Below are 112,375 nucleotides of genomic sequence, written 5' to 3'. Positions count from 1 at the left end.
TTATAAAGATGAGAGGGAGGAGTGAGGCAAGGGGCTGGCAGGTGATAGGTGGAACTAGATGAGGAGGGGTTGATGGGCAAATGGAACCAGATGGTGGAGGGGGAGGGGTGGAGTTGGGAGACAGCAGCTGGTGGGTATCCTGGCTATCTCCTCTCTGAACTCTCAGTCCTGATGCAGGGTCTTGACCCAAAACATTAACCATTTCCTCTGCCTCAGATGCTGCCAGACCTGCTGAGCTCCTCGAGCAGTTTGTTTTTTAGCTTTATTTTTCCTGGTATTTCTGTAAGTCACTGCCATGTTTAAGGTAATTCTCCATCACCTTTCTACATACTATCACTGTAGTGTGTGTAAATGTGTAATGTATGTATGACATGTGCATACGCACGGAATGGTTGGAGGCTAGATAAGATACATCCATTTCCATTGTTCTCCATGTCCTGTAGTGATTCCTGGTATTACATACTATTACAATAAGATCTCATACATACATTAAATTTGGTGGCAAGGATGTAAAGAATAGACCTCGCATGAAGTAAAAAAAAGATCTAGTCAGATTCAGGTTAGATTCAGATTAGTTTATTGTCATATACATTAGGGTGCAATGAAATTCCTTGCTCACATGAAGCTCACAGAGTAAACAGTATACATGGTAATAATAAATACAACAATAAATACAAGAAGTGGAGAACAGCAGTATGGTGCAAAGTATAGTAGTGCAAAAAGAAATGCTAAAGTGACAAAAATGGAATATCCCGAGAGAGGTAGAATTAAGAGTCCAAGAATGTGGCAGCACCACAGGAAGATGATGTGAAAGAGGTGATTGGTTCAGAAGTCTAATAGCAGTGGGAAAGGAGCTGATCTTAAGTCTGGACATCCAGGCTTTCAAGCTCTTATATCTTCTCCCAGAAGGCAGAAGAGAGAAAAAGGAATGACCAGCGTGGCAGGCATTCTTTACAATACTGTTAGCCTTCTGAAGTAATGCACCATGAAGATGGATTGGATGGAAGGAAGTGACAAGCCTGTGATGGACTGGGCTGGTGTTTATCACTCTCTGCACGTTCTGTTGGTCCAGAGCAGAGCAGTTGCCACACCAGGCCGAGACGAAACTAGTCAGGATACTTTCTATAGCTCAACTGTAGAAGTTTGAGAGAATCCTCATGGAAATGTCAATCTTCTCGGATGCCAAAGAAAGTCAACAAGAAGACATCGTTGGTGATAGCAGCAGGAGCTAACCTGAGTGAGTACTAGTATGTGTGGACACAGGACAGAATATTGGTCAAACTCACATATCTTGAGGGAGCTGGGCAATTTGAGAGTCTCTTGGGTGAATAGTTTGGGTGAGGATGGACACATTTCTTCAGACAATTTATAGTAATGGAAAGGTAGTGAGGGCTGGTGTTCCACTGGCAGAAATCTAAACCACTTGAATGAGAACAAAATGAGTTGCTGCTACAGATCTAACAAAGCCATCGGTAGCCAATAAGCTAGTTCAAAATCGCAATATATTTTAACTTCCAGATAATAGGGAACACATCAGTGTGCAAGTCTAAACCGAAGGCATTTAATTAAATTAGCTTCATTAGTGTCATTTCTTCATTGAAGAGAAGTTTTCACAATGAAAATCCACAGAGAGCAATATACACTATATTGGAACTAATGAGAGCAAAGGAGAATTGAGCGTATTTAGCATTTATGCCACCAGTGGTAAAGCTGAAGAGCAAAATGATTTCAAGCCAAAATTATGATTGAATGGTCAGTGCATCGATGTGAGCTTTGACTCAACAGCAGATTGCTCAATTCTGGGCAAGGGTGCATACACAAGGGTGCAAGTTCAGCTAAGTGCTATTGATGAAAAAATCATAGTGAATTGAAAAGATTTAGGCAAAGGATTAAAGACTCTAGGTCAGATGAAACATTTAGTGATTACAGTGGTCAGCAAAAATAACTTACAATGGTTGTATCTGATTACATGAATGACTAAAGTTAATAGCCAAGGACTGGCTCCGTAAATTGAAGCTAGTTTGGAAAGAGGTGTTCAGCAGTGATGCTTCAAAACATGCATAGACATACTAATAGCAGAATATGCAAAAACTTTCAACATAGTGACTTGGCTTTTACAGGTTTTAATACTCATATGTGGCAACTCACCTTTTAGTCAGGCGAACCGGCTCGGCAGTCGGGTCGCGCGGCGTCGGAGCGACGAGGCCCAAGATGGCGGCTGGCCTCGTCTTTCCGAACGACGGGGAGAACCCGCGCGCGGGAAAGTCTTGATGACGTAGTACTTACGTCATTGCCGGTTGTTTTGGGCGGGAACATTCTCCCTTAAAGGGCCCACGCAAGGCGGGAAAATAAACCAGTTCTTGTTTGGCAATCCTCCGACTAGTGTCTTGTTTTATTCCGCAGTAGCAACCGCTACACATATTTGTTTAGAGCCAGGAGCAAACTGTACCGAGTAAATAGTGGAAGAGTTTGATAGAGGTTTTATAGACAGATGTCCTATCTGCCAAGTGCAGAGCCAATGTAACCTTTCCAAAAGTACACATTGCTTATAATATTACAATAAGCAATAATATTGCTTATTGAGAAAGGAATTGATAACTTTGTAGTACTCAGTCATTCAGAATGTATTGTGGTGAAACATTTTGGGTCCTGTACTACAACAGAGCATACTATGGAAGAAATGAGATCCATTGTCTTATTTCATGGCTTATCAGAAGAACTAGTCTGAGCTAATTTTCATTCATTTCGACACGAGGGGCTTATGAGCCAAAGAGGTATTAAGAGCGATTTATTTCCTCATGTCATTGAGAACCAAACAGTGTAGTGATCAATGACAATTGTCAGAGGTGTACTAAAGAAACAGATAATACAATGGTGCTCAATGAGAGCAACACACAAAAGCACTGTAGGAACTCAGCGGGTCAGGCAGTATCTAGGGAGGTAAGTGGACAGTCAACATTTTGGGTCAAGATCCTTCATCTGGATTGGACTAGTCTGAATAAAAGGTCTCGACCTGAAACCTTGACTGAACATTTCCCTGCTTAGATGCTGCCTGACCTGCTAAGTTCCTCCAGCGCCTTTGTGTATTGCTCTAGATTTCCAGCACCTGGAGTCTCTTGTCTCCATGGTACTCAATGAGACATTGATTAACAAATCTCTTGCTAAACTACAGGGCTATGCAACATTTTGCAACTTATTGCACTCCTGCTGAGTTACTAATGTATAGAAGACATAGCCAAATATCTTGTTGGCACACAAACAGCCATTGGTAACCACAATACTAGGAGGGTCAGAGGAGAAGAGGAAATCAGAAACTAGAGTTCCAGATGGCTGAATGTGTCATTTCTCTATAAAACTGATAAGAGTTAGGTCAGCATGATTCTTGCAAGAATCTTTCAGCTATCTTGCCTACATTCCATAATCTTGCTGCCAGGTCTGTTGAACTGTTCCTGCTGCTAATTATAACCTTCCAGCAGTTCAGAACCGGATTCAGCCAGTTTGTACTCAGAATGTTAATCAACATTACATCAGTGGAATTTGAAGGTAGCTTGCTCCACACCCACACCCAACAGCAGAGAAATTCCTTTGATCTTCTACCTTTTCCAGAGGCTCTTATACCCATGTTACTGTGCTATCTGCTACACAGTCATCACTCTGCCACAATCCCACATGATAAAATAAGATTACTTTATTAGTCACATGTACATCGAAACACATAGTGAAATGCAACTTTTGTGTAGAGTGTTCTGGGGGCAGCCTGCAAGTGTCGACATGCTTCTGGCACCAACATAGCATGCCCACAACTTCCTAACCTGTACGTCTTTGGAACGTGGGAGGAAGCCGGAGCACCCGGAGGAAACCCACGCAGACACGGAGAGAACGTACAAACCCCTTACAGACAAGTAGCCGGAATTGAACCTGGGTTGCTGGTACTGTAATAGCATTATGCTAACCGCTACATGTAAGCCAACAATATGCTACAGAAAGCAGAGACACATGAATGGAAGCTGTGGAAAACGCCAGCTTTCCTGTTCCTTGCAAATTCTTTAAGTCTGTCTAAAAGAGAAGGCTTATTCATATAGGTACCAAATGGCCTTGATGCCACATCAATCCCAGTTAATTCACTACAATCCCTACTGATGGATCTCTGAATAGAAAAGCCAGACAAATACCATTGTGATGGGGGAAGGAGCACATATGGCATAAGTATGAAATGCTGGCAGACATATTCATATGCCTCATCCAAGTAGCACCGAGCTTTGTGAATCTGATAATACTAATCAGAATCAGATTTATTATCACTGACATATGTTGTGAAAATGGTTGTTCTGCAGTAGCAGTACAGTGCAAAACAAAAATTACGATAAGTTACAAATATAAATAGTGCAAAAGAGGAATAACAAGGTAGTGTTCATGGAATGTTCAGAAATCTGATGGCAGAGGGGAAGAAGCTGTTCCTGAAATGTTGAGTGTGGGTCTTCAGGATCCTGTACCTCCTCCCTGATGGTAGTAACACCAAGAGGTCATGTCCTGGGTGGTGAGGGTCCTCAATGGATGCCACCTTCTTCAGGCACCACCTCTTGAAGATATCTTCAATGGCAGGGAGGGTTGTGCCCACGATGGAGCTGGCTGAGGTCTACAACCCCCTGCAGCTTCTTTCAATCCTGCACATTGGTTGCATCACTGTTTGGTATGGAGGGTCCAGTCAGAATGCTCTCTACTGTACATTTGTAGAAATTTGCAAGAGTCTTTGGTGACATACCAAATCTCCTCAAACCCCTAATGAAGTCGAGCCACTGGCATGCGTTCTTCGTGATTGCATTAATGTGTTGGGCCCAAGATAGATCCTCTGAGATGCTGACGCCCAGGAACTTGAAGTTGTTCACCCTTTCTACTGCTGATCCCTCAATGAGAACTGCTTTGCAGTTTAGTGAAAGCTTTAGCCATAACTGCCGCAAGAACACAATAAATATGCATTAAAGGGGTCAGCCTTTGCTAACGTAAAGGCAGTTTTATGACTTTCATGCATAAAATATGACCCAATTTAACATCCCAGCATACTGCAAGGAATCAAGAGGTTTTGTAATGAACAATAAAAGAAATAGTCAGTGAGCTGAAGGAAATACTGAAAGAGCTGACATATATTGTTGAAGTTTAACTAGCTGTTTCCTTCACCTGAACCCTTTTGGCTGTCAGTGAGGTTTACAAGTCAATACATCAGTAACACCTGTAGTTTCACCAAGTCTGGGCTTGTAAGTTTACTCATCAAAACATTGAAACAGAATGATATTTCCTTAATGGCAATGGACTGCTTCACCAAGTCAACCACTTCATGGACTCAATGGACAGGATAAAGATGGCAGTGTGTAGAATGGCATTCAGAGACACCCAATCTATTTCTTAATGTAAGGCATAACTTAATTGTAGATTTGTGATCTATTGAAATTGTACTAGGACAACTATGAGGCAGACATAAATTATGATACCGGCAGTTCAAGCTGGCTTCTTGTGTGCTCAGGGTCAGGTGGTTTGGAAACTTGACAAGCAAGATTTTCAGCCTTCGCCTAAGCAGTAGTGTGAACTATATTTCCTTGCTCACATAATGTTGTATTTGCTCTCTTTCTCAGTTTGGGCATGGACCACTACCCCTTCATTGTTACTGGGTGAATATCTGGAACTTCACACCTAATACCAATACGGGAGTAACATCACCACATGGATTCCAGTGGTTCAAGGTGAAGACCCACCACTAGCATCTCAGGGTGACATGCCATTATCCATAAATTTATGGATAAGATTGAATAAGTAGCCAAAGGAACCAAACTTGAAAAGTAAGAGTTTTGAGATAATCTCTAAAGGGGGAGAGTGGAGAAACAGTGGAAATTAGGGCTGAAGTTTCAATGTGCAGGTTGAACATTATCAAAGTATGAAGTACTTGAATAGAAGAGGGCAGGAAATGTTAGATGCATATTCAACTCATCATTACAGCCAAGCTTGATTCTATCCTCAGATGATGGCCCATGCATTCATTTCTCAGTAAAAGGTATTGGATTATGACAGGAGCAGGATTTCATTGATAGTTCCCTTTCCTATAGCAGGAACACAGGGCTCACTCTAGTGAACCAAACATCACCTTGCCTATAGTCAGCTCACGTATCCCAGAGTGAGAACTGAATTTCCAAGGATTCTTACTGATCTTAATTCACCATGTATAAGGTGAAAGGAGAAGGCTTAGTTCATTCCTGCACCACTTGATTGTAGTATCTCAAAAAACAGTCAGAGTACTATAGCACAGAAACAGGCCCTTCAGCCTCTCTAGTCTATGCTGCCTGATCTTCTGCTTAGTCCCACCTATCTGCACCCAGTCCACATCCCTCCAAATCCCTCCCATCCATGTATCTATCCAAACTTCTCTTAAATGCTAAGATTGAACATGTATTTACCACTTCTGCTGGCAGCTCATTCCACACTCGCACCACCCTCTGAGTAAAGAAGTTTCCCCTCAGATTCCCTTTAAATATTTCACCCTTCACCCTAAACCCATGTCCTCTAGTTCTAGTCTCACCTAACCTTATGGGGAAAAGCTTGCATGCATTCACCCTATCTATATCCCTCAATTTTATATTCACTCATTCTCCTACAGTCCAGGGAATAAAGTCCTAATCTATTCAACCTTTCCCTACAACTCAGATCCTCAAGTCCCATCAACATCCTTGTAAATTTTCTCTGCACTCTTTCAAGCTTATTGACATCTTTCCTGTAGGTAGGTGACCAGAAGTGCACATAATACTCTAAATTCAGCCTCACCAACATCTTGTTCAACTTCAACATAACATCCCAACTCCTGTACTTAATTCTCTGATTTATGAAGGCCAAAGTGCCAAAAGTTCTCTTTACGACCCTATCTACCCATGACTCCACATTCAAGGAACTATGGATCTGTATTCCCAAGTCCCTTTGTTCTGCTGCACACCTCAGAGCCCTACCATTCACTGTGCAAGTCTTACCCTGGTTTGTCCTCCCAAAGTGCAACACCTCACACTTGTCCGCATTAAATTCCATCTGCCATTTTTCAGCCCATTTACTTAGCTGGTCAAGATCATGCTGCAAGCTTTGATAGCCTTCCTCGCTGTCCACTACATCCCTAATCTTGGTGTCATCCGCAAACTTGCTGATTCAGTTTACCACATTATCATCTATATTAATGATTTAGATGATAAACAACATCTGCAGCACACCACTAGACACAGACCTCCAGTCAGAGAGACAACCATCTTGGTATTGGTTTATTATTGTCACTTGTACTGAGGTACAGTGAAAAGCTTGTCCTAAAAACCGATCATACAGGTCAATTCATTACACAGTGCAGTTACATTGAGTTAGTACAGAGTGCATTGATGTAGTACAGGTAAAAACAATAACAGTACAGAGTGTCACACCTACAGAGAAAGTGCAGTGCAATAAGGTGTGAGGTCACAACAAGGTAGATCGTGAGGTCATAGTCCATCTCACTGTATAAGGGAACCGTTCAATAGTGTACGATCTGGTTTCTCCCACTAAGCCAATGCTGAATCCAATTGACTACTTCATCCTGAATACCAAGTGACTTAACCTTCTGGACCAGCCTCCTATGTGCTAAAGTCAATGTAGACAACGTCCACTGCCTTTCCCTCATCAAACTTCTTGGTAACCTCCTCAAAAAACTAAGATTGGTTAGACATGACCTACCACACACAAAGCCATGTTGACTATCCCTAATCAGACTGTCTATCCAAATACTAGATATATCCTGTCCCTTAGAATACCTTCTAATAATTTACCCACAACTGATGTCAGGCTCACTGGCCTATAATTTCCCAGTTTATTCTTAGAGCCTTTCTTAAACAACATTAACTATCCTCCAGTCTTCTCCCCACCTCAACTGTGGCTAAGGACATTTTAAATACATCTGCCAGGGCCCCTGCAATTTCTGCACTAGTCTTCCACAAGGTCTGAGGGGACACCTTGTCAGGTCCTGGGGATTTATCCACCTTAATTCACCTTAAGACAGCCAGCACCTTCTCTTCTGTAATCCGGATACAGTCCATGACCTCACTACTCTTTTACCCCAGTTCTATAGTCTGTGTCTGTCTCCAGAATAAGTGCAGATGCAAAAAATTCATTTAAGATGTCCCCCATCTCTTTCAGCTCCATGCATAGATGACCATGCTGATCTTAGGAGGACCAATTTTGTCCCTTGCTATCCTTTTGCTTTTACTATAGCTATAGAAACCCTTGGGATTCTCTTTCACCCTGTCTGCCAGAGCAACCTCATGTCCTCTTTTTGCCCTCCTGATTTCTCTTAAGTGTTCTCTTGCACTTCTTTTACTCCTCCAGCACCTTATTTGATCCTAACTGCCTATACCTGATAGGTGCCACCTTATTTTTCTTTACCAGGGCCTCAATATCCCTCTATAAACAAGGTTCCCTAAACCTGCTAGCCTTGCCTTTTATTCTAACAGGAACATACAGATTCTGTACTCTCAATATTTCACTTTTGAAAGCCTCCCATTTACCAAGCATCTTTGCCAGAAAACAGGCTATCCCAATCCATGCCTGCTAGATACCTTCCGATGCCATCAAAATTGGCTTTACTCCAATTTAGAATTTCAACCAGAGGACCAGTCATATCCTCTCCATAATTATCTCAAAACTAATGGAATTATGATCACTAGATCCAAAGTGCTCCTGCACACACTTCTGTCACCTGCCCTGTCTCATTCCCTAGAGGAGATCCAGTATCATGCTCTCTCTCGTTGGGATCTCTACGTATTGATTAAGGAACTTTCCTGAACTTTCCATTTGACAAACTCTATCCCATCCAATCTCCCTACAGTATGGGAGTCCCAGTCAATACGTGGAAAGTTAAAATCACCTACTATCACAACTTTATTTTTCTTGCAACAGTCTGCTATTTCTCTGCAAATTTGTCCCTCTAAATCCCACTGACTATTGGGAGGTCTATAATATAGTCCCATTAACATGGTCATCCCTTTCTTACTCCTCATTTCCACCCATATTGCTTCAGTAGACGAGATCTCCAGCATGTCCTCTCTGAGCACTGCCGTGAGAGTTTCCCTGATGAGTAATGCCACCCCTCCCCCATTAATACTTCCTTCTCTCTCATGTCTAAAACAATGGATCCCCAGAACACTGAGCAGCCAGTCCTGCCCCTCCTGCAACCAAGTCTTACTAATGGATACAACATCATAATTCCATGCTCTAATACATACTGATCCATGATCTAAATTAATCTGCCTTACCTAGAGTACTCCTTATATTGTAATCATAATCCACAGATCTCAGAACATTAGTCCCACCATGCTCATCAACCAGTTGATTTCTGTCTTTGCTTGTAGGCTTAAGATCTACTTTCCCCACAGCCACTCCACTTGCTGCCCTGCCACTCTGGTTCACCACCCTCCCCCCCCCCCCCCCCCAATCCCAGCAGCACTAGCAAGCCTTTCCACAAGGATAGTGGTTTCCCTCCAGTTCAAGTGCAAACTGTCCTGTTTGTGTAGGTCCCACCTGCCCTGGAAGAGAGCCCAGTGATCCAAAAATCTGAAGCCCTCTCTGCTGCACTATCTTCCTATTTCTTGTCTCACTAGCACATGGCACAGGTAGCAATCCTGATATCACCACTCCGGAGGTCATGTCTTTTAATTTAGCACCTAACTCCCTGAACTCACTTTGTGGGACCCCATCATCCTTCCTGCCTATGTCATTGATGCCAATGTGGACCACAACTTCTGGCTGCACACCCTCCCCCTTAAGAATGCTCTGGACTTGATCTCTGACTCTGGTACCTGGGAAGCAACATACCATTCGAGTGTCTCATTCTTGTTCACAGAACCTTCTGTCTGCTCCCCTGAACAATGAACCCCCTATCACCACTGCACTCCTCTTCCCACCCCTCCCCTTCTGAGCCACACTCAGTGCCAGAGACCTGGCTGCTGTGAATTTCCCCTGGTGGGTCATTTTCACCCCCCCCCGGCCCCCCGTCACCCCCCACCCCCCCTTGTCCCGCCCCTGCACCTCCCCACCCCCCCGCTGCCATGCCCCCTGTCCCCTCCTGCCCCATCTAACCCCCCCACCCCCCCAACTTACTCATGCTTACTGTAACTGAACACAAAGCACTGAGACTCACAATAAAATTAGGTCCAATTTAAGTGTTGGGAGAAAACATGAACAGTCAACAATCAACTTGGAAAATAACCAATTTCAACATGATAAGAAGGGAGATGGCACAGAATCATTTGGAAAGAAAAGTTTCAGATAAGGGAGCAGGAGTGGAACAGAAAATGACACATTTTCAAATAGAAATTGATTTGAATGCTTGATTAGAATGCAAAATCTACAAGATCACTGCAAGCAGTAAAGTGATTTTATAAGGATGTCATCAAATTTACAGTAAAGAAACAGGCATGTTGCCCAACAGTTCCAGTGTTTGTGCTTGATGCAAGCCCCCTCCTGTCCCACTTCACGTGATAATCATGATCATAACCACACTGATACGGTGATCAAGAAAGCATAGCAGCATATGTACTTTCTTAGGCATCTGAGGAGATCCGACATGTCCATAAGGATTCTCTTGAAATTCTTCAGATGCACTATAGAAAGTATTTTGACGAGTTGCATTTCTGTCTGATGTGGCAACTGCTCTGCTCTTGCATGACTGGACACGCAGAGGGTGGTAAACACAGCCCAGTCTATCACAAGTTCATCACTTCCTTCCATCTAGTCTGTCTTCATGATGCATTTCTTCAGGAAGGCTAGTAGTGTCGGCAAGAATGCCTGCTACCCTGGCCATTCCCTTTTCTCTCTTCTCCCTTCTGGGAGAAGATACAGAAGCTTGAAAGCCTGGACATCCAGACTTAAGGACAGCTTCTTCCCCACTGCTATCAGACTTCTGAACCAATCACCTCTTTCACACCCGGTGGTAGCGTCACATTCTTGTACTCTTAACTGTATCTCTCTCGGTTATTCCGCTATTATCACTTGGGCATTTTTTTTGCACAACTTCGGATTGCACTACAATTGTTATACCATTCTGCTGTTTTGCACTCATCATTGTATTTATTATTACCACGTATACTGTTTACTATGTGAGCTTCATGCGAGCAAGGAATTTCATTGCACTCTGGTGTATATGGCAATAAAGTAATAGGATAAGATAAGATTTCTTTATTAGTCACATGTACATCGAAACACACAGTGAAATGCGTCTTTTTGCGTAGAGTGTTCTGGGGGCAGCCTGCAAATGTTGCCACGCTTCCGGCGCCAACATAGCATGCCCACAACTTCCTAACCTGTACGTCTTTGGAGTGTGGGAGGAAACCCACGCAGACATGGGGAGACTGTACAAACTCCTTACAGACAGCAGCTGGAATTGAACCTGGGTCGCTGGCGCTGTAATAGTGTTATGCTAACCGCTACACTACCATGTTTCATCCCATCCTATCAACATGTCACTGTACTGCTTTTGTCTTCATATTCTTTTCTAGCTTCCATTTAAATGCATTCATGCTAATTGTCTCCTTTTAGCAACAAGTTTCATATGCTAACCATTGTCTAAGTAAAGAAGTTTTTCCTAAATTCCATATTTTAACTGAATCTTTTATATTTAAGGCCAGCTAATTCTGCTCTTCCCTACACATCTTCTCTACATGAATCCTAGCAAACCCCTCCATAATTTGAAAAATCAGGTCACTTCTCAGTCGCCTACTTTGAGAAGAAAGCCTCAATCTGTTTAGTCTTTCCCGATAATAATCTTTATCCTTATGAATCTTTTATGCCGTTCTCCAGCCCTTTTTGTCTACTGTGAAGACCAGACCAGTGCACGGTATTCCGATTGCCATCCACCCACAGTTCTATATAAATTTAGCACAATTATCCTGCTTTTGAATTCCATTCATGTAGAAATGAATCCCAATGCTTTGTTAGCCTTTTAAGGCTTTGTTAACCTGTGACCTACTTTTATTGATTTTTCATTCTGTAACCCTATATCCCTTTGGGCCTCTACACCATTTTCTAAGAATCATAAGAGCTCTTTATTCCTTGCACTAAAATGCATTAACTCACATTGTAATCCATTTACTATTTAGATGCTCATCCTGCATATTTGTCAATCTCTTTTATACATTATCACCATCATGCTCTATTTTTATGGCACTCCTGTTCATCTAAAAATTTAGATAATGTACTTTTGATTCTCAGATTCAAATCTTTAATGTAAATAGTGATAAGAATCATCCAGTAACTGACACAACTTCCCACCTTCTGCCAGACTGAGTTTTAATCTATGACCCTCAGTTTACCATTTTGTAGAATTTATATCCTCCTATTTTCATCCGAGTTTCTTCAAGGTGTAGAGAAATTCAAATTGAAAAAGACGCTTCGAAAGAGTATGAGACAATCTTAGGATGAATGACCCAAAATAAAGTCACTTTCTATATAATATGGGAAGGACTCAAAAAGTTTGGAAATCTTGAAGAAAAAAAAAAAACAAGGAAAAAAAAAAAAAAAAAAAAAAAAACAAAAGCATACAACAGGGAAATGATAAAGGATTCTTTAGATACATACATGGGTTAGATATAATGTAAAGTTGTCAAAATGCTGTCCCAGAAAATACTCTCAGACTATGTGAGAAGAGTAAAGCTCCCTCTCTGTACTTTGGTCTCAACTGAGAAAATTGCCCCACTGCCTGTGTGTCCGATTCTATTTCTTCAACATTTGGTTGATTGCCTTTCTGAGTGAACAATGCTGGAGCAGGGACAGCTTCACATCTTGTTCACAGATCCATTATGAAATTCTCTGAACTCATTATGAGTAGACTCCTGAAGCCATAAGTGCTTTCACCTACTTAGTCCTGACCGGATTTGATAATAGATTATTGAACAAAATGCCAGACCTGATTGTGATGAAGAGTTCCAGAAGTTAATGGGAAGGATGTTAGGAGTAAAGTACATGGAATTTTTCAGGTGAGTTGTGGAATTAATATCTGGAATGGATTGTGTAAATCAGAATCAGAATCAGGTTTATTATCACTGACATATGTCGTGAAATTTGTTGTTTTGTGGCAGCAGTACAGTGCAAGACATAAAGACGTAAAAATTGCTATAAGTTACAAAGGTAAATAAATAGTGCAAAAGAGGAATAATGAGGTAGTGTTCATGGACCGTTCAGAAACCTGATGGTGGAGGGGAAGAAGCTGTTCCTGAAATGTTGAGTGTGGGTCTTCAGGTTCCTGTACCTCCTCCTCTATGGTAGTAACGTGAAGAGGGCATGTTCCGGGTGAGGGTCCTTAATGATGGATTCCACCTTCTTGAGGCACCAGCTCTTGAACATGTCCTCGATGGCAGGTAGGGTTGTACCTGTGATGGAGCTGACTGAGTCTACAACCCTGTGAGGCTTCTTTCGATCCTGTACATTGGAGCCTCCATACCAGGCAGAATGCTCTCTATCGTACATCTGTAGAAATTTGCAAGAGTCTTTGGTGACTTACCAAAAATAATGGAGACAAAAAACAATTATATTTACATGAAGTAGACACAAGAGATTGCAGTCGCTAGAATCTCCACATTTGTTGCTCCACATTTCCATGATGTGCCTTGGTGATTGTGGCAGAATGTTTCATCCACAGTTTTTCTGCAAATACACTAGATTGAAGGTAAGAGAAGATGGGTAGGTGGGATTGAGGAATATGGTGAGATGGTGGATTGGACGGATATCTTGTTGGGGTGGATAGCTGAGCTTGAGGGATATAATTGAGGAGTATTCGGGGACAATGCGAGAGCAGAGGATGGAAGAGAATATTGAAAAGTTGGAATTCAGGGATATTTTCTTCGGCAGTCCCCTGTGATTGAGGATTTGGTGCTCCTACTCTGGTTTTATAGGCTCTGAGGTAGCTAATGAGGGTAACATAGTACCTGATGGAGTAGGCGTATGCCGTGATACATTCTGTCTGTGGCTTACACAGAACTTTTGTGCTCCTAATGCATGGATTCAATGTTATAAATGCTCCTTCTCCACTTTGACTACTCATAGGCCAGGGATTCCCAAAGGTCAGTGGGGATATTTCATTCTTCAAGATTCAACATTCTTGAATCTTATCCTCTATCTACCTGGTAATATCTTTCCATGTCAGAACTCAGAGTAGAGTGTCTGTTTTGGAAGTCAGTTGCTGGGCATGAAATTGACATGGTCTGCAACATACCTGATTGAGTATAACTAGACCCTCAACGTTGGCCTGGGAGAGGACACTGACATTGTCTCACATCCTTCCAGTGCATTTGGAGGATTCTGAGGAGGCAATGTAAGTGGTAGCTGTCTTGAAGTACTTGCTGTATGTAGTCCATTTCTCAGAAGCTGCTAGATAGACTGCATTGGCACTCTGGTTCGGGGAACAGCTCTTCAGCCACTGGCAGAAGAGGGTTCAGAAGCACCTGCAGTGAATTTACCTGTGGCAAACAATAAAGGGGCCCCTCTGTAGTCACCACAGTTGGACTTGTCTACCTTCCATGAAGATGATGGTATTAACTCTCCCCTGAGGTCCCATGGTGAATCCTCCTCCTCCAAAGTATGGACAATGAGACTGTGGATTCGTAACTGAAGCTCTTCACTGCTGAGTTTTAGGATTTCAGCAGGAATACTGTCTGCTCTCAATGTCTTGCTGTTTTTTTCAGAGATGTATTGAGACTGTGGGTATGGAGTACTTCGGGATATAGTTGGATGTTGAGAAGGTTGGATTCAGAGAAATAGTTGGCAGGAGTGTTGTTTGCGTGAGATCAAGGAACATGTCGTTAAAATGTGCTCTGTGTTTTAAGGTAAGATATACTCTCTGCCTCACCTACTTTTTTCTGAATTCTATTGATTAACTCAATGGCATATTTCAAATTACTGCTGCTTGTAATTCACAACATCACTCAAAGTGTCATTGAGTGTGGCCCCCAGAAAAACCCTTGCTGCAGTGCTGCAAGACAAAATGCAATGAAAGTCAAAACAAAACTGCAAAAAAGATGGAAATCTGAAACGAAAGCAAAAAATGCTGGAAAAACTCAGTAGGTCAGGCAGCATTTAGGGAAAGAGAAACAGTCAACGTTTCAGTTCTGCAACCCTTCGTGCTGTGCTGTGTAATAGGTGCAGTCGTGCTGGCCCATTCCTGCATAATGGCATCTTTAGTGGCACTCACCCAGCTCTGTGCAACTACTGACCTGTACTTTGTAAACATGGCTGTGTTGTCTTCAAGTTATTGTAAGCAATCAGAATGAGTGTCAGTCATTCAATGTTGCCATATCATGCCATCATGCAGTGTTTTCATATGGATCACATTGCTTGCTCCTGCTGGAATTTCCTGCAAGTGTATCTGATATTCTTTCAGACTTGGATAATAGATTTCTGTTTCTATTTAGTATCAGTCAGGAAATATTTAAATATTACTGCAATGCAAAGCCAAAATTGTCCAGCTTGCAACTGTGCACTCCTCCCTTTTTTGGATTATGTTTGGTCTCAGTCCTATGATAAAACTTCTGCCCTTTTTATATTTCAAAAATAAACATTATTCATAATAACATATATATATATTCAAAAGAAGAACACAGTGCAAAGCTCTACTCTTAGTGTCAATTGGTCAATATATCCACTATTGCTGGTTCTATACAGAGTAGTGTTAGCACATTTTTCTTGTACATAGCACCATTGCCACTTGTGCTGCCCACTGATATACCCTTCCATTGTTTGAGAAGCTTCCCCACCAGACAGAATCCCTCAATGTACAGTAGTGGAAGGACCCTAGACTGTGGTCCTTTCCCACAGAGCCTTTGGATTGTCTGCATCAAGCTTAAGTGCACTCCTCAACATGTAGTCCTGCAGTCTGGAATGTGCCAGTGGGCAGTATTCCCTTATGGACTTCTCACTGTGGTGGAAGACCAACAGGCTTTGGGCAGACCAAAGAGTGCCTTTCACCGAGATGATGACCTTCCAGTAGTGCTTGATGTCCATCTCTGCTTTTTTGTTTTTAATTTCAAAATAAACTTTATTCATAATAATAAAAAACAAAGAATAAACAGTGCAAAACCTTTACATTCGTGGTCAATGCATTCAGTACAGTTAACTTATTTTTTTAAAAACCCTTAGCACTGTTGCCAATCATATGGCCCCCTGGGGTGATACACCATTACAATATTTAAAGGGCTTCACCACCCGACCCAGCCCCTCCATGTCCAGTAGCAGAAGAACACTAGGCTGTGGTCCTTTCCCACTGAGCCCTTGTATTGGCTGCACCAAGCTCCAGTGCATCCCCCAGCACATACTCCTGCAGCCTGGAATGTGCCAGCATTCCCCTACAGACATCTCACAGTGCTGGAAGACCAAAAAGTTTCGGGCAGACCAAAGAGCGTCTTTCACTGAGTTGATGATCTTCCAGCAGCAATTGATGTTCGTCTCTGTGTGTGTCCCTGAGAACAGCCTGTAGGTCAGAGAGTACTCTGATGTGCAGCTGCTCAGGATGAATCGCAACAAGGACCCTTGCATCTTTATCCACACCCTCTTTTCAAACCCACAGCTTGCGAAGAGGTGAACGACCATCTCATCCCCAATGTAGTCATCCTGGTGGGGGGGGGGGGGGGGCAGCACGCAGTAGGAGTGATATTCTGACCATACAGGAAGGATCTGACTGAGTCCTCCTCTCCACCAGCTAAGTGAGGTTTTGGTGTTTGATGGTAAGTTCTGACAATGAGGCATTCTGGCAGATGATTTGAACAGTCTGCTCAGGGAACCACCCCACAGTATCCATCGAGTCTTTGTCCTGCAGTATCTACAAGATGTTCAGTGCTGACCACTGCCCAGTGGACATGATCAAAGGTGTTGGTCTAGAAGGACCTTTCCATGAAGGACGGGTAGTGCGGCAACATCCAGCTGACTGGGACATTGCGCAGCAATGGGGCCAGGCCCATCCTTCGCCACAACAGGGATAGATAGAACCTCAGCACAAAGTGACACTTGGTGCCCATGTAATTGGTTCCACGTACAGCCCGATGCAGCCACACAGGAAGGTGGTTGTCAGGATGAGGGCAACCTTATGTACACTTTTGCCCAATTGTGCAGGGACTTGTGCATCGTGGCCCGTCAGACTTCATTCCATCTTAGATCCCCAGATGAACTGGAAGATGGCATGGGTGATTTCCAAGCCAGAGGAGCAGGAGACGGGCCACACCTGTGCCAAGTACAGCAGCCCTGAGAGCACCTCACACCTGATGACCAAGTTCTACGCTGTTTTTGAGAGGGAGCGCTGTTCCCACAGTCCCAATTTCCTTTTAATTTTCCCAATCCGCTCCAGCCAATTCTTGTTACATGCCTAGGCCACTCTAAACCAGATCCTCAGCACCTTCAGGTAGTCAGACCTGACGGCAAAGGCAACATTGGATCGGTAAGGTCAGTTGCCAAAGAGCATAGCCTCATTCTTTGCACAGTTAACTTTGGCCCCTGATGACAACTCAGACTGGTTGCAGGTGCTGATAAATCTGCGAACTGACCATGGATCCGAGCAGAAGACACCGATGTTGTCCTTGTACAGGGAGGTTTTCACCTGGGTGCCTCCATTGCCTGGCAATGTCACCCCTCTTATGCTCTCGTCCTTCCTGATGGATCTGGAAAAGGGTTCTATGCAACACACAAACAAGTCAAGGGAGACTGGATGACCCTGCCTCACTCTAGACTTGATGGGGAAGCTACTTGTCACCATCCATTAATTTGGACTGCACTATGGATACCTGTGTAGAGTAGTTGGATCCAATTCCTTATTCCCTCCCCAAAGCCCATTTTGGAAAGCACGTCTATCATGTACATGTGGGATATCCTGTCGAAGGCCTTCTCCAGGTCCAAGCTGACCAGGCAGGTGTTGACCCTCTGTCCTGTATGTAGGCAATGGTGTCCCTAAGCAGTGAAAGGCTGTCAAAGATCTTCCTGCCAGGTACAGCACAGGTTTGGTCCGGGTGGATCACCTGTCCCAGAGTAGACTTGATCCGGTTGGCGATGGTCTTGGACAAGATCTTATAATCTATATTCAACAGTGAGATGGCTCTCCCCCTTCTGCATGTAGATGAGGGTAAAGATGCCCTTCCTCGTGGATTCTGACATGCTGCCAGACAAGAGCATAGTGTTGTACACTTCCAGCAGGTCCAGGCCCATCCAGTCCCACAGAGCAAAGTACAACTCAGCCGGTAAGCCATCGCTTCTGGGAGTTTTATGCAAATCAGAGGGATAGATGGAGCCAGTCAGCTCCTCCAGGGTCAGTGGTTAGTCCAGACTCTCCCGCTTGCTGTCATCTAAGACCTCCTTGACGGAGGACAGAAAGTTTTAGGAGGCTGTGTAGTCTGTGGCTTTCTTGTTGTACAGACCGGCAAAGAAGGATCTGCAGATCCTTGTTATGTCCGTCTGCAAGGATGTTACTGAGCCGTCCTCTTCCATAAGGCTGTGGATCACAGAGCTCCCCCTGTGAACCTGTTGGAAGAAGAAGCATGAGCATCCTGCTCTACGGAGCGGGCTCTGGATCGGAAGATGATCTTGGAGGATTCCGAGGCAAAGAACTGGGCAGAGTTCCTCCCTCACATCCACCACACATCGACTGCAGAAGGTGAAGTTCCTGCAAGTCTGTGTGGAATTGGCACAATTCCCTCTGTCTTGCTTTCTGAACACCTTTTGAGGATAAAGAACCTCTTGATGTTTTCTTTGGTTGCTTCCCACCAGTGCACAGGGTAGTCAAAGAGGGGTTTCATGGTTCTCCCGACCTGTGTAATCCCTCTTTAATTCCTCAATGTTCTCTGGGGTCAGCAGCTTGACATTTAACTTCCACATCCCCCTGCCTGCCTTCTGGTCCTACTGTTGGTGACAGGAGGCTCGAAGGAGGTAGTAATCAGAGAAGAACACCAGCCGGCGTGATGTTGGTGGATCTGACCATGACTGGCTCCGACACGAAGAGGAGGTCTATCTGGGACTGGGCTGACCCATCTGATCTCGACCATGTGGGTTGTGGCTGTGCTCTGCCTATGGGGTGCTGAAGGTGGTCGTGCAACTTTGCATCTTTAACTGTTTCCATCAGGAGTCTGCTGGAGGTGCTGCCCAGTCTGCTGTTGGCACTGCCAGATTGTCCAGCCACATTGCTGATGCAGAGATGATCCACTTCTGCTCTTTCCCCAGTCTTCCTTAACGAGTGCAGCAAAGTCTCTTACTTTATGACATTTCCTATTTCCCACACCAGGTATCCTCCAGCCCCTCTCACTGAGATTTACAAAGGATGATACATCACACTCAAGCCATCATGTCCCTTTGAAAGAGTTATACAGTTATACCATTGAGCTTCTCTTTCTTAATAGCACGCAAATTTTCATTTAAGTTACATATTCAATTCTCTTTTGCAAACTTTGAATCTGCTTCCAGTATCCTTTTAGGGAGTACCAATCAGTATCAATTTGTTGTGAGGCAGGATTAATTTGGAATCAGAAACTTGAATCCACTAACAAGAGGGTTAAAGCTATGCTTTAACTCCCTTGTTAATATATGATTAAACTCTAGCCCTTTCCTTATTACATCAGACTGTATGAGAATTTGGTCCCATCATTCTGGTCTGGATTTTGGAGATGAAAGGTCAATCTTTTCCTTCTATCCATTAATTTGAAGGTCCTTCTGCATGCACCCATTCTTTGCTTTTCCCTACTGATCAGCTCCTTGTCTGCAAAAATAAACTGAGTGGGCTTAATTTACAGGTACTACAGTACTCAGGTTGAGCTGCAACATTCCCAAACCACTCCCAGAGTCACAAGAAGTCCCTCCTATATTTTAACTTAACAGGCTCGCTGTATGAGTTGGGAGCCGAAGCATTATCAAAAGCCACAAGACTGCAGGAATTCTTAAAGAGACCATCAATATGTGGCTGTCAAACAGGGATAGTTTGGGTTGGTACCAGAGATATTTATTAGGGATAAAAGCCCACCAGGACATGAAAGTTATTGAAATACAGAAATGTGAAGATATTCTCTTCACAATACTTGACAGGGTTCAGCAACAGGACAACAGATTTCAGGTGGACTATTCTAGGGAGCTTGCCTGCTTTGAATATACTCTCAGGACAGAGTTCGATGAATTGGACATGGAGGTGCCTCTGTGGTTTAATGATATGTCCCTGAGGATTGAAGAGAGCTGCGACACCCCCTATACAATCGATGGAATTACTCATCAAACCCTTACAAGGAAGGGGTATGTTTACCTGGCCGTTCCAAAGGAAAGTGAAAGCAAATGGCTTGGAAGTGATATATTCCACTGGCTTTCCAAATCATCCCAGTGCAGTGGGCATATTGTTCCAGGCAAAATCATAAATATCTTGAAAGAGCTTCTTAAAGGAGCCATTGTCTACTGTGAGCAGAACTTCCTTCTTAAACCAGGTAAGGAGCTTTTCACTTCTAATTTAAACTGCACAACAAGCTTGCTGGCTGAGTACTTGGCCTGAAGTATTACTGAGCAGATAAGTGAACAAGATTTCAGGAAAGCAAAGGCCACTGGCTCAGACCAGCTTGGAGACCTATCCATGGTTTGGATAATGTACACCGTTTTTAGTAGCTATTGTCAGTGGTATGTGGAGCAATGATCCACACTTGGATCTTATAAACTCAGGATAATGGATATCTCCCAGTGAGTTATAAAATATTAACATACTTATGTTGAGTCCCCATTGTGCACATATACTTTGTTTAATAGTATATCACCCTTTGACTATCCCTTATCTAATTTGTGTTATCCTTTGCACCACCTGATTGTAAATATGTCGAGAGAGTTAAATGTCCTCCTTCACCTCTGTGCATCATTATTCATACAGTCACATAAACCATCAGCATCTCTGTATGAAATAGGTTTTTGATACATAACTACAGGTTAGCATTCTCCTTACTCTCATTACTGAATCAGCTTTGAGGTTCTAATAGGGTCACCCCTTTTCTTTTTTTCAATCTGAAACTCAAATTCCAAGCGATGGCTGTCAGTGACAAGCAAATGTATAAGAGTAGGTGACATGGCCTTCCAGGTATATCTGATCCTTACCACTTTAGGAATGCCTCATGTAGTTGATTTTGTACCATGCGCAAGCTACTAAAGTTCACAACTTTACAGTTCTTCTTACGCAGAGCCTCTGGATCAAGGATGACATGCTTCCATTCCAAATTTGTGGGTTCTGAGGTGGCTAATGAAACCAATGTGGGAACCACAGATTCTTCCACGTGTGGGATGGGAAGTACCTGAGGGATTGGTGGTGGATTGATTGCCGGATGGTACTCTCCTTCGACAGTTTATGTAGGGTTTCTTTGTGCTCACAATGCATGGACTCTAGGTTCACAATACCACCATGAATGCCCCTTCGTCACTTTGTCCAGGATCAGAGATTCTCACGATTCAATGGGATTATTGCATTTATTCGTGTACATATACTTGAATCTTTTACTCTGGTGGCAGAGCTTGAATAGAGTGTCTGTTTCAGGAGTCTGATGCTAGGCATTGGATCAACATTGCTTGCCCAACCTTGGACCCCTGTACTGGCAATGTTGACCCAATGCCTGGGAGAGGACACTGAATTTGGAGGATTTTGCAGAGACGGTGTTGATGGTATCTTTCAAGTGCCTTTATGTGCCTTCCGTAGACAGTCCAGCATATAGGAGGGCAGGAATCACTGTTGCCTGAGAGACCATGAGTTTTGTGCCAGATCTGAGGTTTTGAGCTTCAAACATCCTTTTCCTCCATCATCTAAAGGTTGCTCTTTCCTTTTATAGAATGCTGTTAAAAAAAGTTTTATCAAAATGGAACCAGTCTGTATTTACAGATATGTAGGTTTCGACTGAACATTACATCATCCTGACAGCAATCCAGAATAATCACAGTACCCTTTATTATCCCCATAACATTGTATCCTCCTTTGCTCAAATATTGTTTATTTCATTATTACAAAACTAAAATACTGAAGATATGAAATAAAAAGCAGAATATGGTGGACATTCTAACAGGTCAGGGAGAGAAACAGCATTCCAGGTCAATGATCTTTTCTTCGGTCCTGGCGAAAGGTTATTTACTCTGTCGTCTGACCTGCTGAGTACTTAGAGCAGCTTGTGTTTGTATTTCTTCCATGTTTTCTATCATTAGAAAGATTTAATTATATTTGCTTCAAAAACTCCTTGGCAAAGCTACACATGATTGAACAACCATATAAGCAAAGAAATTTCCCCTTTCTTCTCCTCATTCTCAGTGGCAATTTTAATTTGATGACTCCATGTCACTGGATTTGCTTAATCAAACCACTTATTTTTTTTAATCCACCATGTCTCTTCTTAGCCATTTGTGCTGCAGGGGAAATAGTGCCAGTAAATTAATTCTGTCCATAAATATACTTAATTAATCATTAATTTACCATCACCAACATTTCTGATGAGTTTGCACTATATACCTGCCATGGCTTAATCTCTGTAACAATAGAACTCATTATTGTAATTATGCTTTAACCATGTGTATGACCAGTTCCTTTCACTGTTGTACTCCATGATCCATTTCATGAAAAGGTTCCTGGCACTTTTTCTAAACAGCTTTAGATACCTGCACTAACACAAGAAGAGAATGATGTGTCTGTAATCTTAGATCCTTCTTTTGCTTTTAATCGTTCAATGAGTTTACACTCCTATTCTTATTTTGTGGCAAATACCCCTCTCTGGTTTGCCCCTTCCACTGAACTGTTTCAGTTTTCCTCACTGTTTACCAATCAATGTGCTGTCAGTAATTTATGCTGAAACTTCATAAAACTGGTTTAACTGCTGAGACATATTTTCACAACACTGGCAGCTATGATCAGCATTCTGATCTTTGCGGTTGACCTAATAGCAGCATTCATCTCATTTAAAACAAATAACCCAAAGTTGAATTTCTTTACCAATTGAAGATAAGCATCTTACCTTTAATTACCTTGCAAAACTAAGTAATGCATTCTGAGTAACGAAGCTCAACCTAAACTGAAGGAAAAGCATAATTGTTTATTCAACAGGCACGGTACAGAACTGTGATTGTAAAGCTGTAACAATTTTAAATTTTAACCGGCACTCCCACTTTTTAATCGATATTTTGTAATAGCTCCTCTGAATGCATGCTTTGTTTCCATGGTTACCCCCATACCACCCTATGATGCCGAGGATCATCACCCTTTTTATCATTTAACCCTTTTTGTCCCCTATTGCAGACCTTTCTTCTTTGTCCTTTCCTTACTCTGCATTACTTAAAATCTTTTGATCTTGAGCATCTTCCAATACTCAACTCCTCTCTCTCTCTCTCTCTCTCCCCCCCCACCCCCTGCCTGCCCCCCCCCAACTCCCTCCCCACAACTTTTGGCTGACTTGCTAAGTGCTTTAGCTTTACGTCATCATTCAGTTCCAAACGGATTACTTCAACCAATGGATTATGTCATCTCCTACCAACCTACCCACTTACAGGGTGTAATTAAAACGACGAAGGATGGGCTGTTGAATTTCACTCTGCTAACAAGAAACTTTGCCCTCTTTCCATTCTAACAAATTGCACATAATGAAATTCTTCTCCTCTCAGTCAGCTGTACTGAATTTCACATAGGGTGCAGCAAAGGGATTACGCAGGATTTCGGGTGTTGTCTTAGGAGTGAGTCAGTGTGAAGGTAACTCATTCACAAGTACCAAGACACTACCCCTGTCACCCTGTAATTAGAAGTATAACAGTGAATCAGGGATCTTGATGCTGAAATTATGTCACTAATGCACATGAGTGTGGAGATTTGGAATATTATTTGTTTGCTGCCCTAGATCTTGTATTGACAGGCACAAGAGTCTTGTTTTGCTGCTCAAGGCAAACTTCATAGAACATAGAACAGTACAGCACAGGAACAGGCCCTTTAGCCCACGACGTATGTGCCAACTATGATGCCAAATTAAACCATACCTATCTGCCTGCACTTGATCCATATCCTTCTATTCCCTGCATGTTCACATGCCTGTCTAAATGTCTCTTAAATACGACTATCGACTATCATGTCTGCTTCCACCACTGCCCCTAGCAGCGTATTCCAGGCACCAACCACTCTATGTGTAAAACAACTTATCCCTCACCTATCTTTTAAAGCTCACCCCCCCCCACCTTAAAGCTATGTCCTCTAGTATTTGACATTTCTATCCTGGGAAAAAGACTCTGACTATCTACCCTACCAATATCTCTCATAATTTTATAAACCATCAAGTCTTCCCTCAGCCTCTGATGCTCCAGAGAAAAAAATTCAGGTTTGTCCAACCTCTCCTTAAAACTAATGCTCTCTAATCCAGACAGCAACCTGGTGAACCTCTTCCGCACCCTCTCCAAAACATCCTTACTGTAAGGGGGGAGTGACCAGAACTACACATAATACTCCAAATATGGCCTAACCAAATTTTTATACAACTGCAACATGACTTTTTGACTCTCATGCACAATGCCCCGACCGATGAAGCATGCCATATGCCTTCTTTACTACCCTTTTTACTGGCTTTGCCACTTTCAGGGAGCTATGGACTTGGACCCCAAGATCCCTCTGTACATCAATGGTCTTAAGGGTCCTGCCATTTACTGTATACTTTCAGTTCAGTACATATTGCCCTAGGATGGCGCCACTGAACTTTCAGTGTACTATGCTACTAGTTAGCTAATGCTGCCTGTGCCTGGGTTTTTATGGGGTTATTTTGCTGATGAAGAGTCACAGACTCAAAACATCGACAGCTTCTCTTCCCACAGATGCTACCTGACCTGCTGAGTTTTTCTAGCATTTTCTGTATTTATTTGAGATTTACAAATCTGCAGTTTTTTTGATTTTGATAACTATACATACCTGCCTCATGGTATCTATCAGCCTTCTGCATGAATCTAGCAGGTAGTAGGGTTTGAGGTGGTGGAGGGTTGGCGTAGACTCAAAGGAATAGTCCCAGGAAATCAGGAATCAGGTGGCGAGAAGGATCAGGAGAGAATTAACATCAGAGATAGGGAGAAGGTAGATGAGATCAAAAGTTTTATTGTAAGTCTGAGAGGAACTGCTGCTCATCCTGGACAACAATGAAACAACAAAAAGTAAAATTATCTCACTTTTTTGAGGTATCTTCTGGTTTCAGTATTTGAGGCAAATGCTTCCCGTCTAAATATCTGGCCTCAATTACATCAGCAAAGTCCATTCTGTTAAGTTAGGTGAGTAGAAATTAGAAATTGGGTTCTATTCCACTGTTTTTCCAGTGCTATTAATTCAAGGTCAATTTAACTCAGAGTAAATAGCATTAATGATCATTCCAAGAAGAAACATGTAAAACACAAAGCTGCACTGGGTATTTCTAATTGGAACCTATACCTTGTGACAGATGTGCACCTGATGCATTCTCGACATAAACTGGAGCTCTCAGTTCCAGAAAATGAATTCTGCTTGGCAGCTACGAAAACAAACACTGATGGACACCATTTAAAGAGCCACTCTGCTGATCACTAGGCACTTTAGAAGGCAGCTCCAAGGCTCTTTCAACACCATTCACACACCTCCCAAAGTGTTCAGAGGGTGCTAACTAGCACCTTGTGCTTTTGGGAGAATTTAACTCGGAAGCAAGTGGGTGTCTCGCTGGTCATACTGATGGCAGCACTTTTTGAATGGAGCCTTCACTGACAACTTGGGCAACCTCAGAGCAGAAGGCAACTGAATGCACATAGGCATTGACTCCATACACAGGAAGTTTTCTGAGATCCAGGGTTCTACCTCAACCTCTCCGATGAGCAATGAATTTGTATGCTTAGGGTCTCAAAGGTCGATATCACAGATATTCTATGGAGTGACTTTTAACCCTGCACTCGCCTGGACGCTGCTCTCTATGTGAGCATCACTGTCACAGCCCCAACTTCCTAGCATGGGAATCATTCCATTTGTAACAGCTGACATTTGTCACAGCAGCGTCAGAAGGGTTGCCTAAAAGAAACAGAGTTAACTCTGAAAAGGTTCTTTGACCCGAAATATTCTGTTCTCTTTTCACAGGCACTGCCTGATCTTTTGAATGTTTCCAGCATTTTGTGGATTACATCAAAGTTGTCAAAATAAAAATCTATTTGCCACAAAATATATCCACTTACTAAATCTTTCCTTATAATTTAATACTTAAATGTGATGAACTCTATTTCTTGTATTTAGATAATAAAAACTCATCATGGTAATATGGCTTGATATCATGGGCCTTTGTTATAGTGACTCTACTTGTTTGGTTTTGTGTAACTTCTCATGTCAGTACACCTCTTGCCTCTACAGGAGATGTGGATGCTTCTTTGTTAAATTTTGATGGTCCCCGGATAACACTGCTTCTAAGAAATTTGATAAAGCCCTTGCGAGTTAATATCATTCCAATAGTTCGGAGAGCCGTGGAGAAATATTTGGGGAATGGAAATCAGAATGAGAAGATCTTTTCAGAGTCAATTAAGCAGGCGACACTCATGAACATTGACATCAGCAATGGAACTTATTATCACTGGAGGTAAATGTGACCATTTATAATTGGAGCAACTGATTTACAGTGATCGATATGTCGTTATTTCAGACTTCGGGACTTTGGCCGGTGGTTAGTAGTTCAAATACAGAATTTCCATGAATATATGAGTTCTTTCTCAATCCCAACAATTCGGCATCTACTGTTATACAGATTTGAAGTGAGGTGCCAAAAATAAGGGAACATAAATCAAAGACATCAATGCTGCTAACATTATTAGTCACCTCAGGCCTTTGACATTGTGTTAATCTTAATAGGTAGGATGTCCCACTTTGAGTAGTTCTCCTTCTGTACTCCTTGGTTATTTGCATTTATAAAGATCAGATTACATCCCTTGGTATGGTAAATCTAAGAAGTGACAAAGAACTAAATTGACGATAATCTCAGAAATGACATGGCGGTCAGCTAGTCAGTCTGGTTTACAAAATTATGAGGGGTATAGACAGAGTCAATGCAAATAGGCTCTTTCCACCTAGATCAGGAGAGAGAAGTACGAGAGGACATGGCTTTAGGGTGAAAGGGGAAAGGTTTAGGGGGAACATTAGGGGGAACTTCGTCACTCAAAGAGTGGTGGGAGTGTGGAACAAGCTGCCATCTGATCTGGTAAATTTGGTCTCACTCTTAAGTTTTAAGAATAAATTGGATAGATACATGGATGGGAGAGGTCTGGAGGGTTATGTACTGGGTGCAGGTAAATGGGACTTGCGGAATAAAGTTTTGGCACAGACTAGAAGGGCAGAATGGCCTGTTTTCTGTGCTGTAGTGTTCTATGGTTCTATAAACTGTTGCCTTGGTAGCAGATGGAATCTATCATTAAGATAAACAGTTTGTTTGAAGTCCAATACTGCATTGAGTAACAATAGTGTTTTGCTGTTCAATTCCACGGTGAATAACAATAGATTTGCTTTCCAAAACCCCAATGTGACAGTGACAGCAGTGAGTAGCAGTATGACTGATGTCTAACACCACGATGAGTAATCCTAGTCTTAATGTTCTACATTAAGTTACAGTGAGTTAGCAGTAGAATTGATTTCCATTTCCACAGTAACACTAGACGTGATGTCCAATATCATAGCGAGTAATAGTTGTGTTGATATCCAAAAGTAGAGTCGTGCAGCAGAGAAACAGGGTTTTCTGCCCATCATGTCCATGCCGACCAACTTCTCAGTGAATAACAGTAACAGTGATGCTGAAATCTACAAGTGGTAATTTCCATTATCACATTTAGTAAAAATAGTGTTGATGTTCAATGCCACTATAAATAATGATACTGAGCGTCTACAACTGCACTGAGTAACCATGCGGTGTACCATCTGTGTGCCTGTATAGGCCCAGTAGGCTTTAAATCAATCTCTGCTACCTTGGAAAGGACTATGCTGCTATGCTGTTTCCACAGAGGTAACCCATGGCATTGTGTGTTTCAAATTCAGATTTTGTTTCGAGCGACCGATTAAGAAGTTGCTTGAAGAAGCAGATGCAGATGGAGGGCATCGTCTTGACAGCCTGTGCCTTCTGGACAGAATTAAGTCTGATCATTGGCTTCCAGAGAAACACAAGAGAGGACTTACATTTAAGCAGCTTCAGGTGAGTGCTCTCCTTCATATCATAGCACTTATCGATTCTGTAATAAGAATTCTTTGAAATAAAATGCATCATAATCATCGAAAGCTTAAATTAAATGTAGATTAAATACAAAATGGCAGCTGTAGTTCCAAATGTGTCACTCGTGTTTGTCATGTAAAATTGTTTGATGTCTTTATTTGCTTGGAGATCTGGATGTGATTCCTGTATTTCAAAGATTGATGCAACAAGCTGGAGAATTGACAGGCTTGTGTGCACTTCCTTTCTGCTTGTATTGCTGCATGGCCCATTTCAAATCCTTAGTTTCACCACATAACTCACGTGGTTATTTCCTTTGCAATGCAGACTGCAATTTCCTTTACCACTGGATCCCAGTGAAGAGACCAGCAGGTTTCTAACCATGGAGGAGAAAGCAATCCTGTGTATTTTCCGAAAAAGAAACTCAAACTTTGATAATCATTTCCTCAGAGAGTTTTGTGTCTCAGTTAGTCACTCAGTTGGTAACAGTATTTGCATCCCATCCCATTCTCAGATGAGCAGGCTGAAGAGGGAACAATGGAATCCTGATTCAAAATCTTCTTGCACATCCTGAGCAGAGCTCTAGCAACTGGATAAAATGTTAATGTATTTAAAGAAGCGGCAAAGTTCTGGCCATTCGACTTACTATAAAAACACTAAGTGTGCAATCCACAGTACAAATTGCAGAGGCATTATCAGGGACAACCAACTAACAAAGTCAAAAATATACTCAAGTTGATGGATGGCCTGAGTAAGTATTATTTGGCTGCAAACAATGGGAGAACTCAGATGGTACATAGGACTCTCAGGATAATTACAATGACCAGGGATCCCTGATGGTACCTTGTTGGTCTATTGCCAATTAAGCATCTGAAATCCTAGTCTCTGAGCATAAGACGGTTGGTGGAAAAGGCTGTGAGCAGAATTGCTGAGTCTGCTAGCACTGCCAATGAGAGGAAGTGTACATACTATTTGCTATTGGGTGTCTATCTAAATGTGGACCATCTAAGTGAGAGAATGAGGGACATCTTGCAGCCATTCATCTTCTTTGAGTAAAGAACAGCAAGCCTATTGGAACTCCATGCTTGTCAACGACTTGTTCTGGATTCAGTAAATGGTAGCAATCCTAGGTGAATCACTTTCTGGTTACCATCTATATGTTCAATTTTACCAGATGGTGCTACTCTGGGCCATGAAGTTTTTTCCATCTTCAGAAGACTGGGTAGACCTGGAGTCATCTGTTTATCGGATTTTGGTGGTGTTGCTGCGGTGCCTTGTGCTCAGGAATCTCCCCAACTACTTTGTACATGAGATCAACATTTTCCATGAAGATTATCAGCCACAGTTTGATTTTCAAACAGTCTACAAGAAGGTGGAAGAGTTTGCTAGCTTCCCTGAGAAATGCCTCCAGATACATTTGACCCACCTCCTCCCCACGCAGACCCGACACATTGATAGTTACGTTAAGATGTTGCTGCAAATCCAGGATGCTGAGGGTCTTTACTGGAATACAGCTTATTTTGACATTATTCTGAACAAGGTAAGCCTCTGAAAAAACTGAGGAGAGAATATGGCAGTTTGACTGACTAATCAACATGCATGAAGGTGGAGGAACTCAGCGGATCAGGCAGCATCTGTGGAGGGAAATGTACAGTTGATGTTTCTGATCAAGACCCTTCATCTGGACTGTTATGTTGACCAGTCCGGATGAAGGTCTCGAGCCGAAATATTGACTGTCCATTTCCCTCCACAGATGCTGCCTGACCTGCTGAGTTCCTCCAGCTTCTTGTTTGTTGCTCCAGATTTCAACATCTGTGTTCTTGTGTCTCTAATCAACATGCATGCTTTGTCAAAGATCTTGCAGATTAGAGGTAGCAAGGCCGGGTATAGAATAAAACTCCTTCCACTCTACCCAGGTTAGGTGCAGCACAGCCTTAAACTGGGTAAAATTCCATCTGTGCATTCCCAGGGCAGGTAAAGTGGAGGCCTGGTACAGAAAAGAATAGCCATTTAATTTTCGTCACTAAATTTTGCTTGGACTTATCTACTTTGCATTTTTAATTCATTGAGAGTGCTGGTTAAAAAATGCATGAAGTTATTATTGCACTTCCAGATCCCAGAAATACCTTTTAAAATACGGTCTTAATTGTTTTAGGAACGGTCTCAGTGGCTCATTTAAGGACCTCTAATTTGCCAGTGTCATTATCTTGGTCTGTTTATTTTCACAGAAAAATAATTATCGTTGGAAAATAGCAGGATGTGAAAGGTGATGTTTATTTGTGTGGAGCCTCAATTTTTCATTATACTTTTCAGTATGAAAGAATAGAAAGTTATATATCTGGGTTTGCAGATTAAGTGCGTGCAAAAAGTTGTGGCAAATGAAGGTTAATATGTAAGGTTTTCCATCCTGGACCCAGATAAATCAGAGTAGTTTTTAGATATTGAGGAATTAGGAAGTGTAGAGGAGAAAAGAAGTTTAGGAGTCCAAGCAGAAAATTAATTATGCTAGGTTTAAAACATAATCCAAAACACTAATGGAATGTTGGTTTATATACCAAAGGAATTACACAATACAAATGGAAAGGAAACTTGGTCAGACCTTGATTTAGGTTTAGGGAGCTGCAACCTAGCAAGGATATACATCAGTTTATATTTCCTTATGTGGATTAAAAATAAGTGTACTGCCTGAAGGGTGATGGAAGCAATTTCTATTAATACTCTTAAAAGTAGAAAGGTAGACAGGGCTAGGGAAAAAGCAATTTTCAGCTATTCATGGATCATTCAATGAGCTGGTACAGCACAATAGCCTGAATACCCTCTTTCTGCACTGTATCATTCGTGATCGATGTCAGAAGGTTCAGAATGCTTCATGATTTCCAGTACATGGACAGCGGGTTTGGAAAGTGTTTTGTGAGAGATGTTCATATTGCAACCAGTGATGTAGATTGAACTATACTTGAAGCACAATTTTAAGAATTAGTTAGTCCTGCATTAACATTTGTTCAAGGATGTGTGCAGATGGTTTGAACTTCCCTACTCAGTCCTCAATTTAAAGCTGCAGTTGGGGTCCACATAACAAAATCAGGACAGTGTACATGTAAAGAAGAACCCTGCCAGCTTTGGACAGGGTGTCATTTCTGCCAATTCAGAAGAACAGTTTGAGAAGTGCAGAATGTAGAATTCTGTTGGGTAACCAACCTTTGCAATTTTATAACTGCCCTATCTGCCTGAGCTCTGCATGACCGATAAGGGTTGTTAATTATTCTCCCAACCATACCCTTTTCCTCTATACTTCTTCCCCACTCACTTAGCTACAGCAAATAGGAGAGAAGCAAAGGACTGCAGATGCTGGAATCTAGATGAAACACACTATGATGCTGGAGGAACTCAGCAGGCCAGGCAGCATCCGTGGAGAAAAGCAGGCGGTCAACGTTTCGGGTCAGGACCCTTCTTCAGAACTGAAGATAGGAAAAGGGGAAGCCCAATATATGGGAGGGAAAAGCAGAGCAGTGATAGGTGGACAAAAGAGGGGAGGTGGGGTGGGCACAAGGTGTGATAGGTAGATGCAGATGAGAGACAGTGGATAGGCAGGTGCAGGGAGAAAGTGAGATCAGATCCACTGGGGGATGGGTCAACGGTAAGGATGGGTAGAAAAACGAGAGATAGGCTTGGAAAGGGAAGAAAAGAAGAGGCATGGTGGGTGTGGAGGGGGTGGGGGTTACTTAAATTGGGAGAATTTCAATGTTCATGCTGTTAGGCTGCAAGGTTTCAAGATGGAAAATGAGGTGCTGTTCCTCCAGTTTGCACTTGGAATTCTCCTGGCAGTGGAGGAGGCCGAGGACTGACCTATCTGTGATAGTGTGGGAGGGGGAGTTGAAGTGACTGCAACAGGGAGATGCAGATCGAGGTTAGGGATGAAGCACAGGTGTTCTGCGAAACGGTCACCTGGTCTACGTTTGCTCTCGCCAATGTAAAGGAGGCCACACTTGGAGCACTGAATGCAGTAGATGATATTAAGGGAGGTGCAGGTAAATCTCTATCTCACCTGAAAGGACTGTTTGGGTCCCTCGATAGAGGTGATGGAGGTGGTGTCGAGGAAGGTGTTGCACCTATGGCGGGGGCAGTGGAAAGTTCCTGGGGTGGGAGCGGGAAGGGTTGGGGGGGGGGGGGGAGGAGTGAACGAGGGAGTCACGGAGAAAGCAGTCTCTGCGAAAATCAAAGGAGTGGAGCGGGGAAGATATGCTTGGTGGTCCCCTCGGTGATGGCAGAAGTGGTGGAGAATGATGTGTTGGATACGTAGGCTAGTAGGATGAAATATGAGGACAAGGGGGACCCTATCCCTGTTGGGTCTGGGAGGTGTGGGGGTGAGAGCAGAGGTGTGGGAAATGGCAGAGATGCAGGTGCGAGCTCTCTTGGCCACAGTAGGGGGTAAACCATAGTTAGTAATGAAGTTGGACATCTCGGGTGTCCTGGAAGGGAAAGTCTCATCATGGGAGCAGATGCGATGGAAGCGGAGAAATTGAGAAAAAGTGATAGCGTCCTTGCAAGGGAAACAGGGTGGGTGGAGCTGTAACTGAGGTAACTGTGGGCATCAGTGGGTTTGTAGAAGAAGTCAGTGGATAAGGAATCACCTGAGATGGAGATGGAAAGATCAAGGAAGGAGAGAGAGGTGTCAGAGATAGTCCAAGTGAATTGGCGAGAAGAGTGAAAATTTGTGTGAAAATTTATGAAACTGCCAAGTTCCTGGGTGCAAGAGGTGGCACCAATGCAATCGTCGATATAGTGGAGAAAGAGTTGAGGAATGTGGCTGGAGTAGCCTTGGAACAGAGACTGTTCAATGGAGCAAATGAAGAGACAGGTATAGCTGGGGCCCACGCGAGTGCCCATGGCTACGCCCTTAGTCTGTAGAAAGTGACAGGAATCGAAAGTCCAGGTCTTCAGGGTGAGGACAGGTTCAGCCAGGTGGAGGAGAGTGTTAGTGGAAGGGGACTGGTTCTGTCTTTGGTCAAGAAAGAAGCGAAGGGCAGTGAGGCCGTCATGTTGGGGAATGGAGGTGTAAAGGGACTGGACATCCATGGTGAAGATGAGGTTGTGCTTGTCGGAGAACTTAAAGCTATGGCAGAGTTAGAGAGTGTGTGATGTGTCATAGACGTAGGTAGGAAGGGATTGGACAAAGGGGGACAGGATAGTGTCCAGGTACAAGGATACAGCTCCTTCCACCCTGACTCTTGCAAGGACACTATCCCTTTTTCTCAATTTCTCCGCCTCCGCTGCATCTACCCCCATGATGAGACTTTACATTCCAGGACATCCAAGATGTCCAACTTCCTTACTAACTATGGTTTCCCCTCTACTGTGGTCGAGAGAGCTTACACCTGCACCTCTGCCATTTCCCGCACCTCTGCTCTCACCCCCACACCTCCCAGACCCAACAGGGAAAGGGTCCCCCTTGTCCTCACATTTCATCCTACTAGCCTACATATCCAACACACCATTCTCCGCCACTTCCGCCATCTCCAACGGGACCCCACCACCAAGCATATCTTCCCCTCCCCATCCCTCTCTGCCTTTCACAGGGACCGCTCTCTCCGTGACTCCCTAGTTCACTCCTCCCCCCCACCCATCCCACTCCCACCCCAGAAACTTTCAACTGCCCCCGCCATAGGTGCAACACCTGCCCCTACACCACCTCCATCACCTCCATCCAGGGACCCAAACAGTCCTTTAGGGTGAAACAGAGATTCACCTGCATCTCCCTTAATATCATCTACTGCATTCGGTGCTCCAAGTATGGCCTCCTCTACATTGGTGAGACTAAACACAGACTAGGTGACCATTTTGCAGTACTCCTGCACTCCGTCCGTAACTGTGATCTGCATCTCCCCGTTGCCAGTCATTTCAACCCCCCCTCCCACATTATCACAGGTATGTCAGTCCTCGGCCTCCTCCACTGCCAGAATTCCAAGTGCAAACTGGAGGAACAGCACCTCATTTTCCATCTTGAAACCTTGCAGCCTAACGGCATGAACATTGAATTCTCCCAATTTAAGTAACCCCCACCCTCTCCACACCCACTATGCCTCTTCTTTTCTTCCCTTTCCTAGACTATCTCTCTTTTTTCTACCCATCCTTACCGTTGACCCATCCCCCAGTGGATCTGCTCTCACCTTCTCCCCCTCACCTGCCTATCACTGTCTCTTATCTGCATCTACCTATCACCACCTTGTGCCAAACCCACCTCCCCTCTTTTGTCCACCTATCACTGCTCTGCTTTTCCCTCCTATATATTGGGCTTCCCCTTTTCCCATCTTCAGTCCTGAAGAATGGTCCCGACCTGAAACATTGACCACCTGCTTTTCTCCACGGATGCTGCCTGGCCTGTTGAGTTCCTCCAGCATCATAGTATAGCAAATAGGTTTCTAATCTCGAGCTGGATCTTGAAACAAACATTGCAATAATAATAAAAATGCTTGTAGCAAGATCCAGAAGGTATTAGTATGTCATTTGTTCACTGTTTGTCCTGAGAGGGCTGCAGACATTGAAGTCTGTGTTATAAAGCTGATGAGTTTATTTGGTGGACAGTTTTGAATTTCCGGGATTCATTGTGTTCCACTGTATGGCTTTTCACTTCTGATACTCCTCATCTACACCTTATTGTTGAAGTTACAACTCCCATCCTTTCCTGGTTGGATCTCTCATCCTCCACTTTCCATAACTTCATCCAACCTTCTACTGAACATGAACTAAAATACATTCACCCATCACTTATCCCAGCTGACACAGAATGTTTTGCTGCACACTGCCACCTCAGATTTAAAATTCACATATTTTTATTCAGCCATTGTCCTTTCCTCTCTGTAACGTCTGCCACTGGAACTCTTTGCTCTGATTCAGCCTTTTATCCACTCCCTTTACATCACCACTGGTATCTGTGCCTTCAGCCACTCAGTGTCTCCATCTTTCCCTCAAATACTCCTGGTCTCTAATTCTCTCTCCTTCTTTAAGGCCCATTTACATATTACCTATTTTACCAACTTTATTTCACCCTTGCAAGTGTCTCCTTCTTTGGTTACATGTTTATTTTGCCATGGCCATGGGATGTCATATGTACTTTTATCTCTTTTAATAATAGGACATTATACAAAGGGTTTAAAACAAATGCGTGTCAGAGAAGGACTCTGGATACTCATCCTTACCATCCAAAATGATAGTTCACAGGCCTTCTGGCCATTTAGCCAGAATCAAGAGCTGTAGATGTCCTTTGTATTTGCTGTCATTTTCACATGGTGAGCCAAAAAGTACCTTGAATGTTCATTTTCTCCCACTATCTCTAGTTTCAGGTTTACCATGTCCAGGATCCTGACAGAATTGGGGCCATGCAACTCATGTGGTCCAAAACTACCAAACTAGTGACCGATGAAGGATGCTCATCATAGCCATGAACAATGCTCATCATCACCCAAGAACAATGTTCATCATGACCCGAGAAAGTGGCTCAGCTGAACTCATTACAGAAGGGGCACATATCTGCATATTCTACAGATCAGATTAAAGATAAAATCCTTCTGCACACTACTGCAGTCTGCACCACTAACCCTCAACCATACCTGCTATAGAATGCACTACAACCCATGTACACATCTGATGTAGAATGCATCACATCCCTATGGCCACATCTACTAAAGATTGGATGATAAAATCGCTTAAAACAATGCTTCTATATTTGAACAAAAGATGAAAAAAATTGGGAACTAAGACGATTTCCAATCCTTGTCACTTTACTGCCTGGTTTGGACTTAAACTTCCTCCATGCTGATAAGTCCAAACTATGCAGTTAAGTCCAAGCTACGAAAGCGTAGTGTCATCTCATTATATAATGGCCTGTCTTGGATGTGTGAAATTTGACATTGATCAATTTGCATCTCTACACTCAGCTTATAAAACATCTCAGAGTACCTTAAACAAATCCATGACTTGTATCATCGAAGAACAGATATGTATTTTCCAAACAGGTGCCTCTGAAAAATCTTTCTTCATCCTGAGCCATGGTTTCCCATCTACCATAGTGGACCAAGCCCTTAATCAGATCCCATCTATTTCCCACAATTCTGCCCTCACACTCTCTCCTCCTGGACAGAATAAGGACAGAGTTCCCTTGGTCATCACCTTCCACTTTACCAGCCTCCACTTTCAACAGATCATCCTTCACAGATCATTTCTCCCACCTCCAACAAGATACCACCATCAGAATTTCAAAGGGAAGTTCCCTTTGCAACTTCTCAGTCAGCTTTTCCATCCCCACTACTTTCTTGTCTTATGACGCATTCCCATACAACTGCAGGAGATGCAAAATATCTATCCTTTCACCTCTTTTGTTCCCATCATTAAGGGACCCTGACAGTCTTTCCAGATGAAGCAATGATTCACTTGCATTTCTTTAAATCTAGTGCACTGCATATGGTGTTCACAGTTGGTCTCTGAGTTGCAGAGACCAGTCACAAGTTGGGTCATCAGTTTGCAGAACACTTGCACTCAATCCCCAGGAGTGACACTGAGCTTATGGTTCTCTGCCACTTTAATTCTTCATCCCACTCTCACTCTGACCTATCTGTCTGTGGCCTTCTGTACTGTTACAAGACCCAACACAAGCTTGAAGGAACAACTTATTTTTCATCTAATTGCATTTCAGCCTGCAGGACTCACTATCCAATTCTCCAACTTTAGGTAACTCACCTTCTCTGCCTGTATCAGGACTGGCCATTCCTGCAGTAAGCCATCCATCCATGATATTGGCTCAGTTTTTTTTTCTCTCCATTTGTACAGCCTGACTTGCTGGACATGTCCCACAACACATAACACAGACACCATTTAATAGCCCCCATCTGCCCATTTTACTGGCCTCACCCACGCACAGATATTCCCTGTGTCCTATCCATTGCTCTCCCGCCTTCTCTGCATTTTTCTCTTTCCCAATTCTGATGAAGGGTCTTCAACCTTAAATATTAAATCTCTTTCTCTTAGGTGCTGCCTGATCTGTCATTTCCAGCAATTTTTCTGTATTTGTCTCAGATTTCTAGCATCTATAGTTCTTTTTGATCTTAAGTTTTTTGAACCTGCTTTGTATGTAACTGTACAGGAATTGGCATTCAGGGGCAAGATATATATTACCAGCAGACTTAAATCATTCCTCTGCAGTTAGTGTACATATACAGGTGTCATCACTGTGACATATAAACTATCTAGTATCCCTTTTGTTTTCTGTATATTGTACAAGAGCTGTCTTCAATCCAGTTGTACACCACGAGGATAGAATGAAATATTTCCTTTAAGCTAAGTGCACTGTACATATAGAGAGGCCATACATATGACTCTCACTATCTGTACAGCATCAGATGGAATTGAACAGTTCCTTTGCATTTCTTATGTCCTACCATTGTATGTAACAATTGAAGCAACTTTGTTTTGACCCTTGGGAGCATACGTGGAAAGCTGCGAGAATGAGGAGAGCTGTTCCAGTTTGGAATCTGTTGGCTGAAGTTGGGAAATGTCAACTTAGCTGGGCCACTATTAAAATTATTGATGATTAGATGGAACATCAATATCATTTCTTGCAGTATTAACACCTCAAGGGCTTCATGGATGAACAGCAATGATAAGCTTCAGACTATAATTAGAAATGACAAGATTGAGCCCAAAAAGTATCTTGGAACATTTTACTACATTAAAAGCATTATATAAATGTAAGTTGTCATTGTTGCAATGAGACTCAGAAGCTATCATATGTAACTGGAGTGACCCAGAGAAAAAAAATTGAAGTTTATATCAATTTACTTTGGTAGGAAATTCCTTTATCTGACTTCCTGTATGTTCTTTGGTTTTCCTGACACTTTTTATATGTAATATTATGTATCAAATAAACTATACCAAAATCAATGCTAGGGGCCAATACAGGACTGATTAATGTCATAGACATAGGAAGTTGTAAGAATCTAAGCAAGAGTAGCCCCTTTATCCTGCTCCTCAATGCAATATCACCACTGATCCACTAAAGGCATTTCATCTCCATTTTATCACTTGATTTCCTTGACACATGAAGAGATGAAGTCTCATCAAATGTCACACGTTTAACAATCAGTGTTTCAGGCAGCCAAATCTCTAGCACCTATGTAAACAGGTTCACAGCCTTCTTAGATTAGTTCCTTGTTATCTTATCTCCATAAATAGTGAGGGGTGTAGGTGGGGTAGGACAAATAGCTGCTATGCTAAGAATTCAGCTTCATTCCATTAAATGGAACTGAACGTACTCGTCTTGGACATTTGGGTGTTGGGAGTACCACAATCACCAGAAAGTCAGCCAGTGGGAATGCTGAAACCAAAGTCTCTCTGTTGAACCCATAACACAATCTATTCTGCCTTCTAGAAGCTAATAATTGCTTTGCAAAAGCTAGCAGGGAGATTCATTCCTCTGTTTCTTAGCTTCACATAGTGCATTTAGTGTCATTGTGAGAACAGAGCCAGCAGCTTACCAGCAATGTTCTGTTGTGTAAAAATATTTCAAATTGTCTAAATTCCAGGAACCAGAACAATGAGGATGCTGGGGCTATTTCCCTGCGGCATAGGAGGCTAAGGGGCAACCTTATTGAGGTTTATAAAATCATGAGGGCAAAGATAAGGTAAATGGTCACAGTCCTTTTCCCAGAGTAGGGGCGTCTGAAACTAGAGGGCATAGGTTTAAGGTGAGAGGGGAGAGATTTAAAGGGGATCAGGGTGGTAACCTTTCCTCATCGAGGGTGATGGGTATGTGGAATGTGCTGCCAGAGGAAGTAGTAGAGACGGGTACAATTACAATGTTTAAAAGACACTTGGACAGGTTCATTTTTAGGAATGGTTTGGAGGGATAGGAGCCAAATGCAGGCAAATGGGACTAAGCGAGTTGGTGGGCATGGACACTTTGGGCCGAATGGCCTGTTTCCGTACTGTATGACTCCATGGCCTGCTCCCGGGAGCAAGAAGGAAGGGGGGAGGGGGAGAAATGTGATACATGACAGTGGAGAGAAGCAAGTACCCTTCTGTTCTCATTAAAAAAGAGTTTATTCGTTCATCCCTCAGTGGTTTGACAGACGGTCGGAGCCGGAGGTCAGGAGCAAGCCCAGCTTCAGTGTAATTAGCGTTATTGCAGGCTGAACATTGCGCAGTACTTCTAACCTCACTGCATGACTACACCCGATCCGGTAACTGAGCCCTCCTGTGACAGCGTGCTGACAGAAGCCAGCTCTGACCTGGGGACAGCAGCGGGTAGCAGGACAAATGGTTCACCATCGCACACCGAGATGGTTCCTCACCCGTGCCTGCTTGCCGCGAAGGATGGGGACCTCGAAACCCTGAAGAGCCTGGATGCCAATGGCAGGCTGAATGGGGACATCGAGGATCACCTGGGCGCCTCCCCAGTCCATCACGCAGCCAGAGCCGGCCGACTGGACTGCTTAAAATTCCTCATCACACAGGCTAAGTTGTCAGCGAACAAGCGGGCCAAAAACGGAGCAACTCCCACCCACGATGCTGCTGCCACTGGGAATTTAACGGCACTCCAGTGGCTGACCAGCGCCGGCGGCTGTGACATTCAGGTAGGTGACAGTCGTTGGCTGAGGTCGGCACTGCTACATAAACAGTGGGTTCTTATTGCACAGCAGCGGAAGTCTCAGCTTAGTTGGTGTCACAGAAAGTAAGGATGTCAAGCAACACTCATGAGAGCTTTAACACGGCAACAAAACATGATTAGTACAGGAGGTAAGGCGGGAGGATATAATGTGCTTACAGCACAGAAACAGGCCCTTCGGCCCATCTAGTCCATGCCGGCCTGGTTTTCTGCCTAGTCCCATCTACCTGCATCCAGACCATAGCTCTCCATACCTCTCTCATCCATACACCTATTCAAACTTCTCTTAAATGTTACAATTGAACCCGCAGCCACCACTTCCGCTGGCAGCTCGTTCCACACTGGCACCACCCTCTGAGTGAAGGAGTTCCCCCTCAGATTCCCCTTAAATATTTCACCTTTCACCCTAAACCTATGACTTCTCGTTCTAGTCTCACCCAACTTGAGGGGAAAAAGCCTGCATGCATTCACCTTGTCTATACCCCTCATAATTTTGTATACTTCTGTGAGATCTCCCCTCATTCTCCTGCACTGCAGGGAATAAAGTCCTAACCTATTGAACCTTTCCCTATAGCTCAAGTCCTGGCAACATCTGTGTATATTTTCTCTGCACTCTTTCAAGCTTATTTATATCTTTCCTGCAGGTAGGTGAACAGAACAGCATACAGTACTCTAAGTCTGGCCTCACCAATGTCTTATACAACTTCAGCATAACTACAAACTGTACACTAAAGTCAGAAAATATAAAAAGGACTGTACATATATTAGGTACAAGGTATTCTAGGAAGAGGACATTTTATCGTGGAGTTATACAGGGACTGTACATTTTCATACACAAAGTAACCATGGACTTAATATCTAATGCAGGATGTTCACAGGCTCAGCACATTGATCAGGGCTATATAGGGACAGCATGTTATATGGAGGAAGTCAAACAGTAATTATAGGTTCAAGAGTTGTCCAGGGACAGCACAAACATACATGAAGTAAACATGTATATTACAAGCAGAAGTGTAAGGGACTAAACAACATACAGGAGGTACACAGGGACAGTAAAATATATGCAGGTAACACAAAGGAACTATGCGTCTGATACAGGTGGTATATAGGGATGGTACATTATACACAGGAGATATAATAGAGACTCTACAATATCTTCACAAGGTATAAAAGAGACTGTACATTATATAATAGGAGTTAAAACAGGAATTTACCATATACAGTATATGTGAGGTATATTAAATACAAAAAGTATACAGGGGCCCTATATTAAATCTGGATGTATAGCAGGATAGATATTGGAAGTATATAGATGCAGTATAATATTTTAGGAGCTACACAATGATAAATTGTATGCAGGGATTATGCAGGAGTTATAATGGGAACCATACATGATATACCAGTGATATCCATGACCTGTATATTGGATATATATTCTTTAGAATGTCCAGGAGTAGGTACTGAATCTATAGATTATAGAAGAGGGAATGTGACAGAAATCAGTAAAAAAAAGCATAAAGGAAAAAACCTGGGCCAGTTTGTGTGAGTTATGTGCAAAGGTGTTGTGAAGTAACAGGGAATTAGCAATTGCTTTACCTGAGGGAAGGCGCATATCCACAAACTTCCTGAAAAACTTTGTAACAACAACATATCCTGTGGAGAGGATGGCTCATTGGGTCCTGTTTATATTAGATACTAATGAAGTTTTTGACACAATGCTTGACACGTTAGAAGATATACGTGGATTACTTCAGAAGTTATGGCAGCACTTGGGATCTGTCATGGATCAGCAGTGTGGCCAGTGCTGTTTATAATGTTTATAAATGGAATTGTCAGGATAGCAAATGACAGAGAAGAAACGTAGATGTATGTATAGACTGAAGAGATGGGCTGATGAGTGATGATTGTTAAAGGCAAGTGGAAAGTTATGAAGTTGGGAAAGGCTAAGCTATGGGTATCCCAGGAGAGGAGTTTAGGGTTATGTACCAGCAACAACAGAAACACAATGAGCCATGTATAAGTGTTAGAATCTCCAGTTTCCGCCTGCATCCCAAGGATGTGTGGATTGGTAGGTTAATTTTTGACTGTAAAATGCCCCTAATTTGTGGGTGGGTGGTAGAATCTGGGGGAAATTGATGGAACTCTGGAGAGAATAAAATGGGATTAGTATAGGTCTGGTGTAAGTGGGTGCTTGGTGGTCAGCGTGGACTTGGTGGGCCAAAGGTCTGTATGACTTAGGTGTCCTTTAGTGTCAGTGGGTCAAAATTCCAGACCAACAGAAACATAAAATAAGATTTCTTTATTAGTCACATGGACATCGAAACACACAGTAAAATGCATCTTTTGCATAGAGTGTTCTGGCAGCAGCCCGCAAGTGTTGCCACGTTTCCAGCACCAACATAGCATGCCCACAACTTCCTAACCTGTACATCTTTGGAATGTGGGAGGAAACCAGAGCACCCAGAAGAAACCCACGCAGACACGAGGAGAACGTACAAACTCCTTACAGACAGCAGCCGGAATTGAACACAGGTTGCTGGCGCTGTAATAGTGTTACGCTAACTGCTACACTACTGTGCCTACCTCATGGGAGCTTCATTGCTGCCATGCCCATGAACAGATTTTCTTATGGGTATTTGCTAATGGGGAAAAACATTTTTTCTTATCAATGACACGCATATCCCGAAAGTAAAATTATAAAATCATATTCAACAAATTTACAACACAGCTTTAAGCCGGGAAATGTTTTGAAAATTGATTAAATTGTTAAGCACATCTTAGCCACTGTTTATAAATCATTGAAGGTTATGGCACAGAAAGAGGCTATTTAGTCTATCATGTTCATTCTGGGCAAAAGTATGCATAATTCTCATCTTGTGCTGTAGTATACTGCATAGCAAGAACTCGATTGAAGTTATCCAAACCCATTTTAACAGAACTCTGAATAGCTAGCAGACACAAGATGCATCTACAAACATGGAGAACAGTTGGTTTTATTTGTTTAACAATGGCCTTTTTTTTTGCAAAAGATCCATAACAAAGTATTTCATCTTTAGGACCGGGATGACCATGGTGCAAATGCCCTGCACCTAGCAGCTCGATTTGGCAGATTGGAAACGGTGCGGTGGCTGCTGCAGGCAGGGTGTGATCCCATGTTGGAGGCGGACAATGGTGCTGTGCCAGCACACTATGCAGCCGCTAAGGGAGACTTTGCAAGTTTGAAACTGCTTATCACACATGCCCCGAGGTAAGTGGCACGCAGAGGCATCCAAGTAAATATAAGATGTTGATAAACTACTTCTGACAGATTTTGAAAGGGAATCAAAACAGGTTTGATTTACAATCTGTCCTGATCTTGCTGCAGTTGTCCCTGTTCTAGATACAGGAAAAATCAGCTGGGGCTTCTGTACCTGATTGCTGTCCAGTGAGGGACAACTACACTCTGAAATGGATGTAAAAGATCCCCTGGCACTGTCTCAGCAAAGAATGGAGGTTAATAGAGTGCTGACTCCATAACCAACATGACTAAGACAGATTACCCCATTGCTATTTGTGGTCTGGCTGCCTTGCTTTCCATAATACACTAATGGCTTTGTTTTGCTTTGCTGTGGATAAAGGGGAGCCAGTGCATGTACTAGACAGATATCCAGAGGACTTTTGGCAAGGAACTGCATCATAGGTTGATGAGAAAATAGTTCATGGTGTAGGAAGTAATATATTGGTGTGGATAAAAGTTTGCCTGGCTAATAGGGAACAGAGAGAGAACAGGGAACAGAGAGCAGGCATAAATAGGTCTTTTCCTGGTTGACACGATGGAACAAGTGGAGTTCCACAGGGACTGGTGCTGGGACCTCAACTTTTTACAGATGACATACATAACTTAGATGAAGAGACTGAGTTGCTAAATTTACTGAGGACACAGGCAGGAAGGTAAGTTGTGAAAAGGACATAAGGAGGTAACAGAGAGATACAGATAATTGAGCAGGCAAAGATGGAGTATAATGTGGGAAAATGTGAAATTGTCCATTTTATCAGGAAAAATAAACAATGTCATGTAAGTGGTACGAGAATACAGAGCTGTGAGATGAGATCCAAAAGCTTGAGAACATTTGAATGGACACTTGAATGGACCTCTAGTACGCTAGAAGATGAACTCTTGAACTCTGATCTCCCAATCTACCTCGTTGTGGCCCTTGCGCTTCATTTGTCTACCTGCACTGCTCTTTCTCTGTAACTGCAACACTATATTCTGCATTCTGTTTTTTTTTTACTACCTTGATGTACTTATGTATGGCATGATCTGTCCAGATGGCATTTCACTGTATCTCGATACATGTGATAATAATAAACTAATATCAATAAACCAATACCAATTGAAAAAGGCTAGCATGCAGGTTCTGTGAATAATTAGAAAAGCCAGTAAAAAGTTACTGTTTATTGCTAGGGGAAGGGGAGTTTAAAGCAGAGAGCTTTTCTTCTGGGGGCATGGTTGAGACCACATCTAGAGTATCGGTCTCTTTATTTAAGCGAGGATATAAATGTATTGGAAGCAGTTCAGAGGAGGTTTACAAGATTGATACCCGGAATGGATGGATTGTTGTGAGAGGAACTAGCAGTGTGTCTCCCAGAGTTTAGAAGAGTGAGAGGGGACTTGATTGAAATATATAAGATGCTGATGGGTTTTGACTGGATGAAGGTGGAGAGGATGTTTCCTCTTGTTTGTAAATGTTTGTTTTAGATAGAGGTGAGGCATTTATTTTTCTCTTGAGGGTTCTGAGTATTTGGAACTGTCTTCCTCAAAGGGCAGTGGAAGCAGAACCTTTGAGTATTTTAAGGCAGAGTTGGGCTCTTGATATGTGAGGGGGGTGAAAGGTTACCAAGGCTAGGTGAGTATGCAAAGGTGAGGTTACAATAGGATGAGCCATAATCTTACTGTATGTTGGAATGGGCTCAAAGGGCTGATAGACTATTGGGCTCCTGTTTTGTATGTATGTTTGTCTGTGTATAAAGTATTGAAAATCTGTAGAGTGCCTTGGGATATCCTGAAGTCATATTTAAAACAAAAGATCACTAGTTTTTTCATTCATTGTGGGTTTACATAGAGCAAGGTCCTTTAGATCCAGTACCCCTGCTGATCTAAGTCAGGAGCTCCCTACCTGTTAGCATCATTGGAGTACCTTTGGCAGAAGGACTACAGTGGTTCAAGAAGGCAGCTCACCACACCTTACTCAGGGCAATTAAGGCTGGGAAACAAATCCTTGGCTTTGCCAGTGATGCCCAGATTCTAATAAAAATGAATAAAAAGTGTGGCTCAGCTGCTATGTTTTGATTTTGCACTACTTTGTGGAGATTTATTTGGAGCTTGCAGACTTGGTTACAGCTCTTGTCCCTTGGTCAGCTCTTTTGGGCACCAGCAGACTCATGTGATATGGATCACCTGGGGACTGACAGCCTAGTAACTAGAATATGCTACTGGGGAACCATGACTAGACTGTACTGCAAAAATACCACTTCCAAAGGAGCCCGTATGGCCTGAGAATTGCTACAGTCCAAAGAACAGCCTTACATTTACCAGTAATATGGTGATAGTGATTGAGGGGTTAAGATTGCCAGAACACCAATGAGAGCTCCCCTCTCTTGCTTTGAGATACTACCATGAAATCTCCTGATTCTAATGTGATATTTGACTGCCATATGGGCTCATTGTCTGGGCACCCAAAGGAAGAATCAACACTTTATTGAGGGGTTGAAAGGGAATGTTTTATCCATGCCTCTTGACTCTGGGTCTGAAGGTTATGGGTTCAAGTTCCATTTCACTGTTTTAACTATTGCTACTTCAGTACTGTATGGAGAAGGTGCTCCCAAGTAATGAACTAAGTAATGGATGCTGTCTTTCAAACTGAGACACCTTTTATGTGGCATTAATGTGAAGAAGATCTGAGGAGTTGTCTCCGGTGTCCTTGACCAATATTTATTCCATCAATATTATTGAAAATAGATTGTCTGGTTATTATCAACAAGTGTGCAGGTAGGCTTTTGCATTTCCCACATTACATTTCAAACATTTTTTGTTTGCTGTAAAGCTCTTTGGCACAGACTGAGTTTGTGACAAATTCCACATAACTGGAAATTATTCTAAATTTATTTTTTTAATGTGCCCTCTTTCATTCAATACCAAATGACACATTTCATTACAGTCTCACCATAAATAAAATGCAAAAATACTGACTTTGGTACAGAGATGTGAAGAGCCCTCTGTTTGAAGGCTGAACTCTGATAGCCGTAGAATCATTGGGTTACCAGGCATCTTTACCTGCTATTGTGCTGTGCAGCCTACCACCTGTTTAGGTGATTGGCTATGCATGGAACAACTGTGGCCTTTCAAAGAGCTGATCCCCACTCTCAGGTGCAGTCTGTTTAGGGATCAATCAATGCTTCATATCTAATGCAATATTTTCCCTTACAGCACTTGCTGATGTGTCCCAGCTCTTTTTCACCTGCTTCCTGTACAGCATCATGCCTACAGTTTACCTTAACATTCTTTCCAAGACACAGAAACATCACTCTCTCCTTGACTGTTTAGTGGCAACTCTTCAAACTCTTTTTCAATACTCTTTTGGTAAACACCATAATGTTGCCAGGGTTCTCCCAGGATTAGTGAGCCTCCTACTGACTTTTTCTCAGACCTGTTGGCAGCCCCCGCCTCTGGTTGTTGTGCAGTTTTTGTTGGAAGCTGCTGAAGGTTCCTCAGTGGGTCAGTTCTGGCATTTGCTCTGCTCGGGATGAAGCTTGCCAGGATGAGTAGTAAGGAAAGATTTGCCCTTTAACAGGCACTGGGCTGTATCATTCAGTAAAGGGTCCCATTATTTCCCAAGGCAGATGCCCAACACAGGTAATGCCTAACGTGTTGATTTTAGCTTTGGTCCAAAGGCGCACACCCACTTAACACAGGCTGTCCCAATGCCAACATCAGCTATGTTACAGATGTTTTACACTTACTCAACAGCTGCTGCACATATCAGTTCCTACCCTAATGTGTGTAAGTAAGCTATTCAACAACAGAGAATATTATAACTGGGGTTTGTCCAGTCCAAGCCCAGTGCCACTTGATCAGTGCTCATGTTCCACCATTCAAAAGCTTCTCCCTTTCTTTTTTTCCCTGGAGTCTTAAATTTTCATGGTGATCAGGGTGGTAAACTAAACTAATTTTTTACCAGCAGTTCTGGATGAACAGCTTTTGTCCAGTTTAATAACTCTGAAGTTATCTTCACTTCCACTGGCTCATGTTTCAAGCCTTCACATTGCAGCTGAGGTGTTGCAGTCTCTGTGCATTCTTTCAATGCCAGGCATTCCCCAAGATTTTTCTTTCAATGTGAAGCTTTGCAAACTACAAGACTGATTCGTTGAAAACTATTGCAGTCAAGGAGACCATTTGACATGTTGTGCCTACCTTGGCTCTTTGAAAGACCTTTTTAATTAAACCCCTTCCCCTGTTCTTTCCCTACAGCACTGCAAATTTTACCTTTTCAATTATTTACCCATTGCCTCTTAAAAGTTGCTGTTGAACCTTCTTACAGGTGAAGTTTTTCAGATTATAACCATTTGCTGTTCAAAGGAGTATCTAGCTTCATCTCCCCTCTGGTTCTTTTGACCGAGGGCACATTTGTGCCCTCTGTTTACTGACCCCAGCTTTTAGAAGTGGTTTCTCCACATCTACAATATCAAAACTGTTCATAATGTTACACATTTTCAACAAGTCTCATCAATATTATCAGATCTAAGAGTAACTATCTTTGCTTTTCTTGTCTTTCCACATTCCTGAAGCTTTCATACCTCAGACAGCCACCATTCTCAAATATCTCCCATGCACCTTCTCTGGAGCTGGTGTAGATGTACAGTATAGACCTCTTTAGGTTTAATTAAACCATTAATGGAACCATGTTTAGGTTTAATTAAACCATTAATGGAACCATGTGAGTAACTCTTCCCTGGTATTAAATACCATCCTTATATACTTGGTGTATATCCTGGAACTCCCTGGAATTGGTCAATTGGTTTCTCATTGTCACATGAGGTACAGTGAAAAACTTGTCTTGCATATAGTTAATACAGATAATTTCACTACAACTGTGCATTGAAGTAGTACAAGGTAAACCAATAACAATGCAGAATAAAGTGTTTCAGTTACAGAGGAAGTGCAGTGCAGGTAGACAATAAGGTGCAAGGCCATAATGAGGTAGATCGAGAAGTCAAGAGTCCAGCTTATTGTACTAGGGGACTGTTCAATAGTCTTATAACAGTGGGATAGAAGCTGTCCTTAAGCCCGGTGGTATGCAGTTTCAGGCTTTTATACCTTCTGCCTGATGGGAGAGGGGAGAAGAGAGAATGTCCAGAGTGTGCAGGGTCTTTGATTATGTTGGCTGCTTTACCGAGGCAGTGAGAAGTGTAGACAGAGTCCATGGAGGGAAGGTTCGTTTCCCTGATGTGCTGAGCTGTGTCCACAGTTCTCTGCAGTTTCTTGAGGTTACGGGCAGAGCAGTTGCCATACCAAGCCGTGATGCATCTGGATGGGATGCTTTCTATGGTGCATCAATAAAAGTTGGTAAGGGTCGATGGGGGCATGCCAAATTTCTTTAGCTTCCTGAGGAAGTAGAGCTGCTGGTGAGCTTTCTTGGCCATGGCATCCATGTGGTTGGACCAGGACAGGCTATTGGTGATGTTCATTCCTAGGAATTTGAAGCTCTCAACCCTCCTGACCTCAGCACTGTTGACATAAACAGGAGCATGTGCACCACCCCCCTTCCTGAAATCAATGACCAGCTCTTTTGTTTTGCTGACGTTGAGGGAAAGGTTGTTGTCATGACACCATCTCTCTATCTCCTTCCTATATTCTGATTCATCATTATTGGAAATATGGCCCACTATGGTGGTATCATTTGCAAACTTGTAGATGGAGTTAGAGCACAATCTGGCCACACAGTCGTGAGTGTATAGGGGTAGAGTAGGGGGCTGAGGATACAGCCTTGTGGGGCACCAGTGTTGAGAATAATCATGGCCGAGGTGTCGGTGCCTATCCTCACTGATTGAAGTCAAGGATCCAGTTGCAGAGGGAGGTGTTGAGTCTCAGGTCTCAGAGTTTGGCGATGAGTTTGCTTGGAATTATAGTATTGAAAATGGAGCTGTAGTCAATAAACAATAGTCCAATGTAGGTGTCTTTACTGTTCAGATGCTCCAGAGATGAGTGTAGGTCCAGGGAGATGGCATCCACTGTAGACCTGTTTCAGCGGTAGGCGAATTGCAGTCGGTCAAGGTTGTCTGGGAGGCTGGAGTTAATGTGTGTCATAATCAGCCTCTTGAAGCACTTCATGATGGTGGATCTCAGAGCCACCAGGCGGTAGTCATTAAGGCACGTTACCTTGTTTTTCTTAGGTACCAGGATTGTAGTGGTCTTCTTAAACTAGGTGGGAACCTCAGATTGAAGCAGGGAGAGGTTAAAAATGTCTGCAAATACCCCTGCCATCTGATCTGCGCAGGATCCAAGGACACAGCCGGGGCACCATCTGGGCCAGATGCTTTCCACAGGTTCACTCTTTGGAAGACTGACCTTACATCTGCAACGGTGAGCATGGGTTCAGGTGCATTGGAGGCTTTCAGGGCAGGTGGTGACATTGCATTCCCCTTCTGTTCAAAACATGCTTAGAATGTGTTAAACTCATCGGGAAGGGATGCGGTGTTGTTGGCGATGTTGCCTGACTTTGTTTTGTAGCCCGTTATAGCATGTAATCCCTGCCACAACTGATGGCTGGTCTGGGACTCAATTTTGAACTGGTATTGGAACATCTTCACCGGTAGGATTTCAGTGGTTCAAGAAGACAGCTCACCACTGTCTCCTCAGGGGTAATGAGGGATGGGCAATAAATACTGGCCTTGCAAGTTACGCCCTGATGCTGAAAAGGGAATACATTTTTAAAAAGTTACAATGTAGGTTTGGTTTCCTGAGTCTTTGTCCAGAGTGGGGTAGTTGGCAACTACCAGTGAGGATTCAAACCTTGTGAACAGTCAAGCTCCCAGATCTCTGCTTCTGGGAGAAGCAGCTCAGGAAATTGGCTGAGCAAACAGGATGTAGCAACCACTAATAAACAGTTAAACTGGATGAATTCCCCTCCCGTCACTGATGTTAAGTGTTGTACATGTGTGTGATTATCATGACTGCAACAGACTGCTTCAGGATGTTGTGAGCTTTTGCACAGCGCATGTCGATGGTTATCCTGAATGGCAGCATGCTTTGTGTAAATACAGCTTTCCAAACACTGGTCATGGTATCACACACATCCATCTTCCTGATACATCATTGATGGAAGCACATCTCATTTCCCCAATCACAGCCCAATTTCTGAGCAGGTATTCACAACAGCACCTCCTTGATTTTTCATTAAGTTGAACACCATCTTTGTGGACTGACTATCCAACCAAATATGAGAGCTTTGCCCACCCCTTCCTGGATCTGACACCCAGCCACAATCCTCTTTCCTGCAGAGATCCTAGCACAGTGAAATAACAACAGAAAATCCCAGATATTATTTCAAATTTCTTTTGTATCCCTGGTTAGTAATCAGGAGCTGTCAGCTCACTTTCATTCCCAGCATCCGTGCAGTCCTAATGCAGGGTCTCAACCTGAAACATCGACCATCCCTTTACCTTCACAGATGCTGCCTGACCCACTGAGTTTCTCCAACAGTTTATTTTTGCTTCATATTCCAGCATCTGCAGTCTCTAGTGTCTCCATCTCTGCCACTTTCCCATCAGAGACCAACGAGCTCACTACAGATGGTGTGCAACCACATCAGAAGCATCCTGATAAGACACTGTCCACCCGCTGTAATGGCTAACAGAACTGAGGGAGCGAGGAGAGAAAGACACTTCAAAGGAGGAAGAATTACCCTAAAACTTAAATTAAAATGGACTGTTTTGGAAGTGCTCTTTGTTGTATGCCAGGAAACTCATTGCATGGTTCCCAAACGTAGCAATGATAAGGACCTTTGCTTCATCTGAAAGTTACTGCATCAGAAGCCTGTACCAGAAGAATGAAACAATGTCTTCTTTATTTAACAACTCACACTTTTAAAGATTGATTAACAAACAAATGTGTAAAAATGACCTATCACCTGCCAGCTCGTGCTCCTACCCCTCCCCCTACCCTTTTATTCTGGCTTCTGCCCTCTTTCCTTCCAGTCCTGATGAAGTGTCTCGGCCTGAAACGTCGATTGTTCTTTTCCCCTCATAGATGCTTCTTGACCTGCTGAGTTCCTCCAGCATCTTGTCTGTTTCTGTAAAAATGATGGGCAAGAAAGCTGACCCGTCAAGCTTGCTCCACACTTGTGATGCCTGGAACATCAAGAACACCAAGATATGGGAGGATTGAAATGCTAAACTGCGTCTATTTTAATGCAAGGACCCTTTGGTAAAACAGATGAACTTGGATTGTTGATCAGTATGTGGGAATGTGATTGGATTAGATTAGTTTACTGTCATATACGTCAGGGTGCAATGAAATTCCTTGCTCACGTGAAGCTCACAGAGTAAACAGTAATAATAAATAACAATAAATACACCAATGAACACAAAACAACAGAATGGTGCATAGATTGTAGTGCAGTCTGAAGGAGTGCAAAAAGAATACAAAATTGACAATAATGAACAATAATGTGGCAGTACTACTGGGAAGAGGGTGTGAAAGAGGTGATAGGTTCAGGAGTCTGATAGCAGTGGGGAAGAAGCTGTTCTTAAGTCTGGATGTCTGGGCTTTCAAGCTCCTGTATCATCTCCCAGAAGGTAGAAGAGAGACAAGGGAAAGGCCAGGGTGGCAGGCATCCTTGATGATACTACTAGCCTTCTTGAAGCAATGCACCATGAGGATGGGCTGGGAGGGAGGAAGTGTCGAGCCTGTGATGGACCAGGCTGTGTTTAGCACTCTTTGCAGGTTCATTTGGTCAAGAGCAGAGCAGTTGCCTTACCGGGCTGAGATATTTTTGCAAGACTGAGATCCGGTTGAAAGAAGGGCAGGACTGGCAACTGAACATTCCAGGCTATGGAAGTTTCAGGATTGATAGGGAGGGATGTAAAAACGAAAGGGGGCATTGCCTTATTGATCAAGGAAGTCATCCCTGCAGTAATGAGGGAGGATGTCTTAGAAGTATCTTCCAATGAGGTCATATGGGTGGAAGTTAGAAATAAAAAAAGGGGTGATCACTTTGCTGGGATTATATTATAGGCCTCCCAACAGTCAGTGGGAGATAGAGGAGCAGATATGTAGGCAACTCACACAGGTGTAGGAGAACTAGGATTGTTGCAGTAGATAATTTCAGTTTCCCCAATATTAATTGGGATCACCTTTGTGTGAAAGGATTTAGGTGGGGTGAAATTTTTAAAGTGCATCCAGGAGAGCTTTTTGTGCCAATAAGTAAATTGTCCCAGTAGGGATGGTGCAGTATTGGACCTAATCTTAGGGAATGAGCAGGGCAAGTGGATGAACTGTCAGTGGGCAAGGACTTTGGGGTTTGTGACTGTAACTCAGTAAGTTTCAAAGTAGTTATGGAAAGAGATAAGGATAGTCCAGGAAACAAGTGCCTGAAGTGGGCCAAGGCTGATTTTAATATCATTGGACAGCATCTGGCAAATGTACACTGGCAACAGCTACTTGCAGGTAAATCTTTTAAAAGTGAAATAGTGTGAGTTCAAGGCCAAAGTGTTCGGGCAAGGGATGGCAGGTTCAGGGAACCCTGGATATCAAGGGATTTTGAGAGTTCAGTAAGGAAAAAAAAGAAAGCATTTGGTAGGTATAGTGTACTGAAAACACTAGAGGCTCTTCAGGATTAGAGAGAGAGTATAGGGGGTGCTTAAAAATGAAATTAGAAGGGCAAAGAGGGGCCACAGATCAGAATAAGGAAAATCCCAAGGCATTTTATACCAGGAGCAAGAAGGTTACCAAGGAAAAATGGGCCTTGTAGGGACCAAAGAGGCAATTCATGAGTGGAGTTAGAGGATGTGGGCGAGGTCTGAAATGAATACTTTTCATCTGTATTCAGTAAGGAGAAAGACATTGTGGTCAGAGACAATGCTGGAGATTCTGCAGATGCTGGAGATTCTGCAGGTGCTGGAATCTGGAGCAACACACACAAAATGCTGGAGGAACTCAGCAGGACAGGCAGCATCTATGGAGGGATATAAACAGTTGACATTTCGAGTCAAGTTCCTTCATCAGGACTGGAAAGGAAGAGGGCCGAAGCCAGAATAAGAAGGTTGAGAGAGGGCACAGGGTGGCAGGTGATAGGTGAGTCCAGGTGAGAAGGGGAAGGTAGGTGGGTGGGGGAAGGGGGATGAAAGGGAGTGATGTAAGAAGCTGAGAGGTGATAGGAGAAGAGGCAAAGGGCTAAAGAAGAAGGAATCCAGTAGGAGAGGGTAGTAGACCATGGAATAAAGGGAAAGAGGTGGTGAATAGATGGGCAGGTCATGAGGGTGTATGAGGGGAAAGAGAAGAAGTGAGGGGGCCACAGGAATAAGGGAAAACAAAAGGGGGGGCAGAGATGTCATTTGAAATGGTGAAATTCCAGAGCATGTTAAGAGTTAAAAAGGAGGAGGTATTAGATATCTTAGCAGGCATGAAGGTGGATAAATCTCCAGTGTCTGATGAAATATATCCCAGGCTATTATGGGGGCAAGGGAGGAGATAGTTGGGGCCCTGATGGAGATATTTAAATCTCCACTGGCCACAGGAGAGGTACCAGATGACTGGAAGAGTCAATTTATTCAAGAAAAACAATAAGGAGGAGCCAGTTAGTCTAATGTAAGTGGTAGGAAGTTATTGGAAAAAAAATCTGAGGGACAAGATTAATCCTAACTTAGAAAGGCAGGGATAGTCAGCACAGACTTATTAGTACCAGATCCTGTCCGACTAATTTAATTGAGATTTTTGAAGAGATAACCAAATATATTGATGAGGACAACAGTTTGATGGGGTTTACATGGACTTCAGTAAGGACTTTGACAAGGTTTCACATGGAAGGCTAGTTCAGAAAGTTTAGAACTCATGGGGTCCAAGGCAAGTTGACAATTGGATCCAAAATTGGCTTGGTAATAGGAAACAGTGATGGGGAAGGTTGCTTTTGTGATTGGAAGCCTATGAGTAGCATGTACCACAGGGATCAGTGCTTGGACCCTTGCTGTTTGTTATATACATTAATGACTTCGATGTGAATGTCAGAAGTATGTTCATTAAGTTTGCAGATGACATGAAAACTGGTGGTGGTGTTGATAGTGGGGAGACTAGTCTTAGGCTACAGAATGACATTGATCAGCTGGTGAGTAAAGCAGGGTAATGGCAGATGGAATTTAATCCTGACAAGTGTGAAATGATGCATTTGTGTGTAGGGGAGATGGGGGGGGGATGTTGGGGTTAATAAGGGTAGAACATATACCATGAAAGGTCGAGCCCTAAGGAGTATTGGGGAACAATGAGATATTGGTGTAAAAGTCATAGAGTCACAGAGTAATACAACATGGAAACAGGCCCTTCGGCCCAACTCACCCATGCCGACCATTGTACCCCCCAAGCTAGTCTCATCTGCCCGTGTTTGGCCCATATCCCTCTGAACCCCTCCTGTCCATGTACTTATCCAAATGCCTTTTAAATTTTGTTACTGTACCTACCTCAACCACCTCCTCTGGCAGCTCATTCCATACACACACCACCCTCTGCATAAACAAGTTGTCCCTCAGGTCTCCTTTAAATCTTTCACCTCTCACCTTAAACCTATGCCTTCTAGTTTTTAGTTCTCTGTCACTGGGAAAAAGACTATGTGCCTATCTATAAAGCCTATCTATACCCCTCATGATCTTATACACCTCTATAAGGTCACCCCTCAATCTCCTATGTTCCAAGGAAACAATTAAAGCCCTTAGCTGCCCATCCCCTCCCTGATAACTCAGGCCCTCGAGTTCTGGCAGCATCCTCTTAAATCTTCTCTGCACTTTTTCCAGTTTAATGGAGTCTCTCCTTTAACAGAGTGACCAAAACTCCAAGTGCAGTCTCACCAATGTCTTGTACAACTGCAACATAATGTTACAGCTCCTATACTCAATGCCCTTGACTGATGAAGGCCAGCATGCCAAACGTCTTCAGTACCACCCTGCCAGCCTGTGACGCCACTTTCAGCAAACTATGTACCTGTACTCCTCGGTCCCTCTGTTCCACAACACTCCCCTGGGCCCGACTATTCACTGTACAAGTCCTACCCTCTTTGACTTCCCAAATTGAAACACTTCACACTTATCCAAATTGAAAGCAACTTGCCAATCTTCAACCCACTTACCTAGCTGATCAAGATACTCTTGTAATTTTTGTCTGTCCACAACACCACCTATTTTAGCATCATCTGCAAATTTACTAACCATACTTTGAATATTCACATCCAAATCATTTATATAAGTAATAAACAACAAAGGTCCCAGCGCTGACCCCTGTGGCACACCATTAGTCACAGGCCTCCAGTCCAAAAAACAACCTTTGACCGTCACTCTCTGATTCCTACCATTGAGCTAATTACAAATCTAATTAGCTACCTCCCCCTGGATTCCATGCGATCTAACCTTTCAGACCAGCCTGTCATGTGGGACCTTATCAAAGGCCTTACTAAGGTTTATATTAGACAATGTCAACTGACTTACCCTCATCTATCCTCTTTGATACCGCTTCCAAAAACTCTACGAGATTTGTCAGACACAATTTCCCATGCACAAAGCCCTGCTAACTATCCCTAATTGGACCTTACCTATCCAAATGCTGGTAGATCCTGTCCCTCAGAATCCCCTCCAGTAACTTATCCACCACTGATGGCAGACTCACCCACTGTAGTTCCCTGGCTTGTCTTTGCTGCCCTTCTTAAATAATGGTACAACATTAGCCACCCTACAGTCTTCCTGAACTTCACTAGTGGCTAACGATAAAGCAAATATCTCTTCAAGGACCTCTGCAATTTCTTCCCCAGCTTCCCACAAGGTCCGAGGATGCCTCAGTCAAGGCCTGGGGATTTATCCACCTTAATGCGCTCCATGGCCACCAATATTTCCTCTCTGGTCATTCATATGTGGTCCAAGACGTTATCACTCATTTCCTTTGCATCCATCATTTTCTCCACAATACAAACTGATAAGAAATATTCATTAAATATCTTGCCCATCTCCTGTGACTCCCCACATAGACGGACATGCTGATCTTTAAGGGGACCTATTCTCTCCCTAGTCACCCTCGTCCAGATCGAAGATTCCTGAAGGAGGCAGCACGGTGGTGAAGAAGGCATATGGGGTGCTTGCCTTCATAATCCAGAGCATAAAATAGAGCAGGAAGGTCTTGGTACTACTTTTTAAAACATTAGTTAGGCCATAGATGAAATATTGTGTGCATTTCTGATCACCACACTGTATGAAGGACATGATTGCACTGGATAAGGTGCAGAGAGATTCACCATGATGTTGCCTGGGATGGGGAGAGACTGGATAAGCTGGATTTGTTTCCTCGGAGCAGAGGAAGCTCAGGGGGGACCTGATAGAGGAGAGACATAGATAGGGTAGATTGAAAGAAACAAGCCAGTGAGCATAGCTTTAGGGTGAGGAGATTTAGAGGGAATCTGAAGAAGAATTCTTTTTTTCACCAAGAGGGTGGTTGCAATCTGGAACACATTGCCTGAGAAGGTGGCGGAGGCAGGAACTCTCACAACATTTGAGAAGGAGCTGAATGAGTAAATTGGTAAATTGGTTTATTATTGCCACATGTACCAAGGCACAGTGAAAAACTTGTCTTGCATCCCGTCCATACATATCATTTCATTACAACAGTGCATTGAAATAGTACAAGGTAAAGCAATAACAGAATGCAGAATAAAGTGTTTCAGTTACAGGGGAAGTGCAGTGCAGGTTGACAATAAGGTGCAACATCATAACAAGGTAGATTGTGAGGTCAAGAATCCAGCTTATCATACTAGGGGACTGTTCAATATTCTTATAACAACAGGATAGAAGCCGTCCTTGAGCTTGGTGCTATGTGCTTTCAGGCTTTTGTATCTTATCTCCGATGGGAGGGGAGAGGAGGGGAGGCTGGTTTCCGTGATGTGCTGAGCTGTATCCACAAGTCTCCTCAGTTTCTTATGGTCACGGGCAGAGCGGTTGCCATACCAACCTGTGATGCATCCGGATAGGATGCTTTCTGTGGTGCATTAATAAAAATTGGTGAGGGTCAAAGGGGATATGCCAAATTTCTTTGGCTTCCTGAGGCATTGGTGCACTTTCTCGGCCATGGTGTCGACATGGTTGGACCAGAACAGGCTATTAGTGATGTATACTCCTAGAAACTTGAAGCTTTCAACCCTCTCTACCTTAGCACCGTTGATGTAGACAGGAGCATGTGCACTGTCGCCCTTCCTGTAGTCAGAGACAAGTTTGTTTTTTGCTGACATTGAGGGAAAGGTTGTATTGACACCATGTCACTAGTCTCTCTGTCTCCTTCCTGTACTTGAATTGCCAGGGCTGAGTGTGCTCTGGATCAAGTGCTGGTAAATGGCATTAGTATAGATCAGAGACACAAGAGACTGCAGATGCTGGAATCTGGAGCAACAGACTGCAGGAGGAACTCATTGGGGCAAGCAGCATCTGTTGGAGGAAAGAATTTTTTTAAATTTCAAAAATAAACTTTATTCATAATAGAAAATATATATAAAGGAAGAAACCGTGTAAAAAGCTTTTACATTCATGGTCCTTACATTCAGTGGTGTAAACTTTTTTTAAAGAAAAAACAAACAAACATAGGACCATGCCACTCATGTGGCCCCTTGGGGTGATACGCCCTTTTCATTGTTCGAGAGGCTTCCCCACCCGACTCTGCCCCTCCATGTGTGGCAGCAGAAGGAGCCTTAACTGTGGTCCTTCCCCACAGAGACTTATCATTGGCTGCATTGAACTTCAGTGACGAGTATAGATAGGTACTTAATAGTTGGCAGGGACGTGGCAGGCTGAAATCCCTATTTCTGTGCTGTATGACTCTATAACTTTGTGACTGTATGACAGAGACATCCGATTTTCTCCTGAGAATGAAATACAACTGAAAAATCCCAGGGAGAATAGGTGAAAAAAAACTCCAGAAAATTTCCCTCTGATCACCTTGGGCGATTAAAACCAGTTCAGATCACGTGGACTACCCAGTTTGAGGAAACCAATTTGGCTCAGAGTCCAAGATTCATGGACAGCTATTATGTACTTTAAGAAATATTTCAATGTCCCGGTTGCAGGCCTCACTTACATTTGATGCACTCTTGGATTGCCATCCACCTCAAAAGTTAGTACTGCACTGAAAGTCCTACTCATAGTTAAAGACCCCAATGCACTGAAGAGGACTATAATTAAACAGGAGCTGACAACGAGCCACGTGAGGAGAAGTAAGGATGGCTGACCAAAAGATTGGCCCAAGGGTTAGGTATTAAGGAGGATCTTGAATGAAGAGAGTTAGGGAGATGGAGATGATTACACAGCTAGGGGCAGTCAGAGCCATACAGGTCCTTTCTTACTCCAGTTATATGATACACTACATTTGTTGCTGGGTTGAATTCCCAGTTCAGTTAAATCTTTAAGTAGCTCAGCATGTGGGCGAGTCCAACACAGAATCAGGCATTCGGGGAATATGAGTCAGTGCTACTAAACCTATTAGCTCTGGGGGTAGGTGTCACACTCTTCAACTTGTTGGGCAATGAAATGTTCCATTTGTTCTGGTCTATGTCTTTTTAATTCAGTTCAGATGTTTTAAACTTCCACCTTTACAATTCATATCTTTAGACTACCGGATCTCCACATGTGCACCGACCATCTGTTCCCACCTCGACCCCACCACCCCTGACATCCCCAGACTCAGGATATCTTTGCTGCCTGACTAATGTAATAGATCAAAGAACAGTGAATCTCTTCAACAAACAGTGGCAAATTCCTGTCCTTTGTTGAGGGAGTTGAATCACTCTGGACACTCACAGGCATCTGCTGAAACTTGGGTTTCTTTGTTCACTGGTTTATTCAAGCATATTCAAAAAAGCCACCCAGATACAGAGTTCCAGAATGACTTAAAAAATCTCAACTCATACAATGTATTATGCACTAAGCATAATCACTTTGACCTGTATCATCCAATTCTAAGATGGCACATCATTTTCTTGATTAGTCTATTAAACTCTTAACTAATATTTTTTGACAAATCAGAATTGAAAATTCTGTCCGTGGGCTGTATCCGATCATAACAAAATAGCTTTTTGATTCAACCAATCAAACAACGTTACACTTTTACAACTGCCATTTGTACTCAACAAGCTTGTTACCACTCTTAGCTGCATTTGATCTGATGGCCATGTAGTTTCCCAAAGCTATCAACTCTTTCTGTATCCCTGCAGAGGTTAATTGCTTTAGAACATAGAACATTTAGGAAGAAGCCTGTGTCCCTTTTGTCTTAGAAAACATTCCAGTGGGTGGTCCCATAGCTTGCCCATTTGGTGCCAGTGAGTCAATTCAGTCTTCCTTATCCATATCCAACTGTTTGAACTCACTAGCCTGTTTTCAACTGCAGAAAACACACTTAATAGGATGGGGACATTTATTCTGTTACAACATGTTTTGCCCACTGAACCAACATTCCAATTGCTGTAAAATAAACTCCCCTCTTTTGGTACTTGGCGACTTGCCCAAGTAAACCACTGGACAGTGCTGCCCCAATTTGCTGTCCCATCACGGTGATCAGATACACGGTTTGGAGGATCTAAGCAACTAATTTTCAGAAATATCCTAACTCTCTTCCTTTCAAAAATAGATTTTGTTTCATTCATTACTTGCACTTTCTCCTCTTCTGCAAATTGAAGCACTCCTAGAATGCTTCACCCGTTATGCTAATTGCTTAGAATTCGGTGACAAATATCACTTGCTTCTGCAATGTGGCCCTTTGGATATTTCAACTCCTACTTTATTCCCATTATCTCATAATCAGTCCTCTGGCACTGCTTTACCTGTCTCAAATGCCATATTTCGGTAGCTTATTCTTAGTAGGTGTTTTGTCCCAGGCTATCTGAACTGCCAAACAGAATGTCACAGTCCCACAGCCTAAACTGAAGTTTTGGCTTTCACATCCTATGAGTTTTAAACATAATTCTGTTTCAGCACTTTCCTTGCAATTAGCATTTTAAAAAAATGTCATGCTATAAACAATACACAGTCAAAGTTACACTGGCAAAAATGGACTTAAATGTTATTTGAGAGGCTCCTTTACAAATAGTTCCACCCCATAGATAATCATTACAAAGTATTGACTATCTTTTGCCTCAATCCTAAAGCTCTACCCCTTTCAAATCTTTCCTTTAAATTGTACCCCTTTCAAATCCTTCCTTTGAATTGTACCCAAATGTTTTGACAAACTTAATTGTTTCAGAATCAGTTTCCTTGTTGGATTTGTGTCAATGTCTTGATCTTTAAACAGTTATCTCTCTCCAGAGCCATAATAACCATTAGTAGGCTGTGGACCATGTTGGTAAATGTGATTAGTATGGATAGGTACTTGATTCATTGAGTACTACAGGACATTTGCATTTGGAAAGGAAATGGCTGATTAGGGATAGTCACCATGGCTTTGTGTGTGGGAAATCATGTCTCATGAATTTGATTGAGTTTTTCGATGAGGTGACCAAGAGGATTGACAAGGGAAGGCAGGTAGACATTGTCTAAATGATGCATTCCTAGAAATAGTCTACATGGATTTTTAGCAAGGCCTTTGACATGGTCCTGCATGGTAGGCCGGTCCAGAAGGTTAGAACGCATGGGATCCAGGGTGAGGTAGCCAATTGAATATAAAATTGACTTGGCGGTAGGAGTCAGAGGGTGGTAGTGAAGTATTGTTTTTCACATTGGAGGCCTGTGACCAGTGTGTGCTGCAGGTCTCCATGCAGGTCCCCCGTTGTTTCTCATTAATATTAATGATTTGGATGAGAAGGTAGATGTCATGGTTAATAAGTTTGCAGATGACACTAACATTGGTATAGTGGACAGTGAAGAAGGTTGTCTAAATACAACAGGACATCAACCAACTGGGAAAGTGGGCAAAGGGATGGTGGCTGGAACTTAACTCAGACAAGTGCAAATTGACGCATTTTGGAAAGTTAATCCAAGGCAGGGCAGGGTTCTGTGGACTGTTGTTGAACAGAGAGACATAGGGGTACAAGTACATAGTTCCTGAAAGTGACAACAAAAGTAGACGGGGTGGTGAAGAAGGTGTATGGCATGCTTGCCTTCATCGGCTGTGGCATTGAACACAAGTGTTAGGATGTCATGTTACAATTGTACCAAACACTGGTTAGACCACACTTGGAGTATTGCGTGTAGTTCTGGTCACCATGCTATAGGAAAGATGTAATTAAGTTAGAGAGGCTGCAGAGAAGATTAACAAGGGTGTTGCCTGGACTGGAGGGCTTGAATTATAAGGAGAGTTGGATAGGCTGAGACTGTTCTCCCTGGAGCGAAGGAGGCTGAGGGGTGACATTACAGAGGTTTATAAAATTATGAGGGGGGTGGCTAAGGTACAGTCTTTTTCCCTGTGTATGGGCATCTAAAGTAGAGCGCATAGGTTTAAGGTGAGGGGGGAAAGATTTAAAGGGTAACAAAGGTGCAAGTTTTTCCACACAGAGGGTGGTGGGTATATGGACCAAGCTGCCAAAGGAGATAGAGGCAGGTACAATGTTTAAAAAAAAATTTGGACAGGCTTAAGGGAATATAGGCCAAACTCAGGCAGATGGGATGAACTCAGAAAAGCATCTTGGTTGGCATGGATGAATTGGGCCAAAGGGCCTGTTTCCATGCTGTGTAACTCTATGATCAATGAATCATAGGGCTGCTTTCTGTGCTCTATGACTCTATGATTCTATTACCTCACTTGCAACCAATCACTTCTTTTTCTGTTCTGTATGTCTCTATGATTCTAAAAATCAAACTAATGATTAAACCCAGACATTCAGGTCATTTAATTTCACCTTAAAACATTTTTGGAAAACTCTCCATTCAGTGGAGTGATTTCCCATTGGAATCTAAAAATTAACATTTCATCTTATTCAAGAACTGCAGAAAATCTTTTCTGTCCAACATAGCATTTCTATGAAAACGTTAAAACATTAATTTACCAGCACAGTCTTTAATTATTTAAATTCCAAAGTATCTAAAAATATCCCTATATGTTGTGCCTTTGTTCATTTTTCCAATTCCTAGATAAACAATTTCCTGTTAGTCTGACAAATTTTTTCAAGGCTCATCTGTTTATCCATTTAAAACTTTATTCCTTGATATGCAACCAAACTCTGTAATGCAGCTTTTTTAAACTGAGATCAGGGTTTGACATTCCCTTAGATTTAAGATAAATTTGTTTTTATATATCATGTTTCAGGTTAGCAAGTAACCCTGAATGTGTTAGGTTCAAGTCTCTGACAGATAAAGCCTTAAGTTTGAGTTTTGTAAGTTTCAGACAAATGCTTAAATTCTTGAAGCTACTGGAAACTGCCACATCTCTTGCAATTCGAAAGTCACCATCACCTCTTTAAAAAGACAAGTTGTGGCATAGCTGAAGAACCCTGGTATCTTCTGCCACCTTGTGATAAATGTCATGTTTGCAATTGTTCACATTCCCACTGAATGCATTTATTTTCCTTCAGATTTTTTCAGGAATTGATTGAATCTTTATTATGTTTTATTTGTCCCTCTTTTAACTTTGAACAGTTCTGTATCTTGGACTAATGAGGATCATTATGCACCGGATATCTAAACAGCTAAACATTGATCCCATAACAGCTGGAAACTTTCCCCAGGAACTGACTGGAGACTTCATATTTCATACCTGTTGGAATCTCTGTCTTCCTGGCCCGAGAGACCCCAGGTTTGGTGTGCTCACACAGGCCTGAGTCTGGGAAAATCTGGAGTTTGCAAGGAATGCCCTGGAACCCTGATAATTTTTCAAAGGTACTCCAGCCCCTCAATTGAATCCAATCATAAAACTAACAGCACAGAATGTAACAGAATCATTGTGTCCATTCCAGCCAAATAAGGACTATCCAGCTCAAGCCATGCCCTGCCACTTGGTTCACAGCCTTGCAGGATTCAGCTCTTCAGGTTCATGTCTAAGTAAATGGGATGAGGACTCTGCCTCCACATTCCTTTGGGCACTGAGTTCCAGCCCAAACTTTCTGCTCCGGTTCTAATATCCAATTACTTTCAATCTGTGCCCTCAGGTATTGACCTTCCTACAAGAGGAAATAGGATCTTCCTGTCACAATCCCTTATGAATTTATCAGTCAAAATCACTCCTTCTGTGACACTTGGGACATCTTAAATGCTGTAACATGCTTTTTATCATGGGTGACTCTCAGGTAGAGTAACCTGGTGGCATTCATCTCCATTCTGGGTAAAACCTAATGCACCAGGTATTCCCTGGCAGTCTCTAATCCTGGTGCTAAGCAAGCAGTTTTCTAGCCTTCTGAGATCCAATAGGATCAAGTGCTTCTAGATTTGTATCTATGGACATAATAATCTTATGCACATAAATTAAATCTTGCCTCAACTTCATCCATTCCAAGGGTAACAACCTCATTTCTATCACATGTTTCCTCATAATAAACATGTAAGTAGAGAGGTCTTTGTGAAGCATGAACTGCGGGACGTTGTATTGTTTAGTTTTGCAGGGATGAGTTGTAATGGACTTCGTAGAACAATGCAGGATTGCCAGTGAAGCAGAAAAGGTAGGGAGGGTGAAGCTTGGTTTCAAATGGGTTCATTGTATCTATGGACATTGACATTCACTGGGGTACTGTTCCACAGGTACTGGCTCTGAAAGAGTTACACTTCCTTAAGTAAGACGATTACTAGAATACACTTCACAGAGACTCACCTAAGGAAGCATTTCCATGGTCACACCTCATTGGAGTACAGTTCTACAATAACAGACTCTCATTGGAGCACAGTTGTACATAAGATAAGATATCTTTATTAGTCACATGTACATTGAAATACACAGTGAAATGCATCTTTGTATAGCGTGTTCTGGGGGCAGCCTGCACGTGTCACCACGCTTCTGGTGTCATCATAGCATGCCCACAACTTCCTAACCCATACATCTTTGAAATGTGGGAGGAAACCGGAGCACCCAGAGGAAACCCACGCAGACACGGGGAGAACGTACAAACTCCTTACAGACAGCGGCGGGAATTGAACCCCAGTCGCTGGTGCTGTAATAGCGTTACGCTAACTGCTACACTACTACGTGCATAGACTCATGTTGGAGTACAATGATACTTGTAATTATTTTCTCTGTGTATCGTGTACAGGCTCTGACCCTTACTGGATCATAGCTCTACAGTGATTTTCAGGTACTGCCTCCCACTTAGCTACAGTTCCAGTGACACTGATTCTCACCTGAGGAGAATTTCCTTGGGCATTGACTCTCTGTCACACAGTTTCACAGGCACTGATGTATCTGAAGGTGGACTTTAGATACCTCTGGAGTTCTGGTTTGTTCTACTCACAATAACTATTACAGTACACTGGAGCTTTAAACAAGGGTGCTTACATTATTCTAACTCCAACAGCAAGGACTCCTTCTGGGAAGTGCTCACATTGTATATACAAGTGTTGGTGAGGGGGTGGGACACAGTCATACAGTGAGGGAGGGGGACAGATGGTCGTACAGTGAGGAGCGGGCAGACGATCAGACATTAAGGAGTGGGACAGGTGTTCAGACGGTGAGAGAAGGGGACACAGTAAGATGGAGAGGAGCAGGACAGAGAGTGAAGGAGCGGGTCACAGCTAGATTCTGGTGGTGGGTCAGACACATGATTGAATGGTGAGCTGGGCCAGACAAGCAATTTGTTGGTACTGGGTGAGGGGGACTATCAACTTGTTGGGGTAAGGTGTGAAGTGGGGTTGAGTTCTGTCTCAGTATCCTCTTTCTTTCAGTCCCTAATATATTGAAAGGTGAGGGAAGATTTAAACTAACAAAGATCCTTTATTTGTGAAAGAACTTGCACTGAGCAAAGCAGCATTTATTGCAGCAGCTTCCTCTTCATAACCAGACAAACTCTGGAATCTGCTACACTGGATAATCTCTAACATTGTACAGAAGGCAGTGGGTCACATGCTACAATTCTGCAAGAGCTGTGCACCCAATATTATATAATGCATACTACTGGCTGGTAGGGCCAGAGTTCAAATGGGAGAGGTATCCTCAATCATATGACCCTAACTTAGCCTGGGCCAAATTTGCATACACGGCGCGATACCAGAGGAATTTCTAGCATAAGGTCTTGCAATGGTTTTACACTTTTCCTGGCCATTATTCTGGAACCTGGCTCTGGAATCATACTGAAGTTTATCCTTTTCTCTTCAGGGCTTTGAACAAGCAGACTCAGAATGGTGCCACACCCCTCTACTTGGCCTGTCAGGAAGGACACCTTCACATAGTTGAATTCCTCATCAAAGACTGTGAGGCCAATTTGAACCTGCGAACATATGACGGGATGACAGTTCTTCATGCAGCGGCACAGATGGGCCACTGTGCCCTGGTGCTGTGGCTGGTACGTCAATGTCATTATCGCAACTTCATCTGATTATGTCAGTGGCATCATTCAGGACACAGGATATTGTTTCATGGGACAACATCAATGGAGGGAATTGGGAGTCAATGTTTCGGGTCGAGACCCTTCATCAGGACTGGAAAGGAAGAGGGGAGAAGCCAAGATAAAAGGGTGGGGGAGGGGTGGAGCAAGAGCTGGCAGGTGATAGGTGGATCCAGGTGAGAGGGGAAGATAGGCAGGTGGGGGAGAGGGGAGAGAGTGGGAATGATGTAAGAAGCTGGGAGGTGATAGGTGACAAAGGGCTGAAGAAGATGGGATCTGATGGGAAAGGACAGTGGCCAAGGAATAAAGGGAAGGAGGTGAGGAGGGGAAGTGGATTGAGGAATGTGTGGGAGATGGGGAGGGGAAAGAGAAGGGGTATTGGGGCCGGTGGGCTAGGGGAAAACAGAGGGTTACTGGAAGTTAGAGAAATTGATGAAAAAACACGATGATGCTGGTGGAACTCAGCAGGCCAGGCAGCATTCTCCACAGATGCTGCCTGGCCTGCTGAGTTCCTCCAGCATCATCATGTTTTTCTACTAGATTCCAGCATCTGCAGTCCTTTGTTTCTTTAGAAAAATTGATGTTCATGCCGTCAGGTTAGAGACTACCAAGGCGGAATATTGTTTCATGGGACATGGCCATCTCTGAATGGATGCAGGACATCTTTTCATAGCACTGTGTCAAGAGACATGGGGCATTGATTCAAGGGATACAAGCCTTGCTCATAGGATACTGACAAACATTTAGGGTGAGCTGTGCTGCTGGTTTTCATGTGCTGTCATATCAAAGTGTGAGATTGTGTGTGTGTGTGTGTGTGTGTGTGTGTGTGTGTGTGTGTGTGTGTGTGTGTGTGTGTTGTATATGTGTGTGTTGTATATATGTGTGTATGTGGATGTATGTGTGTAAACATGGAGAGTGTGTGTGGTATGCATCTAGGTGCACATGTATATTGGTGAGTGTGTGTACATTGGTGTGTTTGTATGTGTATGATAGGTATGTTATGTCTGTATCAGCATGTTTGAAAATGCCATATGTGTAAATGGCTTTTGTGTGTGAGAGATGTGTTTAGTTTTGATACAAAGCTAGGTGATATTGTGAGTGGGGAGGAGGATGCAAAGAACCTTCAAGGAGATGAGTATTTGAGAACAGCAGATCCAGTATGATGTGGACACATATGAGATCATTCACTTTGGTGCACAAGACGGAAAGCAGGATATTTTGAAACTGGTGACAGATAGGGAAATATTAATGTTCAAAGGGGCCTGGGTGTCCTCGTATACAAGTCACTGAGAGCTACCATGCAGGTGCAGCAAGCATGGAAGGCAAGAGGTATGTGGGTCTTTATTATGAGTGGATTTGAACATAGGAGAAAACATAGGGACTTGCTAAGACTGCACCTGGAATACCATGTACAGCTTTCCTCATTTTAACTAAAGGGTGTAATTGTCACAGTGAAGTAAAGGTTTACCGGACAGGTTCTAGGGATGGAGAGTTTCAGGAAAAGTCAAGTAGGCTAGGCCTGTATTCTTTAGAGTTTAGAAAAATGAGAGGAATCTTATTAAACTTACTTAAAGGCTAGACTGGCTAGGTACAGGGAGGGTGCTTACCCTGACTGAGGAGTCTCAGAATAAGCAGTACATTGTTTAGGACTGAGATGAAGTTTCGAGGATGTGAATCTTTGGAATTCTTTACCCTGGAGGGCTGGGGGAGTTCAGTCATTGAGTTCAATCTTGATGAACAGCAGAATGGACTTGAGAAGCTAAATGGCCTCCTCCTGCTCCTAACTGCTGTGACGTGTTTTGATATGTTTGTATAATTTTCCTCAGCCAGCCTTTTATGGACTGTAAGTGACCGATGTTGGCCCTGCTTTCACAGCCATCAGCTTCAGTAACCTCTCCTGGACAGCACCACGTTTTACGGCTTTTCTAAATACTTCTGCTTCAGTCTCTTTCTCTGATCCTTCCTGTCACTCCCTGGACCATACATCACCTGTACATTCTGCACTTGTTGTCAAACTTCGACTGATTATGCATTAAGGAGTAGAAATAGGAGCAGGTAATTTGGCCCCTGGTGCTTACTTCACCATTCTTTAAGATCACAGCTGATCTTTTACCTCAGCTCCATTTTCCATGCTATCCCCATAGTGATTTATAGAGTCATACAGCCCGCAACCCCCTCCGTCCATGCCAGCCATCCACCCATCTATACTAATCCCAGTTGCAAGCACTTGCTCTGTAGCCTTCTATACCTTGGCAATTCAATTGCTTGTATAGGTATCTCTTGATTCCTTCAATATCCAGAAATCTACCCATCTACAATTTGAATATCCTCATTGACTGAGTTTCCACAGCCCTTTTGAACAGAGAATTCCAAAGATTCACTTCCAGGCAGATGAAGAAATTTTTCATCTCAGTCCTAAATGGCTAACCCCTTATTTTGAGTTAGAGACCCACCCCAGCCAGGAGAAACATCAACTTTGTATCTACCCTGTCAGGGTCTGTAAGAACTTTATAAGTTTTAATGGGATCATCACTCATTCTTTTCTCTCAAGAGTATATAGGCCCAGTCTGCTTTATCTGTTCTTATATGACAAACCGACCATCCTCTGATTCAATCTCTATCACAAGTATATTGTTCCTTAGATAAAGAATCTGCATGAATGTGTAACTGCGTGCTGTTGTCATACATATGTACCGAATCTATCCTGTGCCACATTTAACCTTTTCTCTTCCAATGTGTAATGCAGAAATCGTTCACCGACACTGATATCTCTGCGCAGGACAACGAGGGAGCAACTGCAATGCATTTTGCTGCCAGTGGAGGACATGCCAAGGTCTTGGAACAATTAATAAGGATGGGGGCTGGGATACTGAAGGATAACTGGGGTGGCACGCCACTGCATGATGCTGCGGAGAATGGAGAGCTGGAGGTGGGTACAACACTATGGTTACACAGTATTGGGTGTGTCATTGCCAATCCTCCAGGGTGTGAAGGCCCAGTGCATACAAACGAAGAACTTAACACATTAAAATAATGCACAGAAAGAAAAGTTTGGGGAACATTTTTTTAAAAAATTATTGTAAAGTGCATTGTGGAATGAGGGTGCAGAAGAGAGAATTCAGGAAGATCTACAGGTATCTGTTAAGCTGTTGCTGGAGGGACAGCAGGTGCAGAGACTAGGCTTGTGATTTTAAAGGAACAAATGGTGTTTTCTTAAAGCTGGTAAATGCAACAGGACTCTGTGCAAAAACTAAAGATCCTCAACCTGCCTGCAGCCTTTGATGTGGCTGACCAGGCCATCCTCATCTGGGACCTCTCATGGAGGCCAGCTAGATGGGACAGTACTGACCCATCCTGTCTAAAAGCCAAATATTGATGTTCTGATGAAAGGTCATTGACCTGAAATGTTAATTCTGTTTCTCCACAGATGCTGTCTGACTTGCTGAGTATTTCCAACATTCCCTTTTATTTTCATTCTTATTTGTCCATTAATAGGCAGAGAATCTCTAGTAATGGTTTCTCTTCCAGTGTTCGCACCATTACCTCTGGTTTCCCTCAAGGATCAAGCCTGAGAATTTTATTCCCCATTTTCAACCTGGCACCATCCCAAACCACAACTTCAGTTTCCATAATTATAATCTTGACACTGAGTTCTACCTCACACCAACACAACGGCGTAGCTGGTGGAGCTACTGCCTCACAGATGCAGTGACCTGGGTTCAATCCTGACCACTGGTGAAATCTATGTGGAGTTTACACATTCTCCCTGTGATTGTGTGGGTATCCCCTGGGTGCTCCCATTTCCTTCCACATCCCAAAGGTATATGGGTTGTAATTGGCTACTGTAAATTTGCCCTAGTGTGTGGTAGGATCTTGGGGGGTTGGGGGTGGAGTTAAGGGGGAGGATGCTTGATGGTTGGCTGGGACTCAGTGAGACGAAGGGCTTGTTTCTGTGCTATATGACTCTATGACATCTCTTGATCCCTCCACTGTTTTTAAATTGTCAGTTTGCTCAAAATTCAGTACTATTTCAGATGAGATCTCCTCCAGCTGAATTTTGAGAAAACTCTAGCTCCATTCTCCTAGCCACCTATTCCATCCCTCTCCCTGCAACTGACAGAAACTGAGCGTAGTTGTGAGCAACTTTGATGGTTGGCATGGACCTCGTGGGCCTGTTTCTGTGCTGTATGATTCTGTGACATTACCAAGGTATACTCTTTACAGAAGACACCCTTCATCTGCGACTTACCTGATGAATTCCAGGTCATGGTTGTTCATCGTCCACCCAGTTCATGTGCCATTCTAAAGAACTGTTGTCATGTCACCAAGTACCAACATGACAAGCAAAAACCTCAACAAAAAAAAACTCTGGATAATTTGGACCATTTCTGCTGTCTCGATTCAAGTATCAAGTGAAATTTGTCACTAAGGCACATAGATTGTACAGTTGTAAAGGGCGTGCAGAAACAACCTGGGTTCTGCATAAACAACTCTTTGAATTTGGAAGGACAAGTTGAGAAGACTGCAACAAAGACCCATGGTTTTGTAAATAGAAATTAATTAGATTCTGGGCAACAAACTACACAAATAAATAAATCATAGAGGAAAGACTCTGCACCTTAATAGAATAATAACATTATAGATAGTATTTAATATATACAGCAAAATATAGCAAAAACTCATGAAAATGATGGTTGGTACAAAGGAATGATTACAGTGCTGTAAATGTGTTTAATATTGAATAAACCCAATATATGTTGTATTCACAGATACAGGAACATTTGGGAAGGAGTAATGGATGTATTGGCAGAGAGACCTAGAAAAGAGGGGGCAGGGTTGGAAGAGCTGGATATGTTTGAGAGAAAGGAGCAGTGAGATGAGGATTGGGAAAGGAAGGATGTATTGGAAAGAGAGAAAGAAAGGGAAAGAGAATCTGGATGAGGGGATGGAGTGTCAGTTGGAAGGTGAGAGGGGAAAATGTATAAGGAAGGGAAAGAGGTATTAGAGTGGAGAGGTGGATTCATTTGGAAGAAGAGAGGGAGAGGTGGATGTACTGGAGATGGAGAGACAATTGTTTGGGAAGAAGGGACTAATATACTGGAGCAGGAGAGACACAAATATCAGGATGGAGAGATGGGTATACTCGGGCAAGAAACTGGAAGAGTCAGTGGGAGAGGCTGATATATCGGGGAGCAATGAACTGATGTATCAAGAGGGAGAGACAGGTGGGAGAGGGGAGAGAATCAGATGTGCTGGGGAGGGAGAGTCCGATGCACTGGGGAGGGTGAGACAGCTGTAAGGGTGATGAGAGGGACAGCTAGATTTGCTGGAATCTAGACTGCTAGACAGCTAGACTGACTGTTCCCTTGTGAACAGCTGCTGAAGAACTGTTCTTGTTCATTCAATGGATGCTATCAGTGAAGGTAAGCTTAGAAACTGAATAATGTGGTGTAGTTTCTGCAGTGTCATGGCCTTCCTCTTTCCACCCCATCACACTCTCCTTCTTGAATTTCAGTGTTGTCAGATCCTTATCATGAATCACGTAGACCCCACCATTGAAGATGATGATGGCTATACTGCTGCAGAGTTAGCAGACTACAATGGAAACATGGAGTGTGCTTTGTACTTGCGGCATGTTGAGAAAGTGGTAAGGAGCATCCAAATATTTTTTAAAACAGGTACGCTTTTAGATTCTATTTTAAAATGGCCATCAGAGTTGCAGGAACTATGTTTGGTCCTTCATGGACTGAATCTATTGATGCTAATTGGTGAAACATTGCATCTCCAAGGAACAGAAGGATCCAGTTCCAGTTCTTAAGGTTAGATTGCCTCAAATGCCCTTGAACTAAAATAACAGTACCCAGCGGCAGTGCTGGATATGGCAGGAGCCTTGCTATGGAGATGATGCTGGTGACTTCAGGAACGTTGGAATTTACTGTACTAGCTAGTCATTTAAGCAATGGTGCAGATTTGCCTTTTGGGTCACTGTTGTTCTTTGAGGTCATGTCAATGGACCATGAGCACTGATCCAGATGGCAGGAAATATTAGTTTTATTGTGAAATTGATGTGAAAATATTAGACTGTAGAATAGAGTACTGACAGTATACAGCAATAATAACAACACTGCATTTATACAGCACAGGAAAATGTCCTGAGCCACAACCCAGAGACATTATTAACAGACCTTCATGTTGACTTACATAAATGGGACAAAGGGGTTGAAGAAACAACAAGCCTCAGGTGAACCCGCATAACCGAACCTAGCCAGATAATTTCAGGTCAGTAAATTGGACATATGAAATCCTTGGTTTTATGAAGAGAAATCAAAAACATTTATGGACTATGCTTATAAATCACAAACCTTAACCAGAGTATTGTGTCCAGTTCTAGGGACCACATTTTAGGAAGGCGGTCAAGATCTTACAGCAGAGAAGATTATGATGAGATTTGATAGAAATGTTTAAGAATGTGACAGTTTTTTAATAGAATAGATGAGGCAGATGAGAGTCAGTATCAAAAGGACCTTGGCTTAAGATAATTAGCGAATGAACCAGAGACGACATGTGGAAAAATTATTTTACCAGCAAGTTGTTGAGGTCTGCAATATACTGACTGAAAGTGTGGAGAAAGTACTTTACATAATAACTCAAGTGGAATTGTTAAATACTTGGTGGAAACTTTTGTTGGGCAATGAAAGGGATAAACTGAGTGGGATAGTTCTAAGGCAGCACAGACATGATGGCTTCTTCTGTACTGTAGATGAAGAAGAGGATGCTTGGGGCAATCGACCATAATCAGATTGAATGTTGGGGCAGGCTTGATGAGCTTATTCTTGCTCCTATTTCATACTAGGCTGGATGTCTAAAACCTTGGTCATAGTGGTAGGCTTTTGAGAGTGTCTTACAAGAGGAGAGATGTTGAAATAGTGGAAGGGTTTGGAGAAGGAGTTCTAGACTCGTTGGTCCAAATCAGCTGAAGACACAGCCACTCATGGTGGAGCAAAGGCAGTGAAAGATGCACAAGATGGCAGGGTTGGATGACTGCAGAGTTCTTTGAGGGTCATTGGCCTGATGGAAAATAATGGATGAGATAAAGGAAGTAGTAACAATCACTACAAAGACATGGGTTATCACTGCAGCAACTGGCATTTTCTAAAAGCACTGGTAGTGTGCAGGAGAAAGGCTGGTGAGGAAACTGGATACTAAAAAGTTTCTCTTATAGAAGTACAGCATTTGACCCAGGCTGACAGATCTAGTTGTTGTTGTATGGTGCGTGAGTTCCTGTCTACAAAAACACACAGCAATGAATAAGTAATGGAAGGAAATGGATGAGTTCTAACCGTGACAGACCTCAAGGCAGCAGCTACATTTCATGTTTCTCTTGCAACAGTCACAGCTGAAAGGAATGTTGTGTTCAGTCTGCATTGTTCAGGGTCTCCACTTGACTGCTGCCCTACCATTTGATCTGTCTGTTCTCCTTGTTAATATTTCATTAAAACTACCTTTGGTAAATATTTTTTTTTGTTGACCTTTTAAATGGGAAGCATGACTTCCTCTTTAGTTTTGTTTATTGACCGGTTGGTGTTGTCACAAGTTGTGGCATGCATAGCAAGGTAAGGAGGTCAGGCTTTCCCTGGATTATACAGGTCCCCTGTTCCACATCCTTTAGTGCCAGGTCTCCAAGCATTAAATCTGGTGAAAGATGGTCCCTCCCTTAGCTCCCTGCCATTCTGCACCACTTCCATAATTTCTTGTTACAAATCACATTGCTTGTTTAGTAATCTGTGCAACTATTGTGCATCAGTGCGGGGGAAAGGGTGGGTAGAGGAATACAGAATGTAAAGGAACAGCAGTAGGCCATTCAGCCCATCAAGCCTGTTTTGCCATTCAGTTATTATCATAGCTAGTCTGTATCTTAACTCCATTTATCTGCCCAAGTTCCACATCCTTTAATGACTTTCTGCAACAAAAGTCAATTTCAATCTTGATCTCTTTAGTTGACTGAGCACATATAACTTTTGGGAAGACAATTCCTGGGTTTTCATGGCTATGTATGTAAAGTAGCTTCCTGGCGTAACTGCCCAACCATCTGGCTCTAGTTGTAATGTTGTTTTGGCGTCTCCCACTGGAAAGAGAAAATTCTCCAACCATCCCAGCAGTCCCACAATTAGGTCCTCCCTAAATCTTTCATTGCAGGGGTAGAACAGCTTTCACATCCAATAAACAAATGCTTAGACTGCCACAGTGGAATTTCAGCTTATTTTTTCTGCTGCCTATTCTTGACGTCATATCACGTGGAAGAGAACTCACCCACTTCAACTACCCTCTATTTGCAAATCAAAAAAAAACTGTGGATGTTAGAAATCTGAAATAAGAACAGAAAATGCTGGAAATGTTCAGCAGTTCAGGCAACACCAGTGGAAAAGAAAACAATGAATGTGTCAGGTTTCTTCACAACTGGGGAAAGAGAAGAAACAAGGTACCTTTTGGTAGCAGAGAAGGTGGGAGAGGGTATTAGTGGAACAAAAGGAATATCTCTGATAGGGTGAAACTGTAATGTGGTTGTAAAGGAGCAGTTAAAGTCAGATTAAGCTTCTTTGTCCGTATAATATGTTGTGAATGTCCTGTGGGACATACCCAGCAGGTGAGATTATACAAAAAAAAGGAAAAACTGAACCAAAGTGATGATGACAGGAAATCTTGAAAGAACCAGAAAGGAGGAGTGACTTAGCTAAAGTTGGAGATTTCAGTATTGAGTCCTTCAGGCTGCAACATGCCCAGACAGAAGATGAGGTGTTGATCCCCAGCTTGTGTTGGATCTTATTGTAATAGTGCAGAAGCCTGCAGACAGAAAGGTCAGAGTGGAAGTGGGAGGGTGAACTAAAGTGGAAGGCATCCAGAAGTTCAGGGTCACTCCCGCAGGCTGAGTACTTGTGCTCCACAAAATGATTATCCAATCTGAATTTGATTTCTCCAATGTAGTGGAGACCACATACCAACACTGAATGCAGTACACTGGATTAGAAGAGGTTTAAAAGACATTTGGATAGGTACATGGATAGGAAAGGTTTAGAGGGATAGGGGTCAAACATGAGCAAATGGGACTACTTAGATGGACATCTTGGTCGGCATGGACGAGTTGGGCCGAAGGGCCTGTTTCCATGCTGTATGACTCAATGACTAAGTGCAAGTGAATCACTGCTTCACCTGGAAAGACTATTTGGGTCCCTGGATGGTGGGAAGGGAAGAGATGAAAGGACAGGTTTTGCACCTCCTCCTGCTGCCTGGGAAAGTGCCATAGGACTGGGCGTGGTGTTGGGGATGGAAGAGAGGAGCCTTTATTTGCAGGAGATTTCCAGCATCTGCAGTTTCCTGGCCTTTAATTCTGCCCAGAGGCCTGTCATATTTAAGGACATAGTGCTTGGATTTTTCAGCCTTCCCCCAGTTCCAAGAGTTTCTCATTTATCTGCTAGATTTTCCCTCCCCTGCAGGCTGATGAACAGCAGCTCTCTCTGAATCCCATACCTCTTCATGACTACTTCTAGAATATATCACTGCACCTGTGACCCGTGAGAAATTCCCAGCAGCGTCATTCTTGATTTTTTCCCAACTTGGGCAGACATTTAAAATAATGTAACACAAGGTTAAGGCAAGCCTCTGTTGGGACAGTAACAGTGGAGGATTGATTAATAATAACATAGAAGGTATCTTTCAAATAGCAAGGTATGTCGATTTTCCTGAGACAAGATATCAAAAGAGACAAGATATGCCTGTCAGCATTCAGGCCAGGCACAATTATTGGCCAAGGTTGAGTTGGTAATTGAATTTAACAGCTGACCTGAAACTCATTAGAATTTGATTGCTGGAACAAGTTTGTAGCTAACCTCTTGGTCAAAGCCTTTGGCACATCCTCTGTTCTCAGCTAACAATGCAGTGATAAAAATATGGCTTAACTCATCATATGACCAACTAGCTAGATAGAGGTAATAAAACACGACCTCATCTCTCCTCCCAGTGGAAATTCAATCAAGAAATGCATTTGATGATATGATAACAATGGTGGTAAAGTCACTGGACTAGCAGTCAGAGTTCTGGACCATTGATCCAGAGACAAGAGTTCAAATCCCAGCATGGCATGTCAGCTGGGAAATTTATATTCAACTAATTAAGTATGGAATTAAAAATATATCTGTAACAGTAGCCATGAAACTGTGGGATTGTTGTAGCACATGAACAGTCAGGGAATAGAGGGGTATATGTGCAGGGAGATGGGATTAGTTTAATTTGGCATCATGGTTGTCGAAGATATAGTGGGCTGTAGGGCCTGTTCCTATGCTGTACTGTTCTGTGGTCTATGTTCAATGCACCGAGGTCACTAATGTCCTTCAGAGGTGGAAATCTGCCGTCCTTACTTGGTCTGGCCAATATGTGACTCCAGATTCACTGATGCGGTTGATTCTTAGATACCTCCTCATCTTTGGGGCAGTTGTTAATGTACAATAAATGCTGGCATTGTGAGTGAATGAAAAATTATTCTCAGAGCTTTCAGCATTGGCTCTGAATTCAGGCTGAATTCCAGGATGATGGAGCAGGTTCCGGTGTCTTATCAGCTGCTCTATGACTTCCTATCAAGAATGACATTGCATATTTTTCATCTTTTCCTCACCAGTAGTTTGAATTAAGCTGGATTTCTGCCGAATCTACCTGAGATTATTAGAATGCTCAATTTAGTTTATCCATGAATTCTACATTTACTTGGCTCATTGTTTCAACTGAGCTCTTCAACACGGAGCTGCAGTGCAAACCAAATGAAACAAATTCATTGTGAACTGTTGAAAAAGTTATTTGTTTCTTGTCAGAGATATCAAAGTTACATTCACAGTATCAGTGCTGAATCTTTACCAGACAGAGCTGTATTAATCCCACCAACATCATTCTCTGCTTTCCAGCCATCCCGTTGCCCACCACCATCTCCACTTGCTTCTTCCACTTCAAATGCTTACCCAACTATACCTTTAAATTTGCCGTGACCCTATCCTCAAGTATTCCTTACTCCAACTCACAATATTGATACTTCATTCAAGTTCTTTCCTCGTTCTGCTTAGATTTATGACCTCTCCATGCTGACTCCCAAACAAAGAAAATAAACATTCCTGGTTCAGCAAATCAAACGCTTTCATAATTTGAAAAAGTCCCATTAAATCTATTTTTATTCTTCTGCTACAAAGAAATTTGTCCCAATATATCATCTCATTAATTGGGCAATTTACCATCCCAGCCATCAATCTGATGGATCGGTGCTGTATACTTTTTATAACTTTAATAGCCTGCGAAGATATAATTTTGAGAATGGAGAAGTCTTTGCAGCCTATTTACCAGAGCAGAGAAAGTGAAAGACTATTTTCACTGGTGGGCAAATTGGTATCAAGCAACAGAGATAGTGTGTCACCATTAGAAGGAAAGGTATGTGGACTGTTGCTTTTCCCATTGGGACTGCTTTAATTCAAGTAATGAAACATAAAGCAGAACATTATTTTATTGTTGAGGTCTTGTCCTTGGTATTCTTCTCAGGTTCATTGGCCCCAAAATTTACAGAGAGGTGTTTGGACTGAGGAGAAGATTCCTGTATAAGAATGCCAGGTGTAATTTACTGTGGAGTCAGAGTTTGACCAGGAAGTCCTCTTCACTGTATTTCTGCTGCTGTTTCTTTCCCTCACACTTTAGTGAAACACCTTGGGGCTTTTTTCTGAATTACATGTTCATCCACAGCTTTATAGGTTTTGGAATATACCCTCATTCCTTCCTTTATTATCTGGAGACATGACTATTCCAAAGCACTCCTGGCTGACCTCCCTCTGGATACTCCCATGTAAAAAGGTAATTCAAAGCTCTGTTAATCATCTCCTAACTCACCTTGTTCTGTTAGCCATCACCCACTACCCAATGACCTTCACTGGCTCCTGATGGTTCTATGCCTCCTTAATGTTACTGTGTTCCCTTATCCATTTGTCTGTGATCTCCTCCAGCCCAATAACCTTCTGAGGTACCCATGCTTCTCAAGTTCTGGCCCCTTGAACATTCCTGAATTTAATCAGTGCTCCATTGGAAACTGTGCCTACAGCTGCCATATCTCTACTCTTTGGAATCCCCCATTAACCTGTTTTCTTCTCCAACTCTTTTTGCACCATTGACATAGCATAAAATCTAGCTCTTTGACCAAGCAATTGGTAAAATATTGAAATATCTCCTTAAGTGGCTTGGTGTTAGCTTTTGTCTGATTGCATTGGAACATCATAAACTAAAAACCTATATAAATTGAAGATTTTGTTGACAACATTAAATACCCCTCAGTTATGGCTCATAACATTACATTTTTTTTCATAAGGGAAGAACTAGGTGCAGGAGTAGACTACTCTGCCTCTTGAGTCTGCTCCACCATTTTATAAGATTATGACTGACCCCTCTAACCTCATCCACATTCCAGTCTACCTGCACTAACCTTTTACCCCTTTGTTTATTACCTATCTATCTCTGCCTTAAAATTATTAAAAGACTCTGCTTCCACCAACCTTTGAAGAAGACAGTTTAATAGATTCATGACGGTCTGAGAGAAACAAATCATCATATCTCTATCTTAAGTGGGCAACTCCTTATTTTTAAACAGTGATGCCTCGTTCTCGACAATACCACAAGAGGAAACATCCTCTCCACATCCATCTAGGCATGACCTCTCAGAATCTTATATGTTTCAATCATTTGCTCTCAATCCTCCAGTGGGTACAAGCCTAGACTGTATAACCTTTCCTCATACGACACTTCACCCATTCCGAGTATTAGTCCAACAAAACTTCTCTGAACTGTTTCCTATGCACTAACCACCTTCATCAAATAAGGACTGTATTCCAGATGTGGTCTCACTAATACTCTATATAACTGAACTGCAGCCTCATACCAGTCAGTTAATGGATAAGTAAACAGAACTAATGACAACCTGGATATTTTCAGTAGCTTTAGAGTTAACTAGCTTCCTTGGAAGATAGACATTAACAAACAGTTGCTTCAGCTTTACAAAGCTGTAACGTAAACTGAGGCAACAACCAGAGAGCTGAATTTTACATGGCTTTTTGTTGTTGAGCATTTCTCTCTCAGGCGGCTTAAGAAAGACCATTGAATTTTAATGAGAAATACTATCCCAAAAATAACCTGTGGAAAAACAAGGTTTAAATACCTGTTGCTTAAACTCAAAACGACCTGTCAATCAATACAAAAAACAAGTTGAAATTGATTTAAGTCGATTGCCTGGGATGCTTCCTTAATGATCCTGACCTGTTATTGTGTGCTGGATTAGTCTCCACTGCACGATTAGCTGGTACGTCACTACCATCACCTTGCCACCCTGTAGCTCTTTGACTCCCCTCTCCCTCCCAACTCCCCATCCCTGATGCCCATCAACTTCTGGGTCACTGCTGGCTGTGTCTTCCCAAGAATCTACATGGAAAGGCCAATGAGCCCATTCTCTCTGGTTCTGTTCCATTCCCACACAGAAATCTTGGGTGAAACTTATTTGTGATCCCTTAGAGGGTAGAGAAAGCTCCTGCAGTCCTTTGATTCAGGGGAAATAACTTCATAAGAAAGTAAGAAAGGCATGAGGTTCTATACTGCCTTCCATAATTTACAATGATTTACAGCAATCCTGTAGATTGGCACTCTCACAATATAAAAAATGCAGCATCCAATTTATGCATGCAAGCCTCCACAAACAGCAGTGCAATAGTGACCAGATAATGTATTTCAATCATGTTGGTTGAGGGACAAATATGGGCCAGAAAACCTGGGGAAAGATCCCTAGTGTTTGTCACAATCAGATGTTTATTATCATTTTGAAAGGGTTAACCAAGACCCAGCTTTTCATTTAATACGGCACCTCCAATAGTGTAGCACTCCCTCAGTAATTCACCAGGGAGGCAGCCTAGAACCTGTTCTCAAGATGCCAGATTGATACTTGAACCAACAGAGGGATGAATACTGCCAATTAAGTCAGTGCTAAAATCAGTAACATCTTCTCCATTCATTTCTTTCCACCCACTGAAACAAATATTTATCTACTGAGGTCTTCAGTGTGAGATTCTTGAGGTCATTGGAACTCTTTTACTTCAATGTAGCTCACACCTCCTCCATTTCTGAAGCAATACCTGTGTTGTATCCAAAAGGGAATTTCCCTTTGAATAACTTGGCTTGTATCCACTGGAAGAGTGAGAGCAAATGATTGAAACATATAAGATCCGGAGAGGTCATGCCTAGATGGATGTGGAGAGGATGTTTCCTCTTGTGGTATTGTCAAGAACGAAGGGATCACTGTTTAAAAATATTGAGTTGCCCACTTAAGATAGAGGTATGATGATTTGTTTCTCTCAGACTGTCATGAATCTATTAAACTACTATAGGGAGTCCATCATGAATGCTTAAGGACCCACAGCTGATGTAACTGAGCTGGGATTTCAGCAATCTAGGAATGGTAATGGAGGTGAAAGTAAGCCAGTATAGGCTGGTATGGCATAATAACATATAACATTACAGCACAGGCTCAGGCCCTTCAGCCCACGATATCCATGCCAAACATGATGCCAAATTAAACTAAATCTCTTCTGCCTGCACATGATCCATATCCCTCCATTCCCTGCAAATCCATGTGCCTTTCTATAAGCTTCTTAAACACCAATATCATATCTGCTTCCACCATTGCACCCGGTAGCTCGTTCTAGGCATCTACCACTCTCTATGTAAAAAACTTGTCCTGCACATCTCCTTTAAACTTTCCCCCTCTCATCTTAATGGCATGTCCTCTAGTATTTAATATTTCTACCCTGGAAAATGATTCTGACAGTCTACCCAATCTATGCCTCTCATAATTTGATGAACTTCTATCAGGTCTCCCCTCAGCCTCTAACACTCCAGAGAAAACAACCTAAATTTATCTAACCTATCCTTATAGCAAATAACCTCCAATCTAGGCAGTATCCCGGTAAACCTCTTCTGCACCCTTGCCAAAGCTTCCACATCCTTCCTATAATGGGGTGACCAAAACTGAACTCAATAATCCAAGTGCAGCCTAACTGAAGTTTTATATAGCTGCAACATGGCTTCCTGACTCTTATTCTCGATGCCCTGATCAATGTAGGCAAGCATGCCACATGCCTTCTTTACCACCTCTTTACCATGTGGTCACTTTCAGTGAGCTATGGACTTGGACCTCAAGAACCCTCTGTACATCAATGGTAAGAAGGTGGCTAGCCTTATCAGTGCAAATGTGTTAAATTAGCAATGTTAGCAATACAACCACACTGGTAAGAAATTTAAGTTACTTTCACCTTGAATGGTGAGTAGATGTCTTCTGACAGGGGAGGAAGAGGCAAATCTAACCCAATGTCTGCATTCTGGGTCAATTGAATCACAATATATCAGACTGTGAGTGACCATGGTTTTTAAATGCTAGTGGAAGAAAGACACCATTCACAGAAAACTCCGTACAAAAAAAAATCCATTTAAAAAGAAAATGAAGAAATATTTGAAAACAAAGTGTATAAAGATAAATTGGGAAAGTCTATGGAAATGGCATTAGAAACTGGTTACTGGCACAGGAACAATGGGGTGCATGCCCCTCCTGCCTTCTATGGCTGTGATGATCACTGAATTGGAATTGGAATTGATTTATTATTGTCACATGTACTGAGATACAGTGAAAAACTTTGTTTTGCATGCCATCCATACAGATCATACCAGACATAAGTACATTTAAGGTAGTACAAAGGGAAAAGCAATAACAGAATGCAGAATATAGTGTTACAGTTACAGAGAAAGTGCAGTGCAGGAAGATAAGTAAAGTGCAAGGGCCCATGATGAGGGAGATTGAGAGATCAAGAGTTTGTCTTTGAGCGTATGAGTTGTCCGTTCAAGAGTCTGATAACAGTGGGATAAAGGTTGTCTTTGAGCCTGGTGGTGTGCATTCTCAAGCTTTTGTAAATTCTGCCTGATGCAAGGGGAGAGAAGAGAGAATGACTGGGGTGGGAGTGGTCACTGAGCTTTTGAGGCCATGAAAGATGAAGTTCAGGTGAATAGCTCAAGTGTTTAAGTGCAAGGCCAAGGAGGTACTGATTAGTCAGTGCAAAGACGTGCCATTGCAATGTCCCATAACAATGTTGTAGCTTTCGTTTTAATGGACTGGGCATTAATCCCTATCACCAAGATCAGTGCCTGCAATCAGAGCAGAATATAGAAAATGGAAGTACTGCTCTAATTACAATCTTATTATTGTTGTGAATGAAGGAGCCTGGCTATTGTCAGTGTGCTGCTGAGCTCAATATCGACTTACTCCCAGTCACACCATATTCCAGGAGCTACACATTCTGTTGATGTGAGATCACTAGGTTTTAGTTTCAGGGCCATTCAGTTCAATATATCTTTAAATTTTTTTTGAATGTTCTTGTCAGGGAGCAGATGCCTGGTGTGAAATTGTTTGAATTGATTTAATAAAACTGGCATCCAAAAGAAAGCGATCGATGGGAGTTTGATAATGATGTTGCATTAAAAAAACCTTTGTTGAAAGTGGTTCCCTATGTATGAAAAGAAGTCCACGTTTCCCAGGTCTCGCAGAGAACATTTATTGTTGGAGGAGAGTGTTGTACAACAGGGGCAGGCTGGTAGAGGACCTTTATTTTGTGGATGTTGAATGTAAGACCTATCTCCTCACATGCTTCAGTAAGGCAACGGGCTTGGAGCTCGACCTCTGAGCACATGCAAACTCAATTGCAATCTGCCCATTTTAGCTCAATTACTGAGGATTAGGTGACCTTGCTTCTGGAGTAAAGTCACCAGAAGTTTAATAGTTTCCCATTAGATTAACTTCAGTCCTGCAGGAAGTTTGTTGGTTTCTATGGACATCAATGATGAAATTCACCATCACCTTTACTGAGCCAACACATCTTTGAGGAAAAGAGTGCTTGAATATCAAGATCTCAGGTCTAGCACAAAGTCTACTGGGTAACAGTGATCGCTGCCCTTCTGTATGCATTTGAGACTTGGACTTTCTATAGAAGGCACATCAAGGCAATGGAAGAATATCATCAATGCTCTTCAAAATCAAATTCACTGGTAGGATAAGCAAACCAACTTTTGTATTTTCTCCATTACTGAAGTCTTTGGTTACACTCAAGTGCCTATGACGGCAGGCCACATTGTTCGCATGCCTGACACCAGACTCCCAAAACAGATGCTCTATTCTGAGCTCCTTCATAGGAGGAGATTATCTGGCGTACAGAGGAAAAGATCCAAAGATGTGTTCACAGCCTCTTTGAAAGAATGCAACATCCCCACAGATCCCTGCCCCATGACCATTCAAATGGAAAAGGAGCATCTGGAATGGTACTGAAAGTCACAAGTCCATGATTTGGAGTCACACAGAAGCCCAGTGTAAGTAACGGAAGGAGCACACCATCTCACAAACTGATGTCAGGGACCTCTTGCCCCTCTGTGGAAATGTCTACGGGTTCTCCCCACAAAAACCAGAGTGCAAGTAAGTCATCCACAATCTCCCAGGAAGAGCCTTAGAAAATCTGGAATAAGAGAGACTGGCAAGTGATGATGCAAAAAGATGATAGTTTACACAGTGAAGAGCTGCATTTGTAGGAGATAACAGTGAGGCACTCATGAACCATGAAGCCCCAGAAAGAATGAATCTTCCTTTTTATCTACTGTGAGACGTGTGCCATGCTGTATCAGATAGCATGAATATTTCGCTATAATACATTTATGTACACTGACATTGAAACAGATAGAAGGTGTATAGTCCTAAATAAAGTGAATTCTGCTTCATCTAAAGTGCACCAATAATCTGCAGGAACTGACACAGAAGGATGCATGGGATTATGTTAAAGAAAGAGTGACCAGCTCGTTTTGGCCATTGTGTGTCTGATGTTTCCAGTAGATTGAATGTTAATGATCTAATGTAAAATAAGTCCCTACAGTAGGATTGTAGTGCTCGGGGGTCATTGGTGAGTGAAACACACCTGTATTTTAACAAATTGTATCATAAATGCCAACGGCATCAGAGTCGGGCAATGTCCCCACAGCAGGTGCACATCTATGAGGTGAGATCTTAAACTGAGCTCTGGTTTTGAATTATATGTAAATTTAAAAGACTCTATGAGACTTTGTGTCGAGGAGCTGAGGGTAGTGAGTGATGAGGGCTGGTGGGAAGAGAATTATCTCTCTGGTGCACTAGATATTTATCCCTCAATCAATATCAGTAAAATATCTGGGCAGTTATCTTATTGCTCTTATGGAAGTTTGCTGTGTACAAATTTCCTACATTACAATAGTGAATGCAATAAAAAAGTAATTTCATGGGTGCGTAGTGCTCAGGATGCCTTGACATCATGAAAGGAGTTACATAAATATGTGTTTCTTTCTTTAGCTCTTCCTACCAAAGACTTCAATATTAACAGAGAGCAAGGTAGGATGGTGGGGTGGGTGGTAGGGAATGGTACTGTGGTGGTTGTGGGGGTAACAAGGATAAAGGGAACCAAGGAGTGATCCCCACTGAAATTGGCACTGACAGATGCAATGTACCTTAAAAAGACAAACAAGATAGAGACCACTCCTGGATCGCATCCTGGAAGGGATGGAGGGTGTCTGAGCAATGGTGATCATATGATCATAACATAAAAAGATTTAAGATAAAAATTGAAATAATATGTAAGACAAAGACCGATACCAACAATGAGAAAGAAGGTGATTTTAAGGGATGAAAATAGAAGGCAAATTTCAAGTAAGTGGATAAGTAGATCAGCAGTGGGAAATATTTAAGATATTTGTTGCTATTGGTATTGGTTTATTATTGTCATTTGTACTGAGGTACAGTGAAAATCTTGTCTTGCATACCGTTCGTACAGATCAATTCATTACACTGAGGTAGTACAGGGTAAAGACAATAACAGAATACAGAGTAAAGTGTCACAGCCACAGAGGAAGTGCAGTGCAGGTAGGCAATAAGGTATAAGGTCATAATGAGGTAGATAGTAACAAGGTCAAGAGTCCATCTCATCGTACCCCTAAAATGCAAGAGCAAATTGGTTAGTAGAGTTATATTATGGATGAATAAATAACCAGGGGTAAACCCGAAATTAAATGACAAACCTGTAGTAAAACTTACAATGCAGGAGAGGATGACAAAGAGGAAATAATAAGGCTAGAAAAGAAGATAAGCAATTAAAAACCAGCATGTTGCTGTTTGGTGGAAATAAATATTTGTAATATAATAATTTGTTGTGGGATCTGCCTGCCAATCTTAATGGGAGTGCCTTATTAAGTATAGTGAGGCTACATCCCACCATCCTGCTCCAGATGAACAGTGGCAGATCATCAAGAAAATTAAATAGCAGGAGAGCAGAGTTGAGAAAAACTACAGAGTTTTTCTCTGTAGCTGTGACACTTTACTCTGTACTGAAATTGTTTTTACCTGTACTACATCCATGCACTCTGTACTAACTCAATGTAACTACACTGTGTAATGAATTGACCTGTACGATCGGTTTGTAAGACAAGCTTTTCACTGTACTTCGGTACAAGTGACAATAATAAACCAATACCAATACCAGGGCCCGTGGCTTTTCACCAGTCGGGAGCAGTTAAGATCAGGTCCTCGGTATCTGGCTGGCACAGTGCAGTGTAAAAATGGGCAATTGGGTGATTCTTTATAGAATCCCAGTATGTGCAGAACTATGATTGCAGTTAAGGTGTTGAGAGGTGGTTATTCAGGAGATAATGGGGGGAGGGGAGGTGGATGATCTTGCTGACTCAATAACAATTGCAGTCCTTGAGGAATCAAAGAAAAGTCAATAAAGACCAAGGAAGACTGGAGATTGAAATAACTTTTGGGGTGAAGTTCTTCCAAATCTGTGGCATATAGTCATAAGGCACAGAAACAGGCCCTTCTGCCCATCACATTCATTGCTGACAATCAAGTACCAATCCTATTTACCAGTACTTGGTCCATAGTCTTCTATGCCTTGGCAATGTCTGGATACTTCTTGAATGTTCAATACTTCTTGAATGTTGTGAGAGACACTGCCTCCAGTACCACCTCAGGCAGCATGCTCCAAATTCCAACCACCCTCTGGGGTAAAGAATTCTTCCTAATATACCCTCTAAACCTCTTACTCCTTTCCTTAAACACGTGCTCTCTGATTACAGATACCTCTGCTGTGGGAAAAAGTTTGCTATTGCTTACTCTATGCCCTAATAATATCTGACTCATGAATAATTTATCACTTTTTTCTGAGGTTCTGTGCCTCATCTTTAAAGTTACAACAGAGCATCCTGTAAACTCCTTCACTCTCTCGTAAAGAATCCCAACAATTCAATTATTGCCATTGGATGGTCATTGTGCACTTTGTACATATTGATAATTCTGGTTTGTAAACACAAATTGGACTCTGCACCAAAATGCTTACAGTGACAATGACACAAGCCTGGCAGACACAGCAATAATGTCACTATTGCACTGATGACAACATGGAAGGCCATTTGTATACATCAAGATCCCACATGTAGCAATGAGAGAATGATCAGATTATTTGTTTAAAGTGAGGAGTAAATATTTTCCAACACTGGGATGAATTCAAGTGCTTTTCTTTGGACAGACAGGGGTCTCAGATTAACCTCTCACCTGTATGAAAGAACTGATGGTGAGGCATCCCTGCAGTACTACACTTAAGTGTCAGTCTGGAGTTTGTGCTCAAGATTCTATGTGGGATTTGAACTTGTTACCATTAGACTCAGAGGCAAACCTGCTGCAACTGACATCGTATAAGTTTAGTGTTTGGACGAGAGTGAAGTGATGCTATAAGTTTTTACCTAACTGGCTTCACAAGCTAGGGAGGGGTTGCCTGGAACTTTAACCTTATGGATTCACCAGAAAATGAGTGGGTCAGGATAAGTCCATGGCAGAACCACCTCTCGGGGTCTGTGGATGAAATGGGCTTCAATGGACTTTTACCACACTTATACATGATAAGGAGTGATGGAGAGTACCAGAGTTTTCATGATGATCATCCATCATTGTTGTTCTCCATGAAGCTCTGTATTTACTAAATAACTACACAAGGGAACAGGATGTAACAAGCAGATCACATTCCTCATTAAACATAGAATACCTATTGAGTTACTTGGCTCAGACAGTGACCACGGAAACTACTACAATCATAGTCACTTGCTCTATTTGATCCTTTTAACCACTATCCAACACACTGGGACAGTGTCATAGTAAGGTAAGAGAATGAAGGAGTTGGTTTCTCATTGAATTGAAGTTATCCAATTCCAAGTGTTCTGTTTGAAAGGAGTTGGAATGTCTCACGTTGGGTCATGCCAGTTTAGATTTTGTGAATAAAACACACAGGTGAATAACCTGGTGCAGTTTCCTCGACCTGGTCGCTCAATGCGTATATGGACTTACTTGACCAAATATCTCAGTGCATGCATGGACTTAGTCTGATGAAAGTGAATGGATCATTTCTAGCATATAGCATATAGTTGAATGGCAATTATAGAGGAAAGAGATAATCTTAGATAATCTTAAAAAAGACATAAGGGCAACCTATGTAAAGGTTTGGTTAGTGATTTCTGTGACCAGAGTCAAACTACTAAGTTACCAGAGCCAACCTAATGCCACATACCTGAGACCCTTAATATATCATCACAATCTCTGAATCATTTACATTAGTGTTGGTGCAGAGCAGAAGATTTCTGTGATCAGTTCTGCTTTAATCCTGAGTGAGTTGATCTGGAATAGGAGTGCAAGGTAGCAGGTTCCACTCACTATCGGTTTGCTTTACTAGAAAGTACCAGATTGGGGATACTTTGCAAAGACATGTTGAATGTGATGAACTCCCCTCCCCACATCATCCCAAACCCTGAATATCCAAATTGTTGACCTATCATCTGAATCATTGGGGATGGGGGGCAGCGAAAGAAAACTGGTGAACAATCCACAAAGTAACATAGGGCCAGGGTATCCTATTCCTGCTGTTCCTCCCGTGGAAGTGAATAGATGGAAAACACAATGAGGAATGATGAAACCAAGAACCCAGTCAGGATATACTGAATGAAATCCCACCCATGAGATTCATTCCCATCCATTGGTTCCAACACATTACTTAGGACACATTTCCTATTGAACTCCCATACTCCTCTCTCTGCTTTAGATCCAGGTACAACAACAACTTTCATTTCTAAGCTTCTCCCAGAGAGCTTCACAGTAGTGCTGTCAAACTAATTTCGACACAAACATAAAGAGATATTAGAACTGGTGAATAAAAGTTGGGTCAGCTTTTTTTAAAACACAGCATCAAGGAAATCAAGTTAGGAAGGCAGAGGGGTTTGGGAGTGAATGCCAAAGCCTAAGGCATACACAAGTGAAGGAGGCAAAACTGCCAATGATCGAGAGATTGAAATGGCGTATTACCAAGTGGCCAAAATTGGAGGAAGACAGAGATGTTGAATCACTGCAGGAAAGCAAACCACTGTGTGCGTTGGACATCTGAAATAAAAAGACAAAATACTAGAAATAGCCAGCATATCAGGCAAAGGTTAACATTGTAAGTCAATGATCTTTACTCAGTATAGTGTTAGGGCTGGTACACAATGTGAGGATGTAGTCAGACTGGGGTCCAATGTAGATTAGAGAGGAAGAGGATGATGACCCCAACATATTGATGCAATCATGAAGAAGGCACACCATCAACTCTACTTTGTTAGGAGTTTGAAAGATTTGGTAATTCACCAAAGACTCTTACAAATTTCTATAGATGTACAGTGGAGAGCATCCTGCCTGGTTGCATCACAGCCTGGTATGGAGCCTCCAATATGCAGGAAGAGGCTGCTGAGGGTTATAGAGTCAGCCAGCTCCATCACGGACACAACCCTCTCCACTACTGAGGACATCTTCAACAGGTGGTGTCTCAGGAAGGTGGCATCTATCATTAAGGACCCTCACTATCCGGGACCTGCCCTCTTCTTGTTACTACCATCAGGGAGGAGGTACAGGAGCCTGAAGACCCAAACTCAATGATTCAGGAACAGCTTCTTCCCCTCTGCTATCAGATATCTGAACGATCCATGAACCCATGAACACTACCTCATTATTCCTGTTTTTTGCACTATTTATTTGTTTTTGTAATTTATAGATTTGCACTGTGCTGCTGCTGCAAAACAACAAATTTCATGTCATATGTCAGTGATAATAAATCCGATTCTGATTCTAATGATAGACAGGACTGTACTTTGAAATGGTTGCATTATCATAACATTCTGAAAGACATCAGGGAATCAGTTAGATGTATTTATTTTTGCAATGTCATAGAATTATAGAGTTATACAGCATGGAAACAGGCCATTGGACCCAACATCCATGATGACAAAGTTGCCTACCTGAGCTAGTCTCATATGCCCGCCTTTGGCCCATAACTCTCTAAACCTTTTCTATCCATGTATCTGTCCAAAGGTCTTTTAGACATTGCAATTGTACCCACCTCCACCACTTCTTCTGGCAGCTCATTCCAAATACCCACCAACCTCTCTGAGGAAAAAGTTGCTCCTCCTGACCCTTTTAAATCTTTCCCCTCTCACCTTAAATCTATGCCCTCTAATTTTAGACTCCCCTACTCTGGGAAAAAGACTGCGACCATTCACCTTATCTATGCCCCTCATGATTCCCCTATAATGTCACCCCTCAGCCTCCTACACTCCAGGGAAATAGCCCCAGCCTATCCAACTTCTCCTAATAACACAAGCCCTCCAATCCTGGCATCATCCTTGTGAATCTTTCCTGAACCTTCTCCATGTTGGAAACATGGAAACCCTTCTTTGTACAACAATGCTAGGAGTATTTCAACGCTAGGAGTATTATGGGGTAAGGAGGATAAGCTTAGGGCCTGGATCAGTACATGGAGTTACGATATCGTTTCCATTATAGAGGCCTGGTTGCGTGAGGGACAGGACTGGCAGCTCAATGTTCCAGGGTTTTGTTGCTTTAGATGTGATAGAGAGAGGGGGAGGGGTAAAAGAGGTGGAGGGGTTGCACTACTGATAAGAGAAAATGTCACAGCAGTACTCAGAGAGGACATACTAGAGAGCTCATCCATAGAGGCAATTTGGGTGGAGCTCAGAAATAGGATAGGTGCAATTACACTGATGGGATGATATTTTAGGCCCCCCAATAGCACTGAGAGGTGGAGGAACAGATATGTAGACAGATTATGGAAAGGTGCAGAAACAACAGGGTTGTCATAGTGGGGGACTCTAACTTCCCCAGTATTGATTGGAACTTCCTTAATACAAGAGGCTTACATGGGACAGGATTTCCTCAGTGCATCCAAGAGGGGTTCTTGAAACAGTATGTGGAGAGTCCAGTGAGAGGAGAGAACATACTGGACCCAGTTTTGGGAAATGAGCCAGGCCAGGTGACAGACCTGATAGTGGGTGAACATCTTGGGAATAGTGACCACAATTCATTATGTTTTAAGATAGTTATGAATAAGGATAAAATTGGATCTTGTGGGAAGGTACTAAATTGGGGGAGGGCAAATTAGACAAGAGCTGAGGGGTGTTGATTAGAGTTGTTTAAAGACTAGCTGAGCAGAGGTCAGGATATGCATGTCCCGGTAAAGAGTAAGGACAAGGATGGTAAGGTAAGGGAACCTTGGATGACCTGAGACATCCTAAATTTAGTCAGGAATGAAAAGGAAGCATACATAAAGTTTAGGAAGCTAAGATCAGACTGGGCCCTTGTGGAATATAAAGATAGCAGGAAAGTGCTCAAGCAGGTGATTAGGAAGGCCAAAAGGGGCCATGAAATGTCCTTAGGGAGCAGGGTCAAGGATAATCCCAAGGCATATATTAAGAAAAAGAGGATAACCAAGGAGAGCATAGGTCCACTCAAGGATAAAGGAGAGAATTTATGCTTGGAGTCAGAGCAAGTGGCTAAGGTACTAAATGAGTACCTTACGTCAGTATTTACCAAGGAGAAAGAATTGGTGGATAGTGAAAACAGAGTGGGGCATGCTAATGTGCTGGGACATTTGGAGATTAAGGAGGAGGTAGTTCAGGGTCTTCTGAAAAGCATTAAGGAGGATAAGTCCCCAAGGCCTGATGGCATGTATCCTCGAATATTGAAAGAAGCAAGTGAGGAGATTGCTGGGGCTTTGACAAGGATCTATTTGTCCTCACTAGCAACAGAGAGGTCCCAGAGGACTGGAGAGTAGCAAATGTTGAGCCTTTACTCAAGAAGGGAAATAGGGATAATCCTCACGTCAGTGGTGGGGAAGCTGTTGGAGAGGATACTGAGGGATAGGACTTATGCACATTTGGGAAGGCATAGCCTCCTTAGGGGCAGTCAGCATGGCTTTGCGAGGGGCAGGTCATGTCTTATAAACTTGATTGAGTTTTTTGAGGAAGTGACAAAGGTGCTTGATGAGGGTAAGGCAGTGGATGTTATCCACACCTGGACTTTAGTAAGGCATTTGATAAGATCCCTCATGGTAGGTTGATTCAGAAGATAATGATGCATGGGATCCAGGTGAATTGCAAGCTTGGATTCAGAACTGGCTTGCCCATAGAAATCAAAGAGAAGTGGTGGAAGGCTGTTATTCTTGCTGGAGGTCCGTGACCAGTGGTGTTCCACAAGGATCGGTGCTGGGACCTCTGTTGTTTGTGATATAGATCAATGATTTGGATGAAAATGTAGCTGGGTGGATTAGCAAGTTTGCGGATGACACCAAGATTGGTGGAGCTGTGGACAGTGTAAAGGACTATCAAAGAATACAGGGGGATATAGATCAGTTACAGATATGGGCAGAGAAGTGGCAGATGAAGTTTAATCCAGGCAAGTGTGAGGTGTTGCACTTTGGGAGGTCAAATGAAAGGAGAAAGTATACAGTTAACGGTAGGCCCCTTGATAGTATTGAGATACAGAGCAATCTTGGGGTCCAAGTCAAAGTTCACTAAAGGTGGCTATGCAAGTGGATGAGGTGGTAAAGAAGGCATATGGAATGTTTGCTGTCATTGGTAGGGGTATTGAGTATAAGAGTAGGAAAATCATGCTGCAGCTATATAAAACTTCAGTCAGATCACACTTGGGATATTGTGTGCAGTTCTGGTCACCCCATTAATTGAATGACGTGGAGACTGTGGAAAGGGTGCAGAAGAGGTTTACCTAGATGATGCCTGGATTAGAGGGTGTGATCTATCAGGAAAGGTTGGACAAACCCTGGTTGTTCTCCCTAGAGCGTCAGAAGCTGAAGGGAGATATAATAGAGGCTTTTAAAATTATGAGAGGCATAAATAAGGTAGACAGACAGAATTTTTTTCCCCATGATAGAAATGTCAAATACCAGAGGACATGCTTTTAAGGTTAGAGGGGTGTAGTATAAAGGCAATGTGAGAGGCAAGTTTTTTTTTTACACAGAGAGTGGTGGGTGCCAGGGTAGTAGTGGAAGCAGGCAATTTGGTGGAGTTTAAGAGGCTCTTAGATAGACACATGAATATGAGGGGAATGGAGGGATATGGATGATACACAGGAGGAGGATATTTAGTATAAACTGGCATCAAGATCGGCACAACATCATAGGTCGAATGGCCAATCCAATGCTATACTGTTCCATGTTAATGTTTCACAGTGACATTGGAATAATGATAAGATCATTTATTTTTTAGTATGTTGGATGAGGAATAAATATTGGCCATATGATAATTACTATAATTAGTAATCCAACTCTGAAACAGCATCTTGCTTTTATATAGCATCTTTAATATAAAAAGATTGTATTTTCAGAAGAAAATTATCAAATAGAATTTGACACCAGAAGAGATATTGGGCCAGAACTGTTGTTTCCCAGAAATCATTGGTCACTTGCCCTGGTCTACATTGTTCTGTCCTGGACACCAGTGCAGCCTCCTCTAGTACCCTGACTGGCATGGCACAGTGCACGGAGAGGGTGTCTCAATGTAGGCAGCACTCACAGAACACTTTGACAGCCTGAGAGGCCCCGTCCTCAGACTCACCACTAGCAAAGGTGTTGGTGCGACCAGGGTCAGTGAATGTTTGAGAATGACTTTGGCATTCAGAAACATTTAGTATCATTCAGGAAATGTAAACTATTCAAAATATATTCTAAATTAAGAGCACATCCACATTCTAAAAATCAATTAAAATGATCAAAAATAGGATAAATAATAAAAAAAATCTTGATTTTTTGCTAATGACTAAAAGCTAGAGGTTATAGGTTTAAGGTGAGAGGTGAAAGATTTAAAAGGGACCTGAGGGGCAACTTCTTCACACAGAGGGTGGTGTGATTATGGAATGAGCTGCCAGAGGAAGTGGTTGAGGCAGGTACAATAACAACATCTAAAAGATACTTGATTAAGTACATGGATAGGAGGGGTTTAGAGGGATATGGGCCAAACATGAACACCATTGTCGGCATGGGCGAGTTGGGCCAAAGGGCCTATTTCCATGCCGTATTATTCAATGACTCTATTTATTTGAGCGGACACTGCCATACTTACAGGAGGCTTGTACTGGTACCGATTCAGGGGGCAGCTCTCCAGCCCGAAACCGGGAGGCCTACAGAAGGTATTGGTATTGGTTTATTATTGTCATTTGTACCGAGGTACAGTGAAAAACTTGCCTTGTGTACCAATCGTACAGGTCAATTTATTACACAGTGCAGTTACATTGAGTTAGTACAGAGTCCATTGATGTAGTACAGGTAAAAACAATTTCAGTACAGAGTAAAGTGTCACAGCTACAGAGAAAGTGCAATGCAATAAGGTGCAAGGTCACAACAAGGTAGATCGTGAGGTCATAGTCCATCTCATTGTATAAGGGAACTGTTCCATAGTCTTATCACAGTGGGGTAGAAGCTGTCCTTAAGTCTGGTGGTACGTGCCCTCAGGCTCCTGTATCTTCTACCTGATGGAAGGGGAGAGAAGAGAGAATGTCCCGGGTGGGTGGGGTCTTTGAGACAAGGAGAGGTAAAGACAGAGTCCAAGGAGGGGAGGCTGGTGTCTGTGATGCGCTGGGCCATGTCCACAACTCTCTGCAGTTTCTTGTGGTCCTGGGCAGAGCAGTTGCTGTACCAAGCTGTGATGCATCGGTAAAAGTTGGTGAGAGTCAAAGGGGACAAAGCAAATTTCTTTAGCCTCCTGAGGAAGTAGAGGCGCTGGTGAGCTTTCTTGGCCGTGGCATCTACGTGATTTGACCAGGACAGGCTGTTGGTGATGTTCACTCCCAGGAACTTGAAGCTCTCAACCCTCTCGACCTCAGCACCATTAATGTAGACAGGTGCATGTACACAGCCCCCTTTCCTGAAGTCATGCTGCCCCATTGGATCCTATGAAAAGTCTCTGACACACTAGGTGAGAGATAGGCAGAAAGGCTGCCGACAGGCTGGCACAGTGCTGGTAACCTGGACTTGCACAGGGAAATCTGGGTAAGCTTTGGCATTAGTACTGGCATCAGTGTGGTAGATCTGTCTCACTTAGGTATCCAACAATCTAGTCAGCAATGTGGAAGGAAGAATTGAGATAAAGATGCTGAGATGTGGTGGTGGTAGTAGTAGAGGTGGATGTTGGACCACCTGGTCCCAGTTAGCTGAAGTTATGGCTGCAAAAGGTAGTGCAATCATAATGGGGGATGCTAAAGAGGACAGCATTAGAGCTATTCAGAGGTCTTGGAGACCTAGAAGTGAGATGGGAATGCAAGATTTTTAAATTAATTGCTTTTGGTTCTGAAAACTATTTTCCATGACTGTTAGCATCATTACTGACAAGTCCAATGAAGCATCACTTAAAAACAGAGTATTAAAACCCAGTAAGGACATACAGTAATCTAACTGGCTGGGCACATTCTTGAAGCAAGCCAGTGAAAGGATATCTATTGCTGAAAAATGGCTCTGGTCCCTCATTCATGCTCCATGCCCAGTTGGTTGCGCCAGCTCTGTATGCAGGATAACAGGGACTTGCTTAAGTGGGAAACAATCTCATATATTTTAAAACCCTTGCATTGTCTTAGACTGACACAAGAGAAGAGGAGAGCAGTGATGCAGAGCGGAGAGACTACAGCCCGCCACAATAGTTTCAGTATCTCGCTCCGAGCTGGGTCTTGACTGATGATTTAATTAGCCACCTGATGCCACCATTAAATAATTGAGTGGCTGCTAATTACAGCTCCATAATCCGGTGCTATAGTCTTTATAACTCAGGGCATTTCGAGACACAGAAGATATGGGAATCTAATCGGCAGCTATAACAGACGGAATATTAAGTCAGGAACAGGAAAGGAAATGTTTGTTATTGCTTAGGCTAGATTCAGCTTTCATGTGGTCTGTAATACATACTAAGTCAGTGAACTGAGTGACCCTGACTCCATTAGAGAGTTCAACATTAAGTTGTGCACAGGCGGAGATTATCAGCTGGTCAGCCAACAGTTTTAGAATTGGGATAGTGAGCAGTATCTCTTCAGAGTTTCAGGTAAAGCCTGTCAACATAAACCCTATGACCTTTCCTGAAACTGTGTTGCAACCAAGGAAAGCACATGGTGAGAATGATTGGCTGCTTGAGAAAATTAATACATCTGATTGCTGTTCAGCCTCATAACGACTGAGCACTGCTTGTTTGACAAGCCCCGTGTAACTGACTAGTGCATCGAGCAAGCCCTTGGTAACGGGTAAGCACCGAATACAATCTGTAGATTGATGGAATGTATCTGAGGAGCGCTGAGCAACTGTTGAATAACTCAGGATGCTGTTAACAGGCAAATGGTCAAGTGGGTGCTGTAAACTGAGCACCACGTAACTGATGACTGCCATGTTAGGACCAAGCATATACATCGAAAGCATCTGTAAGGGGCAAGCTCTACATGACTGAAGATCAGCATGAGGGAGCTAGCACAGTGTAACTTGTGGATTTCTGTTTAATGAGTGAATGCTGTGTAACTGAAGAACATTATTTAAAGGGTGAGCATTGTGGAACTGAGGAACACCGCATATGGTGAGCGCTGCGTAACTGAGGGACATTGCGTAACAGGGAAGCACTGTGCAATTGAGGAACACTGTGTAATGGGTGAGTGGTCTGTACTTGGTGAGCAGTGAAAAATCATGGTGTAATGAGTGAACTATCTTTGACTCAGGGACACTGTGCAAAGGGTTAGAAGCAAGTGAGAATGATCTCTGTGTGGCATGATTTGTAATCAGTCAGTTGTGCTAATTCCATTCTAAGTAATAACAAAGTTTTGTAATTTTTGAAAAATGTTTCTATAACAAGATCTGCTAGCTGTTCTTTTGGTCTCTTTATCAAGCACCATTACTGGTGGTGAAGATAGACTTGGCAGGGCCTTATCTCTAGTGGTTAAGATGCTGGAATGAGTCATAGAGCAATAGAGTCGTAGAGTCATACAGTACGGAAACAGGCCCTTCGGCCCACCGTCTGCACTGACTGTAGTAAAACTTCAGTAATCCGCTCTCCGTCCATTCAAAAAGTCCTGATGTTTTGACATCTGGTTCACAAGGTGATGTGTGCACTTCCCACCTCACCTCAACCCCAGCTCCTGTATTCCCTTCCTACTCACTGGGCCCCTGGTTCCCACATTCTTGAGCCCTGGCTCCCTCACGTCCTTTCACTCACCAGCGCCTCGGATCCTTCGCTCCCTTTAGGCTGGTTCTGTTGGCCGCCCTCCTTTGAAATGGAACTGTTTTTTTATTTCCTGCGCTCCCTTTAAACCTACTGGGTTCATTGAAAAGTTACTGTGTAACATTTTTTAAAAAGTGAATTGGAAGTGTTTTGGAGTATTAATAAAACAACTTCCAATAAGTTTGGAAAATCTACTACTCGGGCATCACCAAGTCCAGGGTGTGTCAGATTAACAGAGTTTTACTGTACCGAGCACCCATTTTCACTAATCCTGCACTAATCCCACTTTATTCTCCCTGCATTTTCTTCAACTCCCCCCAGCGGTAGGACAATCTACATTGGCCAACCAAGGCTGATCTTCCACCTCAATCCTTCCTTCCTGGTCAATCCAATATCTCTTATTTCCTTTAGTATGCATTAACTCATTTTTTAATATATATGATGACCGTACTCTTCTGAGATGGGGAATTTCAAAGATTTACACCCATTTAGTGTTAAGAAATCTCACTTCAGTGGTGAACAGATGATCCGTTGCTCTGATCTCCCCAGTCCTCAGGAACAAGCTCCAAGCATCCACTCTGTCAAGCTCCTTAAGAATTTTATGTTTCGGTGAGATCACTTCATTTTCCTAAACTTTGGGAATATAGGCCCTGCCTAAAAGAGCTTTTCCATTTTTACTACCGTGATGGATAGCATCATCTTCCATCTTCTTGTAGAATCACTTCACTTAGCCTAAGTATCTTTGCAGCCACTTTGTGTCCTACACACAGCTTACATTTCCACCTAGCTTGATATTGTCATCAAACTTGGATCTATTATGGCCAGTTCTTTCGTTTAATTCCTTGAAATAGATTGTAAATAGTTGAGACCCAAGCATGGATCTTTCTGATGCTGCAATAGTCCTCGGTTGGCAACACAAAAATGGCCCATTTATTCCAACTCTATCTGTTAACCAACCTTCTTCCCATACAAATTACCTCCATCTCATGAACCCCAAGTTCATGTAATAACTTCTTTTGCTGCACCTCACTGAAGACGTTTCAAAATCTAAGTGCACTATGTCACGGACTTACCCACTACTTTACCCTATTACTTTCCAGCTGAAGAACACTTAACTCTGTTGTGATAAACAAATTCCCTTTAACACTGCGCAGCCATCTTATGATTTTCCAAATGCCCTGTTACTGGGCCCCTTAAATTACATTCTAACATTTGATCCTGTATTAATGTCAAGATAACTGGCCCACACTTCCATTCTCCCTCTCCCTTCTTTCTTGACAGGTGTGATACATTTGCTACTTTGCAATCTCAGGGGACATTCTAAATTCTAGACTTTGCCTGATGTTTCAGACTGATTAACATTAGACTCTGGTTTCTGCTTCATTTCCAGCTCCCTCTGGAGGAGCCTCCTGTTTCTATGCAAGAATCGATTCGGAAATCAAAAAGTATTGTGAAACAGCAGAACAGAGGTGACTACTACCAGTCAATTAACGAGGGCCGCAGGGAGTCGCGCGACTTTCAGCAAGGAATGGAGGATGGCAAGGTAATGAAGGCCCTTCCCCATGGATGTTGAACTACGCTCTGTATTGAAAAGGATACCTAGACCTCCTCAGGATCTTCAGTTAACATCCTCTCTTAACCAGGCAATGGTACAGATTTGAGAGTGTGGTTTGCTTTTCACACTCGCTCTTGAGTTACGTCTTGACTGCATAATCATATCCTGATTCATATCCAGAAGGCTGGACCCAATGAAAGGTAAGTCCTAAATGCCAAGGTCCTACTTGGATGTGGAGCCTTGTTTATACACTGCTGTTACATGGGCAGTCAAATCCTGCTTCTGAAACTGCTGAGAAAACCTTTCACATTTGCCAAAGCCCCATTCCCCCAGCTTTGTTGTCAAAGCTGTCAAACTTTTTTTCAATGTTTCTGACAATGTATGGCATTCAGAAGCATTAAAAATATTAAGAATAAAATATTGAAACTTTAAAAATATTAAAAATTAAACCATCACTTAATGCTAATTAAAAATATTGCTGTAAAACAAATAATCAAATGAAACATAACTTACTTCATTCTTTCCCACTACTAAGAAGTCTCCATTCAAATAAATAAGTTTGCACATCCAACACCGGGTTTAACTGGCACAGATTCCCCGAGCAGATTTCCAAGCTTAAATACTGGGGAATACCAGCAGTTTGTGTTGTGCTGTTGAACACCATGTGGAATCTAATGGAGGAGCAAGTTCAGGACTTCTGGAACTGCTGGCAAAATCCAGGTAGTCTGTTTATAGCATATCCTCAATCAGAACCGAGCAACGTGGACTGAGAGGAACACATTGAGTTAACCAACATTCATTACTGATGAACAGTTATTCAATTCATTCGTATGGTTGGTGCCATCACTGACAGAGAGTCAGGGATGCAACAATTAACAATGAGATTTGCAGAAGGGCTTGCTGCCTTGTGTACGTTGAGCCCCTTTTGCTACCTCACAGTTGTACTGCAGTGAATGGCGAGTTTCCTTATTCTGTGACAAATTTCATTGTCAGAATAAGATCCTGATGAAAATTACATCGGTTCAAATACATGCACGGATCCAGCCTTGTGAATGCTCACAGTTGCCATCCTCTGCTGGTGACACAAGGACTACGAAGCTGTCAAGACCAAACAATCGGAACTCATGTGGTGCATTTCACCAGATCTAAGTTCCTGTTTTTATGTCTCTGCATGCAGTATATGTGTGTGCATGTTTTGTGTGTGTATGAATGTATGTTCTCAGCTGCAATGGCAAATATTATCAGTCCCATTCAGATAGCTATTATCATTCAACAACATGGGACTGCCATTGCATGTTCACTGTTTCTGCAATTACAAACATAATGTACTGAGCATTCAATGCTCCTATACCTGGCACTGGATGTTTGCTGTGTCTGCTTCTGAATGAATCACTGTACCTCACGTTAAATACTTCCTGAAATTACCATTGAAGATTTGCCCACTGCACACTGTACCAAACAATGGCTGTACCCAGCACTGATCACTGCCTATACACAGCACTGAATGAGTGCTGTAGCTCCCACTGAATGCTTGCTGTACTTGACAGTGAATGTGCACTGTACCTGACACTGAATGCTCCCTATGGCTGGTACAGAATGCATGCTGCCCCTGATGCTGAATGCGCACTTTACCTTTCATTGAATGTGCATTGCTCCTGGCACTGAATGTGTGCTGCAGCTGCCATTGTTTGCTCTCTGAACCTGGCACTGAATGTATGCTGTAGCTGTCATTGTTTGCTCTCTGAGCCTGGCACTGAATGGGTGCTGCATCTGACTGTGCACTGTACTGACCATTGATTACTAACTCTATATGGTGATGAATTTTGCTATTCTTGGCATTGAACCCTTGCTGTACCCAGCACTGAATATTCTTTGCACCAGGCACCAAAAGCTTATTGTACTTGCAAATGAATGCTTGCTTTACTTGGCATTGAATGTTCATTGCATTTGATGCTGGATTCTCACTTTACCTGACACTGCATGATCAATGTATCTGCTAACTAATTCTTGGTGCATTCACTGTACCTGTCGATGAATATTCATTGTACCTGCATTGATTGTTTCTGCACATGGCAGTGTATGGTTGCTGTACCTGGCACTGAATGTGCATTGAACCTGACATTGAATGCGTGCTGCACCTGGCAGAGTATGTTTGCTGTAGCTGGCACTGAATGCTTGCTTTACATGGCACTGAACTTTCACTATAATTGGCATCAGATGCTTGCTACACCTGGATTCATGCTTATTGTACCTGGCACTGAATGCTCACTGTACCTGACTTGCAGGCTTATTTTAGCTGATGGTGATCCCTCACTCTATATGCCACTGAATGCTCATTGCATCAAGTATTGAATGCTTGTTGTACCTGGCACTGATTATCTGCAACTGAATACTTGCTGTATATGGTATTGAATGCTTATTGCATCTGACGTTACATACTCATTGAATCTGCTGCTGAATTTTCATTTATCAGGCATTGAATTCTTGCTATGACTGAATATTTGCTGTATATGGCATTGAATGCCGCTGTATCTGGCATTGCATTCTCACTGTGTCTCTTGTTGAATACTTGCTGTATTTGGCATTGTTTGCTCATTTTATCTGTGACTAAATATTCACTGTTCTTGGCTTTGAATGCCCATCATGTCTGGTGATGCATGTTCATTGTGTCTGCTACTAAATGTTCATTGTATCTGTCATTGCATGTTCATCAGATCTGCGACTGAATGTTCACCGTATCTGGCACGACATGTTCACTGTAACTGGCACAGAATATTCATTGTAACTGGCGCTGAATGTCTGCTGTACCTGGCACTGAATTTACCCAATATCTGGCATTAAATGTTGACTGTAACTGGCAAAGTATGCTTGTTGTACCTCCTTCTAACTCGCACTGTACCTGGCATTGAATGCTCAATGTACTGTATATTCTAATGAATACTCATAGTTTCTGCCACTGAATACTTGCTTACTATCTGTTCCTAGCTGAATACACTCCCAAATGTGAAACAAATTTGAAAGCCTTGTTTCATGAATTGATTCAGAATTGCCAGAGTGGGAGAGTTTGAATTGTATCCGCTTGCAAATTTCTCAGAGCAAACCAAACAATGGGAGTTGTGCTGGTTGATAGTGCAGGTAAACAAAACAAACTATAGTTTTTTTTGTTTTGCTGCATGTGGTCCTCACTGTATTCATACAAGTCCAGGTTTGATCTGATGCCACCTGTAGCCAGGATAACTATGACCTACTATAGTAAGGCTGAGATGAAACCTCCTGAATCCGTAACAATATAAGAAAGAGAACAGAAGTAGGCCATAGGGCTCCTTGGACATGCTCTGCCATTCAGATCATGGCTGTTTGATCTCAGCCTCAAGTACACTTTCCTAACTTTTCCTGTGACACATGACTCTCTTGTAGATGCAAAATCTATCTCAACCTTATCTGTCTCCACAGTTGTCTGGGGTAGGGAATTTCAAATAAAAAAAACAGAAAATGAAAACAGGAACAGAAAAAAAACACTCAGCAGGTCAAGCAGCATCTGTGGAAAGAGAAACGGTTAACATTTCAGGTCTAGAATCCTTTGTCAATCATTTTATTTCAGATTTCCAGCATCTGCCACTTTCTTTAGATTTTCATTTATAGAGAATTCCAAAGATTCATAACTTCTTGAAAAACTAAATTTGTTTTCATTTTCATCTTAAATAGGCGTTCCCATATTTTGAAACATCTCCTCTTCTAGATTCATCAATTAAAGATACAAGTTCTCAGTATCTACATTTTTAAGTCCCCTCAGAATCTTTCATGTTTCTATTCATTCTTCTATGCTCCAATGTAAAGTTTTATACTGCTCAATCTTTCTTCTCAAGACAACCCTTTCATTCCAAGTATCAACCTAGAGATCTGCCACAAAAGCAAATATATCCTAACTTAAGTAAGGAGATGAGAGCAGAATGTAGTTCTCCAGGTATGGTCTCACCAATGCCCTGAACAGTTATAGTTAAACTTTTATAATCTGTTCAATTCACAACAAAGACTGACATTCCAATTGTCTTCCTAATTACTTTCTGGCATCTACATGCTAACTTTCTGTATTTTATGTCAAAGGAACCCTATGCCCTCCATCCCTCTGCACAGTTGGCGCAGCGGGTGGAGCTGCTTCCTCATAGCTTCAGAGACCTGGGTTCAATCCTGACTTCTGGTGTGGAGTTTGCACGTTCTTCCTGCAAGCATGTGGGTTTCCTCCAGGTGCTCTGGTTTCCTGCTACATCTCAACATGTGGTTGGTAGATTAATTGGCCAGTATCAGTTGTCCCTTGTGTTGGGGTGTTTGATAGAATCTTGGTGGGGGGGGGGGGGTGTAATTGATCCAAATGTAGGTAAAATTAAGATGGGGTTAGTGTAGGGTTAATGAAATGGTGCTCAGTGGTTTGCAGAGAAATGGTGGGCTGAAGGGTCTGTTTACATGCCATATGACTTTATGATGTAGCACCAGAGTATTCTGTGACCTTTCTCGAGTTATATTCTTCCTACGAAAGTAGATAACCTCACAGTTCCCAGCATTGAGGCACCTGCACTGATTACCTGCAGCTCTCCATCAATAGTAGCCTTTCAACATAAAAATGACACTAACTCATATTTCTGTTAGTTAGTCAATCCCCTCTTCCCTTCCTCTTTTTATTTCCCCCTCCCCTTCTCTCTCTCTCTCTCTCTCTCTCTCGTTTTCTTTTATTTCCTTTCTTTTTCTACAGGGTTGAGGGTGATTTGTTTCTGCTCCAATTCGATGGGTCCTGAGGTAGGTGATGAGGCTGATATGAGAACCACAAATTCTGCCATAGGAGGTGTTTGACAGTTTGGATGCAGTAATGCAAGGTAATGAGCTCCTTCAACTGCTTACGCTCATCTTCTATGTGCTCCGGACATGGACTCCATGGTCACATGCCATCCCAGAAACTGCTTCTCCATTTTAGAAACTCGTAACCCATGACCGCCATCCCTCTATCCACGCGAAAATATTGCCTCTAAAGCCATGAGTTCTTACCTCAGGCAGTAACCTTTTACATCTGACCTTATTGGTTGCCATTTGGAAGATACCACATCTACACGTTCCTTTTGTTCACCCTACTAGTTATATCTTGAAAAGAACACCAATATATTTGCCAAAGATGATCTTGCTTTCATAAAATCATGTTGACTTTGCCTCATTACATTGTGATTTTTCTAAATGTCCTGCTTTCACTTCCATTGTAATAAGTTCCGTAACTTCCACCAGTTTCCCCAACAACATCCAGGTTACTTTCTCCAAAATGTCTGAAGTTTGGACTACAGTCTGAAATCCCAAGTCTGAACTGAGAAGCAAGTTCAATTCTCACCATAGCAGCTAGGGAATTTAAACAAGATGTTTATTACACTTGGAATGCAAAATTTAAAGAAAAGCTAGGAGTGCTCATGATGACTATGAAATTACTGGACTGTTGATAAAATTCAGAGAAGGAAATTGGCCATCCTTATCCTATCTGGTCTATATGTGACCCCAGGCCCACTAATGTGTTTGACTCTTAATTGCCTTCTGAAGTTACCATGCAAGCCACTCAGTTATCAAGGTCACAGGTAGTAAATGACTGGCAATGTCACATCCCCTGAGAATTTAAAAAAAATGAATGGGTTATGTGCCCCTGATAAGCTAGAATGCATTGTTCTGAAAGGTTTTCAAGTTCTCAAAAAGAACTTGAAGTTCAAATTATATGACTAAAAGAAGAGTGCTACCAGGTGAGTCCAATTGACATGTGTTAGATTGATGCATTTAATAATTCATTGTGTGTGAGATGCTTTGGGGCATTTCTAAGAAATGCAAAAAGGTGTCATATAAATGCAGGTATTCATGGAAAGTTCTAATGCAACAGGAGGTGGGAAGGGAAGTCATATATTATTGGTTTAGGCTAATCAATTAAACATCTTGAACCCATAATCCTGACACCGTTTTACTGCACTCTCATTTCAGAGTGAAAACTTAAAGCACAAAGAGGAGTCAAAAGAGAAAGCATTGGTCCCACTCCCTGTGGAGGAGGTCCCTTCCACAGATGTGGATTTGCTGGTGCCCACACATGACGAGAAAGGGCGTCCCATACCAGAGTGGAAGCGGCAAGTTATGGTCCGAAAACTGCAGGCACGGCTGCAGGATGAAGAAGAACAACGGAGGGAGGTAAGGCAGAGTCTGCTTGAGGATCTGGCAGAGATTCTCTTAGTTAATGCACACAAGTGATCAAAACAGCAGCCCGATCTAAATGCTCAGTAGCAGGGCAAGTTTGAGGGAATTGGCAAAACTGAACCAGGCAAATTCTCTGCAGTGTTGACGGGTTCAAACCCCAAGAGTTACAAGTTAAGCATAAACAATTTGTGAAGAAACTATTGCCACAACAACTAATTGAGTTGTGGAATAAGTTGCCAAGGAAGAACATTGAAGCAACATAGTCAGGAGTCAAATCAGTCTCTGGAGGGAAAAGGGTGCAAAGGCTACACATTAAGTAAGAAAATGGGGCAGAGGGATATGATGAGAGGAAGGAAAGCTGTCATTGAGGCTATGATGAGGGTAGATAATTGTAGTTCATTGTAAAATGGATCTATCCTGATGAGACTTTTGTATTAAAGTTCTTATGTTCTGATGCGAGGCAGGGACATTTGGGTGCCCCTGTGCGCAGATCAATAAATACTATTGTGAAAGATAATGAGCTGGATCTTGGTAGACCCAGCCTGTTGCCCAGGGACCACTATCCATGGCTCTCCCCAACCTGCACTTACCTTCGCTAGATGCAGAGGTCTGACTGAGCTGACCTTCCACTCCTTTCAGCATGACGTCGAGGTGTGAATGACAACTAGACCACAGCAGCATTGAGCAGAGTCCCTGCCCTGGGAATGCCTCTGACAGGCTTTAACAGCAGGCAAAGGAAGGGTGGAGCTTTGCCTCCTCTCAATACTGAAATAGATTTTAAGTGGCATTCAGATACATTTAAAATCAATTAAACCTCAAGAAACTAATAAAAATCAATAATAACATTTCAAAATGTTTAAGAGTTAATTTTGGACACCTGAGTCGTTCAGTAAGTGCCAAACCCACAACACATGTGCCTCAATCTGGGATGTCATCCACTTGGCTGTAGATGGTGTTTCCCTTCTGAACTGCTCACCACAGCCAGCAATGTTCAACCCAGATAAACAGAGAAATGGCCTCTAACTCACAGAGGATTAAAATATATTACACAAGTGGGCTAATGTATAAACATGAGATAGTTATACTCAGTTTTACAGCACCTTTGGCAAATTCATATCAATGATCAGTTCCAAGCACTGTACCTCAAGAAAGGAATTAACTTTGGAATGGATCCAGTGCTAATTATCAGAATTATGCCAGGACTTAAAAGGCTTGCAATGTGAGGACATGGTTGTATTCTCTCAGAAGGTTGAAGGTAGAAGGTCTTATTACAGCTTTAAACTGGTAAAAAGATAGGAAGGGAGAAACTATTTCATCAAGTGACAGAACCCAGAGTAAGTAAACGACACAATCTTAAATTTAGAAATATACCACATAGGGACCAAAAATAGGAAGCACTTCTCCCAAGCACCAAATCTGTAAATTGCTTCCTTGTAATTTGTGAATACTAGGCTAAATGTCAGATCCAACCCAAGAGTAACAGATTTTTGCTGATTTAAGGTATTCAGCAACATGGATCAAAGGTGGGAACATATAGTTGAGGTGCAAATTAACTATAAGCTAAATAAATGAACAGGCTCAGGGGACTGACCGGCCTTATATCTTACACTATTGGACTACGTTGCTGAGCAATCGTCAGATCTCCAGTATATTAAGTTGCACTGCTGAGAGCTTCAATTCTAGATTATGTTGCTGTGCATTATGTAAATTTTAAGTACTGAAGAAATATTGTGTATTTTGTAGGCCCATATTTCCTATGTGCTTTGCTGTGTATTTGTAAATGTGCAGTCTTAACGTGTGTTGTTACATCTGCTGCAAACTTGGGATGTTTTGCCATGTATTTGTCATATCTGCAATGATGTGTGGATTTCTCTCCAAGTGTGTTCCTCTGCCTTTTGCATGCCCACAGCATCAGTGCAGATTTGCCTGAATTATGTAGACCCTTGATCTTTGAATATTTTGTTGTGTGTCTTGGGGACCTGAAGTGGCGGTGTTGCTTTGCTGAGAACTAAAAACATGCAGATGCTGGACATCTGAAATAAAAGCCAAAAATGCTGAAATCACTCTGCAGGGCAGGCAGCATCTATGGATAAAGAAACATTGTCATTGTTTCAGGCAAATGACCTTTCATCAGAACCGATGAAAGTTAGAAACAAAGTGATGCAGGAAGGGGCGTTGGGGGGAGTGAACGTCTCCTCCAGAAAGATCAGCTGTGACTAACAAGCATCTACCCACCCTCTCTCAGTAGGCACCATCACCCTAAAACAGACATTCCCTTTGTGTTCCTGCTTATTACCCTCTAGCAGCTGTCTCTACCTTCACCCTCTCCTGGCTCCACCTTCCTCTTTTTTTTTGTCTGCCTCCATCTATTATGTCTCCCAACTCCACCCAACCCAACCCCAGCGCCCCCCCCACCCCCAACCTGGCTCAATCTGCCTATCATCCCTCAACACCTCCCCTCCCCCACCCTCCCCGCCCCCCCCCAAGTCCACCAATCACCTCTGTCTCACCGCTCCCCTCTTTATATTTCCCCTCTCCACTCTCAGTCCCGATGCAGGATTTCGACCCCAAACTGTTGACAGTTCTCCCACTTATTTAGAGTCAGAAATAATATCTGACAAAAAACAAACTGCTGGGGGAACACAGTGGGTCAGGCAGCACCTGTGAAGGCAAAGGGATAGTCGATGTTTTGGGTCATGACCCTGCATCAGGATGCTCGACCCGTTGCTCGACCCGCTGAGTTCCTCCAGCAAATTGTTTGTTGCTCCCGATTCCAGCATCTGCAGTCTCTTGTTCTACCCTTTGTTCTCTTCACTCCTGTTCAGTCTCTTCCCTTTGTTCTCGCCACCCCTCCTACTTCTCTGCAACTTGAAAGACATTGATTTCTAACTTTTCCTTGTTCTGATGAAAGGTCATCATCCTGAAGCATTTACACCATTTTTCTCTCTCTATGGATGCTGCCTGACCTTCTGAGTATTTCCATCATTTCTGTTCTATTTGTTATTGCATTGTGTTACAGTCACCACCCTGTAAGGATAACACCAGATTTCAAAAAAAAGAATAATTGGTTTCTCTAGGATTTATAATATATTGCCTTGGATCTATATTTCAAGAGGCAATGGCTGGTTGATTGAGCTGGTTTATTATCAGTGCTGGGAAATAGTCCCACCCACTTCTTGCTGCAGAGTCAACGCCCAAACACTTACAGGTTAGGCAGCTCACAAGTCAAAGTAAAGCCCTGTTCTATACTCCTGCTGCCACAGTTTCCAGATGAGTACAATACTATAAAACAAAAATGGTTTTGATTATAGAGTTAGGCTCTCAATACTGTTTTTCAAATTGAATGCATCCATTCTAACCTCCAACAATAACATATAGTTGAAGAGACTGGACTGTGTGAAGAGTTAAAATGATCCATAAGTTAAAATGATTGGAGCTTGGCATATTTGGTTAGACTGACACAGCAACTGGGATGACTCAAGGTTTGGGGAAGTGGGGGGAGGTAGGGTGGGGTGATGCTTAAAGTGACCCAAAGGTGGTGTAGCTCAGGCAAAAGAGAATTAAAACAAATTAGGTGTTTGGAGCAAGCATTCATAAAGGGGGGGGGGGTGTAGGTTAGAATGCCCCTTGAGCTAGAGGGTCCATTGGATTGGAGAATGCTAAAGTAACTATGGGGGTGGGATAAGGTGAATGGGTTAGAGTTACTCAAGGGTCAGAATATCTGTATGGTTGGAAGATCCCATGACAGAGGATGGGGGCAATGATGTACTAGTTGAGGTTTTATGATCCCCATGTGGTGGGTGTGATGTTTGGCTAGGAGTCCCCCATTCTATCACTCTGATATCATTCAATTTAAGAAGTAGAACCCCCCCAAAAAATTGATGATAAAGATCTTTTAGATATGCCTGAAGATGCCAGTGAAGTTCACCACCATCTGAAGGAATAAGTTATGCAAACTATTAGAAGTGACCATATTAGAGAAAGATCCAAATAAAAAAATGAATAGAGTCATACAGCATGGAAAAAGGCCCTTTGGCCCAACTCATCCATGCCAACTGTGTTGCCCAGTGAGCTAGTCCTATCTGCCCATGCTTAGCCCATAGCCCTCTAAACCCCTCCTATCCCTGTACTTATGTCGATGGCTTTTAAATATTGCTACTGTGTCTGCCTCAACCACTATTTCTGGCAGCTCATTCCAAATAGACATCACCCTTTGCATGAAGAAGCTGGTCCTGATGTCCCTTTTAAATCTCTCGCCTCTGATCTTAAATCCATGCCCTCTCTGGGAATAAAGTCCTTGTAACTCAGGCCCCCAAGTCCAGGCAACATCCTGGTAAATCTTTTCTGCACTCTTTCTAGTTTAATAACATCTTTCTTATAATAGGGTGACCAAAACTGTACACAATACTCCAAGTGCAGCCTCACCAATGAATTATATAACTGCATCATAACTTTCCAATTCCTATACTCAGTGCCCTGACTGATGAAGGCCAGTATGCCAAATGCCACCTTCACCATCCTTTCTACCTGTGATGCCGCTTTCAGCGAACTATGTACTTGCACACCTAGATCCCTCTGTTCCATAACACTCCTCAGGGCCCTACCATTCACTGCATAAGTCCTACCCTGGTTTGATCACCCAGATTGCAATACCTCACACTTACCTGGATTGAAAGCCATTTACCAATGCTCAACCCACATACCTAGCTGATCGAGATTGCCCTGTAATTTTTCATAACCTTCTGCACTACCTACAATGCCACCTATTTTAGTATCATCCGCAAATTTACTAACCATGCCTTGTATATTCACATCCAAATTGTTTATATAAATTACAAATAACAAAGGTCCCAGCACTGACCCCTGTGGCACATCACTAGACAGCCTCCAGTCTGAGAAATAACCTTGACCATCACCCTCTGCTTCCTACCACTGAGCCAATTATGAACCCAATCCGCTACCTTCCCCGGATCCCATGCGATCTAACCTTCCAGACTAGCCTGCCATGAGGGACCTTGTCAAAGGCCTTGCTAAAATCCATATAGACAACTTCCACTGCCCTACCCTCATCTACCCTCTTGGTTACCTCCTCAAAGAACTCCAAGAGATTTGTCATACATGACTTCCCATGCACAAAGCCATGCTGACTGTCCTGAATCAGACCGTCTCTCCAAATGTTGGTAGGTCCTGTCCCTCAGAATCCCCTCCAGCAATTTACCAACCACCGATGTCAGACTCACTGGCCTATAATTTCCTGCCTTGTTTTTGTTCCCCTTCTTAAACAATAGTACCACAGTAGCGACTCTCTAGTCCTCAGGAACCTCACCTGTGGCCAGAGATGAAACAAAAATCTCTGCAAGGACTTCCGCAGTTTCTTCTCTAGCTTCCCACAAGGTCCGAGAATGCATCAGGTCAGGCCCTGGGGATTTATCCACTTAATGCACTTTAAGGCCTCCAATACCTCCTTCCTGCTAATTTATACATGGTCCGAGACATCACCACTCATTTCCCCCATTTCCTTAACTTCCATCGTTTTCTTTACTGCAAAACTGAAGAGAAATATTCATTAAAGATTTCACCCAATTCCTTTGGTTCCACACACACACACACACACAGGCATGCTGATCTTTAAAAGACCTATTCTCTCCCTAGCTACCCTTTTACTCTTAATATACCTTCTGAATCTCTTGGGGTTTGCTTCACCTTGCCTGCCAGATCCTTCTCATATCCACTTTTTGCCCTCCTAATTTCTCTCTTAAGTGCACTCCTACACTCCTTGTAGTCATCAAGAGATTCACTAGTTCCAAACTGCTTATGCACGGTATATGCCCCCCTCTTTTTCTTAACCAGAGCCTCAATATCTTTCGTCAGCCAGGGTTCCCTAAACCTGCAGCCTTGCCCTTCACCCTAACAGGAACATGCAGGCCCTGAACTCCTGACATCACACTTTTAAAGGCCCCCGACTTGGCAGATGCTCCCTGCAAACAGTCTCACCCAATCAGCTACCGCAAGATGAATAGTCTAATTTATGAATAAAGAGCATGAGCTTTATAACATTTGATTTGAAAGCCGCTTATCCTTAGTCAGAGATTGTGGTGCAGACTGACCCTCAATTTCAAATGTTGTTTGTTCCATCAAGCACAAAGGAGGAGGTTACCTGCAGACAGAAGTATGGAGGTATTCCCAGGAACACAATGCCATATTGGGCCCATTTGGAGAGCTTCTGACAGAGGATGACCTTATCTATCTGGAGAAGCAGATAGAAAATGTCCAGGTGATGAAGAGGTGCCAGGAATACGAAGGTGAGCTGAACCGCTTGGCAGTTCAGCTGCGAACTATTCTCCCTGCTCCTATTGTCAACATCACTGTTAATACTCAGCTTTTGCATCAGGATTCAGGCAAGGAGGAGAACACACCCTTGCCTGTTTGGTGCAACAGGATATCTGGGATTGTGAGGACTATGTCACTCCTTTTGTCAAATGTAAATGAAAAAGATCGCATGGATTATGAAAGCAAGGAAATTACTAAAATACCAAATGTGGAATTGGCAGCCGTTTTCACTCCAAGGCCTGACCAAACATCTTCAAGAAAGAGCAGGAACAAAGTAGAGAAAGAAATCCAGCAGTTTGGGGTGTCAGTACGCACCCTTAGAGCCAATTTTGAAAAACAATGTGTGCTGAAAGATAAAACGCTGTCCAGCACCAATCCACTGGAAAATCAGGAAGGTACCTTGGAAAACAAGAATTATAATGAATCTTATCCCATGGTCCCTGAACATAGAGATGAAGCTCAAAATGTAGAAGGTGTTTGTCGTGGTACCACCGCTTGTGAAGATGAGTCTTGGCACAAAGATATCACTGGAGTTCAAAAAAGGGAGTTGAGTGAAGGACAAATGCGTGAGATCCAGCAGTCAGACAGCATGAGGGACACGAGTCAATTGGGAATTAACTCAAAGAATGATGTGGTGGAGGACCATGCTCCCCGTTCCCCTGTGACAGAGTCGACTAGTCTGAGGAAAGAAAGAATAGTTGTGTTATTCCTAGGTCACTGGAAAAAGTCAACTTACACCATGTCTTTGAAAATGAAGCTCAAAAATTTGTGTACATCTGCCACTGTAGAAAATAGCAATGAATCGCCAAAAGATGGAGAGATGACTAAAGCAGAGGAGGGTGGTGGAAAGCTGGAGTTGAAAACACATCTTGAACCCCAGTCCAAGCAGTCCATTCCAAATGAAAAGCTTAGACATTTGTTCCTGCAGCAAAGGACCATCACCAAACTCATTGGCAATTGGAGAAACATCATATCCCATGTTCCATCCAGACAAATTAGACGATTAAATCGGCAAAGGATCACCTACTCGCCTGAGCAGTTTCTCCCTCGTATCAATGGTGTTCCTGCTGACTATGATAGTCTGACCCTTGACCTTTTCATGTTGGGATACTTTCACATCCTTGAACTTGACCTGCCTCCGGATGAAAGGAAAATGAGGCATCTTCTGTGCTTTGAGGTATTTGACCACCTGGGGAAATTCAGTTGGGACTTGGTCCGTGCATTCCATAAGGCTGTCATTGAGGAGATTGATGCCGGCAAAAGGGAATGGAAGAATGGATTTGAAGACATTAAACAAAGGTTCTTCAGCAACCCCGAAAACATGGTAGCTACACCCACACAGTCCGAGCCGACTATAAGACCGGTGCCCAAAGTCATTGTGCAAAGTGCCACACCTGAAGAGGACGAAATACCCACAGGCTATGGCTACTCCTCTGACCTCGGAGCCTTTAGCAATGATGAAATTTGCAAGTACATTGATAGAAGCTTTGCTTTCTGGAAGGACAAGGAAGCAGAAATTTTTGATTTTGAGGAATAGGTTCAGAATGACTATCCATTCCACTGGCACACTTAGAATTCCATTAGCCGATGGGAGACGCCAATGGTTGAAGTGGATTTGAGTTTCAAAGAGTTGGAGCTTTTGTGACCCAGAATGAAGAGAACAGATGCTTTGTTGTTTGTAAATTCCTTCAACAGCCTAGTTAAAGTTAATCCTGACCAGTCTATACTTCAGTTCTTCCTGAATGTTAACAAACCATATAAAATCAGTGTACAGTCACTAATTGGCAGAACCTTCAAAATGCTCTTCATTATTGATCTTATTATTAAAAAGATCCCAAATCTGGCTAGCATTTCACGTACACCTGAGCTAGAACAATCTGCATTCCCTTACAATACAAAATAGGCAAGACCACAATAATAATAAAAAAAAACAGATTGATCACCAACTGAATTGCAT

At 42.6% G+C, this 112,375-nt stretch overlaps 2 protein-coding genes across 2 annotated transcripts; both read left to right on the top strand.

Moving 5' to 3' along the window:
- Nucleotides 1-19,890: 19,890 nt before the first annotated feature.
- On the top strand, nt 19,891-38,144 carry LOC127572090 (protein mab-21-like 4). The gene is made up of 5 exons (XM_052018962.1): nt 19,891-20,474; nt 26,384-26,606; nt 28,049-28,202; nt 29,392-29,757; nt 35,552-38,144. The coding sequence occupies exons 1-5, from the start codon at nt 19,961-19,963 to the stop codon at nt 35,651-35,653; spliced, it is 1,359 nt and encodes a 452-aa protein (XP_051874922.1). The 5' UTR covers nt 19,891-19,960; the 3' UTR covers nt 35,654-38,144.
- A 1,403-nt stretch (nt 38,145-39,547) lies between these two features.
- LOC127572089 (espin-like protein) lies at nt 39,548-111,955 on the top strand. The gene is made up of 8 exons (XM_052018961.1): nt 39,548-39,841; nt 42,930-43,120; nt 65,363-65,549; nt 68,338-68,520; nt 71,107-71,238; nt 97,720-97,872; nt 103,882-104,082; nt 110,228-111,955. Exons 1-8 carry the CDS (start codon nt 39,548-39,550, stop codon nt 111,953-111,955), a joined length of 3,069 nt encoding a protein of 1,022 aa, XP_051874921.1.
- The last annotated feature ends 420 nt before the right edge of the window (nt 111,956-112,375 follow it).

This window comes from Pristis pectinata, chromosome 6 (genome assembly GCF_009764475.1).
Source record: "Pristis pectinata isolate sPriPec2 chromosome 6, sPriPec2.1.pri, whole genome shotgun sequence".
Lineage (NCBI taxonomy): Eukaryota > Metazoa > Chordata > Chondrichthyes > Rhinopristiformes > Pristidae > Pristis > Pristis pectinata.
Note: the sequence above shows the minus strand (reverse complement) of the source record. Positions and strands in the feature narration are given on the sequence as shown.

Coding starts and splice junctions, on each gene's coding strand:
- LOC127572090 (XM_052018962.1), top strand. CDS start 19,961: ATGTGGCTGTCAAACAGGGATAGTTTGGGTTGGTACCAGAGATATTTA. Junction 20,475..26,383: donor GAACTTCCTTCTTAAACCAG/GTAAGGAGCTTT, acceptor TTGCCTCTACAG/GAGATGTGGATGCTTCTTTG. Junction 26,607..28,048: donor GGAACTTATTATCACTGGAG/GTAAATGTGACC, acceptor TTTCAAATTCAG/ATTTTGTTTCGAGCGACCGA.
- LOC127572089 (XM_052018961.1), top strand. CDS start 39,548: ATGGTTCCTCACCCGTGCCTGCTTGCCGCGAAGGATGGGGACCTCGAA. Junction 43,121..65,362: donor CTTATCACACATGCCCCGAG/GTAAGTGGCACG, acceptor TTTTCTCTTCAG/GGCTTTGAACAAGCAGACTC. Junction 104,083..110,227: donor AAGAAGAACAACGGAGGGAG/GTAAGGCAGAGT, acceptor TGTTCCATCAAG/CACAAAGGAGGAGGTTACCT.